The 117,365-nt window shown below is 38.1% G+C and overlaps 3 protein-coding genes across 4 annotated transcripts; 1 reads left to right on the forward strand and 2 right to left on the reverse strand.

Annotated features, from left to right (window-relative positions):
• Positions 1–17,536: 17,536 nt before the first annotated feature.
• On the reverse strand, positions 17,537–44,912 carry kcnj3a (potassium inwardly rectifying channel subfamily J member 3a). Its single transcript, XM_026946587.3, has 4 exons — positions 44,303–44,912; positions 43,381–44,064; positions 42,357–42,573; positions 17,537–20,229 (listed from the first exon to the last, which is right to left on the reverse strand). The coding sequence occupies exons 2-4, from the start codon at positions 44,056–44,058 to the stop codon at positions 19,631–19,633; spliced, it is 1,494 nt and encodes a 497-aa protein (XP_026802388.1). The 5' UTR covers positions 44,059–44,064; positions 44,303–44,912; the 3' UTR covers positions 17,537–19,630.
• Positions 44,913–58,146: 13,234 nt separating this feature from the next.
• Positions 58,147–99,561, reverse strand: galnt13 (UDP-N-acetyl-alpha-D-galactosamine:polypeptide N-acetylgalactosaminyltransferase 13). Of its 2 annotated transcripts, XM_053234544.1 has the most exons (13): positions 98,914–99,561; positions 94,450–94,699; positions 88,042–88,210; positions 86,334–86,500; positions 85,938–86,145; positions 82,219–82,389; positions 80,567–80,684; positions 80,185–80,365; positions 75,860–75,999; positions 70,702–70,800; positions 70,470–70,604; positions 70,232–70,261; positions 61,516–68,352 (listed from the first exon to the last, which is right to left on the reverse strand). In XM_053234544.1, exons 2-13 carry the CDS (start codon positions 94,589–94,591, stop codon positions 68,167–68,169), a joined length of 1,746 nt encoding a protein of 581 aa, XP_053090519.1. In that variant the 5' UTR covers positions 94,592–94,699; positions 98,914–99,561; the 3' UTR covers positions 61,516–68,166. The 2 variants fall into 2 exon arrangements, with proteins under 2 accessions (XP_026768594.1, XP_053090519.1); XM_026912793.3 differs by lacking the exons at positions 61,516–68,352; positions 70,232–70,261 and adding an exon at positions 58,147–61,507 and having other exon boundaries at positions 98,914–99,554.
• Positions 99,562–103,650: 4,089 nt separating this feature from the next.
• Positions 103,651–105,040, forward strand: rprma (reprimo, TP53 dependent G2 arrest mediator candidate a). The gene has a single exon (XM_026912794.3). The coding sequence runs from the start codon at positions 103,937–103,939 to the stop codon at positions 104,258–104,260; it is 324 nt and encodes a 107-aa protein (XP_026768595.1). The 5' UTR covers positions 103,651–103,936; the 3' UTR covers positions 104,261–105,040.
• Positions 105,041–117,365: the final 12,325 nt, after the last annotated feature.

Consider the following 117,365-nt stretch of genomic DNA (forward strand, 5'->3'; position numbering starts at 1 on the left):
CCCGGTTCTAACACACTCACTTCACTTCAGCTCAGGAAGGGCTGTTAATTAGCTTATTAGTTGTAGAGGTGTGTTGGGAGCAGGGAAAACATTAAAATGTGCAGGACAGTGGGTTCTCCAGGACCAGGCTTGGGAACCTGTTTGCTGTAAGACATTATGAGTTGTCTGCTGCTTTGATAGCACAGGAGGATATTGTGAACATAAACGATAATCAGGTTTCACTGTTAGCTCCTAAGAACACAGAGCAAGAGCTTCTTTTCCCACTTGCCATTTTCCAGCAACGTTCAATGGCATATTAATGACAAAACTAAAGTAGTAGTAATAGAGAGAGCAATCGTTAGTTGACTGGTTAGCGATCTAAAAGATGACAAGCACAATGGTGTTGACAGCAGTATCAGCACAGAGGACTAAAGTGCTGCTGTATCGTAGAGGTGAAGAAGGACCAATGCTGCATTTGTGACCAAATGGGAACTGGAGGAAAGATCCGTCTGAAGCACTCTCCAGCTAGAAATTCCTGCTTGGAAAGTCAAAGTTTTTTCAAGCACTCCAAATTCTCAGAGTTGTGATTCAGTGACGTCACTTCAACATGGTGGCATTCATAGTGAAAAATAAGGAAAAAACTAACTTGATTTCTTTAAGCAGTTTTTAAGTTTTAAGTTTTTTAAGCAGTCTGAGTTTCTGTTTATATCTGAAATCACTAAATACTGGGTGATACTTTGATAATTGAAATTGTAATTTGCTTTCTGCACGTTTTTTTTTTTTTAAATCAAAGTGCTCTTTCATATACTTTTCAGCACTATTAACAATGAACTGTCACATCCACTTTAAAAAATAACTTAATCGCTAACCATACTCTTATTGCAGTTTTTGTAGACAGTGTCGGAAGACTGTTTTAGGTGAGGAGAAGACACAGCCCAATTTCCGATTTCAAACAGCTGAGTTTGAATGAACTCTCTAATGTGGGAAGCAGGAAGTTCCGAGTTGGAAAATTCTGAGTTCCCTGTTGTTATAAATGCAGCAGTAATTATAATCCCAATCACCCTATCAGGTAGTCAAATGGCATTGTGGGTAATATAGGAAACCAAAGTATAGCAAATGAAGTTTAAAATGAAAAAATTTCAATTTTAATCACAAAATAAATTTTGGGCACCACTAAAGATCACTTGCTAATTATATGGATCAATATGCAAGTCGTTCAGGGTGGTTTTTTCATACTTAGTTTATATATTTTTTCAGATAGCTCTTAAGAATGCCTCTGAGAAAAGAACATATTGAAATCATTCTCATGGCTGGATTGGGAAACTGTCGCAAGGTTGTGATGGACATGCAATTACATGCATAACACTGGATGTATTAAGACAAGTTCATCATGAGTCGGAGAGACGACTTCATGTGTGTTTACAAAGAAATGGCAATCATGTAGAGGATGTTTTGTAAATTAAGTTACATTTTTTAAAAAGTGTTAATTCCCCCTATGTATGGAGACTTTTGGTACACCCTGTATACTGGAGGCCTCCCTGCAGTACTGGTGCAGTACTGGAACTAAAGGACCCAAACATGACAATGCCCCTGTGCACAAAGCTAGCTGTGCTCCATAAAGACATGGTTTGAAAAGGTGATGTGGAAGAACTCAAGTGGCCTGCCTCTGACCTCAACCCCACTTATGGATGAACTAGAACACCAACTGCATCCTAATCACAGCCACACTCCAAAATCTAGTGGAAAGCCTTCTCAGAAGAGTGGAGGTTATTATAACAGCAAAAGGGGACTAAATCTGGAATGGGATGTTCAACATACACATATGGGTATGATTGCTTAGGTGTCCACATACTTCTAGCCATATATTGTAGAGTAATGATGATTGTTCAACATGGATTTTTCCTAAATATATTTAAAAACAAAACAAAACAAAAACTAAACAGCACGCTATGCCGGTCTGATGCATGGCGCTCATAGCTGGCTAGGCATAGGACAAGCTCGAGTATCACATACAATTAAGTACTACTATGTTGAATACTGACAAGATTTTATGTCATTTATTGATTTATAAACATTGCATGTAGACTGTAGGCATACATGATGAGACTGCACGTTACTGATCATAATGCTTGACTCTGTTTCCTGTCCTTGAAAGTGCCATAAAGAAGAATGCAAGCACAAACCGCAAAGATGGTGAAAAAGCAGTGCCCAAGCGGTTAATGGACATGTGACAGGGGGGTGAGACCTGTGCACTTAGGCCACAGCATCTACAAGCAGCTAACTCTACAAGGAGTTAGTTTTGGATTTTCACTCCAAACCATATTCCTGTTATCTGAACCTCTGCTAGCCATGTAAATGATAGATTAATATATTCCCCCTTCTCTCATGAATCCTGGTGTGATTTTGGCTGAATATTTAGTAGTTAGTAGTATATAGATCTATGGATATTGATTATTCTGAAAAATCTAGAATTTACCAAAATACAAGCTGTGTTGAGTTGTGATTGTACAAGGTAATTTGTTCATTTTATCTTTGACCGGTTTCTTTTCTGAACTGCAGATGGCACTATCTCCATTAATATGTGTTATACGTTGTTACCAGTGATCCTGCTGGCTTTTAGTAAACTGGTCTACTGAAAGACAACATTCAGTACCTATTTTTCCTAAAGTTATTGATTTAGACACAGTATAGTGTTTGCTTTTTATCTTCTATGACACCAAACTGATCGTCCTCTTTTAAATTAAAAATGTATGATGAAGCAGTGAGTGGCATTGTCAGTAGGTCTTTTGGATAATCTATTCCTGACAATCCTTACATGTGGAGAGCAAATGTACTGTTATATAACATTAACTAATGTAGTATTAGTTAAAACTGTAAAACATTATCCAGTGAATAAATCTCATTGCGCAGTCAATGTTGATTTAGGGTTTCAGTCTATTGTTGTTACAGCAGCACCTTAAGGCCCATAATTAGACCTAATGTCCAAACAAGTGCAAGGAGCAATAAATCTGTTTCTCAAACAATGACTCACTCACTGCTGAAGCTTTAAATAGGGCTTGGGATTTATTGGCAACCTTTTCCATCTCTTTTAGAGGCATGTGTCACAATACTGTTGTTTGAAGCACATATTTACAACAACAATTACAGCACTTGGCAGATGTTCTGATCCAGAGTGACTTACAGAAGTGCTTTGCAATCTCCATCAAAAACATCCTCATTCTAGTACAAACAGGCTGGCGTCTGAGAATACTATCAAGCTAAAACCCTGTAAGAGAGGAGTTGGTACAGCAAGAAACCCACACAACACAAAGCTGTTAGTGTACATATAGTATATATTTAGGTAGTATACCAATATTAGAATATTAATTCAAGGAATCTTTACCTGTATACAGGACTTCACAAACAGTTTTAGTTTCTCAGAAGTGGTTTGCTAAAGCAGTAAACCAATGCAGCCCCAAGCGCCTGAAACAGAACCAACCCCAAAAGTGACCTACATTTGAATTCCCTCTCTTGAAAGTAAGCAAGGTGCTCTATTGATCCCAGCTCTGCTTTTGAATGACAGCATAGATGATATTATTCACTATAATTGCAGTGACTGGAAAGGCTGAAATTGTGTGTTTGTAAGCAAGTGTGAGAGTCAGTGGAACTCTCGCTGACTCTGCTGGCAGCAGTGTCTCCTAGCAACACTTCTAGAATTTACAGTATCTCTGGATCTCATGGGCTCTGCGAATAATCGGCTCCTGTGTGTTCCACAAGGCCTTTGGTAAAAGATTCGTGAGGCATAAATGTGTATTTTAATGCCATTTTCTTTTTAATTCTGCCTATTCTTGTTTCTTTAAAATGTATTGCTATGATAAGTAGTCATTTGACATGGCTGATTAAACCAAACACGACATTACTGAGATGGGTTATATTCACCTTAATGTTCGTGAGATATCATAGTGGGACACTGATAAATAACAAAGGAGAAAAACTCACTACAGGGAAGTGACACAAAACACAATTGTCCCTTGGATTCTTTGCTGTTTCCATGTGTCCAAAATTATAATGGAAAAATAAGATGGTCTCTGAAGTTCTTCCTTTTTTTTCCTAATTGCAGATGTCTTCTCAGTTGAAACGTAAATGCTGAATTCAGCTCTGACATAAAGTGAAGTCGACAGCATGGAGGATTAGATGGGCTTGCTGAAAGGTTAACAGAAAGGAGAGATAGATGGAGAATGAGAAAGAAAAAGAGAGAGAGAGGTGGAGAGATAGATGGGGGGGGATGAGTGACATATATTGTTGCCTCTCTTGTAGGAGATGAAAATTTAGGACAGATAAAGATGAACCTAATCATCAGATTGACAGGAAGTGTTGTTGCTCTGACAGCTTTATGACTTCCTGTGTCCAGCAGCATTGCCACTGGGAATTGTGTCTCCTTCACAGAGAACAAATATATTGGCATACAGATGTATTGGTTTGTGTACTGCAAAATAGATCTATTTCATTTTCATTCATTTTCATCAGTGGCTCCTGCATTAGTTAATTAAATAAAAAGTCATTTTTCTCTCTCTTTTTTTTGTCTCTTATCCAATTTTCTAACCAGTTAATGGATAATGGAAGGTTGTAGCTCATTGGTGTTTGATTGATGCCTTGAACCCTGCTTAAGTCTAGGTTTCTGTGTGTCTCTTATGGACTTTCCTGAGGTGAGAGATATGCTGTCTCCCATCTGATATAAAATGCAGACCTCTTGTAACTCTCCGCTGAGTGAAACAGCTGCAAGCATTGAATTAATGCAGGAGCATTCTGTCACACATCTAGATATTAAGAAAAAAAAAAAAAACATAGCACAGAAGACAAAGAAAAAAGACTCAAAAATGACTTGGGGCTCTCCAAGACCCACATTCGATTGTTATTTATATTTGAGGTTTTACATTAAGCACATCCTCTTATTATCATTATACTATTATGCAAGGTTTGGAGATTCATGAATCTCAGGTCTTTGAAGGAGGCAACACAACAAATGTTGCACATTTACCAATACATTTTCTCCACTAGTAGAGTATAAGATAACACGTTTTGTTTCCTTTGGCAGAAATAAATTGCTTCAGAAATGCAAGAATTTGTAGCTGGAAATCTTACTTTGTTATAAATGTTATATTCAGTTATCAGCCTTTTTCCTCCAACTGCCACAGGGGTGAATTTGATGCTGACAAGAAACACTTGTGATGACATTTTTATGAATGTGTCTCTATTTAATATTCTCAACCTTCTGACTTTTGTGACCTTTTCGGGAGACATTCGTGAAATCTCCTCAAAAACCCATTTTAGCTGATTTGCTTTCACTCTTAGAAGTGAAATTACCTCTTTATAGTTTCTGTTTTGGTTGTTTCTTTGCACAAGTACAGAATTATCTTTTAATTTTAGGTCACAGTCTCAAGAAGGTTAGCTGGGAAAAAAAGCTGGGTCAGATATCTCAAACTTGAACATTGTATTCCACCATGAGATCAACATCATGCTGTCCAGGTCACTCCTTAAAATATTTACTGGCATCACACCAGGATGCTTTGGCACCATCCTGACACATTAAAGATATTGATTCCTTGTGATTTATTGAGTCTGTGAGTGAGTGAGAGTGATGGAGATTCCATTCTGATGTCAGAAGTATAATAATCAACTAAGTGTACTTGTCCCCATGAGACTAATTAATAAACAGTTTCTTATCTGAAATGTCCATTTGTACTTCATACAGTTTGTCGTAAACATATGGTCAATCACATTTCCAGGCTCTGCCAAATTACCCCGTAACAACCACGACTGAATTCAATTAGTGGGAGAAAACAAGCTCACTCATTTAAGTGGTTATGGCAGTAGGTCCTCATAAGCCTCCTTTGTTTCTGGTTCATCATTTTGTCTTGTCGTTCTCCTGTGGGCAGTAGCCATACACAAGGTCTATAACTCCCAACTTCCCCATGAACTTCTCCATCTTCTGAAGTGAACTAGGGTCCTCTATCTGAGACAATATTGTATTTGGAAATGCTTCAATACTTTTTAAAGCTATAGTGCATAGCATTTTTGTAGACTGAAAATATCATTATTAATTCAGGAGACAAAAATACTCTATAATAAAATGTCCCTCAATGTTCCTGGGTGTCTGGTCAGAGTTGGTATGTTTGTACGCATTTATGATATGCCAGCTCAGACATGTCAAACATTAGCTTACTCCAACTTCAGGCAAAAGAAGTCTGACTACAGGGTGACAGACAAGAGCTGTCAGCCAATCAGAGGAGACAGAATAAGAGCATAAGAGAGTTAACAATGCAAAGAGTTAAAAAATGATTCAGGGCCGATGGAGTTTTTTTCTTGCTGAAACAGTAAGACATTTGTTCTCTAATTTTGCAGGAAGCCAGTAAATAGTAAACAGTAAAAGTTAGTCAATTTGTTCTCACTGTGGAATTTGTTTCGTAATCACAGAGTCCTCTCCCATGCAAATAAATCTGCGTCAACACAGTGTTTGCAGTCACGCTGATGTGCACACTCTAGATTTCTCTTCTTTTAATGAATATGCTGTATTGAGTAAGCAACAATAAGCCTAAGTCTGCATTAAGAAGTGCATACTATCATATTAAATACCAATACTAGGGCTGTAGGACCCGAGTCCAGTCTTGAGACGTTTTCTGCATTGACTTGGCTTGACTTGGTATTTGTTATTGGACTTTCTTGGACATAAGACTCACTAGACTTCTTGGTCTAGACTGAGAGTTTGTAAAAACAATGTTCATGTGGTCTTTTCATTACACATGCACAAATTTTGACATGAAGTAGTTCCTTCTAGAAAACATAGCCTAATAACTGGTACAATGCATGAATGTAGCCTACAAACTGAAGTACAGGCTTGACCTTAAAAAGGATTTCATAGTTTTTTTATCTCTATCTTTCATCTTTCTACACTTTCATTTGGACTCAATCTTAACTAGGCCTTGACCCCTTTAAGGCTTGGCCTTGGCTTGATCTCGCCTACTACTGGTCTTGGACTTGACTACAGCCGTAGTCAGTACACTACTGGTGTCCTTAATATTTAGGCATACTACTTACTGCTCATTATACGGTTTGGGATGCATCTTTGAATATTCCTTTAATTTGTAATGACTTGGCATCTCTTACATATTTAAGGCAATTAAGAGTTAGTGCTCATCAGTTAGTGCTCTGCAAATATACTCATCAGTGTCCCAGATGATGGACGCAACAATATATAGGTGTATAGGCTTGGTAGTGACTTGAGAAAATGTGCGCTAAATCCTCTGCAATGAGATTCCCTGCTGCTCCCAAATCTAGGTGGGTGAAAAAAAATTAAATGCAAACTGTTACTGACAGGAGAAATTGCTTAGTAGCCAAGGATGTTGTGAGAGCAGCACTTACCCTGAATGATTGAGCTGAAGACCGCTGGGTTGTACTTGAATCCCGTTAATGTCCCTGATCCCCAAATGTCTAAGTTTTGTAGAATGTTTGAGCTTTGCAGGTGGGAGAATGGTGGTTTACAGTAAATTACACAGAGGGTAGAATAACAAGAGCGTGGAACTTGACAGGCAGAATCTGTGGCAGTCTGTTGCCTTGATGAATGCTAAATACCCTCTCACCACTTTCACAAAAGAGCATCAGAATGCACTCGCATGACGCAGCTCCTCACCAAGCTGTTCCCAGACTGTAGTTGTCCATTCTAAGGCACTTTGTAGTGTGCCAAAATATGATGGCTATTCTGGAAAAATCTGCTCAAAGCATTGGCATGATGGACAAATGAATAAATTCAGCAAATTTGCAAGATTAAGATGCAAGCACACTTAAGAAAGAACTTAGACTTGCACACCTGAATAAAACTTCACACTGATTGGCTAGTCTAGAGCACATACACACTAAGCTAATGAGAAACAGGTGAAGCTAATACACTGGACTTAAGCTAGCAAGGCAGCGTGTAAAAAAAGACCACTTTTGGAAGGCCTTATATTACGTAGGCATTTTAAAGTTTGTGAATTTTTAAATAGTTTAAAGGGATCCTGTTCATCCATTCAGTCATTTAATCAATCATGAAGTATTTAGATGTCCTCAGAATTATTTTAAAATAAAAAAAAATTAAAAAATGCTTAATTAATAAATATTCTTCCCATCAATGTGAATTGTCTTATTGCATCAATTAAAGTTTTGAGTTCTTTAAGAAGTGTTATATATAAGCTTTGCTACATTTTGATTTTGGCATTTTCTTCTTGAATTTAAGTCTGGGCTTTGACTTGGCCATTCCTTTTTTTCAAGCCATTCCATTGTAGTTTTTGCCCTGTGCTCTGGTCCATTGTCCTGCTGGAACATACACTGTATATCCAAAAGTATGTGGACACCTGACCATCATACCCACCTGACCATCAAAGTGTTTTTCAAGAATATACTGCTGAAAATGAGTGAGAGTAAAAAAATTTTTAAAAATAGTTAATAATATTAATGATATTATATTATATATTATAATATACTATATTATTATATTAAAACAATATATTACACTCCAGAGAGAGAGAATGAATTACTTTGCTTCATTCCATGGCCAGTTCTATTCCTTACAGAGACCAGAGTTGAAGCAGGAGCTGCCCTGCTTTACTGTAATCATCACGGCCAGTGGGAAGATGGATGAGAGAGATCTCACTGCCCTGCTTCAATATGGCAGCTCTCAATCACACACAGCAGCAAATGACGCAGACATACTGCACAAGCTCTCAGTCAAAGTACAGAGGCCAGATGTGTCTCTGTGTAGTACACTTTATGAATAAAGACACTGAGTCAAAGATGATGAAATAATTCTATTTTTACACCAGACAGTGTGTGAATGTGGTTGGCTTTTCTACATTTTTTTCTGTTTTGATTAAACTGAGAACTTTCACTGTCTATCATTTTTCAATTTCTTACAAAAGATTGCTTTGTACATTTACTCTACGTGGCCATCAAATATATTCTGACAACATCTAATATCTTCTGTATCTGACCTGGCCTGGTACATTTTTCACTGTGTCCCGTTGTTATGAGGATTGATATGGTGATAACCACCACTGTTTGCACAAGATTGAGAAGATCTAGAGAACAGATGAGTAAAATACTGAGCCAAGTAGGTCTGAGCTTATTGCTAAAATTTTATAGCCAAATAATTAATTCCTGTCATCCCAACTCACTATATTATTATTATTATTATTATTATTATTATTATTATATACTTGGCTTGAGAGTACAACTTGAGTATTCATTTATTTTCCTCCTATTTCCCCCCATTTTCTCCTCAATTTGGTCACCTGCCAATTCCCACCTACCAGCCAGCTCTGCCTATCATACAACAGCTACCACCAGGGAGGGTGAAGGCTAACACGTGCTTTCTCTGAGACACATATTTTCATCACAGGGCAGCATGCATAGAGTTATGGCAGTGTAACACATTTGGAGGAAAGCGCTATCTACCCGTTTCCACATACATGAGCTCACAGACACCTATGACACGACAAAAGAGAGAAAGATGCATTCATTTCCACCCTCTCCTCCTTTAGCCTGTGTGACATGGATGGCTATGGCATCATCAGGATTCAAACTAGACAGCATGAGTATTTATTTGCTAAAGAATTTTTATGAAATTGCTTCATACATCCTATTTAAAAAAATACTAAAATAGAAGCTAATAAAGATCAGTGCACAAATATGGTAGCTTGGCCAACAGTGAATATTGGAAAATACCATTTTATTATTTTTGAGGCACTCACAGCTCCAGGGTCCTCGGTTCAATCCCAAGCTCTGGTTACTGCCTATATAGAGTTTCACATGTTCTCCCTGGGTCTGCATTGGTTTCCTCCTAAAAATGCTGGATGAATTCCCAACTTGTGCTCAGTGTTCCTGGAATCTGGATTCACCATGACCTTGAACAGGATAAGCGTTAACTGAAGATGAGCAAATTGATTTCAGTCATAACAGCAACAAGATTTGGCTTGGCGCCAGAATCAGAATAGCCACTAAAGGTAAGATAAATTGAGATATAATTTGAGAAACTAAGAAAGAAAATGAGATATTACTCTGTTTTTAATCACACACAAATATACTATAAGATACTCTGTATTCACAGACTTGAAAATTACTTTTCACACACCATACTCTGCGACAGAGCCCCACCTGCACTTCTTGCTCCTTGTGTTCTCACACACACGCAGTCATAATTGCTCTTGCACACTCTAATTTAACTATCTCCAGCCGTGAGGGCTGCAGGTGCAAGACAGGGCATTGACAAAAACCCAGAGATCAATTAGCTCCTTTACTCCAGCTGATATGAATGATTACCTGTGGGAGTCAACCTGCGGGTGCTTTAATTTGCTGCCGCACAGCACTGCCTGAGTAAGATTATCACTTGTGTTGTACCTGTCTAATGAAACACCACTAAAACTTAGCTTATTTTCCTGCAACCTGAAGTGAATCACATACTCAGGAACAGAAGAACCTGGATTTAGGGCAGAGCAAAGGGTGGTGATGGGGTGGAAAATAACCATGAAACTGAGGTAGTCTTTTAACACCACATTCTGTAAGTGTCAAATTTCAGAATTTTCCGTTAGAAGACACAAGAACGCATAAAAATGATAAATATAGGGTTTTGTTATTTGGTTTTTTTGCGCACTGATTTCAAATAACTCATTTTAAAAGAAAAGAAACTCTGGCTCAATAGGGTTGTTCATATTTGCAGTTTTGCTGATATCAGGCAATAAATACAGAATCAAGCAAATACTACATTTAAGAACATCTATCTAGTGTATCTTATAAAATTAAAGTGTAGAAAAAAAATTGCATAACCTTAGCTTTTGTTAATTTGAACAATGTTAGGTATTTCATTTAAAGCCTACATAATTAAAAATAAATACATTTTTGATATAGGTTAATATCAAGGTGATCAATCAATTCCAATTTGATTATTATGAAAATGAATTTGAGTGCCCTGTTATCCTGCCCAGCAAGTCTCCCAGTTAATATTGACACTGTCCTGCTTTTGCAAAAGTCTAGTAGTAGTAAAAATATCCCTCTAAATATAAAACAGGACAGACTGAAATATGGGATGCTTCATGGCCATCACACTTACAGGCAGTGATATTTCAGACAACCATATTGAAAACAAATGAGACCTCACCTCAGCGTTGTTAAAAATGAGCAGTGTTTTAATTGGAAGTTCAGAAGCAGAACTGCAGGCTCATCCCAATTTTCCTGAGCTGTCTTCATGGTGGTGTGATTTAAAGGTCAGTTTCCTTAACCTCATTACACATACGGATCTGCATTATTTATACCCAGGGGCTCTACAACTTGCTCAGAGTAAGTGCACAAATAATCAGCACCAAGGAAAACTGTTCTTATATAAAACTAACAAAACACATTGCATAGCATTTCAGCTTTTTTCAGCTTTTTTTAGACAAGAAGGTTTGCTGAAGGACTTCAGTGACTGAACAGATGCTCATCATCTAAAAAGTGGGCAAATGGCATAATTAAGCCTAACTGAAATTAGAAAAAAAAGTGAAACAGAACATCTGACTGCAAAATATCACTTACTGTTAGACGGATGGGTGGCACAGTGGTGCAGCTGGTAGCGTTGCTGCCTTATAGCTCAGGGGTTCCTGGATCAGTCGTGTGCTTGGGTTGCTGTGAGGAGTTTCACATGCTGTCTGTGTGGGTTTCCTCAGGGTTCTCCAGTTTTCTCCCTCCTGACAAAAACAACAGGTAGGTGGACTGGCTGAGGTAAATTGCCCTTAAGTGTGATTGTATTCAGGCGTACTAACCAACTACTTGATATTTAGCTTGCAGTCACAGGTGATTTTAGGAAGTGTGGTCAGACAATACTGAGCCACACTGTACCTGAAGGTCTGTTTCACATACAGTCTTTGTGCTGAGGCAACAGACAAGCAATAAGGGCAATGTTTTTTTTTTCTTTCAGTAGCCTTCTGCAGTGTGCAGCTCTTACCTGAAAAATAACTATATACTTGTGTGTGTGTGAGAGAGAGAGAGAGAGAGAGAGAGAGAGAGAGAGAGACATGCTCTACATTCTTCACTCTGATTATAAAAGAGGGACTCACTGCATAGTGGTCCACACAGCTACATGTGACAATTCATGTCTGATAGGCGTCAGGAGGTAACATAGCTGAAGAGCTAGGGCACATGCTAAACAAGGAAATGTGAATATTTACTATTGTCGATATAGTATATCAAAAATCCATGATATGATTATTGTACATATCACAAATATCACAGTGATCTGCTTCGAAATTCATAAGTACAAATTACAAATGATTGACAATAAATGATATACAACCTGTAGCATGAAAGTATTGGATAATGGAAGTAATGGAAGCCATTAGAATATGTTTTAGTTAAGATGATTACTATTAATAGTTTATCAAACCAGTCATTAAATGTCATTTTCTTTGATTTTTACCTGTAACATTTTTTTCAAAGTACCCAAGATGGAGAAGAAGACTGAGGAGAATCTGGGCCAAGTCCACCAGATTCATGAACAGTTACTTCCTACAGGCCATTAAACTCTAAATAGATCTGCCTGATGGCCACCTCACCTCATTTCATTACTATCACTTCACTCTGCTTCCCTACCTACTATACCCACTGCACTCAGTCACTTTACAGAAGAGACAGTCCCATGCACAAGTCACTTTACATCTTACATTATGAAGAATACTACAGTGCAATACTTTGCAGTTTTTGGTTTCTGTAATGTTTAGAGTTTACTGCTTGTAATTTGTTACTGTATTGTTTATTTTATAGTTTATAGTTTATTGTATAGTCTATTGTATGTATTTATTGATTTTCCACTGTCTGTCTATATTACATTTCTAATAATGTTTCATGTTAAGTGTAGCGCTGGGATTCTGAAGGAACTATATTTCATTCCTAAAATTACATCTGTGTGTGATGAGAGGAATGACAATAAAGCTACTTGAAGTTGAAGATAAAAGAAGCTGGAGAGGTGTGAGAGGAAAGAATGAAAAAGTCATACATTCACATGTACACACTGTAATGTAGTACAGACAGAAAAAGAATGACAGAGGGAGTGTGTGTATGTGTGTGTGCATGTGTGTGTGTGTGTGTGTGGTTTAATCAAATCCAAACTGGGGTCTAAAACTCTGGAGCGTTATAGTAGAGTGACAGCTTGCAGTTGCTAGGTAACTACTGCAGAAACCCCTGCTCTTGAAGTATTTAGAGCAGATCATTAAGCACCAATTTCCACTCCGAAAAAAAACAAAAAACAAAAAAAACATGAGATTCATGCAGAGCACCAGCACAAAAGAGCAGAGCTGAAACATGTAGGGTAATTGCTGGTAGTTAAAGAAAGTGGTATTATAATGTTTGTGGTACGTCGATGAAGAGGTCACTGGAAAAGAGACATGCAGTATATTCAGACACTTTCCATACCATATGTGTATATACATACAGAATGCAGCATTTCATTCTTGTGTATACTTCTTCACTGATTTACAGACTTCAGCTGAATGAAGAAGATTCTGTCAATGACAGACTTCATTAGATACTTTAGTGCAGCCAATTTTAACCCTAATTTTCCTGAAGCAATTCCTGTGACAATGGGATTATTCACAGTCATTCATGAATATAGTCCATTTCTTGGGTGATGAAATATTTTATATCTAAATATGCCACTGACTGGTATTGAAGGTATTGTAAAGAGTGTGTTAAGAAGACGTAATATTAGAAAGTGTGAATTACTTGTGGAGAAAGGCTTTGCTCTTTTCCATCTCAGTTGCTGGTCTTAAAACAATGCGGTTACAAAGTGTTTTCTCTTGTTCATGCTCTCTCGCTCTCGCTTTCCCTCTTTGTCTCTCTCTCACTCTTCTCCTGAGACTGCCCTCTAAACACAGCCAACAGATGGGGGAGCAAATGTGATGTCATGTTTTTGGGGCTGGAAAGCAGAAATATTCCTCAGGGCTGAGTTTATGATAAATTCATCCTCATTTCGCATTCTGCAGGAAAATAGCACAATGGCGTAAAAACCCCACACAGCGTTGCTCTATCTATAGTGACTGAAGATAAATGTCAATTATGGATGTAATGTATTCATTTATGGATTGAATATATTCTAAAATATAGAATATATTTAAAATATATTGAGATAAATAATGCTGCCAGTTTTTCTACATTGATTAGTATATATATGACCAGGTCTGTGGAAACATTTAGTATTCTTCATCTTAAGGAGATATATTAAAACATTCACATTCTCTGTTTATCTGGCATACACACACACACACACACACACACGACACTGTTGTGGACTGTGTACTGTTGTTGGTGTTTTTGTATTTTGGTAGTCATGGATATGTCTGTCTGGCTTTGACTGGTTTCCAATTATGTCTTTTTCCATCCCTGTCTTCTGTAGGATTATGTTCTTGAGTTTTTACCTCTTTATTCATATCCACTTCTTCAGAGGGAACATGACATTCATTTTGCTCTGTTAGAGAGCATCAAGGTGTTGTTTTGACATTTAAGTAACTCCACAAGCGTCACACGGCCTTCTACAATGGAGTTCATATGGTATGCATTCTGAATAACGTGACACAAACAAAATACAAATAAAAATTAGAAGAGAGAAAATAAGGAGTACTTCCTTTGTGTATACTAATCATTTCCATAATATGGAAATGTATGTTTTATTGTTATGAACTAGAAACAAAGCTTTAGGAGGCTGGATATAAGAAATGTAAAATGTCAATTCATACAAACAATTAATGTTTAATACTCTGTAAGTGTATTTTTTGCCTGGTCACAAAAAACCTCCTCAGGTTATCCAGAATCAGGAATATTATGTTGTGTTGTGAGTATGAGCGCTCGTGTGTATGTCTTTGTGTGTGTGTGTGTGTGTGTGTTATGGGCCGCAGGTGCACCCCCATCTGCACTCCCCTCAGAAGAAGAGGCAGCTGTTGTGGATGAGATATTCCCCCATGTGTCTGGCATTGAGAGCAAACCTCCACTAATACCATCAACATCACTGCACTGATGATTAGGTGCTCTCTTGCTCTGCAAGGAAAAGAGAGAGATAGAGGCACAGAGTAAACACAGCCCAGATGGGTGTACAAGAATAACATAAGTGATACAGATTTAGAAGTGAAAAGGAGAGAGAAAAGGGTGAGAAGATTTATTTATTTAGATCTATTTTAGCTTGCCAACATTCAGATTTCCAATTAAATCAAGATCAATACAAAGTCCTCCAGCCTTATTCAGTTTGTTAATGAGACTGCTGATTTGCTCTGTGCCTCTATTTTGATCAATACAGTATTTGAGTATGGTTTTATTGAGGATGATCCTTTTTTGAGACCATAACTTGTCCCTGTACTCTAAAACACCATCTACCAATTTGGCATTTGTTTGTACAGTTATTAACCAATTATGACAGTGTTGTGTATGTTATAATGCAAGTCTCACTGTGATGTTCACTATAACACCCCCTGCCCCCTCTACTACTAATACTAGTAATTTTATACTATGCTATGTACTACTACAAATATGCTAATCAAGCAAATACTCGAGCATTTCCAGGGATTATTTTAAGCCAACAACGCATGTGCTGAGATTAAAAGCTCCAGAATTGCTGACAAGGACACCAGCAGAGCAAACACTCTGACATCTGCATCCTCTTCATCCGCACACAACCAGCCAACATCCGCCACACATTTGGTTATTGAACTCCTCAACCACTATATAGGTTTGGATTATAGTTAAGATAAATTTTTGTGTATAATGCGGGAAAGGATTCACTAGATACACTATAGGGCCAAAAGTATGTGGACACCTGACCATCACACCCATATGTGGTTATTCCCCAAAGTTGAAAGCACACAATTGTATAGGATGCCTTTGTATGCTGTAGCTTTAAGGTTTCACTTCACTGGAACCAGGGGCCTAACCTAATCTTGTTCCAACATGACAATGCCCCTCTCCACAAAGAGAGGTCCATGAAGACAGGGTTTGCCAAGATTGGAGTGGAAGAACTCGAGTGGCCTGCACAGAGCCCTGACCTCAACCCCACTGAACACCTTGGGATGAACTGGAATGCGGACAGAGCACCATGCCGTCTCGCTGACATCGGTGCCCAACCTCACTAATGGTCTTGTGACTAAATGGGGAGAAATCGCAACAGCCACGCTCCAAAATCTGGAATAGGATGTTCTATATCTATCTATCTATCTATCTATCTATCTATCTATCTATATATATATATATATATATATATATATATATATATATATATATATATATATGTGTGTGTGTGTGTGTGTGTGTGTGTGTGTGTGTATATGTATATATATATATATATATATATATATATATATATATATATATATATATATATTTATATGTGTGTGTGTGTGTGTATATGTATATATATATATATATATACATATATATATATATATATATATATATATTTATATGTAAAACAGTACAAGACAATAGAACACAGCTGTATTTTCCAACCTCAACACCTGAACAACTAAAAGTGGTTATTGGGAGTATCTGGTTTTTATCTGGACCACTGGAGTGGCATGGTTTCAGAATTTATGCCGGGACTGTTTAGCCATCAGTCAGCAGTAGAGCGAGTGGGCAAACCCTGTAGCTCTGCAGAGCCGACAGTCTAATTATAGTGTCCAGCTTTCATTTTTGTCATTTCGTGATATGAAAAACAAAGCTTCCATAAATTCAAAGTGCTGCTGAGTGCATTTTTCATATATTTCAGCAAACCAACAGTGAGCCTGTTTAAGAGAGACTATTTAAACCTTATAAGGGGATGCTGATTGGTGGCAACACAGGAGCCATTTCAATTGTGTCTCAGGTGATTTAATCACATTATATGGTGGCTCAAATCTGAATTTATTGGGTAATCAGGGGATAATAATAGCAATTTCCTATCAGAGTGAAGCAGTCATTCAGTATGAAAAATGGCTGAGCTCATTCTTATTGCAATGCTGCTTTAACAGCCAAATGAATCAATTATGCAGACAACAAAAACAATGTAAGAAACAAAAATGACTAAAGAAAGGCTGAAATCATAAAATATTAGCATGACAGGTTCATAAGGTATTTTTTGGCACCTCCAATACTCTATCATTTAAAATCTAAAAAAAGACATTTTAGCTGTATTTTGACAATCATGCTCTTCAGTTCCTCCACTGGGGAACACTTTAATGGTTTTATGTAAAACTCTATAATTGTTTCCCTTTCAGAGAGGGTTCCAAGTAGGACCCTTTTAAAAAGCATAAAATCTTAACTGTCCAAAGAACACTTGAAGAACCCTTGGAGGGTCTTTTTTAAAACAAACAAAGTATAAAACAATATATACATTAACTCATCTTAACGTGTGCTCATATGTTGTTTTCCTGCTATTTTCAGTCTTTTAGGATTAGTCAATTGCTCTAAGCAGGCCTAAATGTTAAATTATTAACATGTGTATACTATCATGCAAGAAAATTCAGGTTGTCACACACAGAGAGAATAAATTATTTTATTTATGGTATCATCAATACAGTTAAGAATTTCTTTTTGCTATACTGATACCAGATAACCTTAATTGTATAATACTTCAGAGTTTATTGTGCCGTGCTTGTGTGCTGTCATTAGCCTATTTTACAGTGCACCACAGGAAAGATTGGATATGCCTATATGTGTATCCTAAGGTCAACTACGTCATATGTATGCAATTCCTAAGGGTTTATGCTTATCCCTCAGTATATTTAGGATGATATAAAGAACACATGAAAGCTTACTTTACTAACAAAATATGTAGAAAGGTTTATTGGGTCTTATACAGTATATTTAAGACTTGACATAAATAAACTGAGACTTAAGATTTTATGTATATGATAATAACTGAGGTAATCTAGGAAACTGTGACACTGACTTCCTCAATAAATAACAGGCATTTTCCACACTTATGTTCTTGATTATCACATCATTTTAGCAACACAAAAAAGACTCAAGATGCAGTCCTGACATTTGGTGATTAGTTCCATTGCCTTGGTTCCATTTTAAATTGATCTGGTTAACAGGCAAAAAGGTATGAAAATAATTGTGCATTCCCTCTTATTATTGTGACTTACCAAACACAAAGAGAGTGAGACAGAAGTCATATAAAGTTACAAAGCAAGACCTTTGTGCTTTATGCTAATAAAGGGTGCAGCCCAGTTAGTGGTACAGTGGGATATCCACCACCTATAGCAGCTTTCCTTCTACAGGTCGTGCATGGTGATATTGCCACTGTGTTCTGTTGGATGCAGAGTAAAAGCTTCTATTCTATAACACAAGGCCATCTCCACTATCATTTCCTCACCGTGAGGCTGATAGTGGGACAGTAAATGGCAGTAGGTGCCGAGATCTCCATGGTGATAAAGACAGAGGCTCAGGGGAGAGAGCGCTGCTCAGTCAGGGTGCATTAACAAGATTTAGACACCACTTCAGCGGATCAGGCACTTGCATGCATGAATCTACCTTGCCAGTCAACCAAGCAGTGAGAGAGGGAATTAACTTTGTGGTTAGGTAGTAAATGTGAGTTGATGCTTATTTCAAAGATTAAACATTGAACCATATCTTCATTTTTGATGGTATTTGGTTATATAATTATACAACAGTCTCATTATAATTAGACTACAATATGTGTAAACTGTCAAAATGAATTAAAAGCTGAAGTAAAGCTGAAAAACTAATTATAGTTCTTGTCAAACAGTCTACTACAAAAGGCATGTACTGGAATGTACAGGAGCTCAAATTATCCATGTTCATGTGTCTCAGAGGTCAATACAATAGACATATTATTCAAAGTAGCTACACGGAGGTCAGTGTTTGTACAGCATTTAGTTATTGCTTAATTTAGGCAGAGGGGATAATGCATTGATACTAGTGCAGTGATTTTTATCCAGACTCTAAACGAGCTCAGGGATTTATAATGACTTTGGGAATTTCATTTTTTTTTTTCTTTAATGCAGGGCTGATAGTTCTAAAAACCATTAAGATCCACTTAGCTTACATAATTTTCCTTCTATAAAATTGTTTTGATGAACTGCCCTTGAACCCATTTTGTAGAAGTATGGAGCTTACCCTGTCTCTTAAAATCTTGAAAACAACTATGGACAAGCTGAGAAAAATGAAAGAAGGTAATATATTCAAGGCTAACATTAGAGTACATTACCTCTCCAAGTAAACATGCATTTTAACATAATCTAAGAAACACTTTTACACTAGACAACAAAAGAACAAATAAAATTAATAAACATCAGGCATGTATGAGGAATTGTCCAATCATATGGCTTGATGTTCAGATCACCAGCTTGTCTTGGCAAATTTTATTCACTCTTCAAATAAACGTGCCTAAATAAAACATGCCTGACAGCAAAAAACTGCATTAACATGCACTTAGTGTTTCATACATGCCAGATTGTGCTTAAAAATCACAACCTGAAAGAATTTGCTCGCTGCATGTCTACCCACAAATCTCCACAAATGTGCTTTATTAAAGTCGTCCTCATTTATAGGTATGCTAGGCGTAAGATTCTGTCCATGCTAGCAAGCCTAAGGGAGAAGTATAGTACATGTGAGTGGTTGCTTATGTCATTTACGTGAAGCGGTCCGAGTTCATCTTTCGTAATTTGGGTGGCAAGTGTCCGTCCATGCGTCCTCCGCCCCCTCCCCCTGCCAATCGCTGTAGTTTGGGAGGCAAATCCGCCACTGATTGGCTGATGGGCTCTGCATTTATTTTGGAGCTCTTGGATACATTCTTTTCTTCAGAGACACCTGGCACGGAGCTGATGCGCTGCAGCTTTGTGGACAGGTCTCCCAGGCTGTAGGTCATCTCTGATGTAGTGGAACTCATTCGGAGCAGCTTCCTTGGCAGCCCGTCACGTCCCGTCATCTTCTGCAGCTTAGCTGGGAGCTTGGTGGTTGTCTCTGCATCCTCCAAAAGCTCCAGACAGTCCAGAGAGTTGTTCTTCTCACCACTGTTACATAACGATGGAGCTGTGAGCGGCGAGGACATGAGCAGTGCCTCGTCCTGCTCTTTTACACTGTAGGGTGGCGTGGGGACCTCAAACGTGGCATGGAACTGAGAGTAGTCCACCTTGAAGAATCCCTCCTCCAGAGAGATGACAGGGAAGAACCGATGGCCCCATAACACCTCATCTTCCGTGTACGACGTCCTCGCTTGGCAAGTCATGCCTGCGGGACAATATATGGAGAGATAATGAAATTTACACATCACAGAGATTAATCAAGCAGAAATAAGACCAACGCTTCATCAAAGCCCAGCAGAATATTATTATTCAAAAGCCTAGTGGAAGCCGCCATCCCACAACCAATAACTAACCCAATTCATCAAGTAGACATGGAAACCATTCTCAGTGTTTAATGAAAAACATTCACAATGAAACAGCAGTGCCTTTGTGAAGCCAATGAATATGGATGCATAACATGTGCATGGGCTCACTCATCCAAGTAGTCAATTACTGCAACACGATGTAAAAAAAGATATGTACTGCGCATACATTCATATCACTTCAAAGCTACATACCTATGATGTGACATGAAACTAAACACTAGACAAAAAGCATTAAGAATATGCAATAATGTGATTGTTAAAGCATTAGTCATATCAGTCAAAAGACATATCCAATTACTCATTTGGCAACTTGCCATAGGACTCATGCCATCAAACCCGCAACCATGATACACAGTAGTGTTTACCTCAAAGCAGTCTCAATATATGTCATATTTTCACAAGTGTCTGCGGGGATGTGTAGCCACAAATACATTGCGGTAATTACGCAAAGGTGTACAATACCAATGGCATAAAATTATTAAGCACATAAAATAGAATAAAAAAAACCACTCATCACTATCAGGAGAAGGAGGAGAGATTCAGTACCATTTGAATCTATACAATGGTTTAATTTCCCCATATTTTATATAACCCAAACTGTCATTATTTAAAAATGAAAGACTCCCATTGAGGCAGAAGGCATCTATCATATTACATGAGATGTTACTGGACAACAGTATGCTATGAAGATAGGCATACAGACAGACAAGAACATGATGCACTACCCCTGATAGGAAGAGAGGGTCTTCTTAAAGTCAAAGTCAACTTTATTTCCATTTCAACAGAGTAAAGTTGCAGTGCAATTAAGGGGACAATATATACATGGGGACATGAACACACTCACATAATTGCATTCAGACAGTAGCACAGTGTCTCTGAGTTGTAGGAGTTTAAGCCTTCCGTATTTTACAATGCAGTAACATAAGGAAATAAATCACAGAAACTGACAGACAGTGCGACAGCATCCTACCAGGCGCTGATCATAGAACAGCTCGTTCTTGATTTTGCGTCCTAGCTGCTTTTTCTTTATGAGGCACATGTTAAAAGAGCTAGAGTGGTAGATGATCTAATAATATAACATCTAGCCCATTCAGGCTTCACTCTGAAAGTGTCACTTTTAACACACCCTTAACACCCCCAAACAGTTGATTAATACTATAATACCATGGATTTAAAATGGGGGAAAGTATAATGTTTTCAGGTTTCTAATGTGAAAGCTGGGTTATATAGCAGAAAATGAGTAAGAATTTGTAGGAGACCATATACACAGTGCTTTCTGCTTTACTGACATTCATGGTCACTAAAGTGATCATTTTTTAAATTGTTTTTCTTTCATTTCGAGGCAAAACTACATTGTCTCCACTAACTATTTCTGCAAACATTCTCTAAGCAAAGAACAAATTCAATTACTTGAACCTCTCACTCATAATTGCTCAGGTCACAACAGCCAATGAATGCAAATGGAGCCAGGGGCAGCACTGGCTTAATCTTAATCTTTGCCTCTTAATCTTCCTTTTTAACAACCATCCAAGCTCCATTGTGGCATTGCCAGGTAAAAAACAAATGGAAGGTTAAGATAATCAAATTACTTAAGCGGATTTACGCCAACAGACCTTATGAGAGGCCAGGGCTTGGGGAACTGGCCTCATGAGATTAGGTCAATCAAAACAGCACATCATCAGTCGTATTCCAGAGATAGCCTAAATGTACAGTATGCCCAACTGACATAATGAAATCTTTCAGACAGAAATATTCAGTAACACATTAATCAAACAATCTTTGCAAGGTAAATGTTACTTTTTTCACAAACCTATATCCAGGTTTCACTTGCTTGAATTCAACCTCAACATAAAAACACAGAAAGCTAGAAAAAAAAGGGAAAAGGCTATAAATAGAGAAAGTAATATGAAGGGATCACATAAATCATTTCCTCACATGAAGACTTGCAAAGGCCATGTGCTATCAGCACAGTACAGGCTTCTTTATTCCTAGAGACTTTTTACGGGTATGGTGTTATAACGTTGCCACTTTCATAAAGTACAAAATTACTTTCCGAGAGGGCAGACCTATCCTCATCAAAAATCCATTTTGCTATCATGGCTCTTCCCTCTCCTCTATGTTTGTACTGTGCAATATTTCACACACACAGAGAGAGAGAGAGAGAGAGAGAGAGAGAGAGAGAGAGAGAGAGCTCAAACAAAACGTTTTGTGCAGACCATTTATTTGTTCATTTAAACAAATTGGACAATGAGCCATTACATGATGCTAACAGAAGTGCTCACAAACACAACAGCATTTTATTCACTGTGCTACTTCTCACAGCAATCCGATTTATTGTCTTTTATTGAGTGTATAACCTCTCATATTCTGAAGCCATTCATATAGCTGTAGGCTTTATTCTATTCTAAAATACTGTGGTACATGCTGGATGAATGCAAATAACAAATATTCTTATGAAAGCTCCTGCAGCTGTAAGTGTCCTTGGAATAAGTGAACAGTAACAATTTCTTTCATAAAATAATAAGCACCACAGAGCACCTATAAAATTGTGGCTATATTTATAAGGTTGAGTGTATGGCTAATACTGTTTACACAAAGCCAGATGTGTAAAGGTGAACACACAGCTCTGTTTGGGTGTGTACATTGTTTCTGCCTCATTTCTTCAGAGCCGATAGCACAGCACACAGAAATATTCCAGAATCACTAAGACACCATGTTGATTGGAGCTGCAGGCGAAAATGCCAACTGAGGCTAAACACTGGGATGTAGAACCCCATTAGATTTGTGCTGTTTGGTTGCCTGTTGTCAGAGAAGGCAGGGATTATTAGGGATTACTTTTTTGCAATGCCTGCGAATATGACACATCAGAGGCAATTTGTTTTTTGCCTCTGATATGCAACACCTGTCATCTAGAAAAAAAAGGCATTACTCAGCTCAGCAGGAGAGGACGAGACAAAAACAACAAAGACTAAAAACAAGGAAAATGTACATGAAAGGGCACAGTCAATATCAAGCATTAATGCAACAAATTAGGACTGCTATATCATTTTAATGTCCTACTGCATACATAACTAAATGCATTTTCTACCACAACACTAAAAACAGCTTCATTATATTTATTATTCATGATGCATCATGAACATGAACAAAACAAAACCAGAGTTCCAGCAGCGAATTAGAACAAATCAAAAACAAATTGTCTTTCTCCCTCTTTCACCCTTCAAGCTTATAATTAAAATGTAATAATGTGAACACTCCAATTAATTTTGCTTCATACAATTGATCAGTCCGATGTCTGTAACAGGCCTGTGAGTAAAAGGCGGTAGAAGAGAGTTAAAAAACCCCATCAATTTATTTCACACAGGGGAAAAGAACTTATGTAATCAGGACTACAACTGTGTGTTTCTATGGAAACCTAATCCTACCAACATGCACATGTAAAGCTGCTACGATTAGTGATGTTTGGTTCTCATGTTTGAAGGTGGCTTTCATCAAAAACACTCACTCTGAGAGTACTTTTATTTCCTCAGGAGAATATGACCATTATGACTTTTTACACTATAAGACAAAATAGACTGAATACCTGACAGTATTAGGGGTGTGGAAAATAATACAGTAATGTCACAATATTATTTTTTAAATTTAAGAATGCCATCACAATATAGGCGATTTGCGATTTGCTGCAAGATGACTGGCGATACATTAGTATATCTGTGTAATTGAAGATACATGTTCCTTGAAAGTCTAAACATGTATCTTCAATTACACAGATATACTAATGTATATCTGTGTAATTGAAGATACATGTTCCTTGAAAGTCTAAACATTTGATCAAAACATTTATTTAGTGCATCACAAAATATTTGGACTTCTGAGATGAAACACTGCCTGCATATGGGCTGCCAATGTGCCATCATTCAAATTTAAAACTGGCAACACTCAAAAGAGCAGAAATCTGGCAGAACTCAATATAAAATTCAAAAACCCAATACTGCAAACCAAATCAGAAAACGCTACATGATAAAATGCATTAGATGCAACTTCTGCTTTCCCTGTCTTTAAACAAGCGTGTTGACCTGATTTAAATTTATGTCGATAAGAAGAAGCAGCTGCTACAGCCTCATTTTGTTAGAGCCAGCTCTCAAGGCTAAAATGGTCAGCTTCAGGTCAACAAAGTAACAAAAACTGAATGATAAATGATGTGCATGCACAGCTAATTGCTTTAATCATTAAAAGTCATAGCGGTAACAAAAATGACTGATAATAAAATGATGAATAATGATGACATGATGAAATTTATGGATGTCCTTAGAACACACACATGCCCTACTGTTAGCAACATTAGCATTTCAGCATAACCAGTTTCACATATATATATATATATATATATATATATATATATATATATATATAGATAGATAGATAGATAGATAGATAATTAACTTGTTGTGAAGTTGAACTTTCTCAACTTATTGTAATCCAGGGCAGGATTTTTAGCTCTTTTCTTCAGCCAGGCACCAATCATTTTGGATGATGGACAATGCTCAATGTCGAAACCGTTTTAGACCAAGAGCATCTGTGACAAGCACTTAAAGAACCTTACCCTAACTGCGGCTTAATGCCAATAGTGAGGCCTGAATTTCCCGAGCTATGTGAACACTGCTGATTATTCAGTAGCCTTCCTCTGATGCTGTGTGGTCACAACTGGGAGTAAAGCAAAGAGGAGACAATGCTACAGAGCACTCTAGGTAGAAAAAGGTAAGTTCCTTTGTGGCATTGTTGCAGCAGTAGCAAAAATGGGCAGAAGGCTTGGATGTTCAGCCCCTTTGAACAGGAATGGTGAGCACCTTTATAATGTTGGAACAAAGGGGTGGCTGCAGCAGGCAAGAAACAGAAAGAGTTGTTAACAGCAATGCAACAGTGCAATAAAATGCAGAACCCAGAGAAGCTTAGTATAGCTGCCTCATATACAGATATAGACTGTAATATATGCGCAGCAGCTGCTTTTCATTCTCTATACTTGAGTAATGAGCGCACTTTGGTGGCATGTACTGATAGCAAACCATCAGAGCATGGTCCTAGCTAATGCAGGAGTGTGGCTTAGCATTAAATGTGCTGCAGCATAATATTAAGGCTGCAAGTGAAGATAGATCTTCCACATGATACCACTGATCAAATGCCTAACCCATTTCGTATTATACTCATCAACTCAAGTGACCAGGATATTCCACAATGTATCAATTTTATTAAAGAGCTCTTATGCGGATTCATGAGCTCATTGGAGCTGCAACCTGATAAAGTACACACATACTGGTTGCAATAACAGATACAGAAGCCCTAAGGTTGAGATTAATACCCCCAAAAGAGACACTAGTGACCTCACTAGGAGTATAGGCTGATGAAGCCTGAAGTTAATCCATGACATGGAGCTGGGATGAAAAGAAAAAGTGCTTGAAAAGAGCAGGGATGCTGGTTCGCAAAGTGTATGCTGCTATGGTGGATGTAGGTTGTATCCCCAACACAGGACAGAGTTGGCACCAGTGTACTGCTAACATTTTGCAAAGGAAGTGTAGCGCTATATTGTCTTTATGTTTTTGGTCTTTACTAACGACAAAAAAAGAAATGATAATACTAATGATACCAATGATAAAAAAAGAAGATCTGTTCCTAATTCAGATTGCTGTTTTATGACCTTGAATCATTACACCTACCCACAACGAGCCACAACACAATGTGTTTGAGGTTGTTGTTATTCAATACTGCTGTAATTTAGAGCCAAACCAATAAATCTCTCAAAGTGTATGACATTAAACCTAATGACTCCACAAGCCCCTCATACTTCTTGCCCTCACTCTCCTTTGCTGTCTTTGTCTTTCTTCCTCTTCTGCTATACTCTCAGATCATTGTCTCAAACTCCTGGGGTTAAAGTGGCTGAGAGAGCTTGAGATGACAGCAGAGAGAAAATTAATCAAGTAAGATCCTCCCTGGAGCTGGAGCTTCACCCTGTACACTTATTATTACAATTACAGAGCACCTGATTTTATTTCCACATCACTGAAGCAGACGGAGAGGATAGAAGTCTCTAGGCATTATACAACAGACAGACAGCACTGTGGATGTGAAATTCAGCACTAAATGGTCTTCTTTTGTGTAAAAAAAAAAACCCAGTATATTAAATATGTAGAAAACAATGAGTGCTATAAGTAGAATGTTCACTGCTAATTATTACATTCTCTGATATAAGAATGTATTGTGAAATAACAGAATACGGTATGGATCAGAAAGCATAGTACGTAAACTGATTATAGCATTATTTTGTGTCTGTTCTGTGTGATACATCATCATTAATGATAAATATCTCAGCCAGTCTACAGTTATTTTTCAGAAAAACTTGCATCAGTGCTAATCTACACTGTTGCCCCGCCCCAGGTTACAGCTATGTGTATGTATATATATATATATATATCACCAGATTGAGGCAATCACTGGGCACAAACACATTATTAAATGTACCATGAAGAATAGAGAAAATGGCTCATTACAGAGGGAAGTAATTCAACTGAATGTGACATATGAAGATGACATGAGTAATGGCTTTACTCTGAAAACCATTTTGTGACCTGAACATTTCAAGTCTTCTCTGCAGTCTATAAAACTGCACTCATTTTGTGCCACATTTAAAACATTCACATTAAAATCATAAAAGTATGTCCTTCACTGAGTGACACCAGAGGAGTTTGAGATAATAAGTGTAAGATCATCAGCAGATTCTTCACACACAGGCAGAGGGAAACTGGACACCTATGTGGCTAAAAGGAAGGAGTGCTGGGATTGAAATGACACACATACTCAGGACTACCTTGGCAACCTTTCATTGCCGTCATAGCCTTTTTTTCCCCAAAGCACACAAGCACACAGAATTGAGGCTCACACTCTGATCAGCAGCCAGACTCAGTTCTACAATTTACCCAACACTTTAGCCATAATGCAATTTAGCCACAGCCATCTACTTTATTTCTGTAGAGCGAATTGATGTTGTTTCACAAACCTACATAATGTGATTATTTTAAAGCATATACTATCATTGCCACAGTAAATTATCTTTAAGTGGTAGGCAAAAATTGAATTTCATACTGTCCCTGGTCCCTCTAAGGTCACTCATAGAAAAGGATTGTGGTCTAATAAAAGCACTTACATTCAATATCTTAGAGGAAGATGAGATTGAGTGAATAAACATAGCATATGTGGAGTGGAAAGGGAAAAGGGTGAGAAGGACATCTGAGAATAAATGAAAAGGCTGGAGAAATGGCATGCTATAGGACAAAGAGTTGAGAGAGAGAGAGAGAGACAGAGAGAGACAGAGAGAGAGAAGAGGGCATTACAAGTAGAGAGATAAGAAGGCAAGGTTATCAACACTGTAACACCCCAGAACAAAGCATTATGCAGAAACTGCACAATGCCAGAACAGGTCAAATATGTTATTTGTCATGTCGGCTACTACAGTGTAATAAAAAAAAGTCTCAGAGTGCAAGTAGTAACATGTATTTTAATAACTCAAACTCATTTCAGCATCTTTGTTCTTTTGTATTGTTTTAATCAGGGGTGGAAAAAAAGTTTGACATAGTTTGATAACTTCTTTAAATGTGCACAGATACCTATACCTTTAATTACACTGTATTGACACAACTCTTTATAGTTTCTTCCTGAACTTTATGGGGTGCTAAACTGAGCCCCATCAATTGATATACAGCATACAGTCACTGGCTGGATGGGAGAAGAAGAGACCTTTGTGATTTGTAATGAGTACATTGAAAGTCTAAATAAATGGAAAAGTGAATAAGTAAAAGTACAAATATATTCAATTTCAATAAGCCTCAAGAATAAATACACCAGAATAGTAATTAAGTATAGTAACTGAGTACAATTACTCAAGCATTTTCCATCCCTGCTTTTAATATATTGTATGTCATAACAATTTCTATTCACCTGACAATGCATATCTTTCATTTTACATTGATACTTTGCAGAAGACATGAAAATGTAACTAAACTAGACTGTACTATATTTAATTATTACAGAAATGTCTAGACTTTCCTGGTGTACAGATTCAGATCAATACAGAATGGAAAAAAGAAGGAAAGAAAGAACAAAAGAAACACAGGCTTTTTCAAGCCTTTAACGGGTGCAGAATTAAAAATAGGACAAAAATAGCAGCTCATCTCAAGAAGAAAAGCCTCACAACATAGTCCTACTTCAGCAAACACAAAATCCATGTGTTTATCCAAATTGATTAATGTGGTCTACAGAGACACTCAGGCACGAATGATCAATAGTACCAGTAAACCTAATCTAAAAGGAGGAGCTGTGGCACCTCAGTACTTTTGGTCCTGTGCTTGTAACCAGAATGTTGTGAGTTCAAATCCCAGGACTGCCAGAGAGCCTTGTGCAAGGCCCTTGATTAAAATCCTCACCTGCTTAGCTATAAGCATAGATTGTATTCTGCATTACCTATATGGCACTTTGGATGAAAACATCTAGCAAATAAATAAGTGTAAATGTAAAGCTTCTGGCATATCTCTGACTTGATGACACATTAACCTGGAGATCGACAGCTGTCTAATAAATGCTCTTACAGTAAGGTCCATTAAATAATATTTATTCATGTATACCACTATTGTAGAACTGAACTAAATAAGGAATTTATCTCATATGGTAATGCAAACATTTGCCATACGTGCAAGTTAGCAAATAATGTTATGCTACGTAACACAGACAATGGTGTGTGTGTGTGTGAGAGAGAGAGAGAGAGAGAGAGAGAGAGAGTGACAGAGACAGAGAGATATGGTGGAGCATTAGAGCAGGCTAATTCACAACATTCATAGACTTTGAGATCAGCTGCACTGCTGTGCCAATTATTTCCATTTTTAGTTTCTCTCTCTCTCTCTCTCTCCCTTTCCCAATTACATTATTATTATACATCTGAAGAAAGAGTTCCTTGCCAGAAAATAAAAAAGGGACTCGGGCATGGTGGCAGGAAGCGTGTAAGCTCTCTCCCTCTCTCTCTCTCTTCAGACTGTCAATTGCTGTGTTATGGCAGTTTCCTGAAATGATAAACCTTCCCCACCAAGCAGGGTTCATGTGAGGTTCCATGTCTCACTTCAACCTGCTGATTTATCACCATTCACCACTTCTCTGACAAATCCCTAAAGATACAATTAGCCACTTCTCTCTGTTCAGGCACGTATCTTACACACCTCCTGCCACCATGCCCAAGTTTCATCCCTCAGATGCATAATAACAATGTAATAAGGTTTGAGAGAGCATGAGAGAGAGAATGAAAGAGAGAGAAAGAGAGAGAGAAATAATTGGCACAGCAGTGCAGCTGATCTCTAATACTATAAATGTTGTGAATTAGCCTGCTCTAATGCTACCCGTAAGCTTTACATCAGCATAGCTGTATATGTCCACTTATACAGTATATTCTCTTAGGGATCAATTCACCACTGATCATGCAAAGTAGAATAACATTATTTGTTTCCTCCAGATTGTAATGTCAGTGTTCACAGTTCCATATGAGTTTAGTTCTACAGCAGTGGTTTACATGATAAATATTGCAGTGTGTACAGGAAGAGTATAAAGACCTAAAGCTGGTGCGTTCATTATGAAAACCTTTATCAAGCTGATTGGATAGCAGCAGAGTAGAGCTTAAAATCCATCTTTACCAGACTGATCTCAGAGCAGCACCAAATTTGACTTTGCCTTTGTGAGGATCTTTATCTGTCCCTGTAATGGGATTTTGCGGTGAACTGCATCCTTGCAGAACACACAGCACAGCAGATGCACAGCAGTGGGGGAAAATTCACCCTCATGAATATATGAATTCTAAAAGTACAGGCAAATATCAGTAATGAAACCTGTACCTACATATAAACATGGAATGGAAATGATATTCAAACCTATAGTCTTCTCCAGTATTACTTCCACCCTTGGTATGATGGGTATAAGATGGGTAAAAAAGGTTATGAAAAATGTCTTTGTGGTTAATTAGCTTAATCTCACACTGAAAATATGGGAGAAAATCTAACCGTTACACAATTACATCGCACAATTACAATAATTATTATTAAGAATCACAATTATCAGCACACTTGCATTTAGTACTTTGTGCAACCTCCCTTTACTAATTGTGATCCTTGTAGAAAATTTTGCCCTACAACCATGCTCCTCGCTGTGCAAAGAGGCAATATACACACGTGTCCTCTTCCAGGCAGGGTCATTACAACTCTTCTTATAGCCATTGCCTTATTTATAAAATTCAACGCACTTTTCTTTTTTTTCACTTGTGCATTTTTAGTCTTCCCCATGCTGATGAATGACTAAGGGAATTTGGACTCTCTGTTGCCTCATATTTATACCCCAGTGAAACAGTAGGTTATGTAAATATCCCTGGTTCTATGACTGATTGGATTCTTACCCTCAAAAGAGTACAATATCAGCACCTTCAGTGATTTTCATCCTCAATAGCCCAAAGAATAGTATCAACACCTTGAGTGGTTCTCAGTCTCAGCTGGAAGCAGTATTAACACTTTCAGTGATTCTCATTCTTACTAGGAAGTAGTATTAACACTCTGAGTGATTCACAGTCTCAACAAAGCAGGGCTGTGAGCACTATTTATGAGCCCTGTTAATGGCAAGCGTAAGTGCGTCTTACATCAGGACATGTAAGGAACCTTTGTGACAGCTTTGATACATGGCCGCCACTAGTTCTGAAGGAAACCACCATGGTGGTCTGGAAGAAAAGAAAGAACGGTAGATTATGTATCAAAGCATGGTTCTACTACTGAGTGGAGGACTGCCAGGACCACCTGGGTCACCCTGGTTTATGAGAATGGAAGCCTTGGATGACCACTTAAGAGTTCCTAAACACTCAGATGGCTTGGGAACATTTTCAGTTTTATTCAATTAACCTTATTTATCCACCAAGGGTGCCAATAATTCTGGAGCTGGCTTTAAGGAAAGGACAATCTGAGCAAATAATTTATTGTAGAAACAAAACATAGTTTATGCACAGCAATTCAAACCACTCAGTGGTATGCTGACAGTCTATGATTATAATGAGAAATTATGCCACATTTCACTTTTCTGCACACAATATTGCCAGCACTAATATAACACTCTTTCACTAACAAGGAGAGACTATCTACAAAGACAGTTGTAGATAACCTAATAATAGCAACCAAATGAAACAGTTGCACATTGTTAAAATCAAATTGCATAGCAACAAGGAGATCACTGGATTCCAGAACATTAGGCTTATTTTACTCAGGATTTATGAATTGTTAATTTTTCATTGTTCTTTGTTTAATAGTGTATTTTTAACATTTGGAAACAGATTTCAAAAAGCTGTGAGGTTTTTTTTTTTTTTAAATAATGCCACTACAGTTTTTCTGGTGTTGCCTGTTCCAAATCTCAGGAAAAAATATATATATATTATGATAATTTTTTCAGATCATCATTCCATTTTATTCTTGCCATATCACCCAAAAATGTGAACGATATGAGCCAGTAATTGCAATCTGGTGCATATGCGGACTGAGACTGAGAGCTCCTATAGCATGGGGATCTTGGCTGAGGGTTACAGCAGGTTTTGCAGAGCTCTGACCCACAGCGCATCAGACTTAATTGGCATTCCTGCTGTCACCTGTTCAGTGGAAGCTCCTCACAGCTGGGAGCTCATTTTAACCCTGTGGATTATAAACCGATGTGGCACGCAGCACAATGGAGGGAAAGCAGTCTAATTACTCTCAAAGACTAAATGTCAAAATACTTGCTAGTCTTTGAAGCCAGACTTCTAGCTATCACCAGAGAGTCCTAGTGGTCAGTTACTGTTTGCTGTTTCTGATAATTACATCAGAAAATATTATCATTTTCTGTCTAAATCACCATAATATCAATTAATCCAACTATTTCTATATCGCCAAGCTACAATTACATCAGAGAAATAATATCCACTTTGCCATGGGCACTCTAGGTGAAAATGTTAAGTTGCATTTTTTTGGCCAGCTAGCTTTCATTTAACTTTAGCCATCTTAGCATTTCTTTACCATTAAAAAAAAAGAAGCTTCCAAATATTTAGCCGAATGACTTATAAGAACTTATCTAAAGTTTTCAAGTTCTTGATATTTATTCAGTGTTTTCAGACAATCATGAAGAAAATGTATGTAACCTTACAAATAAACTAATGTTAGCTAACTCATAAAAAGAGTATACAGGACATCTGTGTCTAAATTATGCTACTTTTGGGACTCAAAACTACTGCAATGACATTATGCTTAAAAGAAAGTTGTGTTATATAAATATATTTATCTATCAATCTTTCTAGCTTTCTTATTTAGATGTCAAATAAGCTTGCTCTGATGAGAAACCATTACCATTATCAAATGTTTGTCCATACTCACAGTTATGATAATATCTGTATGATAATATCTATAGTATATCATATATCAGTAAATTGTAGATTACCTAAGAAACACAGTAGACAAATATTAAAAATCATGCAGTCAAACACACTATATGGCCAGAAGTATGTGGACATCTAACCATGACTCCTATATGTGGCCTTTCCCCAAACTTTTGCCACAAAGTTGTAGTCACATGATTGTCTAGAATGGCTTTGTGTGCTGTAGCATTATGAATTCTCCTCACTGGAACTAAGGGGCCCAAAACTGCTCCAACATGAAAGTGAGGTCCATAAAGACGTGGTCTAGAAGCACTCAAGTGGCCTCTAAAGAGCCCTGACCTCAACCACACTGAATACCTTTGGGATGAATTAGAACGTCAACTACAAACCAGGCCTCCTCGCCCAACATAAGTGCCCATGTCTAATGCTCTTGTGGCAGAATGAGCACAAATCCCCAAGCAGCATTCCAAAATCTAGCGGAAAGCCTCCCCACAAGAGCAGAGGCTGTTCTGGCAGCAAAAAGGGGACTAACTCAATGTTAATGCCATGCCTTTGGAATAAGATGCTCAACAAGCACATTGCTGTCAGGTGTCCACATACTTTCGGCCATATAGTGTACTTCCCAAGTTCCTCCTCTTTCAACAGAAAAAATTTAACTTCCGTGGCAGGAAGTGTCATGTGTCTGCAGCAAGACCCCTCTCATCAGACACTTCAAGGCCTGTGGGCATATTGTCTGGGACTGAGACTACACTCTCACCCACATTTTTCTCATTTCACTTTTACTATTTCTCATACATCCAACTTCATTTGATTCATTTTAAAACACCTGCTGGACTGGTATATCAAAAGCTGCTCACCACTGCTGTTCAGCAATAAAAATAATCATATACTAACCACAGAGTGCTCTGCTTGTTCTAATATTCCTGCAGTATCCATTTCACAAAGCTGACAATTCATACAATCTACTGCATCAAAAGTCCACTAGGAAGAGTCCACCAGCTAAACTGCAACATGTTCAGAACAGATGCACGCTGACAGATTTACATTCATTGGCAGATGATTTCATCTAAAGTCATTTACAAGCAGTTGAGCCTGGACGCCTTGTGCAATGGTCCACCAATAGCTCGCTGTTTATCTGGGGATTTGAACTCACAACCTTCTGTTCACTGGAGCAGAACCTTAAGTGCTGAGCATCTGATGCCCCTGATGCTATATAATCCAGGCATAGCAGAAGAGGTACAATAATGAACGTCTTTGGAGTCAACAACAAATAGACAGAAAAAAAATGATCATTCTAACCTGGAAACTCTACCAAGGCTGAAACTATGTCCTGGGTTAAATATGTGATCAATGTTCTAACTAGAACGATTAAGTATTTCTTCTGCTCTGCATAATGACCACTAGTAACTCGAAAAAAATGGAAAGCTGAGAAAGAAAGCTAAAAGTTCAACCTGAAAATCTCGTTATGCTCTCCATCTTAAATGCTTGTCCCTGAAGCTGCTCCCTCTGCTGTTGTTTCACTTCAGCATGTGCCTACCTGAAACCCTAATTAAACTCACACTCATGTGACTGCTGCTCAGACACATGCCCCAACCTACTTATGCACACCAATTTAAAATTCATCTCTTACTTTATGAGTAATTTTGTGTGCTTGTTCAATATTCTCTCTGACAAGGAACAACTGAAATATTCTAATATGAGAGCAAAATATGAATATGTATGATACCACAGCGCTGTTGAATTCTCAAATCTGATAGGTCAGAAGGTTTTGATTCATTTTCTATAACAGCACAGCTCAAAGCAAATCACAGGTTTATATTAATGTGCTCATTCTAATACGTTAATCATTTCTAATCTAATCATTTCTACAGTAACAATTTACACAGGGACCTGTATGGTGGACGGCCCACAGATAGTTTGATAGATTGTTTCAAAATTTTCTGTAAGGAGACGTTTTTGCCAGGAGTCAGTGTTTTGTAACAGTCAGAGCTAAAGCTGTAACTCTGTGTGTTCCAACAAAGTGTTTAGGATGGCACGCTTTGCATTTTCTCTATGACATGACAAGCAGTATTTTTTTTTTGTCTTACTAAATTCAAGAGTGAATGACTGATTATAGCTGTAATAAACACTAAGGAACATGCTGTTACTGAAAAAAAAAATCAACACCACCCTGACATGTTTTATTTGTTTGAGAGAACAGTAAACCCTGCAAATGTATGTCACTGTTTACATTCTACACAGAACCGGATACTTTAGTTTTATAAACCACAGTAGAATATACTGTATACTATTGATAATTAAGAAAAGAGCAATTATAACTATACTTAGCAAGTACTAAATTGTTGGTGCTCATTTTAGAGCAAAGGGCAAACCCTTGTTTATTAGCAAAGGAAATAGTATGTAAATCTTTCACAACTACGGGTGCTGGATATGGATACTGGTATCATTTATCCGTGTGACACCATGCATAGTTACTTACACTTTTACTCAAAAAAATATACCAACATCTACTTCCATGCTTCTACTATGTGACATAAGCCTAGTGTTTTGCAGGGCTGGTAATATTTCAGTCTAGAAGTATTTCACAAAAACACGAGAAAAGGTATTACAGCAGCTTCCTACAAAATAGGTAACGTGATAAGGCATTATAAAATTAAACATAAAACTCAGTAAGAGGAGTTCATTTCTAGCAGCATGCTGCAGCAACCAAAGCTGCAGCAGATGCTAGCTACTCCAACAGGACATAAAGATGCAGTAGAAGAGCACATGCTGCATGCTGTAGATCCTCAATGAGCACAGACTGGACTATCAGAATATTTGGGTCAGAACACGAGCTTCCTGACAGTCTCAGTGTTAATCAGTAGAATCTAATCAAGAATGCAGTGGTAATTCTGGTGCTTTCTGAAGAGTTGACACCACAAGTGAGCCATTAGCCTTGGCTAAGATTCCTGCTGTCACTGTGCTACAAAGAAAGGGACCGGCACAGTTTTTACGCCGGATCCCCTTCCTGACAGGACCCTCCCCAATTTTATCCAGGCTTGGGACTGGCACAGAGAGTGCACTGTTGCATGCAACCCCATTGGCTGGGGGTCAGTTCCCTGCCTGGGACTCAAACCCGGGCTGCAGCGGTGAGAGCACTGCAGCCTAACCACTAGTTCTCCAGGGACCCACTGCAGCTAGCTAATCAACTAGCTAAAATTATTAAGAACAAGCCTAGTCGCCTTAGACACTAGTCCCAGTTACCTGCTCTGAGCTAAATGAAATGATAAATAACGAACTAATTTGTTTATTTTTATTGTAGACTGTTCAGGTGTACCTAATTTACTTTTTATTCTCTCCACTAGACTTAGCCTATAATTTTTTATAATGATCATTGTTGTTTACTAAAGTGTCCTGGTTAAATATCGCTAATGAGAGGACATTAACCTTAGTATGAACATCATTAGCAAAAATGTCTGTTGTAGATATTTGGCTCTTTTCAAGCACCCACTCTGCTGAGAATGCCAAGCAGATGGTGATGCAGGTGGTTACACATTTTAGTATCAGTATTAGTATCTGTCTAGGTGAGTACCAAAAAACATGTACTCATTCTCAGCCTGAAAAAATAGTATCGAGGCATCACTATTCAAAAGCTCCCAATTAAGGCAAAATGGTTCAACACACACACACACACACACACACACACAGATCTCTTATAGCATCAGTGGGCCATATATATCTTTCCACCGCCCACACACCTCTCAGCAGGCAAACACACAGACATGCTGCACACAAAAGGGCTAGAGGATTTCTATTTTTCTTCAACACGGTGAGTGAATCAGGAGAAAGAAGTCAGAGAGGGGAAACAAATAAAAGAACAAGGGATAAAGTGAGAGAGGAAAGTGAGCAAGACAGCTCTGAGCTCAGTATTAAGAAAAGATGAAGGTGAAAATCATGCCCTCAGCCTTTTATGGCCTTTTACACACCAATATACACCACAGCCTTTGCAGACTGTCTGTAAGAGCTTGTTAGGCTTTGTCTTTCCCATTCCCGAGTTCCTGCCATCTGGGCAAAGACTGACTAAATAAGTTTTTTTTTAATAATAGTGACCTGCTTTGGAAGTAAGCTTTTATTTACATGGAAGTAATTAAGTTACGTCACATAATTATGCTGCTGGGTATTCATTAAGTAAGGAATAAAACACAACAGGGCAAGCTGTTATAGGAAAATAATCAATGACTGGGGTGGTGTGATGTGGCCTGATGTGAAATGGCGTTACTCTTATCACCTCAAAGTTAATTATTTTCCTATAACAACATGTTCCAAAGTATTTTATTCCTCTTAGTTAGTTAGTTAGTTCTTGTTGTTATAACAGCTATAAACACTCCTTTCCTCACCAGCCTCTCTTTTTTCTCTCTTTTGAAGTTAGTAATACAAAATAGTGCAGCTATTCATGTAACTAAGAAATCGCAAAATGCAAAGTCCTGAAGTCTCATGTTTTCAAAACAGAACAGCTTTACCTATTTGAAAGCAATGACACTGGAAACTCTTCCATAAATGCTAAATAAACACATCTTCACCACATCAACAATTATACATTTTTATTAAAATAAAATGTTTTTAATCCATTTATTATTAGCCCTAGGTTATGTGAACCTCTGCCATACAAGTCCCAGTGAATGTGCTGTTACTATAGAAACAATAACATATTAGAACAAGGGCATTCATATAAATCTGTGATTAGCTGTCAGAGTCTTGCTGTTATAGAATATTAATCAACATAGTCTGACCAATCAGACTGGATAATTCAATAATGCTTTGGAATAAGTATCTTAACAACTTTATATTTGACTATGTTGTTTTAAGATAAAACTATGTTTGTGTCTTGATGTGCCCATGGGCATGGGTTGGAGCTGGGGGGTCAAGGAGTAAACAAACCACTCCAATTTTTTTGGAGTTCACCCTGTATCTGCTGAAGCCCAAATTCTAGCCAATGCCCATTTAAAGAGACTACGGCATGCATTAGACTTGTACTTTTGCACCACTTTGAAAGTCACTATCACTCTCTATACTGAGCTGCACAAAAACATCTAAAGGTTCACAGAGCACACTCACCATCTCAGAAATAGCTATCACACCAAGTCACAGGATGTGGCACAAAATGCAAGTCTGTGAATTAGCTAAGTTTATGCAGCGTGACTGTGGAAGAAAAAAAATGTCGGTGTGGCTTTATGTTAATATCTCAGACAGTGCTGAGAGTACACTGCATTCATCACAAACTTTTAAATCGCCATGCTTGTCCCATAACCATCCTGCGTTTCTGCTGATGCTGTCATAGCTCTTCAAACACAATATATTTGCTGTGAAAGCAATGCATATTCACAGGAAATGTACCAGAAGTGCAGAGTCAGAAATATCTGCAGCTGCTGGAAAAAGCTGTTAACAACAAATTTTGAAAATATCTAAAACATGTCTGATTGTTCATATTAATGCCATCGAAAAGCATGTGGCTCATGTCTGCTCACTGTTGGAAGAGATACACTACATGATGCATCGACATCATTACTGCTGAGGCAGAAGATCATCACTACCACTGCAGCAGAGGTCCGTTACAGTGTGGGCAAAATGACATCAACCAAATGAGAAATGATTACAGCCTCATTAGAGTGACTCACAAATTTTGCATTACATGTTTTCACAGCTGACAGTGTTTCATCAACCGAACGATCACAGTTTACTGATTTGGTTTCCGCCCCTGCACCACTTAGGCATCAAGATATGCCTCCATACGCTGCACATAAGCTGCCAGCAGAAGCACACTAATGTGTCTACATGAAGTATTTCTGCACAAAGAAATATTCCTATAGCTGAGTCTTTCGTCTAAGTATATGATGTACTTATACATAATTCATTAGAGGGGGTGGGGAAAACCTACTACATCGTGCTCTAGCAGACTTGCTGCCACATGAGTAAAGCACTTCGCTCAGAGGCAGTACATCACTGCTCGAATTAGACTTTAGGCGTCTCTTGGTACAGCTGTAGTTCCAAACATGACCCTGATGTCCACAGGCATTAAACTTCAAAACCATATGCTGCAAAACTTGTAGTTAATTACTGGCTTTGGGAGGAAACTGTACTGGCACAAATGTACTGATCAAGTCGATATACTGTGTAGAGTCAAAACTGAAAATTTACTGAAACTGAGGTATGGTCACTATTTCACCCAGGCCATGCCTGATCAAGTATGGATAAATTAATATATGGATGAAGTACTAGCTCCTCTTTTTGATCAAGTGAAAATGACACTAAATAACAATGCCATTTTGATCACTGTGCCACAATAGCACAATGCTTCAATCGCACAATTTCACAATCAGGATACCTGAAGAATTAACAGCTCTTGTACATATTTATTTTTTAATCAAACACAGATTCTCACTCTGTACTACAGTGTGTGTCCGCTCTTAAATCCATGAAAAAGTGCTTCGCACACACCTTTAGGGTTTGGAAATAATCCGAAGTTCACTGGCTGTGCAAAACCCTCATGAATGCACAGCGGGGTTGGGAGAGCAGGTTGCCGTGGAAACAGAGTCAAGATTTTTCGATTTCTTAATTAACAAATTAACAATGTAAAAGATATATTACAGAAAATGGTGAATAAAGTGAAACCATACACTATAAATTGCAAATTTATAGTGTAATTATAAATTAAAAGATTTTTAAGCCAACCTTCATACTGTATCAGTCCTTCCGATTATGAGCAAGGAACAGAATCCTGTGGGCATTTTTACATGGAGCTACATTATAATGTACCTGCTGTTTAATAATAACTAACCATGACCTGCTATATTTAAACATGACAACACAACAAAGTTCTTTTCATATGGATCATCATATTAAAGCTGTACTGTGATGATTAAAATGTGGTTTGCATGAGTTACAATCCACCTTCCTGAAATCATCTTGACAAACTGACAAACCCACAATGAGTTTTATTCAGCTGTGTTGCATCTGCCTTACAAATGAGTTTTTTTCAGCTGTGTTGCATTTGCCTTACGTTTCACCTGGATTCTGACGTGAAGATTATTTTAAGAAAAGCAGGATGACGCTTAAACCTATCTATAGACTCATGACCACTTGCTCCAAACAAAATAAAATAAAATGCATAAATTTAGAGAAAAAAAAAAAAGACTGATTAGTCAACTGATTAGTCAACTTGTCGACTGGGACTGCTATAGTTCTCATGTCAGATTTAACTCAATGTGCCAAAGTGGTTTTCTTTCATATGCCAAACATTCACTCACATTGTTAGACTTCTTCATCAGCAATGGTGAAATCTATCTGCATGAGTACACTAATTATTACATGGAGTCCATTCAAAGCGTCAGGCTCTAACAGATGTGTGAGCACCTCACACACAAACAATAATGTTTATTCTTCCCTTGAGGCTTGTGACACACTGCCAGTGCACAGCAATGTGAAAAAAGACTACTTTATTCTGCTCCAAATTTCACTCATATGTTATAAGCAGTGAAGCTCCTGTTTGTATGCACTAATGAGAAGAATAATGAGGCATCCTGTTCTATACAAAATTCTGTGTGCTTCTTTTCATTACTTTCAAACCAGTTATCACAAATAATATAATCAACCAATATATTACACAAAAAAGGTTACACAAAGGTTGATAAATGTTGGACTGCTAACCAGATATGGCTATAGGTCCAAGCCTTCAATTTAGAAAAAAATAAATGCAGCGCTGTTTTATCACTGGCTCGGAACAACATGTTTACACAAGCATTTTATCCCTGAATCAATACAGCACAATCCATCAGGTCCAGTTAAAGTACCCGCAAAACATTTCTACACCTTTACCCTAAAAGATAATGCAAAAATCTATCAATTTGCATGCACACGAAATCAGAAACTCCACCAAGTCTTTCCATCCCAAACTTACCCCTCTACTACAGTATTTACAGTACTGTGCAAAAGTCTTAAGCACATGCAAAGAAATGCTGTAGAGTAAAGCTGCCTTCAAAAATAATGAAATTAAATGTTTCTACATTTAAAAAAATACTATAAAGAGCAGTAAACAGTAATAAATGAAACAAAGTCAATATTTGGTGTGATGATCCTTTGCTTTTTTTAAAAAAAAAAAAAAATAGTAGTCTCAGGTAGAATTTGTGCAGTTTTATAAGGAAATGAGCTGTAAGTGTTACTGAGCATCTTGCAGAACCAGCCACAGTTCTTCTGGAGACTTTGACTGTCACACTTGCTTCTTCTTTTGCAGCAAAACCCAGCAGCCTTCATTATGAGTTTTTTTTTTTTTTTTTGTCTGAAAAGTGGTCTCTTATGTAATATGCTGCTTTCTTTACTGACATACAAACATTTTTCTGTAACATTTAAGGTTGTGCTGGAAAACTAATGTTTGGAATTCTAAAATCAGTACTGTACTGAATCAGTAATGTAGAAGTCATAAAATAAAAATCTATAACAAAAGTTTGTACTAAAAAAAAAAAGGGTGCCTAAGACTTTTGCACAGTACTGTATGCTATGCTGATACCTATGGAATATCACACTATTACAAAATTACAATATAGCAAGAGCCTAAATTTGAGAAATATGATTATATATCTGAAGAAAATTAGATACAAAGATTTGGAGCACTAAACAGATACCGACACACATAGTACTGCATTACACCCTTATTTAGCATATTAGAATCTAACCATGTTAGACTTTGCATATTTTTCTGAAATCACAAACTGAGTTTCACCATAATTCGTCATCATCATAACTCTTCAATCATTTGTACACAGAAGTACTGAGAAAGCCTCTGCTTTAAATGGAAAATGTATGACTATATAATCTTAATATCAAAGACAATCCATTCAAAATTACATTTTAAATTAATCAGACACAGGTCTGGTCAGTGTGGCTGTACTTAGGAACATCTTCCTGCAATTGTTTGAATGTATGTTTCAATTTAAAAAAAAAAGCTATCATCATGTACCCTAGCAGGTCTATTCATCGAAAAAGTAAAGTATATATCCTGACACTATCATAACTCAGCTCTAAATCTGAGGTGTGGAAGCACTGAATACTATTCAGTCCAATAATTCCTGCAGTGATGAGATTTGTCAACTATGAGAAGCCCGTGAATGTGGATACTCTGTGCTGTAAATAATACATCAGCTACTGACACAGCTGACACAACAACTGACTTCTCATTTTTGTTGAGATGTCAAGTCTGGAAAAATGCTGCAAGGCATTATGGTATGGTATACACAGGGTAATAAAATGAACTGGTAAGTGTTACAGTGAGCTGAATTTTGATAATTCATCACATTGGAAGGTTTTAGGAGAGACCAAATAGTTATGCTATTGTATCTCTGAAACGTTATGCACACACTTACTCTTCTACGTAACCCAGGAGAATTTTCAATCATTGTAAATCAGCATCCACTTGAACCTGGATACAATGAAATTCTTGAAGAAGAGGTGCTAGACCAGAGAACTGAACCTCCTTACCTGTGGTTTCCACAATTCCTTCCAGGATCACCACAATTTCAAACTGCTCGGTCTGCATGGAGCGCTGGGAGAGCTCATAAAAGGGACTTTTACTGTCAATCACATGACAAATGGTGAGGGGAGACACCAAGAAGAGCTGATCTGCCCCAGTGCTGAAACCCACATCTAGCTCCAGCTGATCTAGAGGGAGGAACTCACCTTCAGGGGTCTGTCGAGACTGAGAGAGAGAGAGAGAGAGAGAGAGAGAGATTTGGGGAGACACAGTACCACTTTAAAATATGGTGGATTTGTCAGCTGTCTTTACAGCTCTTGTACATTTCATGTAACAACCAAAGCTATCAATCATAGAGTATCAATGAAGAAGAGGAGAAACTGTCTAGAGTGGCAAGGCAGTAGGGCAGGCAGCATTATTAGGGCATGTAGCGTTGTTGTCTCACAGCTCCAGGGGCCCTGCGTGGTGTTTCTGTACATGTTCTCCATGTATTCACCTGAGTTTCCTTCGCATTCTCCAGTTTCCTCCCACCTCCCACAACGCATGCTGGTAGTGGATTGACAACACTAAATTGTCCCTAGGTGTGAATGTATGTGTGCAAAGTGCCCTGTAATGGACTAACTCACGCCCAGTGTTCCTGTGATAGGCTCCGGACCCACCGCAACCCCGATCAGGATAATGCTGTTACTGAAGGAGAATGAATGAATGAAGAGATCATCTGTGCATCAAACAAATAAACGATAAACAGTTTTTTTCTAGTATTTTTGTAGTGAGTGTATAGGTTAAACAGACTAGTTTACAGCAGTGACTAAATATACCTATGATGACTTTAATTGTACTGGTCTATTGTGATTAGATGAAGAAAAATAAAAAGGAGAAATTAGATTAGAGGAATATTAAGCGAATGCTGGGGGAATCTCAGGAGCCATTTATGTTTGGAGAACCTTTGCCATATGGTTCCTGGAGACTCTTTTAAGACAATGTGAAGAACCTTTAAACAGAAGGAACCTCACTTTCATGGCTTGCACTTACTTTAAGCAGTTTGCAGCGGATCTGCGCTGAGACCATGTGGCTGTTGCGCAGGTTTCCGACCCTGAACATGAGCGTGAGTTTTCCGTCCCGCATGGAGATGGCTGCGTGCTCGCTGAACATCAGCGTCTCGGCCCTTTTCTTGGGCTGGGACATCTTAATGAACATGCAGCCTATTAAAAATGCGTCCACGATGGAGCCGAGGATGGACTGAAAGAGGAACAGAATGATGCCCTCGGGACACTTGTCCGTTATGTACCTGTAGCCGTAGCCGATAGTGGCCTCGGTCTCTATGAAGAAGAGGAAGGCTGAGGGGAAGTTGTACACGTTGGCCACACACGGTGTGTACTTGTCGTCGTGCGCTCGGCTCAGGTCTCCGCGCGCGTACGCGATCAGCCACCACATGGAGGCCATGAAGAGCCACGCCACCGTGTAGGTCAGGATGAATATGAACAGATTCCAGCGCCATTTCAGGTCCACTAGAGTGGTGAACAAGTCGGACAGGTAGCGACTGGTTTCTCCGCCCAGGTTACCGTGTTGGACGTTACAGCGGCCGTTCTTATCCACGAAGCGCTGCCGTTTCCGCTTCCGCTCCGGAGCGGCCTGGCCGAAGCCCGAGCCGCTGGATGAAGTGGTCACTATCTGGTAGTCGTCACCAAATTTTTTCCGAAGTGCAGACATGCTAGCCTGTGGAAGAGAGATTTAACTCAGGGTTACACTTGTACACAGCAGTATGACTTCATTCACCTACTAAACTTCCAGGAACACAGCTTAAGCCTGCTGGAGTTAATGCATCATTAAGGTAGACTATGAAATGAAAAGAATAGTGAGATGACTTTACACACAGCGTTTTCCTTCTCACTGAAATGTTCTGTAAAGAGAGGGATTGTTGGATGTTGTTGAGGAAAGAAAGATAAAGCCTTACGTGTGTGTTACCATACGGATCGTCTCCCTCCGCAGGTGTCGTTAGTGCATGTCAGTCAGTACAGCGCGTACAGGTAACTAAACATGAACTCAGACCTGCCTGATCACGACGCATGTCTCTTTACTAAAAAAAATAAATAAATAAATCAGGACAGATTCAAAAGAAAGAAGGCAGAAAGGCATGACCAGCTGTCCCCAGGCGCTGGACGCAGTTTCGCCCTTGATATCACCGCGTCGCTCATCTGCTCTGTCAGATCCCACACGAGCTTTAATCCAGTCCTGGATGCTCAAAGTTGTGCATCAGAGTTGCGCTCCCTCAACAGATGCGCCTTGGCCAGGCTTTCCACTCCGGGTGAACTGTGCAGCAGCCCTGCGGATTTAATGCGTCGCCACTTGGGGACTGGGATATCGGCTTTGTCTTGACTGTGTCTTCATGCGCATTTTGGTCATTGCGAGTGAGGCAGGAAGCGCGCTGTCCTCTCCACGAGCTGCCTGCGCCCTCAATAACAATAAGTTTCCGAAGCTCCCATTCTTGCCTTGCTCCCAAGTCACAACGTTTAGTTTCGTGGTCTTAGTGCCGCCTATTTCCGTCCCCGCGCTCTTGTCCCCGCACTTTGTGCGTTTCCCAGTGCGCTGCTGCGGGGTTGCCAGATTGACTGTGCCTCGTGCTTTAACCAGGTACAACTCCCCCAAATTTACACTAGTTAATTCTATATTCTAATATATATATATATATATATATATATATATATATATATATATATATATATATATATATATATATATATGTATATGTATATATATGCGTGCGTGTGTGTGTGTGTGTGTGTGTGTGTGTGTATATATATATATATATATAGTACTGTGCAAAAGTCTTAGGCACACAAACTAAGACTCAGATCCTAAAATCCCACATTTATCTCTACCTCAGATAAATGGCAGCTATTTTACTAGCAGTTTACTAGCTATGTGGTAATAGTATTTAGAATACAATTTTGTTAATATTGGTGAACAAATATCTCATTTTCTTATCAGATATATAATCATATTTCTCAAATTTAGCCTTTTGCTATTTTGTAATTTTGTAATAGTGTGATATTCCATAGGTATCAGCATAGCATAGCATGCAGTACTGTGCAAAAGTCTTAGGCACCCTATTTTGTTTTTAGTACAAGCTTTGTTATAGATTTTTATTTTATGACTTCTACATTATTGATTCAGTACAAAAACATTTTAGAATTCCAAACATTAGTTTTCCAGCATCAAATTAAATGTTATAGAAAAATGTTTGTATGTCAGTAAAGAAAGCAGCATATTACATAAGAGACACTTTTCAGACCAAAAAAAGCATAATGAAGGCTGCTGGATTTTGCTGTAAAAATAAGAAGCAAGTGTGACAGTCAAAGTCTCCAGAAGAACTGTGGCTGCTTCTGTAAGATGCTCAGTAAAACTTACAGCTCATTTCCTTATAAAACTGCACAAATTGTACCTGAGAGTACTGTTTTTTTTTTTAAAGCAAAGGATCATCACACCAAATATTGACTTTGTTTTATTTATTACTGTTTACTGCTCTTTATAGTATTTTTTAAATGTAGAAACATTTAATTTCATTATTTTTGAAGGCATCTTTGCTCTATAGCATTTCTTTGCATGTGCTTAAGACTTGTGCTTATATACATATATATTTATATATATATATATATATATATATATATATATATATATATATATATAGGTGGGGCCTATTGATTTGACTTGTTTGTGAGATCTGGGGAATTTGGAGGCCAAGGTGTTCTGTGGTATCTGTCACCAAGACATTAGTAGCAGATCCTCCATGGATCAACTCTATGGATTGGACTTGTTTGTCCAGCACGTCCCAAAGATGCTCAATCAGATGGAGATCTGGGGAATTTGGAGACCAAGTCAACATCTTGAACTCTTTGTCAAGTTCCTCAAACCATTCCTGAACAATTATTGCAGTGTGGCAGGGTGCATAATCCTGCTGAAAGAGGCCACTGCCATTAGGGAATACCGTTGCCATTAAGAGGTGTACTTATTCTGCAACAATGTTTAGGTAGGGGTACATGTCAAAGTAACATCCACATGAATGCCAGGACCCAAGGTTTCCCAGCAGAACATTGCCCAGAGCTTCACACTGCCTCTGCCGGCTTGCCTTCTTCCTATAGTGCATCCTGGTGCCATCTCTTCCCCAGGTAAGCGACAAACACGCCCATTCTGCCAAGACCAGGCCACCTTCTGCCATTACTCCATGGTCCAGTTCTGATGCTCACGTGTCCATTGTAGGACAGGTCTCAGCATGGGCACTCTGACCGGTCTCCGGCTACACAGCCCCATACACAGCAAGCTGTGATGCACTGTGTTCTGACACCTTTCTATCATAACCAGGATTAACTTTTTCAAATGCATCTGTGGGATCGGACCAGAAGCATCAATGAGCCTTGGGCACCATGATGGTGTTCACCAGTTGTCCTTCCTTGGACCACTTTTGATAGGTACTATCCACTGCATACCAGGAACACCACACAAGACCTGCCATTTTGGAGATGCTCTGACCAAGTTGTCTAGCCATCACAAGTTGGCTGTTGTCAAAGCTGCGCAGATCCTTACACTTGCTCATTTTTCCTGCTTCCAACACTTCAACTTTGAGAACTGACTGTTCATTTGCTGCCTAATATATCCCTAATATATCCCATTGTAACGAGATAATCAATGTTATTCACTTCCCCTGTCAGTGGTTTTAATGTCATGGCTGATCAGGGTGTGTATGTATATATACATACCACTTATCCTACACAGGGTCACAACAGAGCCTGGAGCCTAGCCCAGGGGACTCAGGGCACAAGGCAAGGGACACCCTGGATGGGATGCCAACCCATTGCAGGGCACAATCTCGCACACACAAAAATTCACACACTATGGACAATTTGAGATGCCAATCAGCCTACAATGCATGTCTTTGGACTGGGTGAGGAAACCCCTGAAGCCTGGAGGCGGGAATCAAACCCTAGAGGTGCGAGGCAAACGTGCCACAGTGCCTCATATATATGTGCAGTATATATATGAGGCACTGTGGCACATATATATATATATATATATATATATATATATATATATATATATATATATATATATATATATATATGTATTATACTTTAAAATACTGTAAAAATATATACTGTAAAGCACCGCCACTGAACAGAAGGTAGAGTATCTGGCAACCCTGTAATGTACGGGCTTTTGTCTAGAGAGACGTCTATTTGGCTGCGGGAGGGAGCAATTTTTAGGGGACGGATGAGCATTTCGTTCATTCTAATATTTAAAAGAGCATTGGTTACTGTTTTTTTTTTTAACATATTAAATAGGTAAGTAATTACCTACAATAGGTAAGTAATTTTCTATAGTGCTTAGAACATAATTTTACGTATACAGTATGTCATGACACCCTGTAAGGGAGTTTTCCATCATACACGGTCTATTTATAGCTCGCCTGGAAACGTCAAATGTAATTTTCTCATCAGAGGAGAAGAATGGCCGGCCACCTGCCTTACCTGCCTAATTTGATTTGTGTTGACAGTCTGATTTACCAAAAGCCTTGGGAGGAGAAGTGCACTTTGAAGAATCTCCTTCTGTAAACGGATAAGCCCTCGGGCTCTTATCTCAGCCAAACAGATAGGCAATAAAATATACTGATGGACTTTATAAGGGGATTATTTATGTGTGTGACTGACTTTCTAATGCAGAAACGCAACTGTATTTATTGCAGCCACTTACAATACAGTTGCACCTTCTATTAAACAAATAATGTTTGAGGCATGTACATATGGCCTCCATGCCCCAGTGTCTTGTAAGAGACAATCTTATTATCTTGAACATGGAAAACAGCTTATATATCCACATGTTAAATGAAACTAGTAGTGTAGCTCTATCCTGAAATCCATTAAAAAACAAAAAGCCACAAAAGAACTGGAGCATGGAGATGACACACTGGGGCCTCTTCATGCAGACTTTTAACAGCTAATCAGTGAGATGTCTTTGTGTCTAAGGACTCAGAAAGACAGAGTGATTTCTGCCCTTTTGTGTCTCCCGTGGTTACTCTGTCTTAGAGGGAGACTGCTTTTATCTCCTTTGTTATAAAGAAGAGCTCTTATAATTTGCATAGGAACAGGTTTTATCTGGACGCTCTTATCTAGGTAACAAGTCTAGTCTAGAGACAAAAATGAGCATCACTCCATAGCCTTAAAGTACATCTACAGTTTTCTATATAGCAAGTGCATTAAAATATTATATTGCACTGCAAATGACATTTAATAATTTGTGAAGATATTCGATTCCCTGGTTTGAGTATCTTATTTGCTCAAGCATTATGGCATATACATTTACAGTTACAGCATTTGCAGGCAGCCATATCAAGAGTGATATACAGAAGTGCTGAGAAACCTCAGCATACTAGCACAAAGAGGTCAGGAACTAAGAATACTATTAAGCTAAAACCCCATTAAATAAAATAGTAAATATTCAACAAATTATAGTCTATGAATTTTTAAAACACTTATAGTGGGTCATTATGTGCTAGTCAAGATTTCACTGATTATTAAACATAATTTAGTATGCCTGCATAATTAATGAAGATACCCGATGTTTACACTATAGTAGGTTAAAAAAAACAGAGGCAGTCTCAACAGGAGTATTTAATATTCTCAATATAAACCCTGTACACAAATCATAATTTGCTGAAGAAAACATTTCTTGGCAGAGATATTTTCCACCCAATTTGGCAAATGTTTACTCAGCCTGGCCTTGGGCAGATCAATAAGAGGCAGCAGGCAGCTTTACATCACTCTCCATTTCAGCTGCTGCTATGAGCACGGCCCACCCGAGGTCCTTTTCAGTCATTATGGGGCTACATCTCCTTTCCGCTCTCCAGTGCGCAGTGAAATCAGCGCAGAGGTATAAAGTATAAGACCATGGCAATAAGACAGCACCAGTGCAACAGAATACTGAACCTACAAAATAGCATTTGGTCTACTATAAATTTCTAGTCAGAAAATGTTGACTTACCAGCCTGGCCTTCAGACACGTAACAGAAATATGCAACACACTCGTGTTTTGTATGACAATTAGCACACAAATTGTTAGTATAAACATAACTGATTTATGTTGTGTTTCACAACAGTTTCTTAAATACTGATTGTTTCATAGCAGTTCTGCTTCTTGCTCTCATAAGTGAGCGTTTGTTTCTAATTGTTTACAGTTTTATACAATCTTGCTCTTGTTATGTTTAGAGCTGTATTACATGTGATATAAATTCAGACAACCAGTCGTAATGCTGTCTTCTTGTTCCAGAAACATGACACTGGGTCATGCTGTAAATGACTGCCTTTGCAGAAGCATCCAATTAAGAGCTTTACAGATTCAACAATCTTTGTCGTTCTTGTTTAAAGTCATACTATTTTCCCGGTAGGCTGGCCAGGTCTTGAGAAACCCTCATTGTTGGCTTAATGAGTGTTGGGTGAGACAGGGTCACTTTTACTGGTGCTCTCATGCTCATTAACGAAGACACAAAGCGCTTCAGAGTCTCAGCTAATGGCCAGCACTAAAGAACACATTCTGCTTGCTGCAGACTCAGCCAAATGACTTGAGAAAAACTTAGGTTCATAACAAGACAGTGAAATATCTTAAGGCAGTGGTTCTCAAAGTGGGATCCAGGCACCCCCAGTGTGAAGCATAGTCAAAGTCAGTGATTTTTTTTTATTCACATGTAGTGGTGGAAATCTTCATGTTCCCACTATTATCTAAGTTATCACATTTACTGTTTAGTTCTTGTAGTTAGTAGCCCATTTGGCTGGTCTCTTGAACTGAGTCCAAACTCAAGAACTCAAAAATAAGTTGGTGTATAAACAATGTCAACTAGGACCTAATGTGTTCTGTAAGTGGAAAGTTCAGGAACAGAAAGCTCTATGGCTTTAATAAATAGAAAAAATATTATTGTGCATATTTTAATAATGTTCTTATAAAATAAAATCTGTGCAGAGGGGTCCATGGAATTTATTTTACAGTTACAGGGCCGCCTGGCTACTGAAACATTTCAGAACCCCTGACTAAAGGAACAGTTTGTTACATGCAGATTTCAGTTCTTTGACACCTTTTTTTGCTTGTCATTGTGTCTTTTCAGAGAAAAGATATGTACAGTACTATGCATGTACAGGATACATTCCCTGTTTGGTAACATGTACCTTCCAAGGGCATGGTTGTGCTTAATTGGGAAGGATTTTACAAGTGCTGTGTACAAGTGCCCCTTGCTATTGGTCCTTGGTAACACCTGAGAACAGATAAATAGAGTGTGTTTCTGAGCAGTGGCATATATTGTAGAACACCTTATGGTCAGCCTCCAGCAAGAGCCATGATAACTGACCCTTCAGCCCCAGTTCCAACAGAGTGCTCCTCTCTGAAAATCATTGAATTAATTAATGAATTTAGAATCTAACTTGAGCATCTCTGTCAGAATGCTTGGGGGAAGGTTAAGAGTTTAAATATATATTTACTTAGAGTGGGAACTAATCTGCTTTGCACATCAATAATAAAGAAAGTAAAACATTTTGAGAACCTGCTACAGTCGGTAAGTAAGGATTGTGTTGTGCTGCAGGGATTCATCTGAAAGGAATCAATTTTTCTGAGCAGAAGTAGAAATGATAGGTAAATATTTGGTATTCTCAGAGATCAGCGTACTTTTTCCATTCGTCAAACAACGATTTTACAGCATTTCCAAATACCTCTGCTCTCTGTATGATGTACTGTTTAGGCACTGATAACAGAGACACTGATGTCAGCACGTAACCTATTTGACAAAAATTATGTATGGCATTTGATTGGGGGACTTGATTTGATTTATTAATTTAATCAGAGAGACAAGGAATCAAGGATATGCAATCATTTAGCTGCAATTCTATACAAATGTCGTAAAGGATCAGCAAGCCCATCACTTGTGAAGATTGTCTCTTCTTTCCCATTGAATCCTCTATCCTTAATCACTCTCATTAGAGTTACTGCATGAGTTCGAACACCTTCATAATAAGGTTCAAAAAGGTCTATTACAGTCCTTTTGGCTGACACTCTAAAGCTGATTTGTTTATTTGACACACTGGCTATTGGAGAGATGTTGGATCCACTGTTTTGCTGCAGGATTATTGATTACCAATAACGGCTTGCAGGAGATACTGATGATTTCCATCTTCAGAGGTAAAGTATAAAAAAAAAACCTTAATTCTGTCAATTTTGCTCAAATGTGTTTTGTGTTTGTGCAGTGAGTGATTTTCCCTTGTGAGTAAGGCAGAGGAGAAAAACCATCTGTTCAGTAACATAACAGAGTGAGAGCTGGATAATGATCAGTTTTTGACAAGTGAATCCATCAAATATTACTCCATGGCCAGCTGGACAGGCAGAATATGTTCTGACAATATCCACAATGATTTCATTTTGATGATTTCTGCTTGCAGTTCCCTTGTTTTTCTCACCTTTCTGGTGAGTGAATATAATAACATTACGGCATATGGAGCTAGTCAGGCTTGGTAATTGATGGTGTCTTTGCTTTTCGTCTATTGGGCATATCTACTGTGTATACTGAAAAGTATGGAAAAAGACTGGAAGACAGCATTTCATTTAAATAATTGAAATTAAATTATCTTTAAGGTACCATTTTAGAACAAAATTGTCAATAGTCAGCATAATCAGTTGATTTGACTAGGCATAATCATTAACCAGAGATCTTAAATAACATTGTCAGGTTCTGTTTTTCCTTAAATATTGCATTAATGCACAAGAAAGATGGTCACTGAATGTGTGCTTTCAGCCACAACACTAGTTACTAATGTCTTTCTCATAGATCGAGATTTCACTCTCCATTTTGAAACAGCCAGTTAAGTATGGTTTGTGAGTGAAGCTCCTGCCCCCGAGCTCCAATAATGAACCTGATTTCAAAATTAGTTGGATCTTTTCCTCTTTCCATCTTGATCCAAATTCGTGGTCAGCTGGGCCTGCCTGGAATTTTATACATGCTGTAGAGCATGGTGAGGTGTTAACTGATTAATTTTATCATGCAGTACACTGGTCTGGAAGCATCGACACTTGTTATGCTTCTCTGTTCATTTATACATATAGACTCATATAGAAAAATAATTACATTAAGCATTTTATTGAAAACCTGACCCATTTTTACAACAGAAGGTGAGTTTGGCTAGTACACATCCATTCAGAGATGAAGAAAATAATTGCAACGAGCATGTGTAAGCTGTTCTTTACAGTGATCTAGTGTAGAGTGGAAACATCTCTATACTTATTACGACATCTTAAATCATACACTTTATCTAAAACAAGACTCTTTTTTGCAAAATCAACAGTATGAAATACACACCAGATTGCTATTTCTGGTGTATGTTGCTCAAATTAGCATGAAATTAGACTATAAGGCAATTTCTGAGCTATTCTAATGTCTAAATGCTGTTTATTTAGAGTAATTATGGAGCTGGAGATTTGTTGTATATTAATCATAACTTTCAGTGATTGAGCTTTTATGTCAGCGCCTCTCTCTCTGAACAACCACATACAAACACAGACACGGCACTATTTGGATTCAGTAGTGTGCAGTCCTATTTCTGCCTGAACACGGTATAATTTTAGATCTAGATTTGAAGAATGCAATTTCCAGTCGGAAGCCCACTTCACAGAATGTGCCAGTCAGGTGGCCGGAGGGAGAGTCACACTGGTAATGGTCACTAATTAAAGCTGCTTTTCATTTCAGTGACTATCAAACCTCTCTCTACAATTACCAACAGCACTTCCTCCAAGAGTGGAGTAGAGAGGGTTGGGAGGGGAGAGAAGAGGAGGGGAAAAACGAGGGAAAGGCAGTGAGAGAACATGGGAAGCCTAATTATCTCTGCCTCTATTTCCATTATTGCATTCCTTCCAACTCAGTGATTGCAAGACGAAGAGGCAAAGAAGTCGATGGGATATATATGGTGTGGCCTAATAATAACACAACAGAGAACCTGTCCAAGTAAAACTATTTAACCCCCAATCCAGCACCACCCTCAAGCTGCTCTAAATGCATTTAAAATTTTCATTTTATTTATTTATTTTTTGTGAACTTAATACACATCTAGTTTAATTATTCAGGAATGTTATAAAACGAATAAATAAATCAGATTCCCTTGATTTTGTGAAGAATCTGAATACTTTGATGTTAGCAAATATTTTTACTATATTTTTAATGTATTGTGTCTATGCTGTATATAGTGAATTCACATATTTAAAATTCACATGAGGAAAATAGTTAGGTTAAACATAGCAGGTAACTGAGATTCGAAGGATTCAAGCAGTGGAAAATTTATCACCTCATATTTGGTTATGACAATTCAGGTTGGGTAAATTCATCAAAAACACCCAAATACTTAGAAAACACAAGTGAGCTTTTGCCTTTTAATCATCAAGAATTCAGGTTCAGTATTTTAAATGTAATTTAACTCCAGTGGTGTAATAACAGCATCAGAAATAATTATGAGGTTTAGTCTACCAGAGTAGATAATGATGTTACAAAAATGAGGTCATGTCCTGACAGATTACACCAAACCTACACTATAAAGAATAAATATATCTGAGAAAATTCAGGGGAAAGAAATGGCAGATGCAGGATTTATATTGAAAAACCATGGCACTGTTAGGGTCAGTCAATTAAAAAAGTGAATAATATAAAATTATTTCCAGAACTCATTTTAACATTTTAATTTTGATCACATAAAATCTCAAACACACACAACAAACACACAAATACATAAAAAGATGAGAATAACAGAGGAGATTGTCACCCCTCCACTTTTTTTTAATCATTCTCACATTCTCTTGTCTCTGGAGGACTAAAATGATTAGTGCGGTTATTTACAGCTGATATTCAAATAAACACAGATCAAGTCCAAACTTGAAGATCATGATATTAATTGCTTCAAACAAGTGGAGTGCTATTATCTACATTACACCTCCTTTTGCTTTATTTTAATCACAAGCCTATTCAGATTTTTTTTTAAGAGTGCTAAAGGATGGGACACTGTGTCTGCTTTGGACTTTTAGTTGGTAGCCATTGCAATTTTTCACTAAAAATGATCTCAAATGATTTTACAGTCTAGAAATTAGAGAACAAATATTTCACTTCTTGTTATGGACAGCTCTGAATGCTGTGCTGCCTGAGGGACAGGTTTCAGGACTCAGATTTTTATATGCTCTAGATCCCACCTGATCACCATGGTGATGACACAGAACAGACCGCGTGTACAGCACCAGATAAGCATACTATTAGGGTGACATACTACACCATCACCTCTTCAGTGACCTTTAGACGGTTTTAGCAAGGTGTATTGTTTTAGTGGAAAAATTGAATGGGGGTGGACACAGTGTGGTGTGGGTAAGTATATGTTGTACACGTGTGCGTGTGTGACTAGGAAACATTACTATAAATGCTATAAGCAGTGCATGTGTGCAGTTGATTGCAAATGCTGCTTTGCCAATGACCTAAGATATAGAACCTAGTGGTGTAACTGAGCTTCAGCTTTAGGTAGCGTAGCAAATACACTGTGAGGACACAAAGATTACAAATAATTCATAAAAAAATAAACACTGAAAAGTCTCACACTGGAAATAGACACAGTGACAGTTACACACAGTGGGCTTACCAATTACATGCCAGGGGTTACCATGGCTACAGATACTATCACAACAACCATGACAAGACATGCTTAAAATATCATTAAGGTTAGAAAGATTTTTAAGAAAAAAAATATTGGGAATGTCCACAAAACAGAGAAAGCTGCATTCACTGCACATTAACATAAGTATCTGATTAACAATCCATTAAATACAAGGATATGTGGTCACATAATCTGTAACTTACATAGTCATTTAAACATAACCACCACCACCACCAAAAAACCTCACCATTTCTGTCTTCTGTTGATCAAGCCGTGAGTCTGTTTTAGCAATTCCTGATAGCAACTTTAGAATAATTCTTAATTTAATATCAACTTGACTTTTGGCAAATGTCTTAATAAAGGCAATAAACACAGTGTGTGAACAAATAAAAGCAGGCTTGGTTCAAAATGAAATACGGAATTAAGTAATCACTATGTGACTGACTTACTCGAGCACTGAATGAGTCCTTTGTTTAGACCTAAGAGACTTTTCAGAAGCATTCATCTCATTATCATTAAATAATGTCCAAGGTGGATCTTTGCAGAGGAAAATTAGAAACCACCACAAACACCACTCTGAACTGTACACTCACATCTGATCCCCCTGACTCTACCTGATCATAAGAGTATAACACATCTCATTAACAACAGTGAAATGTGCTTCAGTGTTTCACTGCAAAATATATGGAGCTTTAAGAACTCCATATATTGATAACTTTTCTTAAATAGATATTTTTTTTAAAAGTGCTAGTAATGTGGAACATATTTAGGAAACAATGCCCAACAAATAAAATAAAATATACATTAAAGTTTTTTTTTGTTTGTTTTTTTTTTACATTTTTAGTAAAAAAGAGTAAATTTTGAGCTTTCAATCCTTTATTTCCCTAAAAAAATGCATGTTACAGAAAAATATTTGGCTCCCAAATGGTGCAAGTAAAGTTTTTGCCCTATTGTCGGGAGATCATGAGGAGGAATCCTAACGACGCCATAGCTATCTGTTGCCGGGAGACCAAGAGCGCATAAATGAGTGGGAGGGATGGCATTATTGTCTTCTTAGTCAGTCAGAGTGGCCCTAACCAATTAAAAGCATGTATGTGAAAAAGAAACCAATTAGTGTCATGCTACTGTGATGAAGCATAGGCAGGAATTTGGCAAGATGATGGAGGAAGCACGTGCTAGCCTTCACCCTCCCTAGTTGGTGGCTGTTGTGTGAGGGAGAGAGCTAGCTAGTGGATGGGAATTGGCAATGACCAAACTGGGGAGAAAAATGTTTATAAACTGGTAAAGAAAATAACATATTAAGCAACTGAGCTAAACTATCATTGAGGCTATCTAGGACCTGCAGAGACAGAAGCAAGTGAGACAGGTAAAATCTGCAGAGCAGTGGCAAATTATCCAAGATTCTTAAAACAGCCATAACATTAAATCCACCTGCCTAATATTGTGTAGGTCCCTCTTGTGCTGCCAAAACAGCTCTGACCTGTCGAGGCATGGACTCATGACCTCTGAAGGTGTGCTGTGGCATCTGGCACCAAGACATTAGCAGCAGATCCTCCATGGATCAGCTCCATGGATTGGACTTGTTTGTCCAGCACGTCCCAAAGATGCTCATTCGGATGGAGATCTGGGGAATTTGGAGACCAAGTCAACACCTTGAACTCTTTGTCATGTTCCTCAAACCATTCCTGAACAATTTTTGCAGTGCGGCAGGGTGCATAATACTGCTGAAAGAAGCCACTGCCATTAGGGAATACCGTTGCCATGAAGAAGTGTACTTGGTCTGCAACAATGTTTAGGTAGGGGTAAGTGTCAAAGTAACATCCACATGAATGCCAGGACCCAAAGTTTCCCAGCAGAACATTGCCCAGAGCTTCACACTGTCTCTGCCGTCTTGCCTTCTTCCCATAGTGCATCCTGGTGCCATCCACATGATGTAAAAGAAAACGTGATTCATCAGACCAGACCACCTTCTGCCATTGCTCCATGGTCCAGTTCTGATGCTCACGTGCCCATTGTAGGCGCTTTTGGCAGTGGACAGAATTCAGCATGGGCACTCTGACCGGTCTACGGCTACACAGCCCCATACACAGCAGGCTGCAATGCTGTGTGTTCTGACACCTTTCTATCACAGCCAGCATTAACTTTTTCAGCAATTAGTGTTACAGTAGCTCTTCTGTGGGATTGGACCAGACGGGCTAGCCTTCGCTCCCTACGCACATCAATGAACCTTGGGCGCCTATGACCATGTCGCCAGTTCACTGGTTGTCCTTCCTTGGACCACTTTTGGTAGGTAATAACCACTGCCCACTGGGAACCCCCCGCAAGATCTACCATTTTGGAGATGCTCTGACCCAGTCATCTAGCCATTATAATCAATGTTATTCACGTCACCTGTCAGTGGTTTTAATGTTATGGCTGATTGGTGTGTGCAAAAGTCTTAGGCACCCTATTTGTTTAGAACAAACTTTGTTATAGATTTTTATTTTATGACTGCTACATTATTGATTCAGTACAAAAACATTTTAGAATCCCAAACATTAGTTTTCCAGCACAAATTTAATTGTTACAGAAAAATGTTTGTATGTCGGTAAAGAAAGCAGCATATTACATAAGAGACCAGACAAAAAAAAAAAAACATAATGAAGGCTGCTGGATTTTGCTGCAAAAATAAGAAGCAAGTGTGACAGTCAAAGTCTCCAGAAGAACTGTGGCTGCTTCTGCAAGATGCTCAGTAAAACTTACAGCTCATTTCCTTATAAAACTGCACACACTGTACCTGAGATTACAGTTTTTTTTAAAGCGAATGATCGTCACACCAAATCTTGACTTCGTTTCATTTATTACTGTTTATTGTTCTTTATAGTATTTTTTTAAATGTAGAAACGTTTAATTTCATTATTTTTGAAGGCATCTTTGCTCTACAGCATTCCTTTGCATGTGCCTAAGACTTTTGCACAGTACTGTATGTAAAACATAATTACAACTCAAGTCCAAGGGGTTTAGACTGCAATAAATTATCCTTTAGCATATTAATATACTGACATGCTATAAATATGAAAATTACATTATACCTTAAGCAAATTTAGCAGCTTCATTCAGCACAAGTTGTTTATTATGGTTCACAGTCTCTGATATTCATTTATTAAATACGTATGGTAAATCCATTTCCAACATTTCTTACTTACAAAAAATGAACAAACATTGAATATCACTCAAGACAAATACAAAGTTACACATTTCAGAGTTGTTCAAATTGAAAAGCAATCTATGCTGTATTTCATGCACTTATAATTTTATAAAATCCCACTGACATTTAAGTGTTTATGTGAACAGCACACAAGTTGGAAGCAACATGACTTTGTTTCCTTTGAATTTATGTGCAAGAATAATCATTCAAAGATGACACCTGCACACAATCCATTATGAAATCGATCTTAAATGAAAGACACACACTGGATTTAACTCACTGGATTTCAAATACAATCATTCAAATTATTCCAAATTAAAGAATAAATGTAGAAATTATCTGAAAATTTATGTCAGTGAAGACATCAATAAACTAGTAAAGAGCCTTGGACTGGCAACAGCCAATAAACTTTCTGCTTTGAGTTTCTCAAAGGATACTATACATCTAGAAATGATGAAACACGTCAATGCACTGGTTTTTAGAGGTAAATAGGGCATTCAAATGTCATCTTAAAAAAATAATTGATTTTATATGTACAACAATGCTCAAAAATACTGAATATTTACAACAGGACAGCTGCTCCATATCAGTAACATGGTGTTAAAGAAAGAATAATACTGCAATAAAAGGGCCAAAATATTCAAAGTAATAGGCAAGTGGAGACACTAATGTGACAACAATGTTTCAGAATTGAAGTTTCATATACTACATTAAGCAAGTTCAAGCATATGTACCTAATTTTATATAAATTTATTTTTAAGAATTTAAAATGCTGCATCTGGAAAATGATGGATCAGTGAGAGGATTGAATATTTTCATGCAAGATATATTCTGTGAAGTTGTGCTTTTATGAAATGTATCAATAATTATTCATTTTACATATCAATTAGCAGAATTTTTGCTGCATCTCATCTTGATGTTTCCTTAAGTGCTGAGATTTTTGCAGTGAATATTTCATTAATCCTTCTTCTACATCAGGGGTCCATGATAAAACTAGATAACCACTAGAGCTTGCTTTAGAGATACTCTGTCTTACCAATCCATTATTATTATTATTATTATTATTATTTTTGTGAACCCCTGGGACTCCAGGTACAGGAGTTATGTTTTAAATAGTCAGTAATCAAATCATTTGCACTGGGAAAGTCTCCTACCAGATAACATTTAGACTTCTAGGCTTGTGCGATATTCACTTTTCTGTATTCGAGATTTAATGATTTAATTGTCCAGAACCAGTAGCCTAAAAAAGACAGAAAACTAGCATTTCCACCCTTTCAGGCTAAAGGATAATACAGAAGGGCAAAATAAAATTACCAGCCGTGAAGTCGGGAACTGCTTGCAGGCAGCGGCAATTGCAAAAACTAACCTGGATGATGGAGGGCATCTCTAATAATAATTTCATTGTAGTGAACTCAAAACATTTTCCGTTTACCTTGACAAAAAAGGGAGGATGCCCCATGGGTTCAGCGTGTGAGATGGGGAAGGGGGCGGGGCTTCCAGGCATTGTCGGTTAGTATTGGAGAGTTCAAAACACCAGTGCAAATCATTCAAGGTTAATATACTCCTTAATCCTCCTTAATATACTATATGCTCCTTTAGCATATTTTTGAGTGATAACTCGCACTCTGATGTTATGCTGCAGAGCTACTACGCAAATGTGTAAAAGTTGTCAGGTCTGGTAATATAATATATTCGGAGTAAACATCACTGGATATTGTGCCAGTGTAAGATCGTGCAGTGGCAATTAAATCATTATATTGCACAAGCCTACTTCTTATCTGCCACACTTTGCCACACACATCCTTAACATTATTCTTAAACACAATAGAAAAGAATAATGTTAAGGATGTACAATGTTAGGAAACTAACAATAATTGCACATACATATTTGCCAATCACTCTGCAATCATATATGGAAAACGTGTCATGGAAGTTAAAGAAAAATTTTGTTGGTACTAACGAACGCAGTGGACAGCAGGATATAACAGATAGTAGAGCTTCCAATCACTATCCTGATGATCAGTCTCTGGAATAGTTCCAGATGGAGACCAATTTGAGTGCAGCCACAGTGGCCGGAACAGACGCTACTGGATTATGGCTTTAGCTTCCTCAGATTGTATACTATCTAGTGCCTTGTGGATAAAACTGTTAGACTGGCCTTCCGCTGGTACTGAATTGTTCCCAAAGCAGGAGGTATATCAGCATTTCAGCTGAAAGCTGTTGGGTAACTGCATTGCGACAGGAATCCAATGAAGACCAGAGATACAGACTAGGTTTGGAACATGATACATTAAATTCTGGGTTCTGGGATCTTGGGTTTATGACCCAAACCAATTTAGTCTGGAGCTCTTTACAAACTACATGATTTTTGGATCTGCAACAACCCCCAACACGCCTAAACAGAACCGTGACTGTTATGACCACTCTTTACATCCGAGCAGGTCATTCCACCCAGTCTAAGAGCGGTCATACATATCCCATGTATTAACAGTGAAAAATTGGGCAGTGTGAGAACATACAAAAAACTGTAAAAACAGCCAATAGCCAATTAGAGTGTGAGAGAAAACTCTCAAGAGATGTGGTGGGAAAATCATAAAAACAACAATCATGGTGTGTTCCACTCTGCATGAACCCAGGAGTTGGCAACATGGCCATTTGTAGCTATATATGTATTGTAACAGTATCTTTTGGTGATGTGGCATGACGAGGACCCTAAAGGTTCAGACGAAGCTCTGGTATGATTATGAATGCTTATTTGATGTAAAGTGCAAAAAAAAAATTCCCTACTATCATCACAAGTTTCTAAAAAGTTCTCTTCTTCCTTTTCACAACAGTAGTAAAACAACTAGAGCAAGTTTCTCAAGCTCCATTTTGAGGGCACTTTGTCTGGAAGCCCTCCGGGTGAAATATCATATAGCATGTGTGCACAGCTACGTCGACAAGACAGCACATCATAAATGATAAATGATTTGCGATATGAAGAGTTCACACATCTGTGATGCTGAAACTCTGATAGCATCCAATAGGCATGTAAAGATCCAAAGTGCAGGTTAAAGGCCAGATCACGCTCCAGTAATGACCGCATGAGATCCTGTGACTTTAGCTTGGCTTTCTCATAGCATCCACTTCACATACTTAAGGTCATGTTTCTGAGGAGCCACTGCTGCGAGCGGCTGCCGTTGCAGTCTCTCAGTGTGGGAACCATTTTATCCTCCTCCGAGGGCATGTCCAAACATTGATTACTGTTCACATGTAGCAGGGTCAGGCGCTGGAGAGAAAAGAAAACATATAACATTGAAACAACAGCCACCATTACAAATATTAATTGGTATTAACAACTCGTGTTGTTACCTGGATAGGTGAATCAAACCCCAGCCATTATACTATTCAACCTCCAATCAATGATAAAAAATACAGTTAAGTGTTGTACTTAAAAAAAAAAAAAAGGGTTTATCGCATTTATCAGCTGTGTCTAAAATTATTGGAAATCATTATAAATATATATTGCAATACACATACTATAAATTGACAATAATTTACTGGAGTAATTACTGTGATTTTGCAGTAAACCTGTTTTACTATGCATGCTGTGGCAGATTATGTAAAATATCTGTTGCCTCCAGCTTTGGAGAGCAATCAAATATCTCTGCAATAGTACATTTAGAAAGAGAGAAGCACAGGTAGTTGGAAAGACTGCTTTTTAAGGCTGCTTTCACACCTATGTTTTTAGTTACCGAGTCCCGATTAGAGTGAAATTGAGACTTTTGGTTTTCAATTTGCTATTCAGTTTGGTTTAGTTTCACACTCCACATATATATACTGTATGCTAAACAAAACTTTGTGTGTAGAAATCACAAAAATCACCCAAGCACAGATTTGGCACGACATACATGATTAGATAATTATAAGTGTGTAATGTAGTAATGTATTGCATCCAGCATTGTATTGCATACAGCTCTGTTCTTTGGCTCAGTTCGTAGCTCAGGGGTCAGTTTAGAAGCTCACATGTAAAAAAATGTTGCACACAACCGAAAATACATGGCATGTTTGGTTCACTTCCTGCCGTAGGGTCGATTCAAGGTTGAAACGCTTTCAGACAGCAATCAAACTGCAGTAGAGTTCCCTCAGAGACCACCTTGCTCAGACTGGTTGTTTTGGTCCACACTCGAGTGTGATTGCTGTGTTCTCTATACAAGTTAAACACTGATCGCACCGTTAAGCCTCTTGACTAAGTGTTCAGAAATACAATAAGAGAGAAAATGTACATCTTACATCTGCTTCAAGTCAGCTTTCAGGACACACTTCAGCTTAAAACGCAACGAGAAAAAATTGACCCGCAAAACTGCTGCAGTTTTCATTCTTATCCATTTGTCTGTCTGTCTTAATCATATTGTAGTGATTACCAATTATGACACACAATTATAAAAACTATCTGCAAGCAGCTCTACTTCAACAACCCTTTTTATTTCAATTTCATTCAAAGCCAAAAGAGATCATTTTTCCCTGTCATGCAGCATCAAACCATTTATAACTCATGGCAGACTCATACATAAGAAAAAATAGCCGTGCTGAGAAAAGGCATGCTTCCAAAAACCCCTGCGCCTAGTCTGGCCTACCTTAGTGCCATTAATAATAGGCCGTGCATGGAGATGCGGATGTGTTGGACGTGTGGCTAGACTCTATTTACACTGTTCAAGTAGCAGCAAGAGAAACTAATGAGTGTGACTGGCCTCTGGTTTCAGGCTCAGCACTAATCACAAACGGCTCTCTGGGCTTCATAATTAAACAGTGCCCTATCAAACAGCTGCTAGCTAACAGCTGAACAAAGTGAGCATGTGAATGCACATTATGACATTACTGTTTAAATGGAGCTTGTTTACATTGCTGTAATGACATGATCTGAAAGAAGTACAGTAGAAACCTCAAATGAGCAGACTGATAAGGTGAATAAAATGACTAGAAAATAAAAGGACAAGAGATGTTGCTTGTGGTGTTGCTTTTAGTGTTGGGTACAATGTAGACAATGTAATTGTTTTTTTCTTGATGCATGTGTAAGAACGTACAGCAGCGTATGTTGTATATAGCTTAGGCTGTGACTTTTATCCATTTCCATCAGGTGTTACAAAATGAGTTCCTGATGGTAATATTTAAATTAGCAAAAATCTAAAATAAACACAATGGATCCTAGATGCATTTAGCAAAAGGGCTAGAAAAGATTTAATAATTGATAATAATAATTGAATTCTATTCAGTTTCATCTCGGAAAAAGAATATCTGAATGAGATGAACTTAGGCATCTCTTGAAACAGTGCACATGGACGGATTTCAACATACAAATAGGTCATGGAGAAATCAGTGCTCATTAAACAAAGATATTACATGTAGTCAACTCCGAAAAATATTGGCACCCTTCATGAAAATGTGCAAAAAAGAATCTATAAAACAAATAACATATACAAGTGATGTTTTGAGTTTGATTATGGGAACAATCTTCTGTTTTATTTTAACACATTTAAACATATTTTTACACATTTTCTACAAAACTTGCATCCAGCAATGAGTATTTGCAGAAGCAATATATTCACAAGGTTTTAGACACTGGTAGAGAAATCTTGTACCACTTCTCCCTCTAGAATATTTCAAGCTTCTTTATATTCTTAGGTTTATTCATGTGGATTGGCCTCTTCTGCTCTTTGGTTTCCTCCATAGTAATGAATAATAAAAGGATTTTATATTTATGTCATATTTGGTCAACAACAATAAATATTGTAGGAGGGTCGATATTATGTCAAATGTTTTTGCATGAAGAAAAAGTAAGTATTTTCTCCCACTGTTTAAGTGGAAGATTCGACTGATTCCGTCTGACGATTATTTTATACAATCATTTGTGCCACTGAAGGGTGCCAATAATTCACAAAGTTCACTCGTTGTCAAGCCAATAAAGTGCCAATAAATGTTTCACTAAAATCTTCTATTCACAGCGAGAGAAACAAAAGGTCAATGCAGTGTAGTAAGTGAGTGAAAATGTGTCACCCCTCACAAGGCTTGACGATCAGGTAATTAAATGTGACTGGCGTGTAAGAGTGTGCCCCTGCTGAGGAATACCCATCATACACATGTCTCTGTGTGACAGCAGCTGCAGAGTACAGGGAGCACACTGATGTTCTGCTGCTCTAATGACTGTTTTTGGTCACATTGCTCCTACACACATCACATAGTCAAGAACATTCACACACATGCCTACACCACCCAAGAGAGTTCTCAAATAAAAGACAAAATTCAATTTTGCTAGAAAGTTCTTCAGCTTCAAGGAAAAGTTGGTAAGACTTTCAATGAAGCCCGTATACATGAATCATTATAACCTGCTTATAGTTCATTGTAAGTTGGTAATGATTCCTTGGAATTTTATAAACTTTATTAAACTGCGTAAATTTTATAAAATAATGCCTCATAAAGCTTTAGTAAGTATGGAAGAGCACACTACAGGCTATACTGTTATAGGAAGATAATCCATGCTGGCCTGACGTAAAGCGGATACCAGCCTAAAGTGGATTATTTTCCTATAAGAGCATAGCTTGAAATTAGTCATTCCTCTTATACCACAGCGATTTACCAAAGATTACAATTTATCATTTACTAATGAGTGAAACATCGCACCTTTAACCCTTTAAAGTTGCATTTATTCTTATGGCACATCCACAAGTTAGTTCCTGTTATCACTAACATTATAGCAGTGATAAACAGTCCTTCCATCACCAGCCTCTATTATTTTAAATACAAAAAAAACAAAGCTTGTCATGTTACTGCAGAACCCAGTGTGTGCGTGTGTGAAAATGAGGACTCAGGAGACAGGCCACTTTTTAGGGAGCTTCTTGCTTCTTTTGATTTTTCTGGGCTTTCTTTTTCCCATAAGCGCTTTTCAGCCCATGCCTCTTCCCCTTAATAAATAACTGTCAACAAAATCAAACACTACGCCGCTCACAGCTTTTTTATGTTCACGTCCACAGTTTAAGTTCAAGTCTAACACAAGTGTGTTGTGTGTGTTATGTCAGCTTTGTCAGCTCTCTCTGGCATACAGCCTTGTCTGAAAGGACAAACAAAGCACACACATAAACTGTCCATAATCACACACAGGTGAGAATCATCACACATTACCTGTGCGTCTCCTCTCCGTCTGCAGCCGATGATCGACTAAGCCCCCGCTGCCACAGCTACTGAGAAACCAGATTCCTCTGATTTACTGTTTACTGACCAGTTTACTGACCATTACATACCCCTGACACCTGAGATTCCTTCCATAAATGCTACATAAATGTTTCCTTCACCATAGAAAGTGTCACCATAATAAACACTCTGTTTATTACTAGCCTTAGATTATGGGGAGCGTCCACAATACAAATCCCTGTGAACGAGCTGTTGCCATAGAAACTACTATAACGTATAACGTGTAATACTTTAACGTATTAGAACAAATACATTAATATAAATCATTTATGTTACAGCCGGAACTACTGTCAGAAAATTCAACAATGTTGTGGTGTAATGTAATGTACTATAAAAATAACTCCCTGATAACTTTTAATGCAAGTTTCACTATTCATTACAATGCCATGTGGCAACCCACTGCACAAGCTTCATAACTAATAATGACCTCATCACTGAGTGCTTCATGTAAATTGAATGAGACGTTAAATTATTCCTCATTCTAAGCTGTAAGACCCTATTAACTTCATACTTGTAATGTAATATGGAAACACTCATTTCCAAATTAATTACAAAAAAACATACACATTACATTGAAAAAGTTGGGAAAGATGACAAGAACACACATGTGTAGCATCTGCTTAACCTTGGAGGGACAGGATGCCAGGTTGTATTTTATAATTGTTCGTCAATATTACATTTGCTTCAAGTTATCAAGGAATTATTTATTGAATATTATTAGAGGTTTATGAGGCATTATTAAAAAATGTTAACACGCAATCATTATCTACTTACAAAGAATTATAAGTGTAGCTGTAATGATTTATGGAAATGAGCTTCATAGAAAGTGTTACCAAAAAGTGTTACCAAAAAATATATGAAAACACATCTATATCCCAATCATGTTCCAGTCAAGGTAGTATACAATATTTTATGGTGTTATTACAAGCAACATCTTGAGGAGGACACATCGCACTAAGATAAATCACTAAGCACAGAAGTAAATCACTGAGTTTTTGATTTTGACTGATGAGCAAGAATATGAGATCCAACAATGAAAACAAAACAAAACAGACACAAAAAGATTAACAGCCTGAAAAGCAACATAACACTTCCAGCATAAAAAAGGGGCAGAGAGGCCATTACTATTCAGGGCTCTGATAATAAATATATATAAAAAAACACCCCGCACACCCTGTTTGTGCTGAGCACAGCTGTGGCATGGCTGTGTGTGAGTGCTCAGATGCAGCCATGCTCTCTGAGAGACCAGGGCCATGAAAGAGGCCTTTCACAATGAGCGATCACTTCAAAAGAACTCGCAAACAAAGACAAACCTATTTCAGAGCTCTGCGCATAGATAATCAGGTCGCATTATGGAATAATGATTCCTCCTCTGCTCTCACTCAGTGAGGGCTGGCATATGTAAAATGAAGCAGCAACTACCAAATTTTCATATAAATATGAAATATTTATGTAAGGAACATAAATGTCAAATAAGATTTAATTTGATGCAGTGGTGCTGAAAAGGTCTTGGTGATGGTGGTGTGTAAACAGCAGTTCTTTAGATGTCAATATTGTTGCTATGGGTGAGCTCCTGGCTTCTCTTAAACCACTAAAAAGGTCAGCAGTAATAGATCCTAAACACTGGAATCTGTCTTGAACACAAGCACTGAGAGTCTTCATTCGTCTGGAATGGACAAGAAGTGTCTAAAGTTCCAAATTTCACACACAGAAACAAATACTCACTAAAACTAGCGAACACATCCACATTTCAGCCTACATGATCTAAACCAACATCAAGCTAATCTACTTCAAAACATCTAAGTGTGTAAACAGGCCCAATCCTCATATACACCCATTCTTCAACATACTGTATATTATACAGCAATTTGTTCAGTTGCAGGAAACATAATCAATAAGTTGACAGGGCATGCCCTTAACAATAGGCAAGGCATAACACACTGGCGTACTGTAATATCTTAAATTTGACTGAATATTATTTTTTTTATATTTATCAATTATTCCTATTAATATTCATTAAAATAAATAAATAAATAAATAAATGTATACATTTTATAAATGTATAAAATATAAAGTTCTATTACATGAAATGTAACTATAAACAGACAAAACATACAATGTGCCACCCATTCAGTGATTATTTTCCTATACATGTCCTGCATGTCCTGCTGTGTTTTATTCCTCACTTAATATCGTATTATTTTTCTCTGGAGAGAATCTGTGATAGAGCATTGGAGGGAGGCACATTTGTTTTGCTATGTCTATGAAACACTCCACACTCGCTTCAGCATTGATCCTGTCTTCTGTTTTTATTACCGTTGTTCATTATGGAACCTACTTTTTATGAGTATAATGCACTGTGAGGTGATTAGGGTTACTCCCTGATATCCACTAGTTCAGTAGTTAGACTAATTGCAGGTTATTCTAGCAAGTATGAGCAGCTCGCTTAGAGAGGATTGTGGGTGGTTCAAAAGACCATCATACTAGAAAAATGTGTCATTGAAAATGTTTTAATTTACTAATGATGAAAAGATGAGAAAAAATGGAATGTACAATAATAAGCTATTATGAATCATCCATGGGGTTAGAGGCTGATTATAGCACTCATTGAGGAGTGTTTCTAATCTCTGACTAAAGCCTGAGTACAGAGGACTGGGCCACTAAACCTTCCAGCACTAACCTGCTGTGGCCTGGGCTTGCCAGTTACAGAAAGTAATCAGTGGCACTGTAGTAGACCTTCCTAACCACCTCCAGTGTGGTGTAGTTCCTGAGGACCCAAGACTGAAGGGGACTATCGTCACAGTACTCCACCGTAGGCCCGTACGTCCCATCCTCCAGCCGGCTGATGGTGAGGCATGACTGTGTGATAATGTGCAGGAACGTGCCCTTCTGATGGTCACCATTACACACCACACAGAGCAGCATGAATGAACATGAATGGTACACAGTGCAACACGGACACACCAGGATCTAGTCTAGAACACAACACTGCTTTAACACAATTTCTTAACACAGTGCAAGTACATGTGGCAAGATTAATATAAGCCAATTATTTCTGCTCTGAGAGATGTACAAATGTCCTTAAAATATGAAGCCATTAACGTGAAAGAGATGGGCTATGTGACAGATGATGAGTGATGGGAATGATGTGTGGATATAAGAGATCAAACTGGAGGCCAGATACTGGCAGAAGTGACAGTATTAAAAAATTAATGTGATGTATGAATAACTAAACACCCATTTTTAAACTTGCCATCTCCTGCCTCAGTCATTAAGTGGTATATGTGAAAAACTGGTTTACTGACAGTGAAATGTTCAGCAAAAAAAACCTATTAAACTTTCATGATCTGGAATTTTGGAGTCAGCAACAGCTTTTAAAAATAGTTTAAAGATGGGCTGCATTGACAGACTGTGACATTTCTCAAAACCCAAACCAGTGAATATTTTATGCCGCATAAATTACTCATCAAAATGATTTTTCAGCAGTCTAGGCCAATATATAAATAAACTGGTCTACAGGGGCTTTCAGTACACTTGTTGAGGAGGCCTAAATAATTTGGAGGTGAAAACACAATTGGGCACATGGATAGGCCAACACCATAGCCCAATTCTCTACAGACAAGGATGTCTGTGACTAAAATAAGCGTTCTTTTCTCAAATTTCCCTCTCAAGCCTCTCATAGTGATGTCCTCTTTCATATGCCATGTCTAAATACTTCCACAGGTACACCATTCAATCAGTGTGGTTATATTCAGATGTTGTTAGTACAGATAATATTACAACCATCACAATATATTTTCATATCCTGGGTGTTTCTATTTAATTTAATAATACTATTACCTCTAGCTACTTACAAGAAATCTACAAAACTGAAACTTAAAAATCGAGTAGCTACACTTTAAATACAATAGAGTTTCAAGTTATACTGCATTATAAAGTTATAATTAGAATGTACAGATGATGCAGCGGTGCTAAGATCTATGGTTTGGTCATAGCATTTACAATTTTCAACCCCTTACTACAGCAATATGGGAGATTCCCTTGAACCATACTTTTTCAGATAAAGTTGTGGTCAGACAAACATGAATAAAATGTGCCTGGTAGACAAGCCATTTGCTTGTGCTGACTTTATTTAGGTGAACTTTACCCTATAAATTCACAAACCACTGTCTTGTGAGCCAACAGAAAATCAAAAGCAAGTATTTTGCATTGCTGTGTCAATACACAGGTCATTCAATAATCAAAGCACAGGGAAAAGTGTGTTATTAGTGATAAAATCTTATTTTTTTATAATAAGTCTGCATACTAATTATTATATTATATACTTTATTATCTGCATGAAATGGACCAGACTGGAAATTTTGTAACAACTGTAGAAAGTAAGCTTACATACTCAGGTGATTGCTTATAACTTCAAATGTATCTCCAGAATGCAATTAAATTCTGTTAACATGGAGATTTCCTGTTCACCAACCTCCACTAGGGATTTTGTTGTAGAGTTATGATTTTCAAGTCAAGTCAAGTCAAGCGGCTTTTATCGTCATTTCAGCCATATACAGCTGTTACAGTACACAGTGAAACGAGTATCACTGTTTTGAGTATCAATGTTGGCACCACTAAATACTGCTATAGAAATGTTTAGAATTTATAAATCCACTTCACAAGGACTTCTTAAGGACATGCCACATTCTATAACAAAACTAATACTGCACTCTGGAATACTGACACATGAAACTACCACAACATCCAGCAAAACAGCTTATCTTACCTTAAAATCATATTCCCACTTGCCAACATACTAAGCAACAAGAATAAGGATGCTTTTAAGTAACCTGTAGATCACTGTAGTCAATGACAATATGTTTGAAATACAAAGTAAAATGTATGGTTTGTAGCACCATCTGGTGGTAAAAACTATCCAACGCCTCTTATATGCAAGTGTTTAAAATCAGTGTTTGAGGATATGCATACTTAAACCTTGCTAGATCAAAATCTTTAATACATACCTCAGCATCATACTCAAACATCTGGTTGCCTTTCATGTGGTGGCACTTCAGCATGATGACGGGGCCATTCAGACGGGACACGTCCAGACACAGGTCATCAGTCCGGATTTCTTTATCTGCTGTGTATGAAAACACCTACAAAGCACACACAGATATGTTATTACACTTAACAAGATCTCTGGTGTAGAATGAAGTAAGATGGTGAGTCTGAACTGGGTTAGTGTGCTCTCACCTGGTTCCCACCCATCCCGTGGCAGTTAAAGAAGCCGACCTTCTCATTCTCTTTCCTTCCCATGTTGTCCACACACTGGTTGGTCTCCACGTTTCTGATCTGTGGATGAAGCAAGGACTAGAGTGTTTACTATACTGATAAAGGACTCTACAGAACTCCAGTTACAAATCATATTACAAAGCTTTACATATTTCTCTTGCTTTTTTCTGATATGCCTGTGCACAAAGCTGAAATGCATCAACAACTTAATACCATGGAATTATAAAGTTATATTTGACAATTTAGCTAAAAACTTTTAATCTTTAAATATGTTTTACACTATATTCTTTTGTAAGCTGTGTTTTGTTGTAAAACACAACACATATACACTATGTGGCTGAAAGTATGTGGACACCTGACCATCACACCCATATGTGGTTTGTCCCCAAACTGCTGCCACAAAGTTGGAAGCACAGAATTGTATTCGATGTCTTTGTATGCTGTGGCTTTATAACATCCTTTCACTGGAAGCAAGACGCCCAAACATGTTCCAGCATGCAAGTGCTCCTGTTCACAATGCGAGCTCCATGGAGACATGGTTTGCCAGGGTTGGAGTGGAAGAACTCGAGTGACCTGCACAGAGCTCTGACCTCAACCCCACTGAACACAGGTGAGATGAACTGGAACACCAGCTGCGTCCCAGGCCTCCTCACCTGACATCAGTGCCTGACTTCACTAATGCTGTTGTAGCTGAATGAGCAACAAATCCCCACAGCCACGCTCCAAAATTAATGGAAGGTCTTCCCAGAACAGTGGAGCTTATTATACCAGCAAAAGGGAACTAAATGTAGAATGGGATGTTCAAAAAGCACATATGGGTACAATGGTCAGGTGTCAACAAATTTTTGGCCATTTAACATATTTAATAGCACATTAATAACATATTTAGAGCAACAACTCATTTTTGGAAAACAAAGTCAAACAGAACCTTATAATTCCAAGATATGGAACTAGCAGCTTTAAAAAAGTGTAAAGGTTGACAGTGCAAACAGTGCAACTGTAGTGAAAACAAAAATACAAAAATACATTTTAAATAAACCATCATTTTAATTGAACGACACAAACCAATCTGAGGGAAATGGATTGATTACATGCCCTATGTATGTACAAGTCTAGAACAGACAAACATTCAAGTGCAAAACAAGACAATAAATACAAATTAAGTTAATAAGTGAAGGATGTTTGTGTATCCCATACATGGTCTGAAAGTATAGCTGTCACATGGTCTTCTGTGTATGCAATGTGTATGTATGTGTATGTATAGAACAATTGGTAAAGAGGTTTCATGTATAGTATACATAACACCTGGTTACTGTTCTCTGTGTTGGCACAGTTATCACAAAAAACACCCTACATGAACTTTCAAATAGATGTTGTGGTGTAACTTTAGTCATGATTGTACACCACTGCTTTTAGACTTGAAGAGTGCAGCAAGAGCAACATGAACAATGTGCAAACTATTCTCAGACAGTGCCTAGCAGTGACCCTGGTACTGTTAAGAGTTAACAACTGAGCTCTCTCATTTCTGAGAGCTGAAATTTTTCCTGATGCTGCTTTCAATCTTGTCAAGGAGCAGAGAAAGAAAGATCCTGAAATTAACGAATAAGTCACTGCATGTTGTGCAGTCTCTCAGTCTCCACCTACACAAGTCTGCAGCAATCATTTCCTGCTCTTATAATTAATAGCACATGGCCCTGATTTGCCCATGTGCCTGGCAACATACTTAAACAACACTAAAACAAGTAATTACAGTTCATTCATAACATAGAGTTTACCTGCAGGACTATGAGGCTGGCTGAGTAGCACAAATCACTGACAATCAGGGATTGTTTTAAGCTCTACACAGTTATATCTTTATTGATTCAATATCAAACAATTCACCTTTAGAAATATCCTACATATTTGGACAGTGACGATTCAAAATGGCCACCTTAGCGGGTGGTTTATAATTAAATAACATAAAACCTAATGTGGCTGCAGTAAAAGTGATATAAAGCTGGTTGAAGTGGAGAGAGCCCTCAGGAAGCTGAACCAGCAGCAGAGGTGTAACAGGCAAGCTTTACTGCAGAGTTGTAAATTATCAAGTCTCAGCATAACATCTATATCACACAAGTACACACACTCAGTTTCTCCCAACAGCATCTTACCCTGGCACAGAAGCCCATTATAAATCATCAGCTCAAGCTGGCAACGGTCCCTTACTCCCTGCAGACTATTAGCTTAATAGAGCTGAACCTGGGCTTAAAACTAACACACTGGCTCTTTAACAGCTTTACTTTGAGAGGAGGTATATTAAAATATGTCAAATATGTCTCTCTAGCCAAAGGTATTACAAGTTAACGCCAAGACAAATACTCATAACTTTTGTGTGAGATGCTGACTGGAGCTCAGTTCTGGTGCATTCATGGCTATATATGGCTGGATATTTGAATCAGGTTTTTCTCTCCACTATATCTCTCAGGTCAACTGCGTAGCCCGGATTACTACAGATTCAACAGCTGTTGGTTTATTCATTCCCGTCAATAAGGTGTAAAAGTAATAAACCAGATACTAACCTTATAACAAATAGATCAATGAACCAGTTGGCTAATATCACTGAAGCACTATCCTCATAACATTGTAATAATCCTACAAAATAAACTGGCCTTAGATTAATGTAGTTTAGGCAGTGAAATGCATGTTCAGTTGTGCTCTACAGCTCCGCTGATTCAAATTAAAAAGTCTTTTCATTTTCATTTTCACTCATTTTTAATAACACCTTTATCCTGGTCAGTGCCACAGTAGATCTGGAGTCTATCCTGGGAACACTGGGCATGAGGTGGGAAAACTTTGCTTTAGCCTGAGATGATATGAGTAGAAACAGACCATTGCTTAAAATATGAATGGGGTAGCACATAACACTCAACATGTTAGCTGTATTACAAAAGTCCCGCCTCTCAGTGAAAAGAGCCGATCACCTTGTTGGTTAACATGTTAACAGAAAGTGCCTAGCCTATCAGATTCTTATACTGATGCATGTGCAGATATTGTACACTTCACTCTGTTAGTTATGGAGAAATGTGCATGTGCTGTAGCAACCTTAAAAAATAGCAATCCCATGTTTAAAATGCAGCTTGTCGATAGATTTCTGGTTTACGGCTCTCCCCCATTCAAGTAGATGGCAGTCTGGTCTTCTATGACTAAAAATAACCGCCTGTGAGCACTGCAAAGATAGCCACTGAGTGGACAGACTTTACTAGAAGGATTATTTAAATAATTTAAATTCTCAGATGGTTGCACTCCTTGTCCTTGGGCTCAGAGCTGGTTGGCATGTTCAGCCCAATGTTGTGGTGTTCTGATCTTGCGGTCCACTGGGTGGTGAGAATCAAATGGCAAATACTGATCCGTGTTACTTTGTTTCCAAGAGACTGCACTTTATAAATTGCCATTCAGCCTTCTGCATACTAAGCAGGCCAAAAAGGCCAGTTTTTTTGTCTTGCCTGTCTTCTAATGTAAGCCTGATATAGTTGTTCACTGAGTTGATATGTTCAACTTTCTGAAAGACTCAGGGCCATTAGCCACTCATCACCCCATGGCCCATCAGCTGGCAATCACACACCCTTCTCAGACACTCAGTGCCCCATCAGTGGAAGCTTTCACTCTATACCCTCTCCCTGGTAAATACAGTCTTGTACAGGGTTACTCATGTTCATTTATCATCAGTGACAGCTTGTCGACAGCACCATAAATGCCACCATAGTCACAGACAGTCACAGACTGGACAGTTCTCAGTGCTGTTGAATTCTCAAATCCGAAGGTTGATTAATTTTCTGTAACAGCACCGCCCTGACAGTAGTGCCCGCAGTAATCCAAATGATTAACAGATGATTTATTTAATGTGATCATTCTAATACATTATCATTTCTATAGTAGCATTATTCACAGGGACTGCTATAGTGGATGATCTACATAAAGTATGGTTAATAAGAAAATGTATAATTATTGATGTGATGAAGGTTTCTGTGAGGACACTTTTATTTAACATTTATGGAATCTCTCGAGTGTCAGCGCTTTGTAACAGTCAGTAAGCTTTTGGCCATGAGAGAATCTTCATGACAGTTGACTTGCTCTTTCTGGTTTTTCACTAACATGACAAGCTGAGTATTTTTGTCTTATTAACTTCAAGAGAGAAAAGCAAAGAGAGGCTGGTGAGAGAATGACTGTTTATATCTGCTATAATGTAAGTGATAACAGTAACTAACTTGGATGTTCCACAACATTAAATGTAACTATAAACATTTTGAAAACACAATGTGTCATAAATTGATAAAATTAAAAATGGTAACCATTGGAAAATCACTGTGTTCTAAGAGGAATAGGGGGAGTTTTCTAAATTTACAAGCAACATGACTGACATGACAAGTAGAGATGTCTCACTGTCCTGATGGACTGAATACTGGTGGTCCACGTCACTTTCTTATTCCCCCATTTACAGAGTTTGGGGCAGCGGCTTTCGTCTCTGAGCAGATCTGTTACTGACAGCTTCCAGAATGTGAGGAGAACATCACCAAATATTACAAACAGTGTTCTGGCTTAAAAACTACCCACTTTTAATAAAAATCCATTATTGGAACCCCTGCAGTTTGCTTATCAGCCCCATGTTGGTAGGGATGATGCAATCATTTACATGGCAACACAATGAAGATGATGCTTTTCAGCACTTTTTGGTAGGAAACCAGGTGACACACAATTTTGCACCCCTGTAATCTGGAAGATGACAAACAACCTGCCTTACAGACCACAATTTGTGAGACAGATGACATTTCTATCAGTCTACTGTGGTGCCATTTTCTACACTGCGGATTTCTGGGGTGATGCAATAAAAAGGAGACAAATGATCAGTTGATCTGTCTGGCAGCTGGAGGCATTACCATTCACAATATGTGCCTTGACTTTGCAAACAATGGTGTGATGTTACTGTAAGTCTACAGATGAAAGACAGCTTCATTCTTCACAAAACCAATAATTTCTTGCTAAATTAGAACAGCAAGTGCATTATGGTTAAAACATTAATCCTATAATGCATCAGACCTAACAGGGAATACTGGAATAAAATAACAAAGCCCAGAAAGTTGTATACCTCTCCAAGTGAGTAGTATCTGCGTGGTATCTGTGAGTCAGGGTAGATGTTCTCCAGATACCAGGAGAAAGGTTTACACTGCAGAGCTTCTCTCAGAGCCTTGCGAGCTGATACGTCTCCATAGTCCACTCGCACCACTCCTGCACAAATACACACCTATTACTATACTGCACAGCACTGTAGGCAGAACAGGAAAACACAGGACTAAACATTAAACACAGGATATTATACATGTTGTGTCTGTATGTGTGTGTGTGTGTGTGTGTATTTGTATGTGTGAGTTTTGAAACTTTACTGGAAAGAAACAGCAGTGATATTAGTTGAAATGCATCAGATTTTAGATATGGGGGTAATTTTAATCATTTTATATTTGGAGAAAGTTTGGGGAATCAATATTATACTGTATAATGTTCTCTCACATTTTAAGAACTAACATGATGATGTATTAGAATGAGTGCATTAGTCATTACCTGTGATTTCAATTACAATACAAACAACTATCAGAGCTGCTGTTATAGAAAACTAAACAACATCTGACCATTCAGATGTGGTATAAATGTTAGTTAATACCATCTGACCAATCAGATTTGAGAATTCAGTTGTGCTCTGCTACTGTGTAAGTATTAGTTAATACCTTCTGACCAATCAGATTTGAGAATTCAACAGCGCTATGGTACTGTATAAATTTTAATTAATACTTTCTGACAAATCAGATTTGAGAATTCAACTGAGCTGTAGTATAAAGCTAATACAGTCTGGCTCCTTTTAGAGCTTTTATCTTAGTGGATGTCCATAGACAGTAAGACTGCTAACCAACAATCACTTTGCATCTGAATTAATGCAATTATATTTATATATATATATATATATATATATATATATATATATATATATATATATATATATATATATATATATATTATAATTATTTTGTTTTATTATTTTGAGATGCCTGATAAATAATCCAGTTTATTTGCTCTTCAAAAATGCATTAGTTTCCGTTAACCACTAGGGGGAGCTTCAGTATCACTCTACTGTTAGCCTTTGCTTTATGAGACAGTGGTGAACTTGGTGAAAGCATTACATTTAGGCCCCTTGCACATTGCCTTTCCAAATAAATTATTTGCACATGCATACTTCTCCACCCTTAATATTTCATAAACTGACAGTGAACTGGTAGCCAGTGAACTGTTATGACCAGTAGTACTGTCTATACCTGCTTAACATGATCAACACCATTTAAGCAAAGCACAAAACAAGCATGGCTACTAAGCAACAAACACTGACACACAGACACAAATAATGGCATTTGCACCCACTGCGCTATTTTATCACTGGAACACGGTAACCTTACTTTAGTCGGCACATAAATGCAGCTACCATCAATGAATTTTGGCTGATGCTAAGAACACAATATTACTAACCTACCTAGATACCTAATTTACTAAGCATATGAAAATGAGCTGCTATAATACTAGCCCTAAACAAGCAATGAGTGACCTTGCTAAGCAAATAGTTGCAGTTAAATATGCTACAATAAGACAATATGATCAATATGATGTATCATGCAGCTGTTAGCTAATTAATGAGCAGGTGCATTAAAAGATTACCAGTGGTTACCAAAACATTAGCCTTTGTTAACCTAGTTATGATAGTTAACCAGGTATCAGAAGGACCAAATGCAAAAATATATCTAATGGTGGTGGTGAAGCTTTGCCCTGTCCAACTCCTTCTCTTTCCTCTTGCTTTGCTTCTGCATTCCACTTTGATGCTTATAATCGAAAAGGCATTCTGATACTTTTGCCAGCTGGGCTGATAGGCTGATGAAATTAGACATATCATATTGGATATAATGCACATTTTCCTGACCTCCCAGATCTCTACACAGCTAGGGATTATCTTTCAAATTCCACAAGATCAGCAGAAAAATAATGCAATATTTTATGAGGGAAAAGTCTCACTTGAATGTAAAGTTTTAATGCAGTAATATATTAGTAAAGAAAACTGCAACCATGTATTAGATTTACTTGCTGTTCATCGTCTACTTCTGGAAGGTGCACAGAACTAGCTAGAGTAGTTAAATGAAGTAATTTCACCGCTGGGTAGTGCCGTTAGCCATGCATCTACAGCTCAGAGGAAGCAATTAGCCACACAGTGGCATCAGCGCTCAGAGCCTCCTGGACTGCAAGCCCCGGATAAATTACTAAATAACTAAATAAAAAGCTGTGATTTTAAGGGTTTAAGGCATGATGTCTATTGATCAATGTTAGTTGGTTACGTCTTCCTGGACAAGGAAATCTCTGCAACTACACTGCTCTCCTTTCAGCCATGCTTTTCTTCTTAAAACAACATGAGTATGGAGCTTGAATGTTTCTTACGGTTGTTCTAAGATTTCATATATGAAACAAGAACTATTCCATTTTTATAACCTGAGCTGAAAGAAGGTCAGGCCACTTCAAAATGATTTTTCTAGTTAGTTAAGATGACAACCCGCCAACACCTCACTAATTCTCCTCTCTTCCCTGCAACAGCTGTAACTCTACACTGGCTATGCCACACAGGGCTCTCCTGCTGCCCCCAGCCCAGAAGCTCATTTATCATTTCTGCACAAAGGACTCCTCCAATGGGACATATTTACAGTAATCCCTCCTCCTCTCACCCCCCACATTCCTTCTCCCACTCCATCCTTTCTTAGACCACCAACGAGACCACACTTCACTCCCAGCATACCCTTAACACCTCCTCACTCCAATTGCAGCAGTGGCAGGAAAGGTGGCAATCGTGAACAAATCATATTACTTGCCCTACAGAACAATACAGCATGAGTTAGTTATTGGACAGCTATGTTACATGCATGTCCCACGGGAGCAGCAATTGCACTGCTCATGAATACGAGAGCAGCAGAGCAGAACTGAGCGATTTTCTGAATGCTGAGTGACACTTAGTACAAAGCCGGGAATGAATAAAAGATGGCAGATACAGCAGCAGGGTGAGATCCTGCAGGTCACTGCTGCACAGGCACAGGAAAGGCCCATGTCAGCAGAAGTTCCTGTGATTGATGGGTGTGATATTTAAGTGAAAATATTTGGGCTGATGTGCTACTGAAACATGCTGAGTAACAAAGAAACTCTAGAGGGACACTGTGGGAGGTTCAGCTGATGAAGTGCTACAATTTATCAAGGCCAACACAAAGATGTGCTACATCAGCACACACAGCCAGAGAGCCACAGCCACACACTAACTGCACTAGCTTACAACAGGTTGCTGTGTGGGTCAGTATACATCAGGGGCATTCCACTAAAATTTATGAATGTCCAGTTATATAAAATTTCTTGTTTACAAAGGGCCACCAACTAACAGGTTTACTGAATGGTGACAACATTTTAATGCTTACGCATTAGTGATTAGTTCATGCCTATAAATAAGACTCGAAGTGGCCATGTTTAGTTCTGTAGTGGTGCTTCATGTTTGTAGTGGTGCAACACGTCAGCACACAGAAGAGATACATCCGTTCTGAAGCAAGGAGAATAAACACATAGTTCTCTGACCATTCATCTTTAAACAATCAAACATTTTGTTATTGTTGTGATATTTCTTTCTTTTTTTTTTCTTTTTATTGTACAAGCCATGCTGTCACCTCACTAATCAGACCAGATAGGGAAATGAAATGAAAAATCAATTTTAAGAAATCTGTATAAAGTCGTTCCTTTCTGGGTTAATGTCTCTAAACCTGTAGCTAGTCCCTGCTCCTATGAGCCACCTTCAGGAAAATATTTTATATAAACACACATGATAAGATCAGTTGAAAGAAAGGACCCGCTACTAAAGCAGCGCTGGATTATGTTTTAAAAAATAAAGTCACTGAACTACAGCCATTTTTTTTCAAGAAGTTGTTCAATTCGGTCTTCTGTGCTGGGTCTGCATCTGAAAGTGACAGAATCAGTAATATATCAAAAAGCTACACAGATCACCTAAACAAACCATGTAACCAGACATTGTGCTAAAAAAGGTTATAGATATAAAAGGGAAGCATCAGCTTGGATGCTAATCAAGAATACCACTGGACCATAATAAACAAACTGACTGGAGTCTCACGATGCTGGCTTAGCATTAGTCCAGGAGGTTAAACACTAACATAATTACCCTCTTCCGCAAGAGCACTGCAACAGATGCAAATTAGCCAACCATGCTATTTATAGATAGCAGCGCTCTAATGTAAGGAAGCAAAAGACAGGAAATTATGCAGCGTGCCATGTATTCTAGAAATCGTTAGTTATTATGCTGCAAGGCTAAATGATTGAGAAATTTATTACACACAGGGTTACCTGGTGATATGATGTAAAAAAAGTCTTTGAATTCATCCATCCAGACTTCAGCCAGTCGCCTGTTGTTCTTGTTGATCACTTGGCCAGTACCACCTGGGAAACTGTAAGGCGTGGCCTTCCGAAACACATGGCCTACGTGGGAACATGTGACGATCTCCAGAGAGCCGCCACACTGCCAGATCTACACAGCACACTCACAATTGGTTAGTGATTACCAGTACCATAAAATAATAATTACCATCTCAGAGCTTCAGCAGTGCAACAGCAGTTTAATAGAATTTGGCTCCCCGAGTCAATTTCATGGTCATGAGCTGTCAATCATGGTGGCTATTAACAATAATAATAGTGTACACTGCCATCCCACATGTAATGGTGGACATACCCTGAAAGATATTTCTAAGTTCTCTCCTCCCCATATGTCCATTCCGGGATCGTAGGTGCCAATCTCCTCAAAATAGGTTCGGTCAATAGAAAACAAACCGCCAGCCATGGTGGGAGTTCTAAGACACAAACACACACAGGGGATTCATCCTTACCCTCTAAACAGCTTAAATCAATTTAATATAAACACACATTACTTTGCTAAAAATAGGTTTTTTTTATTGACAGTCATGTAGCCCAAAAGATTTGGTTATGGATCTAGCCGCTGCCTGTCTGATTGATCAAAAAAAATGCTAATTGCAGCTGATTTTCCAGGTTTCCGATTTAAAAGCCATCAGTATGGTCTGACTAATTTCTCAGAGGAAAGCCACTGGCTCAGTGCCGTGTTTCCATCCACTTCAAGCATGGGAGCACTTTGTCTGGAAATGGAGAGGATTTGCAGTGATTACAGATGGTGGAGAAGAGAAAGCGACTCCCCAAGGTGCCACATGAAATATGAGCTAAAAGCCAAAGCACTGAAAGGCTAATCATAATGTTCTATTCATATCAATTCTCACGAACACTAACAAATGAAAATGTTTCTATTCTCTTTCAGGCCTTTAACTGCTGTTACAATAGTAAAATTATTACAGCTCTAATGAGTTATTGCAGTAGTTGAGGCTAAATTGCTTTTTAAAAAATCTTCTTTCACTTCTTAACTTGATTCCTTAATTATCTGAAGCATCTCAGTGCTTCAGGCTGACATGTACCAAAATATGAGCAATTAAAAAGACCTGCCTCAAAAATGACGTATAGGAAAAGAACACAGACTTCCCGAGGAATAAGAGGTTGAAAGGACGAACTGTCTGTCAGAAAAAAGGTCAGAAATGGACAGCTACATGCGAAAGGTTGGACTCGCCATTAGCGAACACACTCAACCTTCCAGAAGACCATGACTCACTGTTCCTTCCAGCGGTCCTCCACCATCATTAATCACTCAAATGAGTAAATTACCTGAAAGCTAAGAGCAGAGTGAGGATGAGATCTGCTTAAATGATTCAGAGTATATGGGTGTAAAAATAAACCTTCGCTCTTGGAGACCTCCTTTGCTATTAACTGGCTGAACTGCTCAATTTCTAAATCACACTGTGCAATCATGGCATTTAAGGTAATCAAGCCTGAACAGAGTGTTTTGTGGAACACAATCTCAGGCCACCATCACAATACACCATCACAATCTTACTTATGCCAGGGACTATATGTTTGCAAATCTGGCACATTCTAATATGAAGAAAAATATAACTGATCTGTATTTATATGTTTTGTCTTTTTGTGACACATCTGAGGTGAAGTCTGAGGTAAAAGCCATGCCACTTAGAACAAGCATTAATCCACAAGACTCTATAACCGTGGATGTTCATCAGCCAGATCCTTCTACCTCTCTGTAACATGGTAAAGAAACTCATGAGCCCATTGCTCTGTAATGACAGAGAGAAAAAAATCTAATTTTGGACTGGACATCAGCTCCACCTCTGTCTGCAGATAAGTCAAAATAACACTTCATGAGTCACTGTTCTATAACTTCAAATAAACTAATTTTAGAAGCTACTGCAGCAGATGTCTTGTGCTGAGATTAGCTGATGATCAACACAACAAACATTCACTACTACTCACCTGACGGGTAAGGTGCGATCTCCTTTGCGTCGGTCCATCTCTCTCTGAGGAACAGGGTACCACCTGAAGTTCAGTTTCCAGTTAAAGCCTCCGTATGTCATGTCCGAGCCCGCCATGTACTCAAAAGTCTCGTCACTGATGACATCGATGATGGGGCAGACCACGGCTTTCCTACAATGGTATCAACTCTTTTTACTAAAAGGAGTTACATACCTGGTTTTGAGTTATTCAGGCAAGAACAAACAGGCGATTTCATTTCCTTGCTTGCTTTTTTTACATGGTCAAAAATAAATACACACTATCCCCCAGTTACCACTGTCTAAAAGAACTATACAACACCATGCCCAGAAAATGCCAACTGCTGTGAGTTATACCCCAAAGGAACCGATTATAATCACTCAAATCCAACTGCATCCATCATATGGTGGGGCAGTGGTTAAGGCTCTGGGTTACTGGTCAGAAGGTTGGGGGTTCAACCCCAGCACTGCCAAGCTACCACTTTTGGGCCCTTGAGCAAGGCCCTTAACCCTCTCTGCTCCAGGGGTACTGTATCATGGCTGACCCTGTCCTCTGACCCCAGCTTCCTAACAAGCTGGGATATGCAAAGAAAAGAATTTCACTGTACTGTAATGTATCTGTGACAAATAAAGACTTCTTCTGCTTCAGCATCACACCTTACATTACCTTATATTTCTGTTTATTCATTTGGCAGATGCAGTTATTCAAAGCAACTTACAATTGAGCTGAGCAGAGATAAGTGCATTGCTCTAGGAGCCCTAGCCCTAAACACTGAACCACCACTTGCGCAAACCTGAATTACAGACTTGGTCTTATATTCACTGATTTAACAAAATGAGATGTCAAACTGTTTTATTCACCAGCTTCTCCTTCACATACAGAAAGTGTACCTCCAGAATTTTCTGTTAGAAATTAGACTACCTGAGTGCAGAGTGAAGTGCATTAGCAGGCAGGGTATATAACAGGGCATTCACACTTAATGCAATTCTAATGCTGTGTGTTCAGCATTAAAAGTCTTTCCTTGGTATGTAAAAATGGAAGAAAGGTGGGGGGAAGCAGCTGTGAAGCACTTAGAGCTGAGAGTGTATCACACTTTCTAATGGGGAACTGGATTAGACTGGAGAAAAATCATACGTCTGATACACTTAAAAGATAAAAGACGCAGAGAGGAAACTCTCCTAGGGTACCGGATGGGAATGAAAAGTGGTAACAAATCTTGAAATAAAAGCTAAAATTATCTGTAATGTACTGACCTAAACTAGGGCAGAGGCATTATCTTCTACTATTACCAGGAATGGAGTTACAGATTATACACTGTAGGTTATTACATGGGCAGTGACAAACAAACAAAAAAAAGATCACAAACTCAACCCGAAGTCATTGCTTGTATAAATCTCTATTAATCATGCATTTGAGTCATTAAACAGAGCATGAACACAAAATCTCTTAACTTCATGGCTTCTCCATTTACAGTTGCAGCAAAATATTTTTTAACCATTAGGAGATTTCTAAATTAATTACTCATAAAATGTGGTCCAATCTTCATCCAAATCATAATAATAGACAAACACATTTTGCACAATTGTACTTCTTACTTTTAATCATTCACAGCTAGCCTAGAAAAAGCGTGTGAACCTTTGTATGTAATGTAAACTCCTTTAGCAGCAACGACCTCCACCAAACATTTTCTGCATTCGCTGATGAGACCAACACACACACACAAAAAAAGTGCAAACAAATTTTAAATCAATCATCCTACAAAACTGTTTCAAACAGTCCCTCAATATTCCCGGGACTTCACAGCCCTCTTCAGGTCATTTCACGGTGTCTTCGTTGGGTTAACTCCTGAATGCTGCCATGGCCATTCCAAAACACACATGTTCCTCATTTTAAATTATTCTAATGATGATTTACTTGTGGTTTGTTCATTGTCTTGTCAATCATCCAATTTCGAGTGGTGACGGACCACTATTCTGATATTCCTCTTTAAATTATCTTAATACAGTTTTGAATCCATTGCTCCCTCAGTTGATCACAAGGCATCCAGCCCCTGAGGCAGCAAACCAGTCCTAAACATAATGCTACCTCCATCATGCTTCACAGCTGGAATAAGGTTTTTATGTTGCTGGGCAGTGTCGTTTCTCCTCAAAATGCAGCTTTGTACATTTCTGACAAAAGTTCATTTTCTGTCCCGTCCATCCCGAAAGCACTGGGGAACATGGAGCAATATTCCCTCTGTGGTGTACACCATTCTTGATTAGTATTTTTTTTCTTATAATGGACACATGAACAGAGATTTTAACAAGTTCTAGAGATTTCTGCAGATCTTTTGCTGTTACACTTTTCCACCTCCTTCAGCATTGCACACTGTGCTCTTGGTGTGATCTTTACAGGACACCCACTTCTAGGGAGAGTAGCAACAGTATTGCACTTCCACCATTCCTTCATGCTTCATTCCAATCCTTTTTCTAAGGTCCTTGAAAATTTGTTTTGCTTAAGGCATCTGTCACATTAAGAGGTCATTCCTGACAAGAGCAAAATCTGCCAGAAACTTGACCTTGGGTGCCTTTTTTTATACAGCAAGTGACCTCTCTAACCCACACCTATAATCTCGCTCATTAATTAGAACACATGACTCCAAGTCACTTTTGGAGGAGTCTTTATTCGCATCATGTGGGAGAATTCAGGAGGATGGGAAAAGTTCCCATTTCCTATCCCTGAAAGCATTCCATCCATCCATCCATCCATCCATTCTCTGTACCGCTTAACCTACACAGGGTTGCAGGGGAGCCTGAAGCCCATCCCAGGGGACTTGGGGCACAAGGCATGAAACACCCTTGAAGGGTTATGGCAAAATCATGCATGCTCATTCACACACTACAGACAATTTGGAAATAACAATCAGCCTACAACGCATGTTTTCAGACTGGGGGAGGAAACCGGAGTACCCAGAGGAAACCCCCAAAGCACAGGGAGAATATGTAAACTCTGCGCACACAGTGCAGAGGTGGAATTTGAACCCCGAACCATAACAGTGCTAACCACTAAGCCACCATGCTCCCCGAAAGCATTCACTCATTGCAATTACATTTATTATATAATAACGGCACTCATAGTTTTTGTCTAACATTAGCTAGCATTAGCATATAGCTGTTAAACAGTGCTGAAGTGGGAGGTGCAATTTATCAGATGTAATTCATTGCAGACATACATAAGAATGAAACTTCCTGTTGTAACTTCCTGTTATTTCATTGGACATGTGGTATGTTTGTCATCAACTGCCTCACTTTTAGGTCAAATAAACTGAGCTGTCAGAAAGCTCCCCAAATTCCAACTTGAAATTCTCACTCACTCTAGGCATAAATAGGTTTCCCAGTCAGATGTTTTTTTTCCCAAAAGACATGAATGCAGCATTAGCACCAAAGGTTCACATACTTTTTTAACCTTCACTTTGAATGTATAAATAGTGTATTTAGCTTTCTTGTAATTACTGCAAGTAGATTATATTAGTTTATTGTGATTTAGATAGGGAATTAATGAAGAAATCCTGTTCATTCCGAAGGGTTCACAAACTTTGCAAATATAACTGCAAACTGCCCTTTTTTGCAAAGATCCAGTTATTCCAAAAATAACTTATTTTTTTGCCATTGTACCCTCTAAGATCTGCTGAGTTCAGCTCAGTTTTCACTAGGTACACTCACCTGTCTTCTTTAATGCGGGCGAGCAGTGGCTCCAACCAGCCCACAGTGCATTCACAGTGAGCATCCAGGAAGGTGATAACCTGACCTCTGGTAGCAGCCGCTCCTCTCAGCCTCGCCCGGATCAGACCGGAACGCTGCTCCATCCGCAAGATCCGCACCGGTACCTCCAGCGTCTTCACATAGTCCTCAAGCTTCTTCTTTAGGAAATCTGCCAATGACATGAGACAGAGAACTTTTACATTCAGAACTGTGCTGGAGTGCTTGTATATTCAGAAGCTTTAAGCTTCAGAATATTCCAACCATGGAAATATACCATATAGTGAAGTATGCCCAGTACCACTAGTGTAACTATATTTTATACACACATTAAGTTGCTCAGAATTCAGAAAAGATTACCTCTTTCACTGGCATCATCCACCAGTAGGATCTCCACCAGCAGGTGCCTGGGCGAGCGGTTGATGACACTATGCACAGTACGCAATAGAGTGCTCCAGGCCTCGTTGTGGAAAACAATCACAATGCTGGTGTTGGGCAGGTCATCGGGGTTTACCTTTGTTTTACACCTTAGTGAGAGAAGAAATAGAAATGTGCTGTTTCCTACAGGCAATGACAAGCTCTTGGGTGGTTCCTTCACCATTTTTTGATATCTACCACTCATTATTAGTCTTGGGATCCGGCAGGATGATCAAATCCAGCTGTCGCAGAGCCCCTTAACTGGATTGCAATTTTGCAGGTAATATTTGTTCCAGGCAATATGTAATAGAACAACCTCAGCTGACACAATCATGTTATATTAATAAGGCAAGCAGCAAAAGTCTGCACAATGCATATATTGAATAGAATAACTTATTCTAAAGCACAGTGTGCACTAATTTGTGGCACAGTGTGCATAAATTCAAACTTCCACCCCACAAATCTTAGTATAAAGTGCTGATGGCAAGGAGAGAGTCTCTTTAGCCCAATAGGATGCCTGCGTCTGTAGCAGATATAGAGACTAGTGGGGGTTTGTCACTTTCAGATCTTAAATAAAGCATGAGGCTACAATAGAGATGGAGATGGCTCGATAATGGAGAGAGAGAAAGAGACTGAAGATGGATAAGCTCAGAAGAAGTGAGGGGGACATGAGGAGTAATGACAGCAGGGTTCTCTGTGATGCCAACAGCATGACATAGTAAGAGGGCAAGACTATGTTACACGGCAGCACAGTTTATATCTGCAGGCTTGCTTTTAATAAACCACAACACTCTTGTGTAATCCAGATGAACCTGTGTATGGTGTATTAATGATTTGAGTGGCACACATCATTGTCAGGTTACAACCTTTCTGATTTTCTGCAATTCTTGCTTCAAGTAGTTTTGTTAAGAATGCTTTATTATAAAGCAGACTGTTTTCCTTGTTCCTTGTTATTATCCCTAAAGCCATAATGCTAGCTCTGTGTTTTCCACTGAAGTCTCGGGAATGAAAAAATATGCTTTAAAGAAGAAACATGCAAAGATGTGGTGCACATATTGTTGGAAAACTGAGATAAGAGTGTCTAGAGAGAGAAAGGAGGTTATCAAATAGATATAACAAAGATCATCAATGAATGCTCGCCTCTTGTGCGACAAAAACAGCGAGCCGAGATGAATGCAGTCATGTTTCACCCTAACAGCTCTGTGGGATTTCATTATGCTCCACAAATGGGATTTGAGTTTCAACAAACAAAAACCTTTTGCACCTATTTGTAGCTGGCAGGAGAGAAAACAATCACAGTTTGCTAGTTTTAAGAAGAGGACTGCACCTCTTTCTACACTTTACATAAAATATCCTGATAAAAAAAACTGAAATTAGCTTGCCATTAGATGAAAAGGGGAGCTATATTTGAGATGTGTAATGCCACAAGAGTGTATATTAAAAAGGTTTTCCATATTTAAAACACATTATTTCTATCGTTATAGAATTCCTTCCTACTGCACATGTATAACTGGAAAACAGCATGGGGTAAATGAGAAACAAATCTCCTTTGTGGTTGCTATCAGTATGATTAATGTGGTTCAGCCAACATGTACATGCACACAAAGGTTTACACTCAAACACCATTAACCCAACCATCCCAAGTGCTCACCCGTCCAATCGCACATCTGGCAGGCTTCTGTTGAGTGCTATCATGTCGCTGGCCATCAGGTTGAACTGGTTGATTTTAAAGAGTTCCTTCATCTTCTCCTGGTCCTCTTTCGGGATGATCACAGCCTTCCCCATCTCTCCTGGACCCTCATGAGTTCGGGACATCACGGCTGTGCAGCAACAAAGGTAAAGGTTAGACTAAGCATTCAGTTCAACGCACTTAGTGCAGTGGAAGTAACATTAGGCCATGTGCACTGTGATTACCACTGAACTTTTAGTAATGGAGTGTAGGCAGGAAGCTGAGTTCGAAATGTCTTTGCAACAGAGTGTTGCAGTGAGCAGCTTTTCTGACTCACTGATCCATGTTATAGAATATGTCAGCTACATTGCAAGGCCGTCCTTGGACTGTGACTTGCCACTTTGCTACATAGCAAATCTTTTGAGCAGCATTACACTACAATAATCACAAAGATATGTACAGTGTCAGAGCATGTGTACTGGTAGAAGTATGTATAATATTAGTTTAAACTTTACGTTGTAAACGACTACAAAGGAGAATTATAGTGAAAAAATTGAATGCCTAAAAAAGAAATAGCAACAGGGCAATAACCTTATTCACTGAATCACTCTGATTATTGTATTACATAATGTGGAGCATAATCAAAAAGTAAATAGAAATTTTTTGCTTACAAATGTTTTCAATTCTCAGTTAAAAAAATCGTATGTCTAAGTGCTGAATGTCATGACAATAGCAACACAATATCTAAGTTATTAGATTGTTACATTATGATCAGTGTTATATTCCCACATTATACCACAGTGCATTGAATTCTTTAATCTGATTGGTCAGTAGTGACCAATAGTGACCAGTTGTGTTGGCTGCAAGGCAAATCACAGGTTTATACTGTTTCTATAGTACTCATTCACAGGAACATGGGAATGCTCCACATAGAAACTAAGCATAATAATAAATTAATTTTAAAAAACATGGAATTTAAATCATAAAAACTTGTCCATATTGCCGATATAGTTTCTCTAAGGGGACTTTTATTTAAAATACTCTGAGGTGTAAGTGTTTTGTTGTCAGTAAGTCAGTAAGTTTTCCAACTCAGGAAAGTCTTCAGGACAAAGGATTTTTTCATTGTAACATGACAAGATGCATTTTTTGTCTTATTAACTTCAAGAGAGAGAGGAAAACCCAAGGCAGGTGTGGGAATAACTATACAGCTGTTATTACATAAGTAATAACAGGAACTAACATTACTATAAAATGATAATTATAGAACTTGCCATTCTTTAAAAAAATTAATTATAATTATAATAATTATAAAAATAAGTTGGTGAGGTATAAGAGGAGTAAAACACTTCAGAACGTGCTTTTGCTGGAAAATAAGCAACTTCAGGGAGGTAACACATATTAACCAAGTGTTTTATTTCTTACATAGCTATGGAGGACTTCTTACTAGAGGCTTATCATACAATCTTGCTAATAACTGGAAGCCCATCTGCACCAAGTCAGTTAAGAGGATTCCACAACAAGCCTGCATAGATGAGACCTCGAATGATTCCATGGCTTTCAGTGTTAGTGGGCTAGGATTAACCTGATGGTCTGTGGGGGTAGATAGGTTGGATTACTCTAAAAATTAGACACCAAACTTAGGCTAGGATGGCTTTCCACATTCTCAGATCGTCAATACACATGGCATAGAGAGGAGTGAATTATTTCCTACATCAACGAGTAAGACACATATCTGAAAGAAGACCTGAAATGAACAAGAAATAAACACACAAAATAACAGTGCAGAATTTTTAGGAGAACACAAACAAAAGTAAATTTAAAAATCATCTTTGCTACTAGATAGCCTTTATTTCTCATTTCAGGATAACATGTGAGTGTGAGATCATTACACTAAATTCTGGGTGGACATCTCATAGAAAAAGTCTAACTCTGGTAAAAAAAACTAATGGATGAGGTCTGAGATATTTGATAGATTTTTACACAGATACACACTCCAGATTCAAAGTCCTCATTAAATCGATACATTCACAAAGCAGCATTGTGAGTAGGACAGAAACCGAAGTCCCACAGTTTATCTCATGTTTGCACGAATAATGCATTCAAACTGAACAGCTCATTATTTTTCAGCCTTATAGTGTGAATCTATTTTGTAGTGAGCTATCTGTCTAATCCTTGTTAACAAGCATCAATTTGAAGCATAATTTACTTCATCTTTACTGTTGAGAACAAGCAAGCTAGTGCAGAACACTATAATTTAATGGCATAACAGTGGAGAACGTACATATAACCTCCTGTCATCCATCCCTCAATACATTTAATAGAACATCAAGTCTTGTCACATGATACCTACATTATTTGTAGGACTACAACAAATAATCAATTTATTTGTCGACTATTGTTATAATATACTGATCTGATCTAATGATTATTGCCTGTTCCTATTACAATAACTAAGTTAAATTAAACAATGACAAAAGAAACCTGAAATAAGACTCAGCTAGATCATGTATACAGGATCTCTCTTTCTCTTTATCTAAATTGTAGTAAATCAGTAGCCTACATATATATTACCTTATAGCTAATGTCATGTCAGGTCAAGTGGGTTTTTACTGTCAGTCCTCTATGCAGGTTGTATACATTGGAACAAAATGCCATTTCTCCAGAACTATGGTGCAACACTGTAACAGTACACAACACTACATAAAGTGCAAATACACAACAATGTGAGATGAGTGCAGGACAATAAATACACAGAACAGAACGATAAATACACAAGACAATAAAAACACTGGACACTAAAAATACAGAACATGGGTTGTAAACTGAAAGCTATTTGGTAGTGTAGCAGCAATAGGTATATAAACTTAATGGTCCTCATTTAACTTAAAATTAAAATAGTGCTGAAAAAAGCAAACAAGAATTAGCAGTGTTTCTTTATATTTGTGGTAGTTGGACAGTCCTGTGAAAAGAAACAATAGCTGCTGTAATGTATTGCATTCTACCCAGATATAGAGCTCTTACATTATATTTTTTATGTTGGTTAAATTAACATGTCAACTATAAAAATCCAAGAATTTATAAAAACTAAGCATTTATAAATCCAAGAACTATAAAAATATTTAAAAAAAAAAAAAAAAAAAAAAAAAAGTTCTAGTATTCCTGCAAATCCCACCTCTGGCTTTGTGATAAGCTAGCAGATCTTATTCACAAGCAGTCAGTGAACTAGAAATTGAGAAGTCACTCTCATCACAGTAGCTACCATTACAGAGGAAAGTGAGACGTTTTTGACTAAACTAGCTAAACCCATGTCTGACAATACGCAGGTTAGCTCAAATGATCTAGCCAAGCAAAATTCACAGGCAAATTCCTAAGATTCAAAGCATTTATTGTCATGTGCACAGTGAGGAAACCAAGTTACCCTGAACAATGAAATTCTTCCTTGAATGCCAAGATAACAGAAACATATAGATTAAAAAAAATATATAGAAATAAAAATAAAAACAGACATGCACATATATACAAACAAACATAATAAAGTGTAGCTAAGCTTACACAAACAGCAAAACTTCAGCTGACTTAACCTCATCTCTGCAGAAGTCTACATAATCTTTTTGTGCACCCATTGCTACATCACACTGCCCAGAAATATGGCCAGCTAGCAGACGCTTAGCATTTTAGGTGTATACCGACACGAATTATACAATTGTTGCAAGTGAATCTTGCGCATGTCTGCTTCATCAGCGGAGAGTCAGTCAGTAAGACAAAAAGTCTGATGCAAAAGTAAGCGATGTGAAAAGCTGTCTACAGGAAAGGTGCATTGTTGTATTTATCCGAAAAGCAATTTATTGTTAGATTAGATGCTAATGATTAGCCTCCTTCCTGCAGGGTATCATTCAGACACCTTGCTCCATTAATTTTGGAAAATTTCCCTCTGCCTTAAGAACATTCACTGCTTTTATGTTGTCACAAATATTTCCATGTCATTTTAATCTGATCATGTCAAAGACATCTTCTTCTTTAACTTCATGTTAATGAATCTGAGATATTTGAATACACTGGTCATCATATATAAAAATCAAACAAATTTCAGTCTTAACCTTAACACTAAACCTCATATTAGGAGGCTCCATAAGTCTTCTATTTTCATCAGTGCCTACAACCAAAATCCTAAATGACCTAAATAGCACAAAACCTTCCACCTGGCACAATTCAGTATCAGTGGAAACCTGAATGGCTAACAGACTGCCACCGCTCTAAGCCCTGCTCTTCTTGGCACAAGGCTGCTTAGACCTCATTTGCCTATTTAATTCCCAAATAGCTTCTGATGATGCTCAGTCAGTCACACACAAACATCCTTTTCTTGTGATCATATGGCAGGCTTCCTGTGATCACCCAAATACAATCACGTTAGAAGCATATAGGACATGTAATGTTTCTGTACCTAGATGAGCAAAAAAGCTCTTTTCCTCAGCAGCTGCGACGTTTGAACCAGAAAAGCCGCTTATCTCACAGTCATAAACCTATTTATTAGGGAGCGCATCCAAGTAAAGACAAGCAAGCAATGATGTTGGGATTATACAGCGAGGAACTGGCAGTGGGGAGGCTCATTGATCACAGTGAAATCCATTAGAAAAGCTATCAAGTCACGTTGCCAGGGAACTGTTTGGAGAGATTTTACAGCCAGGAGTGGATGAGAACTTGTTTAAAACTTGAAAGTGAACAAAGGTAGCAGTAGACCTCACTATATATAAACATCTTCTGAACATTGACTAAGAGCATGGCCTTGCAGCTTGCTGGGTTTGCTCAAAGTAAACAAAAAGCCTAACTCATACATGACTGAATAGTATGTGAGTAAAACAAGACCATGTCGTGATCTCACTACAGAAACCACTGATGCTGGATGTGTTCTAGACAGGCTTGTTCACTTTGGTTGTAGGACACTGTGTTGCTTGTTATTTTCCAAATCACTGCAGCTTGATATTAGGTTTGTAGCTCTTCAGCCACTGTGGCTAATTGTTTCCTAAACTGAATAGCCAATCAGCATTTTCACTAGTCAAACCATCACCACCCAAATGGAATCACTTGCATTTTAAATTTATCAAATAGAAATGAATCATCATGTGTCAGTGATTCATTTTTGCTGTGTCACTGGAACAAACACACAACAGATGATTACTGAGCGTGTGCAGTTTTCCATCCTGCTAAATTGGGTGTTAAATAACCATACGTGCATCACTGCATGGAAAAGCTATGACATGGTGAAATTTTGACATTTTCTACTATATATAGTTCTGCAGAATGCACATATTTCTGAACTAAAATATGTTTCTATTCTCCCTCAATCTCAATTTATAGCTGAAACTTTATAGTTTGAAAGTCTGGCTACCCTGAAACATGAAAAGAGAGAAAATTGCATTTAAAGTTTTCATTCCCAAGGAGCATCATGGACATTTTGACAGCTAGTATCTGATTATACATTGAATTATTTAGGCTTATTTTCAGTTTGCTACTGAACATTCTCACACACACACACACACACACACACACACACACATATATATACATATATATACACACACACACACACGCACACACACGCACATATATATAGCAATGGTTTCACCAACGCATTAGTTAAACTGGCTCCTTACACATCATTATGGTAAACATATTTATGAATTCTTAAAGAGTTGAGGTGTCAAAGTATGCAAAAAAACCCTATTTTTGCCAAATTTTAATTTTTTTAAAAATCTTTTTTGTCTGTGTGCCAGAATTTAGCCACAACATCGTTGGATGGGTTTTCTCAGGGCGCCACACACAGGTATACGAAAATCATAAACAAGTTATGGCCTGCACCTAAAAATAATGTGTAGTTGTTTCCATTACACTCCAGTTTTGAAAAATTATTAGCGGGGTCATAAACACTCGCAATGTAACAAACTAGTGTTCATTAAAACATCTGATGTTTGGCTTTCCTCATAATCTTTCTCTTTGCATATTTCGATTCTTGGATGCTGGTCATTATTTAGTTTTTTTTTTTTTTTTTTTTACACAAGGTATTGTGTAAGGTACTGTATGTCACCATATAGATGGCCTAGCTAAGAGTCCTTGAAGTGTGAGTAAATAAAGCGTATATCTATTTATCAGATAAACCAGCAGAAGAAAACCTGTAAGCTATATAGAGCACTCATGTTTGTTTAGGATGAGTTGTATCACAGGGTTAACCTGTGTAGCTGCACAAGCTCTATATATTTCTCTTTTCTATATCCAAAGAAAAAATGCAGTATTTACATCATGTCACGACTCAACGTTCCATCCATTAATTTCATCTATAGTTTCATCTTTTCATGTAACAAATGAGAAACGCATGAGCCATGATGTCGGACTCACCTCTGAGAGCGGGCAGGAGCGAGCGGTCCTTCCGGTTGTCACATTTGTTACACTCGCTGAAGTATAGCAGCAGGAAGACATCTACCAGCACCCAGACCAGCGAGGTGGTGAGCACCACCTTACAGTAAACAAAGCGCCGCATGAGCCTTACAGATGTCAGGAGGCCAGTGCGAGATCAGATACAGCAAGAAAAGAGAGGCCAGGCAGCACAGCAGCGATGCAGCAGAACATAAAGGACGCCGTCATCCCACTAGGAGGAGGAAAGCACAACAATTACAGATATACTGGAAGCAGAGAACCCCACACTTGTATGTAAGTCGATGTATTTAAATACATTAGAGAATCTAGCTCAGACACACAGCTTAAAAAAAACAACTTAGACCAGTATGAACTGGTTAATGTGGGTCTGGTGATCACAGCAATGCTGGTTGAGTAGCAAAACCTCACTGGTGCAGCTAGAATGTTTTTTTGTGTTTTTTTTTCTTTTTTTTAACGAAGAGACTCATCATTACTATTTGAAATTTTATATGATTATCTAGTATAAAAATATCAGTTTTGTGGTATAATGGTATTGACACACAGGTTATATATATATATATATATATATATATATATATATATATATATATATATATAGTGTGTGTCAGTGTGTACAGTGCTGCTTAGAATAAATTAGTTGTTAGTCATTTTCTACGTGAATTTCTGCAGAAGCACAGAAATGTAATGTTCTTCTGTGCTTTTTATAGCTGTCATGTATGATAAATTTATGAACATGTGAGGACTGGCAGCAGAGGAAGCAATGTAACATGTTTACAACTGGATTGGATTACATATCCAGTCCCTGCAGGGAGAAACAGAGGTTGCTGTAGTATGATTTAAGGAAAGTCCTGAGGGAGAGGGATGGGATTGCAAAAGTTTTGGGGAGTTTCAGCTAGTAGGGATGAGAACAACTAGTGTAAGGAACGTGATCAGGTAAAATAAATAAATAAATAAAACAGATATACGGTAATGCATTTAAAGTCAAGTTTCTTCGCGCCTCCCAAAAACATGCTCATAGGTGGAAATGTGTGTGTGTGCATGATGCCCTGTGACAGACTGGTGTCCCATCCAGAGTGTATTCCCGCCGCACACCCAGTATTCCAGGGATAGGCTCTGGATCTACACGACCAGGATAAAGTGCCTACAGAAAATGAATGATTCAGTTAAGCTCACTAAGATAACATATCACAGATAAGCTGTCTCTGCTCTATTCTCACCTGCTCACACTCACTGATCATATTCTCATCTGCCTGGGCAAGTGGAAGTATCTCAAACAAAAGGATTTGACGCTGAATTAGTCACAAGAGGAAGTCAGGAGAGAATAGTCAGAGATACATGCGTGATAGAGCTTGTCAGAATGGACATTTTTTTCCACACCTTCCCAGTTGCCCCTGGAGGGAAAACAAATAATCTCATTTCCATCTAACCTTCACTTCTCATGTGTTATCTCACTATTCTCTCTCCCTCTAATGAAACGAGATAGGCTTGGCTGATTCAAGCGTTGAATGCTAATTACATCAGACTCACTTAAATATGTGCACAACACTGAACCTAACAGCTCAAGCAGACCACTTTCTCTCGTTCTCTCACACACTCAGACTGAGACCTCAAATTGGACCACGACTGTTTTTCTGGCATTCTGCTTGGTTGACCAGCTCTGTGTTATGGGTGTATTTCCACCAGTCATGCCACAGGCCAGGGCTGTACTCCTGAGTCTCTGCTGGAAAGGCACAGTTATTAGAGCAGCCATCTGCATGGATGGGCCTTCACTGTCCACTGAGCAAAGCATACAAGCAAAACAAGACTGACCTGCATTACAATTACAAATCACTCTCAATATCAAAGCTTTCTGAGCTTTTTTATAGACTCAAAAACATGCACCTTTATCATGTTCTGAAATATGTCAATGAAGTTGAATGCCTGCTCAAAGATGCATGGAGATGAGAATCTTGATAAAAGAAACACAGAAAGCTTTGTTAGTATGGGTAAATGATAAGCATAAAGTCAGTCTGTTCAATGTCTCAGTAAGAGTATTCCACAGAGCATATTGCAAGTATAAAAATTCAGCCTTGGGCTGGATAGTTTTTGCTACTTCTGTCTTAGAGAAAATATTTTCAGAGTAGTCTGTAGTTGCGCAGTAAAGCTTAAGGGTGCTTTGTCCTTGATCTTCTCTTCACTAAGCACAAGATTTGAAGAAGGTGCAGCAAATGCCAATCCTAAAAGCTTTAACAGCACCTATGATCTGCAGCAAATTTCTGACAACTGAACAGAGATGCTTTTACATATCTTAGTGCCAAACCAACCAAAACTGATTCACCAATGTCAGTTTTAAAAAATATATATAAATAAATAAAAAACTAACAACACATCTTGTGCTTCATACAAAAACACCGGAACACAACGACCTTAAAAACCTGAACACAGAGTAATAAAACGACATTCTAGTCTGTTTTCTCCATTCTAGTCAGTTGATAATGCTTCTTAGTTTCAGTTTTAATAATTAACTAAATACTTTATCCACAGAAATGCGGATGCACACAACACAGCATAGAGGCCTTATCCTCCTGATCTTCAATGCAAATCATTTAATGAACAAACTGCTGGTGTAGTGTTACCTTGTTTTTGAGACCCTGTAGCCATTATCATTAGTTTCCTGTAACCCAAAACCTGAAAACGCCACTGAGTGCATCTTAATTAAACACTCAGCTGAACGCTGATCCCTAGCATGATTCACTGCTGTACAGTCAACAAGACCTTTTTAATTTGCAAGCAATGCAATGTCACAATGAACTGGACTGTTAGTAATATAGTCCAACGCAACTGTAATTAGACTTTCTATATTGGGAAGACCACAGCCTACAGGAATACAAAAACATTGTTTTGTAACATTTGAACTTTTGGCACTACAGAGCCCGAGTTTAATTATTACCTGCTACATCCCAACTTGTTCTACTGATGAAAGGAATGATATTTAGCTGAAGAGTTGAATAGGACATGTTAAAAAAAATGTGAACTGTTGTGGATTTGCAAGACAAGAGTTTGACTACTCACACCATGCACTATGTACTATTTTAAAGCATTTTATGCCAGTTAGTTGAATAATAATAACACTGTACTGAGACCTCCAGCTCCACTGAGTATATCTTGATCAGTGCTCTATAATTTTGTCACATTTTTCAGGTCCAGGTAAACACGTAACAACAAAAGTAGCCTAAGATTTGCTAGTAAGAATCAGAATCAGAAGAATCAGAATCACAAGTACCATGGGTTTACATGTACAAGGAATTTGTCTTGGTGTACTGTAAAATACAAGAAATAAAAATAATAATAATATGGTAAACATTGTAAGGTAAGATAAGAAAGTAAAAGAGAGAAGAGAAAGTAATTAAATGAGAAACATAACTATAAAGAAACTATAAACCTATGAAAACTATGAGCATAAATATAAAAATATAAAAATTTAGGAAAATAAAAATAGAGAAATTAACTAAAATTAAGAAATTAGTGCAGGATGGGCAAAAGTGGGCCAGTGCAAATGCTCACAGTTTGAAACACAGTTTGAAGTAAGAAACGTGTTTCAAAAGTTTTGAAATTTAGTAGCGCTTCACATGGTACTTAATATCCAAATTGAAATGAAATTAGTCCTATCTTTATCATATATTATAATAATTTGTTTGACATGCATACTTAAAATTTTTGTTTGTTTTCTTATATGTAGTGTTTGTGTTATTGTATGCATTCCTCTAGCTATCTACACCTTTTAATGTGCTTAACTGAAATTCTTCTTCTTCTTATTATTATTATTATCCATCCATTTTCCATATCGCTTAACCTTCATAGGAAGAGCCTGGACCCTATCCCGGGGAACTCGGGGCACAAGGCGGGGGACGGGGTGCCCATGGGGTGCCAAACGATTACAGTCAAAACCAATCACACACACATTCAAACACTACGGACAGTTTGGAAATGCCAATCAGCCTACAATGCATGTCTTTGGACTGGGGAGGAAACCGGAGAACCCGGAGAAAGCCCCGGAGGCATTCGAACCGCCAACCCCAGAGGTGCAAGGCAAACATGCCCCCCATTATTATTATCATTATTATTATTATTATTATTACTATAGTCTGCAGACCCATTGTGACCCTGATCAGGATAAAGCAGTTACTGAAGATGAATGAATGAGTGATTCTTATTATTACTGTTATTATTATTAGTAGTAGTAGTAGTAGTAGTTGTAATAGTATGTGTCAGACAAATACTATCAGTAGTCAGATACTATTATCTGTCATTTAGCTCAGTGTAGTTTAAACACAACAACACAACAATAATATACTGCATTAGTTTTTTGACTTGCAAGGTTATTACCCAAGATAAACACATTTCTAGAAGGAAGCAACTTGCTCAGTGAAGGTGACACACACTTACTGAACAGAATAAATCTTTATCCGGATGAATGACAGCCAGCAACGTGTTGCATCTGGTCGCTTGTCCTCTAATTATGATTGGATGGCTGTAGATTTCCTGATAATCCCAACAGAAAGCATTGCTTGGCTCACGTATCTGCTGCTATATAACACTGATATGGCTATATGCATAAACATAACGTAGTGTCTAAGATATGGCTGGGGCTCGGATATGGCTTGCTGATGCACTGACAGCTCCGGTTAAGGGGAAAGCTTGATCATTCCTTGACTCGGATGCTCCATGGTGCTAGCTGCATCCATGCCCTACACACGGCTCTCCTCCGAGGCTCCAGCTGTATCATTCCTCTTCATAACTCTTACATTTCCATAATGATGCCAGCCCGTGGAACAGCCGCAGACACTCCACCGCCCATCGACTCTAGATAAATCGCAAGATCTCAATGTCCTTGCACTGGATTTGTGAGCTAGGAAACAGGTACCTAGCCTAATAGGTTTGATTTGAGTGAAACGCTTACAAACTGGCACAGTTTCTCTCATTGGAGAAAAGGCGTGCCTGTCATGAGGCTAGCGCGCATGCGCACCAGGGATGCGCGCTCTACAGTATATAGGCTCCATTCGGCACGTGCAGAGACGCTTTAGCTCAGGGGTGTACAAACTTTTTCGCCTGTGGAGCAAATGAAGAGAATATATTAACACGGGCTGCGTGATATAGGGAATCTAATATCTATATAGCATCACATGATCATTTCAACGAAAATTGAAATTTCAGCATTTTCTGGTGTATTCCTGCAGCACTGTCATAGGGTTAAGAAAGCACTGGTCTGATCAAAATAAAACTGGATTTCTTTTTTTTTTTTTAAATTAGAAACCCAGCATTGCTCATCACCCTGAGAACATCAGCCCCACAGTGAAGCATGGTGATGGGAGGTTCTCAGTGAGGTCTGTGACACATAGCCACATTGCTTTAATAATTATTTACTTATTAAAGTTCATAGCTTTACTGGGCACTGGGTTTGAAATTACAACACTCACACTAATGTGTTTTTATAGGATGTTTATAGGTAGACTTTAAAAAAAATTGCATAAATAATGTCAACTGTGGATCTAACTGCAAATTTTATATTATTTATTTTTTTTTTTTTAAGGAGTGCTGTTTATATTACATATAATGTTTCGAGTTCTTTGACACAGTGTAGGTTTGGGTTCTAAGTGTGGACCAGGAATAAAAAATTCCAGTGGCTTTAATAAATAAATATGGTGTAAACAGAGATGTCCTTCATTTGTTATCATTTTTTTCTTTGTTGGCCCCATGTCTATTTAAATCTAGCCTTGTATCCTTAATGTAGGCCTATATTTTACAGAGTAGTGAGAAAATACTGTGATGTGATCCTTTTTAGACTCCGTTTTAGGTGATAGTGACATCCAGTGGTCATGCAGCAGTGTGTATCTACATTTCTATAATAAATAATGTGGTCATGATATAAACACAATAGACTATGGTATGGTCATGATATAAACACAAGACTATGGTACTGTATGAAGAAAGTCTCAACATAAAGGAAAGATAAACAATATTTGTTTTATTACTAGTGGATTTGAAATATATCTTTATTCTGAAGGCCTGAAGGCTTTTTTCAGGCAATAATTGTTCATGAACATAACTGAATATTTATTTATTTGTGATAAAATTTACATTTGTTTTTACTGTCAAGCAGTCCTTTGAGATTAGGCTTGTAATAGCACTAATGTGTATGGCTGGTATTTAAGACCAAAAGGTGTCAACTCTTCTATTCCAGCCATTGGAAATGGAGAGTTGACCTAAATCTTTGAGGTCACAGAGTGTGCACAGAGTTTGTATGCTCTCCCTGTGCTTCAAGGGTTTCCTCCGGGTACGCCAGTTTCCTCCCCCAGTCAGTAGGTGGATTGGCATCTCTAAATTGTCCATAGTGTGTGTGTATGATTGTGCCCGGAGATGGGTTGGAACCCCGTCCAGGGTCCCTCACCCATCCCCCGAGTCACCTGGGATAGGCTCCGTAACCATGTGTAAGATAAGCGGTATGGATAATGCTGGCATTTGTTGGCTCACAGGAAACTATGTGTGATGTGGCCATCTGAAAGTATATGCAAATATCTTACAGAAATTCAGTTTTGGAAGAATGCTGGAAACAAGGGAAACTATGAAATTTATGACAGGCTACAATAAAACAAAGTTGCCATAAAACACGAAACTTTTACAGGGAAATGAAGAACTTTACAGGAGATTCAGGCACCAGCCAAGTAAGTTATACAATAATTAGCTAGCGTTAGCTTTCTAAATAGTGTCATTCACAATAGATAGAAAGCTACAGTGCCATTATTACTGCACACGGTAATTTGAAGAACTGACATGAAATACTGGTAACCAATGTCAGACAAACTAGTTACTAAAAATGCAGCATTATTTATCTAAGGTACAGGTTAGCCAGTCACATCATAGCTATTTCAGCTAGCAGTTCTGCAGCCTACGACTCTAAAGTATCTTTACAATGCTTTCTGTCCACTTTATGTAATAATTGAATTAAAAATGTGTCCAAAAATGTTTACAAATGTTGCTGCTGGCAGCTTGATTCCATTAAATATAAGCAATAAGTAAGTAATAAGCAATTCTTAACATAATGACATCCTCAAAAAAATGTAAACTGTTGCTTAAACTTTGCCTTATTGAAAGAAAATTATATTTGACACATTTAAATCAGGAAGTTCATAAATAATACAAATTCCATGTTTTCTCTTATTTGGTTTCTATGACTCTTCCAGGATCCTGGAGCTGTGATGCAGCAACGCTACCTACCTACTTATTCATCTTAGAGCAATTAACATTTGTGATTCACCTTCCTGCTTCAGTGAATAATCTCACTTGTATGCCCCAGAGACTTGCACTTCCCAAGACCTGTTGTCATGATTATAAGATGTTTCAGTACACCTAAATCTGACTTATAGCAAGACTCCTGTACACAGTATGTTCATTTTTTTGACATCCTGTATGTATCATTATGTATCACTGTTGTTTGCCTTCTCAATGGAAATGTCTGGTGTCAGACAGAGGATGCATTCCCTTTCAAGTGTCACTCTTTATACATTGAGGGAGTTTTCCTTGCCACTATCACTGAATGTTGAGTACTCTATTCATCTATCTGTCTGTCTGGCTGCCTGTCTGTCTGTCTGTCTGTCTCTCCCTCCATCCACCCACCATTTTACTTTTTTACAAGTCTATAAATGTCAGATATGTAGGATATTAATATATTTGACATTACCATTTGAACTGCAGTATATTTTTCAGCTGATATTACTATAAGCAGTATTTCCAAGCTCTGAGCAGTGAAATGATTCATCACCAATGATCCTACATTATATAGTGCTATAACTTGCAACTGAAATTGATTTAATTGGGTGTTTTTACCATTTGGTTTACGCAATACATCTAACATTTAAAGGTGGAAAAGTATTGTGGCACAAATTTAGGTGGTTAGTTTAAAAAAGGAGCCATTTGTTGGTTGCAGAAGTAAGTAGTAAGTTCACCCCCAGTAGTTCCCACAGATTCACTACAGGATTGAGGTCTGGGCTGTGACTGGGCCATTCTAACACATTCAGATTCTTGGTTTTCTAGCGTAGTTTTGGCAGTATTTTTTGGGTCATTATCCTGTTGGAAGGTGGACGTCCTCCCCAGTCTCAAGTCTCTTGCAGGCTCTATCAGGTATTCTTCTAGGATTGTCCTGTATTTGAATCCATCCATTGTTCCCTTAACCCTAACCAGTTTACCTGTCCCTGCTGATGAAGAGCATCCCCAGATCATGATGCTCCCATCACCATGCTTCACTGTGGGGATGGTGTTCTCAGAGTGATGAGCAATGTTAGGTTACCAATGCCAAAATGTCCAATTTTAGTCTTATCAGACCAGTGTGCTTTTTTCCACTCTTGAGTGTTTTGGCAAATTCCACATGGGATTTCATATTCATTTTTTCAACAATGGCTTTCTTCTCACCACTGTTCCATGAAGCCCAACTTTTTGGATGTCCCTCTGAGCTGTAGGCTATATATATCTCTAGCTACTTCAGAGTTACTCTTGGCCTCTTGGTTGCTTCTTTGACTAATGCCTTTCCTGGCTACTAATATTTGCAATTTTTTTTATCTGAACAATGATTTATTTGAACAATGTTTTTAACTTGCACAATGTTTTTATTTGAAAAGAATTTAGCTAACTATATTTACATTTCCTCTCACTTCAGTTTTATGGGCTATTTTGTGCAGATTCATGACATATAATCCTAATGAAGTTCATTTCCAGGTTGCACCATTACAAAGTACTAGGCTTCTTTTTTTTTTAGTAGAAAGTTATGGCATTTCTGTTGCAGCATCCTGTCAGATATCCCATACCGCTGACATTCTTTTTTTTTTTTTTAATAATTGCTGTGCAGGCCATGAATGCTTCCACAGTTCCAGAGGCATGCTTTTTAACATTCCAATTTAAAAGTAACGGCGTTTTGCATTTGTAGTTATTGCTATGGACCTTACGCGGATGGCTTCAATTGTATGAGATCCTGTCGAGTGTGATGAGATGGAAAACTGAGACCCACCTGTAAGTTGCCCGTCGTGGTTTCGCTCTAGGTGGCGCCATTTGGCACGAGTCCCAGCGCCGACGACTTCGCGTGTGTGTGTGTGTGTGTGAGGACGGGCGCGCGCGCGCCTCTCATCTCCACCATAAATGGTTTCCCCAGCAGGTACAATATCCCATTGCCTGTGTGCACCGGGCGCGCGCCGCCTCATTACTTCCGTCTTTGACACGCAATCACGGGATGCTGTGCGCAGAGCGGCAGGTCTGTGGAGCGTCTCTCCCTGCACACTTCTCACCACTTCTGATCCGGTTTCACACTTCAAGAATTGAAATAAGACTCTTTGGACGCTTTGAATTAATTTTTTAATATATATATGTTTTATTAGTCGCTTATTTTTTTTTGAAGTGAGCACTTGTGTGCCGTGGAACGGAAATGAAAATGAACGGTACGACGTTTAACCAAACGGACGGCGGTATTTTTTCCAACCGGACTGAGGAGATCTTGTCGTGCTGTAACTTCTCGTCGGTGGTGACGGACGACGGCTTCGCGGCGGCGGCACCGGACGATGAGCGCAGCTTGTTCATCATGAGAGCCGTGCAGATCGCCGTGATGTGCGTGCTGTCTCTCACCGTGGTGTTCGGCATCTTCTTCCTCGGCTGCAACCTCCTCATCAAGTCCGAGGGGATGATTAACTTTTTGGTGACGGATCGGCGACCGAGTAAAGAAGTGGAAGCGGTGATAGTGAGCGTGTATTAGCGCGCGCTGCGCTTCCAGAAGTGCAAACTTGAGACATGGACGCGCCCGGTTCTCTTTGCAGTAAATCCAGGTGAAGTTGCGTCCAGAACGCGCAGTAACTTGTGCTGCAGCAGAACACAGTCTGGTGTCGTGTGATGGTGGAGAAACCAGCTTCCTCTTTCCAACTTCCTCTTCAGCCAAAGTGTATAACTGAACACACTGCACATTTTATGTGCACGCCACCGAAATCACAAGGAGGTCGGACTTATGAAGCCAGCCGCCTGAACTGTCATATTTATGTTCCAAATCACATTTATTTACCCAGAGTATTTTTGCGCACGGATGGGTGGTGCATGTGTGCAACAAGCCGTGCGCACTTCTGACTGTATTTTTATGACTATATTACAGTTTTGTAAAACTGCACAGATGTGCGTTTGTTTAAATTGATAGGCTACATATAATGTTTCACGTTTAATGGAATAAAAGATTGAAAAATGTACAGAAAAGATGTTTCCGCACGAATTTTTATGATCTTTGCTACACCTCCAGAAGCGGGGATGAGTTCAGCTGTAGCAGTGTCGTGTGCGCAAACTACAGTTTATTGCGTTATAACAGTTATTTACTTCATGAGTGAGCTTAAATAAGACTTGTTTAAATAAGACACGTGCAATATAATTCATTCTTCATTCATTTATTCATTCATAATCCAGATAGAACCAGTTCTGTGGTCAGTGGGTGTGTGGGTGTGTGTGTGTGTTGTCAAATATATTGCATTGTGTCATTATATAATTTATCATATGCACACACACACACACACACACACACACACACACACATATATATATATATATATATATATGTGTGTGTGTGTGTGTGTGTGTGCTGTCAAATATATTGCATTGTATCATATAATGTATCATATGCACACTCACACACACACACACACACACTCCCCTATGGGGACAGTTAGTGTTTAAATGGGATACCAGTGGGGAAAAGTCTATCATTAGAGCACCTGTGCTCTTTCATCATTAGTTACTGTTGCATCATGGGGCATTTCTGCCATTTAGTGGATTTTGTCTAAAGCTTTTGCTTTTTACATTGTCTCTGATTATTACTTACAAAGTGAATCATAAGCTGTGTCTGTCTACACTAATCTCTCTTTGAATCATCTAATTCACATTTTTAAAGGAGGGTGAAAAACATTCTCAACAGCTGAGTCAGTTCATACAATGTCACAACAAGCATATATCATTACACTGGATTAAATAAATTATGGAACATTCTTGAGGTGATTGTTTGACTGATGGCTTGTGTAGCTTACAAGAGTAAGTTACTGATGAAACTGAGCAGCTTGAAGAGTTGCCTTACATAAGTAAATCTTTTGTTGTTCAGATTTGCCTGACTGAATTACTATGAATAAGTCATCAGTTCGACTTCAGGAGTAAACTAACTCCAATACACAAGTTCAATTTGTCAATAGTTTATCAAGTGGTCGACTTCTGGGGCCTAATAGCAGGTTTTTCCTTCATGGTGGTCATCGTAGTGTATTATAGACTCTAAAAACAAGCAAATGCTTGTAAATCTTTTCTAAATGTGTTTACCACACGAGGCAGAATGTCAGTGATTAAGTAGATGTGCCAGCTGTAAGCCAGACCTATTTATAAGAGTGTGAGAGAGCTGTGAGCTTGCTAACTTCACAGTGAATAATAATGGAAAAGGCACACTTATATAGATCTAGCCAGATCACAAGCACATCATTCCTATTTAAATTAACAGGAGCTAGTTATGTATGTGTTGTTCACCCTTTTTTCAGGTTTTATAAAAAAAAAAAAAATTAAAAAAAACAACAACACTACTCACTACTATATGGCTTGGACCAGTGTGTATATGAGCTTAATAGAGAACATCAATAAATGCATGTTATGATGAGGAATGGAAAGCCAAGCAGTGGCTAGAGTAATTTGGTTGTGATCATTAAATGCAAAAAACTCATTATTTTATGGCATTTTGTATTAGCATTTTACTAGATTATTCAGTTTGTTATTGTAATCTAGGCTTTTGTTCATTTCCATTACAAAAATGTGTTGAATATCAGGCTAAGTAATGTTAATAATATTTTTTAAATTGAGATTGTGGACACGCCACTTTAGACAGGTCTGGTGGGCTGTTCATAATCCATTGACAGTGCATAGAAACAGCTCATACAGCTCTAAATGAGTCTGGGACACATTAACACTAAAATGCCCTCAAAAATACCCTGCAAGCAGACCGTTCATGCCCATTATTAATGCATTGCCTATTTTTATTTTTAGATCTAATGCATGTTCTGCAGGGTCATTTGAACTTTACCTCTGAAAGGGAAAGAGTGTGAGAGAGAAACCTGTCAGTTGTTATCAGAATCCCGAGTTACTAAATGTCCATGTACCATACAGTTGCATAAATGTCCATGTACCATACAGTTGCATAAATGTCTATGTACCATACAGTTGCATAAATGTCTATGTACCATACAGTTGCATAAATGTCCATGTACCATACAGTTGCATAAATGTCTATGTACCATACAGTTGCATAAATGTCTATGTACCATACAGTTGCATAAATGTCCATGTACCATACAGTTGCATAAATGTCTATGTACCATACAGTTGCATAAATGTCTATGTACCATACAGTTGCATAAATGTCCATGTACCATACAGTTGCATAAATGTCTATGTACCATACAGTTGCATAAATGTCTATGTACATACAGTTGCATAAATGTCCATGTACCATACAGTTGCATAAATGTCTATGTACATACAGTTGCTTAAATGTCCATGTACCATACAGTTGCTAAATGCATTTTCATACAGTTTTGTTTATGAGGACCGATAAAGCGGATTGAGTTTTTCTCAATTGTAAGTTTGCATAGATAATTAAAAGAAGGAGGAAAGTTAATCCCTTTCACTCCCAGGACGTGTCAGTGTGTCCAGACTTACGTAACAACATACCTTTACTTTTCATTGTTGTTACTGAATAATTCATAGTCATTACTGAGTAATATGCTTTAAATGTATAACTCAGAAATAAGCCAGGATTTTCATGGGGTAAAGAGTACATGTAGGAAGAAAACTGGATGGATTATGAAAAACCCTAAACCTACTTAACAAAAAATTGACTTTTTATGCCTTTAAGACTTTTCTGAAAAAGAAAAGTAGATAATGTATTAAAGATCTGAGTTACATCAAACGCACCAAATACAGTTCATACACTTCTTAACTACTTCTGTATATAAAAGAGCATTCATCAGTATTCTTTTCGTCACATGAACCATGTTCTAAAATGACTGACACTCCGCGAAATTAGTGTATGATAAGGGCTGGTGTTTTATATGGTTCGTGTATTCAGGACATCAGCAGCAGCTCCTCCCATGGGTGTTGATTAGAGCTGAAAAGCTCTTTGGGCGCAGGCCCATCTCATGCCTGATTGGTTGAACAGATTGGCTGGTCAATAAGTGCAGTTTTGACTGACAGCTCCAGATTGCATCATGATAGAGCCAATCATGAGCATAGTTCTCAGTCTTGTGTGAAAAACAGGACTTTTGCCTATACATTCCTTAAATGTAAATGCACACTTAGTGTCAGTATCGGTTCTGTCTAACGCCTGTCTCCTTTTCTTATAAATGTTAATAATGTGCAATATTTTCCTGCTTTCTGTAACTTTATTGGGGTAATATTTCAGTCTAGATAGCGTCTTCACCATACTATCTATAAGATTTTGCGAGTTGAAACAAGATTTCGTGAAATGAAAAACAATAAATACAGATTATGTGTGCAGTTACATCATCACGGAAACCTAAGAGGGAGAAAAATAAACACTGTGATGAGGGTTGATCAATGGGAAGCATGCTTTGCAAGTTTCTTTAGCTGAAACAAAGGTGGAGTGATTCCCTAATTACATTCATTCATTGTCTGTAACTGCTTATCTAATTTGGAGCTGTAACAGTGCTGGGCATAAGGCAGGAGTACAGCCTGGACATGACTAATTACTAGATTTAATCTCGTAAAGCCCATCTTTTTTGTTTCTGGTTGTCAATGGATCAGTTAAAATGTATTAACCTTAGAGAGTTGTGTCAGAGCTGCAGCCAGCTGACATTGTTCTGATTAATTGTGCAAAAAAAAAAAAAAAAAAAAAATGCCAGACACTGCAATATCGATCATGAAATTAATTTCAGTCTGGCTGTGAGAACATGGAAAATTTCAGAGTGAGCATACTTACTCTGCACAATCCCACATTTTATTATTTAAGATATATTGTTGTGTGACATTCTGACTTCCTAATAAGTGGTGATCAAAAACATTGAATTGCTTCTGCCACTAATGCAGTCCTCTCAGTGTGATGAATCTGCTCTTCTTTGCTTGTGAAGATACAGGTTTACAACTGAGCAAACATCCTGATGAGTCCTGGCGTCTTGAAGGCAATGATATCTGCAGTCAGTGTGCAATAATAAGCACGATATAATTATAACCCTGTTAGTTTATGATTGCAATCCATCTAATTAATGTCCTCTTTTACAAATGTGGAAAATGTGGTGATAAATTATTGATAAAAACAACAAACTATATTATATAATACCTGCTTGAATTATGGAAGACATGTCTGAGAAGACTGTGCATCATACACAGCAGTGTTTAATATAAGCATGCATTATTTAGCCACTGCTTGTCTGACTGTGCATGACTTTTTTTTAACCGTCTTTATGCTTTAGCTCATCTATGTTACAGTGTGTCTGTGTGGCGCAGCACCTCTATGCTATGGCCCAGATCAGGTATAATAGTCCAGCTGAACATGGCGCATGTGGGACTTTGGGAACAGACACAGCTGATGGCTCTGGAGATTAAAGGTATTCCTGTGGGAAACTATGCTATGAAACACACAGAAAAAGTGTGTGTTCTTTTTAAGTGACCTGTCGCATTGTCATGGCAACGCGACAGATATGATCCTGGTAAAAATGAGCCAGGCCCCAATGGCCAATAAGTGTGTCTGAAAAATGCACAGCACCATTCTACAACTGGCGTCAGAGACCGATGAAAACAGCAAGCAACAAATAGTCTAAATATCACATTCTAAAAACATTAGATACCTTTTATCAAAAAACATTTTTTTTTTTGTTCTGGAAAATTCTGATCACAAAACAGTTTCCAGTGCTGATAAGACTTCATTTAATCTGTCTCCAGGGATCTGATTAACACATTTTAAAATTGTGTGGCAGAAAAAAAAACACCTCTAGGCTACTATAATCTGTGTATCTGAGGTTAACAAGGTTCAACCTGCTAGCTATTAACACTTTTTCACCTGATGGCATTTACAGGCCAGTCCTTCATGGTGTGTCGAGTGGGAGAAAAAAGAAACAGATTGCTCTCGTTTTGTTATCTCTTGCTTCGGGAAAAGCTGAAACTTGGCTGCTCTGTGCAAGAGCATCAGCCATGCATTTTTTACAAAACCGTTTGAACAGTCTGTTTGCCTGAGGCAGTTTCTCTGTCTGCCTACACACACACACACACACACACACACACACACACAAATTTACTCTCTGATAGCGTGATAGAGGTTCTATAACATTACCTTGTCCCTCTATAAGATATATGCATCCATTTACTGGTAATGCTGTGTTTGGTTTGATTGAAAACATTCAGAAAGTCTTCCCAAACTTCTGACTGTCTCGCAGCAGCTCATGGCTTATGAAATACATTTCTCAGTGGTAGAGTGACAGTGATGACAGAGTGGAAAGGGTCTGTCCTTGTACTGAAATGCATCATGCTACTGCTGACTGATAACGATTCAGACCAGCTTCCTATTACCTACTGAATCACTCCCAGATCAACTCATAAAACCTGTTATTACTTTTTCATTTGATGACATGTCAAGCAGAGCCATCAAATTGGCATCAGTGCCAAGACAGTAATTACCTCCAGTGGTTAAATGGAGAAATACTGTAAGTGGATTCAGACTGAACTTCCCATGACAGCATGCATTAGTAAATCTTTAGTATGTTGCTAAATAATATTTGGAATAAAAAAAACTAAAAGATATGTCCACAGAAGGAGCTTTGTTCTGCTGCTTTAAATGGGGCATGCACAGCCTTAATGAATTTATGGGTTTCACAGAATAGATGATTAAGCCTGACCTCATTGCCTCTTAGAAAAAAAAGGCTCCATCTAGCACTCTGCGGGGTTCTTTGTTTTGTCCAAATGGACATATGTTACTGTCATCCCTACAGTCGCTTGATTCATTTGAATTTGGTTTGCATCGTGTCTAAAACAGAAAAGAGTATAAATGAAGATTTCACAGTGTACACAACTAAAAACATTTTTATCATTCTTAATTCTCACTGGAAAGACCTTTCAAAAATTGTACAACATTAGTCCAAAATAAACCTTCTGTTTCTAAATGAGAAGTATTAAATATAACACACACACACACACACACACACACAAAAGCTCTAATATGATTTGCCATGCTGATTGCAGAGTCTCTACGATGCTGCTTGTTCCACCTTTGGGAATCTTTGTTTAATGGTGCACTGCCTTCCTCTGTCACAGCACACTAAGCTTTCTCCGAGAGCCTTCTGTGGGTCATGACGTATTGAGCCTCCCTGAAATGTGTGTGTAGAGAGACTGAGAGCGACAAAGAGAAATGTGTTTAATAAACCAATCACTGTGTAGCATTGTGGAAATTGAATAGCATGGTCAAAATTAAATTTAAATAAATAAATTACAATTATTTAACTACACTCACTGTCCACTTTATTAGGAACACCTGTACGCCTGCAGCCTGTGCTCACTGCTGCCTCAGATTCCTGTTCTTGGCTGATAGGAATGGAACCTGATGTGGTCTTCTGAAGTTGTAGCCTACCCACCTCAAGGTTTGATGTATTGTGCAATCTGAGATGCTTTTATGCTCTCCACAGTTGTAAAGTGTGGCTATTTGAGTGGTTATTATCATAGCCTTCCTGTCAGCTTACAATAGTCTGGCCATTAATCTCTGACCTCTCTCATCAACATGGCGTTTCCTCACACAGAACTGCCGCTCACTGGACATTTTTGTTTTTTCACTTTTTTCGATTGTTGTTTGTGAAAATCCTAGGAGAAATACTCAAACCAGCCTGTCTGGCGCCAACAACCATGCCACGTTGAAAGCTGTTGCGAACACATTTTTTCCCCATTCTGATGCTTGATGTGAACATTAACTGAAGTTTTTTACTTCTGCACTTTTTATCCATTGCACTGCTACCACATGATTGGATAATTGCATGAATGATCAGCTATACAGGTGTTCTTAATAAACTGGACAGTAATATATGTAGGCTTTTAGGAGAATATATTCATAACTATACACTGCATTGAAATAATGTGCAGCTAAAACAGTTGAGTGTGCCACTGAACATATCAGCACATTAACAAGGCTCTATGCACATGAGCACTCGGTTCTAATTTTTTTGGATCAGATCTGATCTTTCTGCCCTGATGGCATTTACATCCACATTTGACCCATGTATGTCTTCAATATAAACATACTTCTGACATTTGCACATTTTTTTAAAATAGATAATTATCGCATGCATTATCTATATGTATCACAAACAACAACAGAAAACACCATATATGTGAGACCGTCAATCATTGCAGAAGCAATTAAATGAAAAAAAAAAAAATGCTGTCAGCGCAAGCCTTCACCACAAAGATTATTTGCTTTTGGGGACAGTTGACAGCTTGTCAGCTGCTCATGAAGGCAAGAAGGCAAAAAAAAGGCCAGATGTAGAGCTTTTGCTGTTTTTGCAACTATTACTGGTACTTCTGTGGTGCAGGAGTAGAGCCAGCATTAACATGTGCATACACAGTGAAGTGGGATGAAAGAATTTCTGTAAAAAATATTACAGTCACATGGTCACATTTGTATCAAGTCTGGAACCACAAATCTAAATTTTTGCACTGAACAAATCAGATGCAGCACATTTAGGGAAAAAAAAAATTTGGGACATGATCATCCGTATTTCCTCTGTCACACAGGCATTCTTTTCCTTCCATGAAAAAAACTGCAGATATCAATTCATCATGCCAAAAAATACGTTGTTGAGGAAGGAGCAGAAGTGGAAAAAGTATATAGAAACTTTGCTTTAAGCAAATTTTGATTGTGTCCAAATCTTACTTACTTAAATGTAGAAGTATGGAACCAAAAATCGATATGAGTGAAAGTCATAAAGTTTCTATGTCCCATAGTCAAGTATTCAAGAACAAAGGTAAATATATATATGTTCAAAAATTAGCAATCAAGACGTTTCACAATTGTATTTATTTATTAAATGTTGACTTGCTGGTTAGCTAGCAAAATGTAACACACTTAAAGCTGACTGAATTTGATTGGGTGTCTTTAAAAAGACAAATTAAAAAAACAGAAAGCACAACTGATGCCAGGCAAGAGGGAGAAAAACACATATAATGCCATTTGAGATTTTCTTTGAGGTCAGAATGAAAATGTAAGGCATAAAAATGTTCTTTCTCTTGTTAATTTACATGAGTAAGAGAAAAAGCATTCAATTTTTTAATACTTAAGTAAAGTACAAATCTTAAGTAGAGTAGTGAAGTGCAAGTGTTCTCAAGTGTTCTCCATCCCTAGGAAGAAGTCTGCCGAAATGGTGCCTTACTTTCGTTGTGCAGTTGTCATACTTTTCTTGTGTGGCTTAAAAATATTCTGCACATCTCTAAATTTGGGTCAATAACCACAAGCTTCAGATTTGATCTAAGGACTGATATAATGTTTTCACATGTCAAACACATTGTATTTTTCATTATTAGTAATCAAAGATTGCAGTTAGCACTATGGAACTTGTCAGCATTAAGTTTATAAATATAAATATAACAGATTTGGATTTTTTTTAATTCACAAAATATGTGAACAATAAGCAGGGAATGTATATCCACTCATCCATTTTATTCCATTTTATTCATCTGCTCCATGAATATGCTTATGTCTAAGTCTGTTCATGCAGGCTGAACAAGCAGAGCACTCTGTGTGTGTGTGTGTGCGTGTGTGTCTGTGTGTGTGTCTGTGTGTGTGTGTGTGTGTGTCTGTGTGTGTGTGAGTGTGCGTGTGTGCTGCACCTGGCAGTGGGCTGAAGGCTTTGATCTTTATCTGCTTATTTGGACCTTTGTAATGGTTGCTATGTCTCTCTCTATCTCTCTCTCTCTTTCTTTCTTTCTCTCTGCACTGAAAGAGCCCTGGGATTGTGATGATGAGCATTTCGAAGCAAAGGCAAATATCTGGCACAGAGAAGAAAGGAAGCTGAAGTGAGAGAGGCTGAGGAATTGTTCATGTGAGAGTTGGTTAAAGGTGTTGTCAGGTGAGATAGCACAGCATCACAGAAGAGACTGGCAGGGATAGGGAGGGCTACAGAGATTCGTCAATGTCATCTCTTTGTTTCTCTCTCACACACACACACACAGACACACACATACACACTCCACTGTCTCAGTGAGATCCACTGTACCTGACCATCTGACACAAAGAGAACTGAACCTTTTTATTTAGTTTGGTAGTACACTGACATCCAGGCAGTTGGCAGCAGAATGAAACTGATAATCCACAGCTCACATTAAAATGAGAAATAACTCAACACTAATATTCCGCCCACTGAAATGAATGAAGCAGTGGCAGTAAAACATCAGTGTAAGAAGCGTTGACTTTCATCTAAGTTGGCTTGGGATGATGCCTGTGTGCTGTCATGGCTGTCACAGGCTGGGCAGCAGAGCCTTCCTGCAGCATCTGTTCATAGCCATCATCCAGCCGGCATCTGCACAGGGGTCATTCCACACACCTCATTTTAATAACTCAATATCTGTTGCAGGAAATAAAGGGGCATCTCACCCAGGATTTTTAACTGCACCCCACAGGAAACTGGTATTTTGAGAAATGTTTTATTGACAGTGTGAAAGAATGGACAGTTTTGCATGGCTTAATTGGCTGTTGATTAAATAGTTTCCTGGTATCCACACACAGAAATCGAAGGTCATGCCATTTACGTGCAGTTAGCATATTCAAACTGTCTGACATTTCCATAGACCTCCGAATTTTGCTTGCTGACTGTCTAAAACCAATTCACTACTTTCATAATTAAATTTCTTCTCAGTAAGCATAAGCAGGGAGCTTGAATGTCAGCATTATTTTCTCCAGGCTACTCACTGTCAGTCAGGCAGTGTGATATAAAATACACACCTGACTCTTCACCTGAATGTGATGGTCATTTCTACATAACAGAACAAAGCAAACTAATAGATTGAATTCTTGGGTTTTTTCTCCATGTTATTCTTAGTGAAAATGCTGGGTGTGTATGTGTATGTGAGCTCTCTTTGGAGTATGGTAAAGAAAAACACATTTATCTATCATTCTTGCCTTCACCAAACTCACCCCTTCATCCCCAGAGTGCTCTTCACACATCTTTGGCCCATGCATGAAAGAGCGATGTGTAAATGCATGAGTCCATGATGATTGGATGGTAAGTCAGAAGTCTTGGTAACAACTGACATTAAGGTTTACTTAAATACCATTGTTTACAGCATTTGTTAATATTAGCGAAACATGAACATCAACATTAATACACACAAATGATTTCAAAATAATTAATATTTGTTTTAATTGATTTTTTTTTGTTAACAGTGAACAAAATAAACTAAATGCACTTGCATTAGTCAATATTTATCTCATTCATCAGTAAAACAAAGCCCACAATGACTAATAAACTAATGTCTTAATTTGTTTCTTTATAGTGGTTAATTAGCAAAATTCATAATGGAGGCTAAATGTTTTCATTATTCACACCTGCAGAAATGAGGAGGTTTTAGTAGCATGCTGTAAATGAATTTATGCTAATTTATGTAGATTTATTTTCATCATGGAGGAAATGACTATTGGTTAATGCAAGTGTACTTATCATTGTTATCATTTAAGCAAACATCAAGTAGTAAATGTTTTACCTTGCTTTGTTAATATTACTTATGGTTTGTGAATGAAGTTCATGGTTTGCTAACTAAAGCAGTAAATAATGTTTGTCAAGGAACCCTAAAGTGTTACCAACATCTTAAATCAGAATCTGTTAATGACAAACTTCTGTATGAACAAATCAGCCCTGCAGTGCCATAATTACGATATTTTCCAAATAATTACAGCATCCTGATATATTTTGCTAATGATGAAATACTTAGAAAGACAAGCATCCTGTGTTACGCAGCTGTGTTTTCTGTAGTGAAGAGCAGCACATCTGTGAGAAGTTATGAGACATTTATACATCTGTATACAAGGCAAGGAGTGGTCAGACATGGCACTAGGCTAGGACACCAATCAGAATGTGAAACTTCAAAGCATTAATGGATGTACAATATATATAGATCTTTCTAATATACACAGACTTGGGGTGACATTAATCTTTACCATCATGTTTTCACTTCCCTGATTCCTACCCGCTAACATCCTCAGACTGCTCTCTAAGGCAATAGTGGTTATAGGAGCAGTGCTGCAGTCCGCCTCACCTCTTCTGATTGCATGACTTTAATGAGCTCAGTGTGAAGAGCAGGCCTTCATGTGCTGATGATCTCATAGATCAGTGGAGCTTCCAGGGAAAATAATTATAGCTGACATTTAGGGGCATGCTCAGAGGGTCCAAAGTTGCAGAAATGGCAAACTATGTCTGCTTTATGGTGATGGAAGCATTCTTGGCTTTGCAGTACATAGTTCCCACTTCAGTTTGAGGGGGAAAATCAAGCAGAAGCACACTGCTGATAGTCCAATGTTGGACTGCTGTAGGCCAATGATTCAGAGCCGATAATGAGCAATGGGTTGATAAAGAGCTCAGACAAATATATCATATTTATGTTCTCTTTATGTTCTCTCTCTTAAGCACTAAGGCACCGCCTGGTACCTGGTGACTAACACAGAGGCAGGTAGTTTTCATTTTCATTTAATAAATCATCAAATAAATGTTTATTTGCTCATAATGTCATACTGACCTCCAATTTCCCAGTAAATATCCTGTCACTATTTCTGGCGATGCATTTGAACCTATTTATTTTCAGAAATAGCACATTACTTTTTTTGAGAGGGTAAGCATTTGCAGTTGTATTGCTGTTAAATGGCTGCTCTTAGTGCCAGACTACCAGGTTGTGGATAACAGGAGAAAGCTATTTGATCATGTGCTATACAGTGTGTGTGTACTCCATGACTACCAAGGTCAGTGTGAGATTGTCCTTGGCCAAGTCTAGACACCCACAGCAGGCTCCAAACCATAGCCAGGATCCCTCTCATGCTCACCCTCTAGGCCATGCTCATATACCATTCTACACAGATCATACATACTTGGATTTTTTAATTGATGTGCTGCACTTAGTTGTGGGTTGTTGTTATTCTCCAAAAATACAGTCATTTTTTCCTGGTGCTGAAGTGCTCTGTGTTCCAGTGTGCCTAGAAACCCCAACATGAGATTAATTTCCTCCCTAAAGCCAGACTGTGAGGCACAATTATGCACTAACTGAAGTTGTCTTGCCCCAGATGGGTTTGGTAATGAGACAAAGAGTGCCATGGGGCTGAACAAGGTTTATTTCTTTTTTCTCACTTGTGTAAACCCTAAAGCTTCCCTCAATTACTCCTCAGCAGGGTTCCAAACAAACCACTGGCTCAGATTTGGAACTAGGAGAAGAGGGCAGGGACAATGGAGTGAAGAGACATGATTGCCTCTGCCAAGAAACATCTTCAACAGCATATAACGAGAAGAGAGTCAATAAAGAGAAAGAATCGGGCTGAAAGTAGAGAGGAGGCAACAAAGTGAGTGTGGGAGAAAAAAACAACAACAAAAAATGGAAGTTGAGAAGAGGAGAAACAGTCGAGTAGATGGTCCTGCAGTTGTAAGAGATGTGGCAATAACAAGGTTTAATTACACACAGTAATACAACATCAACAAACAAAAAAGTTCAGCTCACTTTACATGTGCATTTCAATTTGTCAGAAATTGTATAATAGGCTATTATTCCATTTTTATATGAATTTATGTGAATTAGTGTAATGTTTTAATTACCTGAACCTACAGTTTGAC

Source organism: Pangasianodon hypophthalmus, chromosome 5 (genome assembly GCF_027358585.1).
Source record: "Pangasianodon hypophthalmus isolate fPanHyp1 chromosome 5, fPanHyp1.pri, whole genome shotgun sequence".
In the NCBI taxonomy this organism is placed as follows: Eukaryota; Metazoa; Chordata; class Actinopteri; order Siluriformes; family Pangasiidae; genus Pangasianodon; species Pangasianodon hypophthalmus.

What these genes read in the sequence shown, in the direction of transcription:
- kcnj3a (XM_026946587.3), bottom strand. Translation starts at nt 44,058, where the DNA reads ATGTCTGCACTTCGGAAAAAATTTGGTGACGACTACCAGATAGTGACC. An exon ending in TCCGCTGCAAACTGCTTAAA is followed by an intron (nt 42,574 to 43,380) that starts GTAAGTGCAAGC and finishes TCTCTCTCTCAG; the next exon opens with TCTCGACAGACCCCTGAAGG. An exon ending in AGGAATTGTGGAAACCACAG is followed by an intron (nt 20,230 to 42,356) that starts GTAAGGAGGTTC and finishes ATTGTCCCGCAG; the next exon opens with GCATGACTTGCCAAGCGAGG.
- galnt13 (XM_053234544.1), bottom strand. Translation starts at nt 94,591, where the DNA reads ATGCGGCGCTTTGTTTACTGTAAGGTGGTGCTCACCACCTCGCTGGTC. An exon ending in TTTTTACATCATATCACCAG is followed by an intron (nt 76,000 to 80,184) that starts GTAACCCTGTGT and finishes GTATTTGTGCAG; the next exon opens with GAGTGGTGCGAGTGGACTAT. An exon ending in GATACTACTCACTTGGAGAG is followed by an intron (nt 70,801 to 75,859) that starts GTATACAACTTT and finishes CTTCATCCACAG; the next exon opens with ATCAGAAACGTGGAGACCAA.
- rprma (XM_026912794.3), top strand. Translation starts at nt 103,937, where the DNA reads ATGAAAATGAACGGTACGACGTTTAACCAAACGGACGGCGGTATTTTT.